The sequence below is a fragment of the Phyllobates terribilis genome, unplaced genomic scaffold, assembly GCF_046119375.1.
Source record: "Phyllobates terribilis strain yellow unplaced genomic scaffold, ASM4611937v1 Scaffold_1__5_contigs__length_1240528914, whole genome shotgun sequence".
NCBI lineage: Eukaryota > Metazoa > Chordata > Amphibia > Anura > Dendrobatidae > Phyllobates > Phyllobates terribilis.
In genome coordinates, this window is record NW_027362761.1 from 493,658,609 (window position 1) to 493,802,787 (window position 144,179).

The window sequence follows — 144,179 nt, forward strand, 5'->3', positions numbered from 1 at the left end:
GCACCCCAGCAGTGGAGTCAATCATTCTTATACTGCCCACTGCCCGGTACCTCCGGGTCACCTGACCCCCTGCGTGGCTTCCGGATAGGTTCCCAAGAGGGGGGAGACCTCCCCAAGAGCGAGCACGCCCCCTCTGGGCGCATCATCAGCTGAAAACGCCGGTACTTCCGGATGATCTTGCGGGCCGCAATCTTGGCCGCGTCACCTGGCTGCGCCCGCCGCATCACCTGGCCGCGTCACTTGGCCGTGTCATCCGGCTGCGCCTGCCACGTCACCCACCTGCGCAGCCCGCAGTTCCTGTTTGAGCTGCCGGTGAGAACTGCGGACCTGCAGGCTTCATCCAACTGCCGTCCGAGCCACGCGTGAGTGGTCCATCCCAAGACAGGGGAGGCCAGCTCATACCACCACCGCTCATGGAGCAGGCCCCCTTGAGCCCACCGTTGCACTTCCAGGGACCCTGCGCTGGCCGAGGCAGAGAATGCATCCGTGGCTGAACCGGCCGGCCAGGCCTGGGACAGGACGGTCTTCTATCTTCAAGTAAGTAGCCTGAACAGGTTCCCCATCAAGGACAGGAAACCAAACTGAGGCGGGAGAGAGGCGCCACCCTTTTAAGTCTGTAGGTTTCCTGTCTTGGTGGGTGGATCCCCTCTCTCGTGGTGCTATCATGGGTGAATGAATAAAAAAGTATTTAGACGAAGCAGCCTATATCTCTAAGGCCAGGCCATAACTCACTAAACCTAACTTGGCTCAATAGCCAACCCAGTGACTTTGACCTCATGTGAGAGTCTTGGAGGTTTTACCTGGCATGGAACTGACTGAGAGGAGTGGCATCCAGATGATGGAAAAGTATCAGGGCTCTTACTTTCTGCTGTGATCTGCCAGGTTTTTATTTTATTTTTATTTTTTTAAGAACCATACTGACAACCTGTAGAAAATACTGTAGTAGGGCTCTATTCTGGATGTAGAAGCAGTGGTATCTGTTCTTTTACCCAAACAGCATGGATCGTGAATACACTCCTTGTGTATACTACCATTGGTGGCAAAATGTGAATTGCTGGTTGCATTAGGATTTTTGACAATGCTTCCTAGTGACTGCATGCAAACAGGTGGGAAAGTCCCTACAGCCAGGTAATAAATCAGCCTAGAAATTTGTTGCTGGAGTTCCTGCTGCATATTTCTTGCAAACATACTGTGTAATGCAAAGACATCATCATCTTTTATATTACTCCCACTAGAGCTGTAAGGAGGTGTCAGGTAAAGTTGTTGACAGTGTGCATGTGTCACTGAGGTGGCTAGCCTTGATGATGTAAATCCCGGGAAGTCTGTAGCAGTAACACTAGGTAACTGAGTAGCTTGTTTGAGAAAATTCCAGGTCCGGAATTTAGGAGTGACCAGAGAGCCTGGGTGGGAAAGGTTGCTCTCATACTCTAGCCTGGCCTTACAGAACTAATAAAAGGCAGCTGAGATGACTCAGAGTGTATTCTGTGCTGGAGGTGAACAGTTGTGTTTGTTAGTGAAAGTGTTTAAAGCTGCTTGAGCCGTACTGCATGCAACACCGAGATTGGTGAGACCGTTACACTTACTTTGTTTTGCCTTGCCCAAAGAAAAGACTTTATGTTCTATCCCATTATGCTGAGGAAAGCAGTTTTAGTTTAGGTGCGGAAAAATGCAATAAACGTTACTTTGTTTTGCACCGCGACCTGTGCTAAAATTAGTGCCTACTTCTGAGCTGAAACGCCACAGGTCTCACACTATGTGAGTATGATAGGAATATCAAATGTGTCCATGCCTATTAAGCCACCTTAAACGGCTGTCCAGCATTAGAAAATCATGGATGATTTCTATCAGAATAGCCTTCCCTCCAGGCTTTGGGTTGTGTCTAGTATTGCAGCTCAACACCATTGAAGTGATTTGGACAGAGCTGAACTACCACAGGCAACCCATAGTCAGGGTTGTTGCTGTTTCTGAAAGAAAGAAGCCATCTTTTTGTAAACCTGACACAATCCCTTTAAAGTGGACTCTGTCAGCACAGAATGCCTATTCCAACAGATCCAGCCATCGCCGACACCGGGAACAGCTGATCGGCTGGGTGGCCGGATGTCGCACCCCCACCGATCAGACATTGATGACCTATCATAAGAATAGCCCAGCAATGTAAAAGTAGTAGACAACGTCTTTAATAAAGTCGCCCAACATAAGATTGGACATTATTTTGGCGAAAAAATGTACAACTAAGAGGAAAATATAGTCATAAACGAAGACCAATATATCTATATAATCACAGTGCCCAGTGCTTGTAAAAGTATACTATGGAATAAAAATAGGAGTGTTCAGCTCACAACTGTTAAGTTATGTAGAGCTCTAACCCAAAACTACTAATTTACTACTAGAGAATAATTGAGTATTTTCTGAATTATTATCATAAAGAACACTTATACAAACAGTTAATAACTTGTTCCATTATTTGTGAATTTCTGTGAAAACTCTAAGAAGCAGAAGGGATTGCTACAGTTAGATAACATGTTTAGTTTTCTCAGCTTTCTAGTTCATTGTAAAATTGCAGCGTTTTTATTTCTTATCTATTTGAGCAGTGACATCACAGGGTTATCGCTCTTCCTGCCCTCTGAAAACTCTAATTAAATTAAACCCTGATGCCTTGATAATGTACAATATGGAATAGTCTCTAGAGAAAATACAGCACTTGTCATTCTGGAACCGCACCGAAGAAATGGAAAAACACAGAGAAAGCACTAGTTTCCCAAACGAGGAGAATTGTGGGCAGAGATATGATCGGGAGCTGCTTGTTTATGGTCGATGTTTGGAAATATACAGCAGATCCTGCCCCAAGCGAGTATTATTAGAAGCAGATAACGTATAATCTCGTGACGCTTCATTTCTCTGGTCCCACGAAAGGAACAGTAAGCAATCATGACCATATCTCAGGATGGCAGTTTAATTATTTACTTTTTTTATCTGGAGACATAACTCAAAGTTTATGGGGTCCTATATAAATGTGCCTGAGCCCACCACCTTCTTACTCATCATTGGTTTCCATAAGTGATGATGTCATGCTGATGTAGGGCATAGATTTCCAATATTTGATTGTATGTCCATGCACAATCTATGCACTTACAAAGTAGTCACATTCTCACAATTTCTTCCATACTATGGTACTGGGAGTGGAAAGGGGGCAGAAATATTGCAGATTGCGGTTTTTTTGAGAGATGGACAGGAATGTTGGTGTATGGTGGTTGTGACGCTGAGTCACTACTCACGGTCAAGCTGTGAGACAGGGTAGTCAAGAGGTCCGGGGTCAGATACCAAGAGAGCTCGTCATAAACAGAGGGGTAAGACAAAGGCGTTGTCAGCTCACAGTCCAAGATCAGAATTTCAGGAAGGTAGCGGATCAAAACAAAGGGGCTAGGAAAAACGATGGTCAAAGGCAAGGTCCGAGGTCAGCAAAACATCAGAAACAGAGCACTGGAAAACAAGGCACACACACACCACCAAGCTAAAGCTGTGACCGGCAATAATGAGACACTGACAGTCAAGTAAATGGCCAGTTAATCACCAAGAGCGGGAGACACCTGGAAGAAACCTAGCATGGCTAGGTTTCCAAATTGTAACAAAAGGTAATATCATTAGGGAGTCATGATTATTAAGCCATACAGTGATGGAATGCAGAGAACTGCATAGGTAAGTGGGAGCACTAATAGGAGAATCTCTAAAATGAGGTTATCATATATTTGGTAAACTGCAGGAGTAACGTGCAGTATGTAGACGACTGTTGCCATATCTAGATATAAAGTCCGCACTTACAAGATAATGTGCTGAAACCGAAGATTCCCAATGCTGAGTGGCGTCCACCCTGATGTGCTTTTTGGCTATTGCCTTCATCTTACCTATGCAGTTCTCTGCATTCCATCACTGTATAAACTGTATAATCATGACTCCCTAGTAACACTTTTATATTTTGGATGTGCGCCATTTCTTTTGTGTATCTACTTATTACCTTCTTGACCCTTAATAAAGCATTTAATTTTATTTACTTTGTGGTTTATGGACTTCTTTCAGTTGGGTTTCTCCCCTTTAGGCTTTCTTCTCCTATTTTGCCATTTGTTCGGTTTCCGTTACTATTGTCCATACATTAGTATGTCCTAGTAACCTACTGTATATCCATATGTATGTACGCAAATCTTCATTACATACACCATTTTACATCTACCGATATTCCATTACCTTTTCGTCTGCTTTTTTGTTTCCACATAGAGAATGCAGAGATGCTTTATTGAGGCTCCTGATACATGGCAAAATATTGTTAGACCTATCAAACTTTTCCAAGTCTAGTGCTCCCCTAATATGATTGCGATAACTTTAAAAACATGGCATAAACAAATGACGTGAAGCTCAATAAGACAGATCCTTTCAACATATCAAGTGTTAGTTCATTCACAATCTTAAGCCGTAGTGTCAGTCAGAAGCAGGCAGAGACACCTTCCCTTCTCTGCCTTCCTGATTGCAGTATACAGAGTGCTGAACAAGCGCTGTATTATTATTATTATTTATTATTATAGCGCCATTTATTCCAGGGCGCTTTACATGTGAAAAAGGGGTATACATAGCAAATATACAGTACAGACCAAAAGTTTGGACACATCTCATTTAAAGATTTTTCTGTATTTTCATGACTATGAAAATTGTACATTCACACTGAAGGCATCAAAACTATGAATTAACACATGTGGAATTATATACTTAACAAAAAAGTGTGAAACAACTGAAAATATGTCTTATATTCTAGGTTCTTCAAAGTAGCCACCTTTTGCTTTGATGACTGCTTTGCACACTCTTGGCATTCTCTTGATGAGCTTCAAGAGGTAGTCACCGGAAATGGTCTTCCAACAATCTTGAAGGAGTTCCCAGAGATGCTTAGCACTTGTTGGCCATTTTGTCTTCACTCTGTGGTCCAGCTCACCCCAAACCATCTCGATTGGGTTCAGGTCTGGTGACTGTGGAGGCCAGGTCATCTGGCGTAGCACCCCATCACTCTCCCTCTTAGTCAAATAGCCCTTACACAGCCTGGAGGTGTGTTTGGGGTCAATGTCCTGTTGAAAAATAAATGATGGTCCAACTAAACGCAAACCGGATGGAATAGCATGCCGCTGCAAGATGCTGTGGTAGCCATGCTGGTTCAGTATGCCTTTAATTTTGAATAAATCCCCATCAGTGTCACCAGCAAAGCACCCCCACACCATCACACCTCCTCCTCCATGCTTCACGGTGGCAACCAGGCATGTAGAGTCCATCCGTTCACCTTTTCTGCGTTGCACAAAGACACGGTGGTTGGAACCAAAGATCTCAAATTTGGACTCATCAGACTAAAGCACAGATTTCCACTGGTCTAATGTCCATTCCTTGTGTTCTTTAGCCCAAACAAGTCTCTTCTGCTTGTTGCCTGTCCTTAGCAGTGGTTTCCTAGCAGCTATTTTACCATGAAGGCCTGCTGCACAAAGTATCCTCTTAACAGTTGTTGTAGAGATGTGTCTGCTGCTAGAACTCTGTGTGGCATTGACCTGGTCTCTAATCTGAGCTGCTGTTAACCTGCGATTTCTGAGGCTGGTGACTCGGATAAACTTATCCTCAGAAGCAGAGGTGACTCTTGGTCTTCTTTTCCTCATGTGAGCCAGTTTCGTTGTAGCACTTGATGGTTTTTGCAACTGCACTTGGGGACACTTTCAAAGTTTTCCCAATTTTTGCCACTGACTGACCTTCATTTCTTAAAGTAATGATGGCCACTTCTTTTCCTTTAGTTAGCTGCTTTTTTCTTACCATAATAAAAATTCTAACAGTCTATTCAGTAGGTCTATCAGCTGTGTATCCACCAGACTTCTGCACAACACAACTGATGCTCCCAACCTCATTTATAAGGCAAGAAATCCCACTTATTAAACCTGACAGGGCACACCTGTGAAGTGAAAACCATTTCCGGTGACTACCTCTTGAAGCTCATCAAGAGAATGCCAAGAGTGTGCAAAGCAGTCATCAAAGCAAAAGGTGGCTACTTTGAAGAACCTAGAATATAAGACATATTTTCAGTTGTTTCACACTTTTTTGTTAAGTATATAATTCCACATGTGTTAATTCATAGTTTTGATGCCTTCAGTGTGAATGTACAATTTTCATAGTCATGAAAATACAGAAAAATCTTTAACCACTTCGCACCAGAGCCTGTTTTTGCCTTCGTGACCGGGCCAATTTTTTCAATTCTGACCACTGTCACTTTATGAAGTAATTACTCTGGAACCCTTCAACGGATCCCACTGATTCTGAGACTGTTTTTGTGACATATTGTACTTCATGATAGTGGTAAAATTTCTTCGATATCACTTGCGTTTATTTGTGAAAAAATCGGAAATTTGGCAAAAATTTTGAAAATTTTGCAATTTTCAAACTTTGAGTTTTCATGCCCTTAAATCAGAGAGATATGTCACACAAAATAGTTAATAAATAACATTTCCCACATGTCTACTTTACATCAGCATAATTTTGGAACCAAAATTTTTTTTTGTTAGGGAGCTATAAGGGTTAAAAGTTGACCAACAATTTCTAATTTTTCCAACAAAATTTACAAAAACATTTTTTTAGGGACCCCATCATATTTGAAGTCACTTTGAGGGGTCTTTATGACAGAAAATACCAAAAAGTGACACCATTCTAAAAACTGCACCCCTCAAGGTGCTCAAAACCACATTCAAGAACTTTATTAACCCTTCAGGTGCTTCACAGGAATTTTTGAAATGTGGAAGAAAAAAATGAACATTTAACTTTTTTCACAAAAATGTTAATTTAGACCCAATTTTTTTTTATTTTCACAGGGGTAACAGGAAAAAATGGACCCCAAATTTTTTTGTGCAATTTCTCTTGAGGGTGCTGATACCCCATATGTGAGGGAAAACCACTGTTTGGGCGCACTGCAGGGTTCAGAAGGGAAGGAGCGCCATTAGACTTTTTGAATGTAAAATTTGTCTGAATAATTAGCAGACGCCATGTTGCGTTTGGAGAGCCCCTGATGTTCCTAAACAGTGGAAACCCCCCACAAGTGACACCATTTTGGAAACTAGACCCCTTAGGGAACTTATCTAGATGTGTGGTGAGCACCTTGAACCCCAAGGTGCTTCACAGAAGTTTATAATATTGAGCTGTAAAAATAAAATTTTCACATTTTTCCCACAAAAACGTTTTTCATCCCTTAATTTTGCATTATCATAAGGGTAATAGGATAAATTGCACCATGAAATTTGATGTGCAATTTCTCCTGAACACGCTGATACCCCATATGTGGAGGCAAACCACTGTTTGGGCGCACGGCAGGGTTTGAAAGGGAAGGAGCGCCATTTGACTTTTTGAATGTAAAATTTGTTTGAATAATTAGCGGACGCCATGTTGCATTTGGGGAGCCCCTGATGTGCCTAAACAGTGAAAAACCCCCACAAGTGACACCATTTTGGAAACTAGACCCCTTAGGGGACTTATCTAGATGTGTGGTGAGCACCTTGAACCCCAAGGTGCTTCACAGAAGTTTATAATAATGAGCTGTAAAAATAAAATTTTCACATTTTTCCCACAAAAAATGTTTTTCATTCCCTAATTTTGCATTATCATAAGGGTAACAGGATAAATTGCACCATGAAATTTGTTGTGCAATTTCTCCTGAGTACGCCGATACCCCATATGTGGGGGAAAACCTCTGCTTTGGTGTACGGCAGGGTTCGGAAGAGAAAGGAGCGCTATGTTGGCTGGGATAGGTTGCAGACACCATGTCACATTTGAAGAGTCGCTGACATGCCGAAACAGCAGAAACCCCCACAAGTGACCCCATTTTGTAAACTACACCTCTCAAGGAATTCATCTAGGGAAGTAGTGAGTATTTTTTAATTTTTAAATTTATACCATTGGGCAGTGAAAAAAGCATAATTATATTTTTACCACAAAAAAATGTTTTACCCTCAGATTTTACATTTTCACACAGGGCAATGGGTAAAAATGGTGCCGAAATGTGTCACACAATTTCTTCTAAAAGTGGCAATACCCCATATGTGGCTGTATCGTACCGCTTAGCCATATGGCGAGATCTGGGAGGGACGGAGCACTATTTGACAATTGAAGAAGAAATTATTGTAGATTAGGCATTTGGATTTGGGAGCACAAAATTTTCTGAATTTCTTTTGGGGGGCAAGGGCCATTTTGCTTTTCCAGAGCCTTTCTACTACCAGTAACTTGGAAGTCCCTTATATTTTTAACAGATGACGGACCTGAGTGGGGACTAGCTTTTTTTGAGGACTCAGTTGAAGCTTTTATTGGGAACATTTTACATAACATTTATCCGGCGCTCTAGGCTGAGCACTTACATCGGGGTTTCCATCTAAATTTCCAAGTGATGTAATTCAGATGAAACCCCTGCGGGATCCATTCACTGTAATGAGGAAGCAGAGTTACTCTGGACTCCGTCTGGCCTCTGTTTAGCGGTGTCCTTTTTTTCAGAAGTGCACAAAACTGTGGCCAACCGCACTTTTATGCACGCCTAAAACAAATGACACCGTGGGATCACAGGCCAGACGGCATCCACAGTGGCCTATATCTGCCTCATTACAGGGAATCTTCCGTCATGGGTTCCGGCTGAATCACGTATTTCAGAGATTTACACGGAAACTCTGGTGTAAGCGCTCAGCGCAGAGCGCAGGATAAATGTGAGCAGAGACTTACTGAGATCTTTGGGAGACATAATAAACAAATCAGTAGCAGGTGAAGAATTGGTTTTATTTATTTTTTACTCCGTTCCTCGTGCGGTATAAGTGATGAGATTACTTTATTCTTCGGGTCGGTGCGATTACAGAGATACCAGATTTATATCGGGTTTTTATGATTGACAGCTGTCACACACTAAGAGACGCTTTTTTTTGCAAAATCTAGTTTTTGCATCGCCATATTTTGAGAGCTATAATTTTTCCATATTTTGGCCGACAGTCATGTGATGGCTTGTTTTTTGCGGGACGAGTTGACATTTTTATTGTTACCATTTTTGGGTATGTGACATTTTTTGATCGCTTTCTATTCCGTTTTTTGGGAGGTAAAATTAACAAAAACCAACAATTCAGGAATTGTTTTTTGAGGTTTTTTTTTATGCCGTTCTGCGTGTGGTAAAAGTGATCAGGCAGCGTTATTCTTCGGGTCAGTACGTTTACAGCGATACTACACTTACTGTATATTTTTTTTATGTTTTGGCGCTTTTACACAATAAAACAATTTTATAGAAAAAATATTTTTTTTGCATTGCTTTATTCTGTGCGCTATAACTTTTTTATTTTTCGGCTGATGGAGCTGTGTGGCGGCTTTTTTTTTGCGGAACAAGATGACGTTTTCAGCGTTACCATTTTTATTTCCATTTTGCTTTTTGATCGCATTTTTTTCCACTTTTTGTTTGGCGATATGATGAAAAAGCATATTTTTTTGCTCCGTTTTTTATTTATTTTTATTACAGTGTGCACAAAAGGAGTTAATTAGTGTGACAGTTTTATAGATCGGGTTGTTTCGGACGTGGCGATACCAAATATGTGTACTTTTTTTGGTTTTGCATAAATATACGGATTTATTGGTTTAATATTTTATTTCTTTATTTTTATTTATTTTGTGATTTTTTTTAACAGTTTAAAAACATTTTTTTTTACTTTTTTTTACATTTTTACTTAGTCCCTGTATGGGACATTAATTTTTATTTTTCTGATCACTGATCTCATGTAATGTAATAGACATGTATTACATTACATGAGATCTTCGCTGACTGTTTCACAGTCAGAGTCTCCTGCCAGGCTTCAGCTGCAGGCTGACCCTGGCAGGACACCATATATGGCAGATCTGGAGGCGGTAATGTGACCTCCAGCTGCCATAGCAACGTCAGGTCCTGGAAGGTATAAGGGGGCCATCAGAGAGGTAAGTGGACGACCCCCTCTCCTCCTGCTGTCTTCTATATGCCGCGATCACTATAGATCGCGGCATATAGAAGACAGCAAAGGGTTAACATCACTGGGACCTGATCCAATCAGGTCCCGATGATGTCCCCTGTCAGAGCTAACGCTCTGCACCGGAATCGCAGCGCTTGCAGGACCCTGGGGGTCCTGAGCGCTGCGAGACCACCCACCGTTTTTAAACATCGGCGCTGCACAGAGCCCAGCAAGCGCCGACGTTTATCTACAGTGGGCGGTCGGGAACCGGTTAAATGAGAAGGTGTGTCCAAACTTTTGGTTTGTACTGTATATAGCATATACAAAGTTCAGGAGGCAGAAACATCTCTTCATCCTCCTGTTCTAGTGATCGCCTGGTGCTGGGACGGAGCAGAAGATGCTGGGTCTTAGCAGAGCCAAATCAGCTCTGCAGTGCAATCAGGGAAATTAATTTTCCTTGTAACTGTAAAACTTGTAACCGTATGCCTACCGCAATTACAGAGAAAATCACCAATGAAAAAAATGTATTTAAAAAGCTAGAAAAACAAATTTGAAAAAAACAGAACTACTGCCAGTTTTAAATTAGAATCTGAAGCACTGCCCCATCAAAATAGAGAATGTATATATAAATTGATATATTAAAATAATACTTTTGGAAACCGGAACACACTTTAAAACATTATTTTTTTTTACTAACAGACATATTTCCTTTTTTTATGTTTTCACCCAATATTGTAAAAAAATACATTAATTCTATTTTTGTTATCATTATTTTCTCCTTTTTTTCATCATAGTCTTATTGTCATGCTACTGTCTCATCTTCTGGGCCCAGCTCTGCTTCCTTCTCCTATGGCTACCGTCCATGTTAGATCTTACAAGTGGCTTGGCGTTCCTTTGACATCATCCCCCCAAGGTCTTTTAAGGGCCACTTGGATATACCTCTGTGTCTGAGAATTGAGACAGTATTTTGTTAATTTGCTGTTTGGAGTTTGCCCCCATCCAGCGTCTTCTGCTGCTGTCATCCCCTTTGACTTCTATGATTTCTAGAATTTGCACCTTCTGCCTCTCAAGACTTGTTTGTTAACCCATTGTTTGCTGTAAGCACTATGAACTGATATTTAGAGACTTCATTCATCTTTGAAAACTCTTGTGAGTTCTACAAACCCTCGTACCTGCTGGTTAACCCATCATTTTCTGTGAGCATCACAAACTGTTATAAGAGACTGTTCACATTAGACTATTATCTGTTTTTGACCCTGCTACCTACAGGAGCATTTATACTTGCCATTTTCCTCGCCATCTGCCCTCCTGGTTCTGTGGTTTCTGGTGTGTACTGCCTTGCTTGTTTGTCTACCGTCAACGTCCATCATCTCCTGTTATCCGGGTCCTTACAGTTCCACATGGCTTCCAGTCTGCTGTGCTAACGCTTTATGTCCGTGTGTACACCTAGACCTGAAGCTTCGCTAATCCACCTCACCAGGTAGACTCTTTTTAATTTGAATTTAGCTCTCCTGTTTTGTAAATTATTGTACTTTTCCAGGATTTAGCAGATCACAGATTGGAACAAGTTGGATTAAAGGTTCAGTTTTGGCAATGTTTTTATCTACCTGTAATGTTGAGTTTACATCACAGCTGCATAAATTCTCATTGTAATTTTTCTTATACTATATGAAATCAGTATATGCTTGCACATATCAGAGCACTTCAGCACTTAATTATTGTTATCCCTGTGTATTGTAGAGAAGACATGAAGATACTGCAGCAGTATATATAATTAAAACTTGGATCAAAAGATTGTCTCTGTGCAGAATGCTAAGGAACCATGTTTTTCTGTAGATACATCCTTCAAATCCATCTCTTGCTATCCGACTCTGCCTAAAGTAGCAAATAGGAAGACACTGTACAAAGTACATTTCAAGCTATATACAATATACTCACTTGAAAACTGAACAGTTATCTCCAGCAGCTTTCTATGCTATCACCCCTGACAAAGTGGGGACAGCATAGTATGGTTAAGCTCTTGAACTGCATTAGTATCATACCAATAAAAACTCTTCTTCATTCTTTTGATCTTTGCTCTGCACAAAATACGTACAGTACAAATATTATAATAATTTGAAAGTGACTTGTGATGAGCGAGCACTAAAATGCTCGAGTGCTCGAAGCTCGGGTCGAGCACATTGGAATACTCGGGTGCTCGACCCGAGCAACGAGCCCAATGTAAGTCTATGGGAAACTCGAGCATTTTTCTGGCGGTCCCCCCCCCCCAGCGGTCTGCAGAAGGTCAAAAATTGCCCAAATCGATGGGAACAGTGCTCAATTAAACGTCAGGCAGGCAGAATATATAGGCAGACAGGCAGGCAGGGTATATAGGAGGGTGCATGAAAAACATAGCAAGGCACTTGGAACACACTAGTGCTCTCCGATTTTCATGCACCAGTCTCTTTAAAAAAGCCGGCCGGCAATTCATCAGCGGCATGCACCGGTACCCAACAATTTAGAACAGAAAGAATAGAGCATCACACATAGATTAGATAGACAGAAACATGTCAGTCACATATATAATAAGTATAGTAACCGTGTTGGTTACTGTACTTGTCATTTAGTGTTAAAATAAAGGATTTATTTAAAAAAAAATTGGCGTGGGGTTCCCCGTAATTTTAGTCTCTAGCGGAGGTTAAGCAGACGGCTGGGGCAGATATTTGAAGCCTGGGAAGGGGGTAATACCCACGGAGCTTCCCAGGCTACTAATATCAGCCCCCAGCTGAATACCTAGCCTTTACTAGCTATTAAAATGGGGGACCCCAAAAAAATGACGTGGGGTCCCCCCTATTTTAATAGCTAGCAAAGGCTAGGCAGACAGCTGGGGGCTGATATTAATAGCCCAGGAAGGGTGCCATGAATATTGGCCCCCTCCCAGACTAGAAACACGAGCCGTCAGCAGCCCCAGAAATGGCGCATCCAGAGGATGCGCCAATTCTGGCACTTAGCCTCGCTCTTCCCACTGCCCTGTAGTGGTGGCAGTAGGGTAATAGGGCAGGGGTTGATGTCAGCTTATAATGCCAGCTGACATCAAGCCTAGGTTAGTAATGACAGCATGGGAGAATTCTCCTGCGCTCACCGCTTGAGCAGGAGAATTCTCCCACGCTGGGATGCCATTGAGATGACAGGCTGGATCGCAGCAGAGCGCTGCCATCCAGCTTGTCATCCTTCAGAGACACTGCAGAGCACAGGCTTGCTTGTGCTCTGCAGTGTCTCTGAAGGATGACAAGCTGGATGGCAGCGTTCTGCTGCGATCCAGCCTGTCATCTCAATGCCATCCCAGCGTGGGCGAATTCTCCTGCTCAAGCGGTGACGTTATTTGCCGACACCATTTGCGGTGATTACCTCTTGAAGCTCATCAAGAGAATGCCAAGAGTGTGCAAAGCAGTCATCAAAGCAAAAGGTGGCTACTTTGAAGAACCTAGAATATAAGATATATTTTCCGTTGTTTCACACTTTTTTGTTAAGTATATAATTCCACATGTGTTAATTCATAGTTTTGATGCCTTCAGTGTGAATGTACAATTTTCATAGTCATGAAAATACAGAAAAATCTTTAAATGAGAAGGTGTGTCCAAACTTTTGGTCTGTACTGTATGTGACTGACATGTTTCTATCTATCTAATCTATGTGTGATGCTCTATTTTTTCTGTTCTAAATTGTCAGGTACCAATGATGAATTGCCGGCCGGCTTTTTTAAAGAGACAGGTGCATGAAAACACTATTATTTTTTTTTAATAAATCCTTTATTTTAATACTAAATGGCAAGTACATTAACCAACACTGTCACTGTACTTATTATATATGTGACTGACATGTTTCTATCTATCTAATCTATGTGTGATGCTCTATTCTTTCTGTTCTAAATTGTCGGGTACCGGTGTATGCCGCTGCTGAATTGCCGGCTTTTCATGTTTCACTGTGAGCCCTGTTCCCATCGATTTGGGCAATCACTGTAGCCACAACCACCATGGCTGTGGCATTACAGTGAGTGGCAGACAATCCCTGCATGATTGGTGCTCTAAATAGCGCCAGACATGCAGGACGGGGACACGAGCTCCCACCCGAGCATCTCGAAAGTACTCGGCGAGCTCCGAGCATCTCGAGTACTGAGATGCTCGGGCGAGTACCGAGCAGTGGCGAGCATGCTTGCTCATCACTAAAAGCGACCTAAATTCCCAGGCAATTAGAAGAAAATGACAACAAACGAACCAACCATTAAAGCCCAGTGTACTCAAAATGTATAAAAATGTAAATAGACTTTATTAAGAATCAGGAAGGCAACAACTGAAAATACAAAAAATACAAGGGCGCACAATCAGAATTTATAAAAGCAGAATATCACAAAGGGGAGTCAATTTTACATGATATGATACAATTCCAATAAGTGTATAGATCCATACATAATGTAAAAGTATATAACTCTCAAAGTGCCAGAGCAAAAATCAATTAGAAAATAGTAGGGGCTGTACTTACTGCAATGTAAGCGGTAGCTGGGGACTCCCTGCTGAGTTCCCTGCTGAGTACCCTGAGAAAGCCCATTTGCAAAACTCGCGTCTGGGTGGACCCACTCAGCATGAAGATGGCAGCTGATGAGTAGACAAGAGGAGAACCAAGAAGGAGGTCTATTGAAAGACAGAGGTTACATGTGGAGAAGGTGTCAGGAGATTAGGTCAGGTTAATTTCTGGGCAAAAGGTGGCCAATGAAGGGATTGGCAGAGTAGGCTATAATGATTGACTATAATGGTATCTTCACACTAGGCGTTTTTTCATGTGTTTTTTATGCAAATTTTCATCTGCATTTTACAGTACCAGCAAATTGTATGAGATTTCAGAAATCTCATACACATACATTGGTTTTTGTGTCATCAGTATTTTGTGCTTTGCATGTTTTTTTGCTCAATAGCGCATGCCACTTCTTTCAGCCTTTCTTCAGCGTTTTTCACCCATTGAAAGTAATGGGTGGTGATAAAACGCTGAAAAAACAGTACAGCAGTTTGTGAAACTCATTTATTTCTGTGATTCTTCCCAAGTTTACCATCTTGTCTTGGTCACCTGAGATGGCAGTTTGGATTATGATAGTTTAATTAAATTAGTGATGCGTGCACACTAAACATTGGCCAACCTAAGTGTAAGATTGAACAATACCTATAGCCCAAGAAGGTGTGGCCCAGTGAGGTGTGAAATTGAACAATCCCTGAGCAACTCAATGGCAGACCATAGTGTGAAAATAAATAGGTTACTACAAACTCAATGCACTGCCAGTGTCTTAGGTAAACTATTCCTAAACAAGTCACCTCCCCCACTGTTACATTTGTAATTCTGGTTAATATGGTTTCACATATGTCTTGCATTGGTAACCTGTGTTCATGATTCTGTGGTGGAAGCAAAGCTGAACTTTTGGATCCTGAAAAATGCACCAAAAACGCACCAAAACCTACGTTGTTGCCACAGCTTCTTTCCTGCCAAGAGATCAGGTTTTGCTGCTGAAAAAACGCCTAGTGTGAACATAGCCTAATGGTGTTTGCCTAATTTTGATCATGGTTTCCGGCATGTTGCTAGACATGCTAGGCATGTTACTAGACAACCTGCAATGCAGTTGTGAACAGAGCCTTGAAAGGGATGTCAAGCTCGAAAAAAGTACCTTTTACCCCTTTTAGCTGTATGACGTCCTGTCACGCAAGATGTAGGAAAGTGCAACACGAAGGGAAGAGGGGAAGGGAGCCCAGACACTAGGGTAAGGGGGAGTGGTTCCTCCTATATTGGTTCCTCACCAATCGCCGCACAGGAACCTAAGCCCTGTATATCCCTAGTGCTTGGACCTGGAAAGGGAGGAGGGGGGTGAGCACTTGTCAGTCCCCACTAGCAACTAAAGACAACAAGGGAGACACATGGGGAAAAGTAACTTAACTTGAGCCAACTTCAGAGAGACACACCAAACTTCCTCCTAGCACCTGAGAGGAAGTAAGCAGACTCAAACAGCTCCAAGCCAAACACAAGGGAATATGTGAATATCACCGGCACCACCCTGCTGCAAACAGAAAGTATTTGAACAATCAGGCCTGGGTGTCAATTAGCAGGAGGGAGGTAGCCACTGGGTCCTAGAGTAACACAGATTCAAGAAGGCATCTGTAATGCTAAACGAAGATATCTTCTGGAACCAACTGCAGGGCGACTGTCTGTCACATCTGACACACCCATGACACGTAGATATTGGGATAAGTGAAGAGTCTCCGCGAGCGGTGAACCGCGCCTCTAACGGCGCTCGAATTTTGGAGCGTTTTTCACTGTTTTCATAACATATCAACAATAAGAACATGGAAGAGTCCATGAGCCATTTGGTGAGCTGCATAACCTGCTACATGTTCACAGACTTGCCAGTGGAAAAGCCAAACTTCACATGGCAGAAATGCAAGCTTGTGTCCCTGTTGGAGGAAAAGTTGCAAAATTTAGAAGAGAGGTTAACTACCTTGAAAATCATTAAAGAAGGTGAAGAGTTCTTAGACAGAGCAGAATTATCTCTTCATGATACAGAAAGAGAAGAAATTCGAACTGCACCTGACGAAACAGAGGAATGGAAGCATGTGACCCAGAGAAGCAGGAGGATCGTGAGGCAGTCAGCACCTATACTGTTCAGGAACCAGTACCAGGCTCTCATGCAGGAGAACCACGAAGAAATACAACAAGATAAGACTTTGCCCACAATGAAGAACCTTGTAAGCCCTCAAAATCCTCCTGGATGGAGAAAGAAAAATGTTGTGAAGAAAAAACAGAGAGTGGTGGTCATGGGGGATTCCCTGTTGAAAGGAACAGAGGCCGCTATCTGCAGACCAGACATAACCTCAAGAGAAATGTGCTGACTTCCAAGAGCAAAAATTAAAGATGTGTCTGACAGGATATCAAGACTCTTCAGACCTACAGATCACTACCCATTCCTGCTAATACATGTGGGGACAAATGACACCGCAAGAAAGGACCTGGAAACCATCTGCAGTGACTTTGAAGACTTAGGCAGGAAAGTGAAAGAATTGGGAGTGCAGGTGGTCTTCTCATCCATCCTCCCAGTGGATGGCCATGGAACAATGAGGTGGAATAAGATTCTACAGGTGAACAACTGGCTACGTCGATGGTGCCATCAACAAGGATTTGGATTTCTGGATCACGGAATGAATTACCTATATGATGGACTACTTGCTAGAGATGGGGTGCACCTTACGAAGACTGGAAAACATGTATTTGGAAGTCGCCTTGCTACACTCATCAGGAGAGCTTTAAACTAGAACAATGTGGGAAGGGAAGCAAAAGGCCAGAAAAAGCTATACAGCTGACAAATACTATTGAGATCTCTGCTACTGGAAGTGGAAAGGAAGAACAAAGGCAAAAAAATGTAAATAATAAAAATATGGGAGGAAGAGAAACCAATCACAAACTAAAATGTTTTTATACAAATGCACAAAGCATGGGCAACAAACAAGGAGAATTGGAACTACTAACGCAGAAAAAGAAATATGATGTCATTGGAATCACTGAAACTTGGAGGGACGATACACATGATTGGAATACAAGGCTAAAAGGATACAACTTATTTGCAAGAAACAGACTTGATAAACGAGGAGGAGGTGTCGCATTGTATGTTAGAAAAGAGTATATCTGCACAGAGATTGAAGCAGAGACTGGGAGTTCTGTGGAAACTGTTTGGGTAAGAATACAAGGAGAGAACAACGGAAAGGACACCATTGTAGGCATTTACTACAGGCCACCTTGGCAAGCTGAAGATATGGATGAACTCTATATGTATCAAATGACCAAGTTCTCCACAAAATATGACGTAGTGGTCATGGGAGATTTCAACTATCCAGACATTTGTTGGCAATCTCTCTCAAGTAAAACTAACAGGTCAAGCAAATTCTTATTCTCTCTTGCTGACAACTTTATCTTCCAAAAAGTAGGGGAGAAAACAAGGGGATCTGCTACTTTGGATCTAATCCTTATAAACAGGGATGAAATGGTTGAGGAGGTAAAAGTGGCTGGAACCCTAGGAGGCATTTAAAGAAACCAGGATGGGTAAACACATGCTAAAAAGAAAGAAAGAAATGTTTATCTAATGGAAAGAGGGAGGCATATCTAAAGAAGATTATAATGCAGTCTGCAGATCCTGTAGGGCACGTATCAGGTTAGCTAAAGCTGACAATGAATTAAGACTTGCAAGAGATGTCAAAAGCAATAAAAAAGGATTTGGGGGGTATGTCAAAAGTAAAAGAAAAGTCAAAGATGCTATAGGATTTTTACAGGATGAAAAAGGTGAAATGGTAAGAAAGGATGTTGAGAAGGCCGAACTTTTTAATTCCTATTTTGCATCTGTTTTCTCTCAGAAAGAAAATGTAACATCAACTGATCTTCACTGTCCTATTAAAGGAATAGAAGAATCCAAGTTATCTGTAAACAGAGAGATTGTGAGGGAATATTTAGCTAACATAAATGAGTTCAAGTCTCCAGGTCCAGATGAATTACACCCCAGAGTACTGAAGGAGATTGTAGAAGAAATTTTAGAACCACTCTCCATAATCTTTGAAAATTCTTGGAGAACAGGAGAAGTCCCAGAAGACTGGAAAAGAGCAAATGTTGTTCCTATCTTCAAAAAGGGGAAGAAGGTGGACCCAAGGAACTATAGGCCGGTGAGTCTGACTTCAATACCAGGAAAGATCTTTGAACCAATTATTAAACAACATGTATTTGTGGTGCCCCTGAGGGTTCGACCGCCACAGGGATGCTGCACTTCTCCAACGGAGTGTAGGGTTCCTCCTCTGAGGTAAGAACAGTATAATGGTCAGGACCCTACCTCCACATCCAACACCACACTTCTCCCACCAGAGGGGGCTAATAGGCACCAGGTGCTGCCCCTACTGGTAGTTGGGAGACTGGGAACCAAAAGAGATAGGAACCAGTTAGTGGGTGAGGGTGGAGGAATCTCTTCCCGGGTGACGTAGTGACTTACACCCGTCATCAGGAGGTGCGGGGGTGGTACGCCCTGGATGTCCACAAGGTGTCTGAGAGCGATGCCCCCTCGCGCTCAGCCTCAGAGGACCGGTCAGCCTCCGTCGGGAGGAATGAGCCTTTTCCCAGGAGGGAACCCGAGATTTAAGCAGCCCCGGCGGTTGTAACTTGTTTAAAGTTCTACTGTTTGTGTTTATGTTTTGATTTATACCCCCGGTTTCTAGAGACATTGGTCGCTGCGGACTTGCAGCAGACAGACTTCTTACTTATAAATAGTTTGCATCTCTTTAGGTGCTCCTTATTGGTTTTATGTGAAACCGTGGACATTTCTACCTCAGACCTCAGAAGAAAAACCTGTTTGGAGTGGCTCTCCTGGAGGTCCAACTCGGGATCTTCATGCCCTGCAGCCATCCCAGGGCCCACGTTGGGGGTTTGGGACAGGTCCCTCGTGCTTCTGAACTGACTCTTCTTTCTTGCACTTTAACCCGTCTGTCTGTGCATAAATGTCTCTGAAAAAATGCTAGCACTTTTATAATTTTATACTTTTATACTTTTGTACTTTTATATTGTAATGTTTGAAACGTTTAAGAAGATGTGCCTCCCATAAAGGGAAGATGGTTATTGTTATATAAAACGAAAATTTTCCTAGGTGTTACTCTTTTGCAGCCCACGGACGTGCTGTGTTTCACCAGGGGGGAATGTGGCGCCCTGAGGGTTCGACCGCCACAGGGATGCTGCACTTCTCCAATGGAGTGTAGTGTTCCTCCTCTGAGGTAAGAACAGTGTGATGGTCAGGACCCTACCTCCACATCCAACACCACACTTCTCCCACCAGAGGGGGCTAATAGGCACTAGGTGCTGCCCCTACTGGTAGTTGGGAGACTGGGAACCAAAAGAGATAGGAACCAGTTAGTGGGTGAGGGTGGAGGACTCACATTATAGTGACACCTTAAATTTGATATTTAATACACTGCCATCTTGGATCTTGGTTCTTTGACTGTTATCAGATCGCGATCTCCCTCTTTGAGCGTGGATCCTGTGTGGACCTGCAGAGGATGGAGACACGGCCCTCGTACCCTGGCCTTGGGACGAGAGGCAGGCGGGAGATGAGGAATGTCTCAGCCCGGTCAAGGACCATGACCAAGAAGGCCAGGAGCTTTAGAGTGTAGTTCCACCGCAAATGGGTCCCGGGGAGGATGCAGACGGAGCGGTGTACGCCACCTGTCCTTGCCTACCTGATCTATTCAGAGGGATTCCGGCTGCAAGAGGGGACCGGCCCCCGACACCTGACCTTGCAACTCTACGTCTTGGTCAGGGAAGCCCGGTAGGCCCTGAGGATCCCACCGGGAACGGGAAGAATGGCGCTGCCACCCGTACCCTTGTTCTGAGAGAAGTTCAGAGGGAGACCCGGCCTATTCACTCACACACGGACAGGAAAGGACTAGGTCTAATGTCTAGGAACACTCTGGTGCGGGGTCCTGATTTAACGCTGGACTTACTCGGAGGTTGTCGGACCCCCTCGTCTCTGGTGACCGCAGAACTCCGTGAGGAGCAGGGAGTCGCCTTCCTACTGCCATCTCTATCGTGAGTAAAGCCTTGTAAGTTCACCCCTATGGCCTCCGGACTCTTTATTCTGCACTACACCGCACTACGCAGTACCAGACCTCCTGGACTACTACTCCCTCCTTCCCGTCCCTCTGCCCTGAGGCCCTGCTCCGCCTGTGGGGAGTAGTAACAACGACGGCTGCCATAACACCATGCCTCGGCGGACTGCAGCAGCGCTGGTGGCCTTCACCAGGTGCCACAGGTGGCGTAGTCGTAATCAGCCACTCAACCCGGATAAGCCCGTACCATCCTTTTTAATGTGACGGCCCTGGGCACCGAGCGGGTTCGGGCCATGGCTGCACCCCATCTCTCCATCTTAGGACCAGACTCCGAGTCCCCATCTCCCAGGGTAAAGGGCTTACAGAAGGCTTTGAGGCGTCACATATGTAAGTACCTGGATAAGAATGCAGTGATTAACCAGAGTCAGCATGGGTTTGTAACTAACAAGTCATGTCAGACTAACTTAATTTCCTTCTATGACAGAATCACTGACAGGGTGGATCAGGGAAATTCTGTAGATATAGTATATCTTGACTTTAGCAAAGCATTTGACAAAGTATCTCACACCATCCTTATTGAAAAAATGACCAAGTATGGAATGGACAAGGCAACTGTTAGGTGGATTCATAACTGGCTTAGTGATCGGACTCAAAGAGTGGTCGTAAATGGCTTCACATCCAGTTGGATGAATGTCTCAAGTGTGGTACCACAGGGCTCTGTCCTGGGACCTGTATTGTTCAACATCTTTATCAATGATTTAGATGAAGGAATTGAGGGTAAACTGATTAAATTTGCTGATGACACAAAGCTAGGAGGGATAGCTAACACTAGAGAAGAGAGAGAAAGGATTCAAAAAGACCTAAATAAACTGGAGCAGTGGGCAGTAACTAACAGAATGTTTTTTAACAGGAAAAAATGCAAAGTACTACATCTGGGCAATAAAAATGAAAAAAGCATTTACAAAATGGTAGGAGTAGAGCTAAGCAACAGTACATGTGAAAAAGACTTAGGTATACTAATAGATCATAGACTGAACATGAGTCAACAGTGTGATGCAGCAGCAGAAAAGGCAAATACAATTCTTGGACGTATTAACAGAAGCATACAGTCTAGATCACGTGAAGTCATTATCGGACTCTACTCCTCTTTGGTCAGACCTCATCTGGAATACTGCGTCCAGGTTTGGGCACCACATTTTAAAAAAGACATCGACAAACTGGAGCAAGTTCAGAGAAGAGCGACCAGAATGGTGACCAGTCTGCAAACCATGTCCTATGAGGAACGGTTACAGGATTTGGGAATGTTTAGCTTGCAAAAAGAAGACTGAGAGGAGACTTAATAGCTGTCTATAAATATCTCAAGGGCTGTCACATTGAAGAAGGATCATCTTTATTCTGATTTGCACAAGGAAAGACTAGAAGCAATGGGATGAAACTGAATGGGAGGAGACACAGATTAGATATTAGAAAAAACTTTTTGACAGTTAGGGTGATCAATGAGTGGAACATGCTGCCATGAGAGGTGGTGAGTTCCCCTTCAATGGACTTCTTCAAACAGAGGCTGGACAGACATCTGTCTGAGATGATTTAGTGAATCCAGCTTTGAGCAGGGGGTTGGACCAGATGACCCAGGAGGTCCCCTCCAACTCTACCATTCTATGATTCTATGAATGGTGACAGCGGCAAATGAGAAATTTGACAGAAGGAGAGCGTTTCTTCGGTCATGCCATCAACACCCCCGCTGCAAGATCGCGTGACAATGGCCTAAAGGTCTGACATACACTTCAGGCTATGAGATCCTGGAGGAGGTGGGATGTGATAGGCTAGATGTCAGGCTATAAAAGAAGTGCAGTGTATTTCCAATGTGACCATAAGACTGCATGTTCAAAACCCCTTGGGAAACTAATAAGCATAGTAAAAAAAAAAAAAAATGTTGCCAAAATTATAGTTTTCCCAATAAAAAATTGTTTAATAAAAAAAAAGTGTCCTTTAAAAAGGATATGTGGCGCCCCTGAGGGTCCGGTCGCCACAGAGGTACTGCACCTCACCCAGAGGTGTGGTGTCTCCCTTCTCTCAGGTAAGGAGGGAGTGCTGCACGGGACCCCAACACTTACATCCAACACTACACTACCCAGGCCAGCGGGAGGGGCAAGACGCAATGTAGTTTTCTGCTGAGCCCTGTCCCCTGCTGGGGGTGGGGGGAACCCAAAGGTAGGGGTAACCAGTAGTGGGTGTGGGTGGAGGAAGTAGTTTAGGGGAGCACTCATACAGTAGATATATAAAAGGTAAACATCTTAAAACGGAGTTGGTGGTTGGAGTAGGGACAGTTCAGAGGAACAGTCTGGGAGCAGAGTCTCTCTAGGAGCTCTGCTCTACTACAAGGGCCTAGGACAGAGGCCCAGGAGGGGAGCAGGGAGAAAGCTCCGATCTGCAGAAGGGATCCTAGGGGGGTACGGTGAGTGCAGGCGCACACGTACACCCCGAACCTGCCAAGTGTCAGGAGGATCTAGGCCGCAAGAAGGGGACCGGCCCCTGGCCCAGTCGTGCAGCTTTAGGCCTCGGCTGGAAAAACCGGAGGCTTCTGACTTCTATAGCCAGAAGCCAAACCCCCACTTCAATCCAAGTAAGGTCAAGCAGGTTTGTGCAACTCCGACGGACAGGGGGGACCTCGCAGCACCCGAACAGGATTCACAGTGGGAAGCGCAGGGCAGGAGGGAGTAAGAACCAGCGTGAAGTCGGTTTAGAGAGGCACATAAGAAAGTGGGGTTCTGCCAGGTACACCTGAGCTGCCTGAGGAAGGACTGGACCCCTGCCCGGTGAACGCAGTACGACGCGGGAGGCTTGCACCAGTACAGTGCACCTCTGGAATGTCTAAGGACTGTGAGTAAATCTTGGATGACTGCACTGAACTGCCTCCGTCCCTATCTTTCGCAGGCGCCATTTCCCTCCCTGCACAACAATGCCCAGCGCACCTCCATTTATTTACACTGCCCTGAGGCCTGCTCCACCAGTGGGGAGCTGTCCCATCTCAAGCTGCCCTAACACCTGCCTTAGAGGACTGTCGCAGCGCTCGTGATCCTCACCAGACACCACAGGTAGCGTCACGACAAATCCCCTATAAATATCCCCTTTTTGCACTGACCGCCCTGGGTCACGGACCGGGCCAGCCACCGTGATATTCCCCTATACCGGCAACCAGAGGCCCGGCTGCCGAGTACCCCACGGCCCTGGGGGCGAGTCAGATACATATTTGGTTTTGCCACATTCATAACGATGCGTTCTAACACAGTATATTACTGTTTATCGTGTAATGTGAATGCTGCAAAAAAATATTGGAAAAAATAATGCCAGAAAAGCTTATGAAACCCAAACTTCAAATGCTGATTAAACAACAACCAAGACACGGATTTCCTCACTAAAGGTATATATTTAATCTGTATAACAGCACCATTATGTCAATTCCTTTAATTTTAGTAATATATTTAAATTAACATTTAAACGACAATCTGACACTGTCAGTGCTGGTCCTGATGTCTAGCAACTCCACTTCTGGCATGGGTTGAACAAGGAGAGGGTTTTTTTTTTTTTTTTAAAGCTGGACAACTTTTTTAAGTTTGTAGCAACAGAGTGAGGGACATAGTCAGCGGCATATCTTGAATCTTCTGGGCCATGATGCAAAGTTTGCAACAGGACTTTATACCTACCAGGGGTGAACACACCATTGGTGCTTGTCCAGCTGCACAGGAGCCCCAAGAGGTAAGGGGGCCACTTCTACCCCCAATGCAGGAGGAATTGTGCTTTATTATGAGCTATTGGACAGCATAGGGCCCATGTATTGTTCTTGCACAGGGGGCTCTTCTGTCTCTGTCCTCTCCTGCTACCTCCCACGTCCCTCTGCTGTCTCTGCACTCTATGTTGATGCACCGCTGGACATAGTACATCGTTGCAGCTTTTTTACAGACATTGCCTTCTATTTTATGCATTATGTATTCATTTTGTAATGAATTTGCACCAAGTAACAGGATATGCATATAAAATTGTATGCGCACCACACAATTATGTTATTCATGGAGATAATTTGTCATATAATGAATAATCAATTTAAATTATAATCCCGTTATGCAAAATTTGCTCTGAGTAATGAGAATGTATTTACCAAACTCAAGTGTATCGACTGTAAAGGTTACCGTTTTGTTTCCTAAACAATTTGAGGCGTCACTGCCTAGTAAGGCTACATTTTCCTAATTGGAAAGATAATAATTTATAACCCATCTTAAAAATTGTCACTTCTCTTCGTATCCATTTCTATACTGACTTGAGGCCATGACGTGAAAGGTAACCTTTTGCCCAATGTGGAGGACAATGAATGATATTATGTCAGAAACCTCAAATCTTGATATAATGGCATGTAACTATAGTGCATGACTCAGGATCATGACGGCAAACACCATTTCTGTGAGCAGAAATTGGCACTCAGACCTGCATTATTGGACATGTTTATGCCCTGCCAATATCTACATTTACTGGAATGGTCAGCAAAGTGAATATAAAGAATCCAAACTATTTATATGCATATGTAGTTCTTTCAAGTCCAGCAATATCTTTACACAGACAGTCCGTTCTTCTGTTACTGAGAAATCAATGTTTGAATTGATAAGCAAACAAGGCTGAAGAGCTATTTATTCATCTGAAGCATCTGTCACTCCAGCTCTATTCTCCGCCCAGCACTGAAGCATCTATGCTGTGTGACTTCAGGCAAAGGAGTCATTAGTCAATCAGGAGGAGTAGTCCCGGTGCGGGAAATAGAGCTGGAGTGACAGAGGCTTCAGGTCTACAAATAGCTCCTCGGCCTCATTGGCATATCAATTCATATACTGATTTCTCAGTGATAGAGGAATTGACTGGCTATATAAAGATATTGCTGGACTTGTGATTGAAAGAGCTACATGTGCATAAAACTATTTTGGAGGGTGAAATCCTGCTGACAGCTTCCCTTTAAGAACCTGATGTTAATTTTCTCCTCCTAACTCTTTCTGTGACTATCAAAGAGTCAACACTGTTCTAAATATGGAGTATGGGAAGATCAGCAGATTTCTCCATGCCCCACTTCTAGCACTCCTTGCAAATAGCAAATTTTGCTGCAGTGAGTCAGGCATTTACATGATAGCCAGCTATTTATGGTGGTATGAATACAAGGAGGGCTCTAGTCCTCTAGAATGGGAGCCACACATACAAAGCAGCTCTCCAGGCTGGCTTAAAGCCCAAGTGGGGTCTCCTCACTATGAGGTCCATCTGTCTTATATATTCTGACAAAAGAATACAGCGGCATCCTGTAAGCACTAAGATGTATGCAAACATTGAATACACTGAAGAGCAAACTGGTAACAATGTTTTGAACTTTTGACTTTCAGACTCCATATATCACAATCAGCATCATGTGAGCACCATGACAGTTGGAAGAATATGAAATGAAGTCCATCCAATCATTCAAAAGCCAAGAGGTGGACGTCCAAGCAAAATATCGGAGTCAACAAGTCGGCTCATTGCAAGATCTATCAGTTCTGGCGCCACAAACACGGCAGTGGAGGTGGCTCGTATGCTTCGTAATAAGGAGATCACAGACGTCCATGCAAGGACCGTGCAACGCACCTTACACTATTATGAAATGGTGGCCTGAAAAAAGGCGGAGAACCCTCGACTTCAATGTCGTCATGAAAAGCGTGGAGGAAACCTGATGTTATGGGGCTGTTTAACAGCCAAAGACGTTGGATACTTAATCAGGATCAATGGTGGTCTCAATGCTGAGCTATATGTGAGTATCTTATAAGACAAGTTATTTTGTACACTTGAGTACGAATGGATATGATAAGGACGACATAGTGTTCCAGAAGGACAAGCATATATGGAGATTAGCGAATAAATGGTTCAGTACCAATGAAGCAGAGGTGCTGGATTGGTCCCCACAGTCCCCAGACTTCAACCCAATTGAACACTTGTGGGTAAAGTTGAAGAAAAAGCTGTATAAATACCTGAGTGAGTCGACCAGTATGCACCAATAAGAGTATACCAAGAAAGATTCAGGCGGTGTGGAAAGCCAAAGATGGATTTCCGAAATACTAAAAAAATAATAAAAATGTAAATTTTGACTTTTAGGAGCAAAACAGTAACAATGCAGTGAAGTGACAAGAATCTACATAACTAATCATATGCAAAATAGTTGCAAGTCAAATTTATGTATGAGAGCCAAGATGATTGTCTATGAAATGATGGTAGTCTCACGTTCGAAGCTGTAGTGGATGTTGAGATATGGACCCTGAAAGTAGAAAATTCAAAACATTGTTACCCTTTTGCTCATCAGTGTATATGAAATTTGGACTGCATTACTGCTATACAGGATGTACTTATAAAAATGAATGCCTAATTAACCAATTTTTGATAGTTCAGCAACCACCACAAGGATTACTTTTCTTTGTTTTCATACATCCTAGCACTGACAGTGTGCTGCTGTATTCTTTTGTTTGTATATTATGTGATCATAGACCTTGCTCCTGTTCACTTTTGCTTTATTCTGTTCGCTGGTGCTGGTCAGTTTTTTGCGTTTTTTGCATTATACTGTTGGAGGTTTTGACTCCCCCCTTTTCTGTCTGAGCCCTCTTCTCATCAGCCTAAGGTTGTCTTTAATTATTGTTGGATCCTACATGCCCTTTAAATTTGTAAGCTTTTAGCCCGGGAAAGGTATGTTTAAAAGGGTTGTCCAGTTTAAAAGGGTTGTCCATTTAAAAGGTATGTTTAAAAGGGTTTAAAAATATGCCAATGTGTTTTAATGATAAATAGAAGCTTCTTTCTAATTACCTCCTGGTGCTGTTTGTGCCTGTGAGCGGCGCTATCGGTATCCGCTCACAGGCAGCACGTGACCCCCTGCTGACGTCACGTCAAGTGAGGCATGACTCAGCAGTGGGGTCCCCACGGTGGCTGTTGGGTTGTGGGCGGGGTTACCCCCCGCGTCACACCCAAACTCCACGGAGCTTTCCCAATGAATGGGGAGAGGGAGAGAGCGTGGTGGATGCTGGGTGTGACGCGTGGGGGGTAACCCCGCCCACAGCCCAGCAGCCACCGGTGGAACGCGGAAGAGGGACCCTCGGCTGCAGCCTGGATTTGTCGTAATGTCAGCGGATGTCAGAGCCGGCTGTCACGTGCTGCCCGTGAGCGGCCAGTGATAGCACCACTCACAGGCAGGCCAGTGATAGCACCACTCACAGGCAGAAACAGCACCAGGAGGTAATTAGAAAGACGCTTCTATTTATCATTAAAACACATTGGCATATTTTTAAAAGTACTGGATAACCCCTTTAATAAATATTAGGTATGAATCTCATCGAAGAAAGGCATGCCTTTGTCATGGCTAGTGGGTTCTCATGAATTACGCAATTTATATACTAAGTACCTTCATTTTCTAAGTATATTTTATATAGCAGTAATTCAGTCCAAATTTCATATAGTCAATGTCTGCGTACATCTTAGCGCTTACAGAGAGCTGCTGTATTCTTTTGTTTGTATATTATGCAGCCATAACAGCTTGCACCTGTGCACAATGGCTTTATTCTGTTTGTTTTTTAATTTTTTGTCTTATATATCCAGTCCATATGGACAAGGCTTGCCTTTATTAGATTACCCATTTAAGATATTTCCCCTCCACCTTACTTGCTACCAATATATTTTGTCTAGATGTCAACATCCTAGACCAATTTTCATCATATAGTATCAATCATGCAGCCACAGTTCTTCTTCTATGTCTGTAGCATCATCCATGTTATAGCAATTCCTGTTGACTACCTGCCAAACATTACGGAGGACCTGTCACCAGATCAAAAGTGGTAAATTTGCCCCTCTTCCTGGCTTCTATCCTACAATACCTCTTCTCCTCACCTCATCCTGTAATAATGTCCCCCATCCTGGGCCCCATCCTGTAATAATGTGCCCTGTCCTGGCCTCTTTCCTGTAATAGTGTCCCTCACCCTGGTCCCTTCCTATAATAAAGTCCCATATCCTGGCCCCCATTCTGTAATAATGTTGATAGTTCTGTATCCCTTTCTGTAATAATGTTCTTTGAACTGGGCCCCTTCCCATAATAGTGTCCCCTGTCCTGTGCCCCTTCTTGTAATAATGTTCCCTATTCTGGGCCCTTTCCTTTAATAATGTTCCCTATCCTGGACCCCTTCTTGTAATAATGTCCTCTGTCTTAGTTCTCTTCTCCAACACTTTAAAAAAACAAACTATTCTTCTTACTCATCCCATGGCGAGCAGCATCATCTTCTAGCTCCATAGCCGCCGCAGGAAGGCGAGCAGCACATGACAGTGATGTCATGCTCCACCTGCGATGGGCACACCAACGTCAGGCCCTCATTGGCTACCAGAGTGCATAGCTATTGCAGGGCAGAGTGCCGGCGGCTATCTGCGCCACAATACATTTCAGCTGAATATACAGTATGTCCGAAGACACACATTCAGCTGAAAACAGCACTGGTGTCGGTAGGCCACCTGAATCCACAAGCCCGGTAGCATTTGCTCCTTCTGCGACTTTGATTATTATGCCCCTGCTTTGTCTATCATATATTTGGTAGGATAGTGGGAAGTATGAGATGGTTATGACTGCTTGTTCAGACTACAAGATTTGTAGTCTGTTACAATGGAGACCTATAGGACTGCTGTAAAAGTTGTTTGTAAACTTTCTTCATTTTTTTTCAGATACATTAAAATGGCTGTAATGGTGGGCATTCCATGAATAGATTTCTGTTTCTTCAGACTTTGCTATGTGTAGTAACCAAAGTTATTACATAGAAATCAAAAATCCCAATGAGATTAGAAAATTGTGTGTCTCAGTTATAGGGGTCAGGCTGTTTGAATGGAAGTTTAGTCTCCGTTGACAGCTTTAATTGTCAGGAAGGTTCAGCTATGGTTTATACATTATTATTATCAATTATGCATGTTACATCATATGGTTCTGTTATTGTCTTCAGGCTGCCATATAAGCTTTATACATAGTTTACCCTCTCTCACTCAAATATGATCATGAATATAGTTATATAAGACAATATTATTTAAATGAGAAATAGAGATTTAAGGAGTGAAATCAGGAATATACAGTCAAGCTGTAAAATGGCTAATAGGAAAGGTCTCCCCCCCCCACCAAGATCACTAGAATCAGCTGGAGCCCTTTGCTCTCAGTATATGGCTTCTCAAGTTTTGACAGCTAGAAATACTATTGTTCACCAATGGCATGCCTGACTCACGCTGGTATAAAATGTTGAAAAAGGCCAAAATATATTACCAGGTTGTGATACCAGGTTTCACATGGCAACCATGGGAACTTTCAGCAGGCTATCTGCTTCATGATGCAGGGAGCCTATTAATGGCCGAAATGGGCTACCATTTGCAAATGGTGCCAGGCCCTTGGCTTTTAGCAGGGGTGGGGTTGGGATATGTAGCAAAGCCAGTTAGGACTGTGTTCACTAGTTGTGTCAGTCTGTTGAATGAAGCAGGGTTAAGTGTGCTGCTCATGAGTGACCAGCCAAGATGTCTAAGGGGTAACGTTTCTCCTTATGGAGAGTGAAATACCGGCTCTGGCATGCCAAGGTAAGGAGGATTATTCGCCAAGCAATGCTCTTCTGAAAAATTTAATATAGTATGGGAACTGATCTGGCTAGGTGAGAGGCTCTGGACTGACATCTAAGGGTAACAAGATTAGTTCTCATACTTTGCCCTGACGAGGGCCAATAGCCCAAAACACCGTGTCTGCAAATTGAGATTTTGATTTGACTATTATCCTAAGTCATATTGCAAGACTTGTTAAAGGGTCAATTGTGACTCGTAGGATTGTTGCTTCCAATAGGTGGCGTTATAGAGTTCAAGTCCTCTTTCTCTCTGAAGAGGCAATTTGCACAGCCAAGATGTGAGCTGTATGTGGCAGACAGACAACTGAGAGTCTCTTTCTGAATGGAGTGACTGGGGAGTCAGCTGAAGAGCTGAGCAGTCATTGGTCCTAGACAAAAAAGGACAATTTAACCCCTTTACCCCCGAAGATGGTTTGCATATTAATGACCAGGCCAATTTTTACAATTCTGACCACTGTCACTTCATGAGGTAATAACGCTGGAACACTTCAACGGATCCCACTGATTATGAGACTGTTTTTTCGTGACATATCGTACTTCATGATAGTGGTAAAATTTCTTCGATATGACTTGCGTTTATTTGTGAAAAAAATCGGAAATGTGGCGAAAATTCTGAAAATTTTGCAATTTCATGCCCTTAAACCAGAGAGATACGTCACACAAAATAGTTAATAAACAACATTTCCCACATGTCTACTTTACATCAGCACAATTTTTGAACCAAATTTTTTTTTGCTTAGGGAGTTATAAGGGTTAAAAGTTGACCAACAATTTCTAATTTTTCCAACAAAATTTACAAAACCATTTTTTTAGGGACCACATCACATTTGAAGTGACTTTTGAGGGGCCTTTATGACAGGAAATACCCAAAAGGGACACCATTCTAAAAACTGCACCCCTCAAGGTGCTCAAAACCACATTCAAGAAGTTTATTAACACTTCACGTGCTTCAGAAGAATTTTTGGAATGTGGAAAAAAAAAATTAACATTTACCTTTTTTCACAAAAATGTTACTTTAGACCCAATTTTTTTTATTTTCACAATAGTAGCAGGAAAAAATGGACCCCCAAGTTTGTTGTGCAATTTCTCCTGAGCATGCCAATATCCCATATGTGGGAGAAAACCACTGTTTGGGCTCACGGCAGGGTTCGGAAGGGAAGGAGTGCCATTTGACTTTTCGAATGTAAAATTTGCTTCAATAATTAGCGGACGCCATGTTGTGTTTGGGGAGCCCCTGATGTGCCTAAACAGTGGTAACCCCCCACAAGTGACACCATTTTGGAAACTGGACCCCTCAGTGAACTTATCTAGATGTGTAGTGAACACCTTGAACCCCTAGGTGCTTCACAGATGTTTATAACATTCAGCCGTAAAAATAAAAATTCTCATTTTTCCCACAAAAATATTTTTCAGCCCCAAATTTTACATTTTCATAAGGGTAACAGGAGAAATTGCACCATGCAATTTGTTGTGCAATTTCACCTGAGTAAGCCGATACCCCATTTGTGGGACAAAACCACTGTTTGGGTGCATGGCAGGGTTCGGAAGGGAAGGAGCGCCATTTGACTTTTTGAAAGTAAAATTTGCTTGAATAGTTAGCGGACGCCATGTTGCGTTTGAGGAACCCCTGATTTGCCTAAACAGTGTAAACTCCCCATACCTGACACCATTTTGGAAACTAGACCCCTCAAGGGAACTTATCTAGATGTCTAGTGAACACTAGGTGCTTCACAGAAGTTTATAACATTCAGCTGTAAAAATACAATTTTCACATGTTTCCCACAAAAATGTTTTTCAGTCCCCCATTTAGCATTTTCATAGAGGTAACAGGAGAAATTGCACCATTCAATTTGTTGTGCAATTTCTCCTGAGTACGTCGATACCCCATATGTGGGGAAAATCCACTGTTTGGGCACATGGCAGGGTTCAGAACGGAAGGAGCACTGTTGACTTTTTGAACGCAAAATTGGCTGGAATCGAGAGCCGATGCTGTGTCGCATTGGAGAGCCCCTGATGTGCCTAAACAATGTAAACCCCCACAAGTGACCCCATTTTGGAAACTAGACCCCTCAAGGATTTTATCAAGGGGTATAGTGAACATTTTGAACCCAGAGTTATAACACAGAATTTGATAACATTAGGTCATCATATTGAATAAGTTGTCATTAGTCTTGAGCTCAAGTGCTCGCTACTTGAGTTTGCATCGGGTATGCACCAAGTATCACGGGTGCTCGAGTGACATGCTTGAGTCCCCGCCCCGCATGTTTCACAGTTGTTAGACACCCAAAAATAAAACATGCGGGGATTGCTCGTGCATGGCAGGCAATCCCCGTGTGTTTTTTTGGCTGTATAACAGCCACAAAACATATGAGGCGGAGACTCGAGCATATCACTCTAGCACCCGCGATACTCAGTGCATACCCGAGCACACGATGCAAACTCAAGTAGCGAGCTCTTGTGCTCAACACTAGTCGCCATATTGTCATTATTTTATTTTTCTTTACTTTTTAAAAAAGCCCAACCCCAGCACAACCCTAACACAAACCTAATATAACCGTAGCACAACCCTAACCCTTGCACAACCCTAACCCTAGCTCACCCCTAACCGTAGCACATCACTAACCCTAGCACAACCTTAATCCTAACCCTAGCATTTCTTTTTTACGCCATTCCTCGTCCGGTATACGTGATTAGACGACTTTATTCTTCGGGTCGGTGCGATTACAGGGATACTAGATTTATATAGAGTTTTTAAGATTGACAGCTGTCAAACACTAAAAAAACCTTTTTTTTTTTGCAAAGACTAGTATTTGCATCGCCACAGCAGACTGGACAGAATTCCACCATTGCTTAGTGTCAGACAAAACAGCATCCTGTGTTGGCTGGCAACTGGGGAAGACAGCTTCCCATCTTCCCCAGGCTGAGAAATCAGTGGGAAACACAGTGTCCCACATCCTCACACATCCCATAACACCAGAACGCGAGGCTCCAAAAGATTGGGACAGTTTCCCTGCACGCGTAGTAACTTCGCCTCCAGGATCAGGACAATGGCAGCGCTTGCGACCAGGGTAGAGTAGCACCAGACCTGCTCCATTCACAGGTAGGAGCACAGAACCACGATTCGTAACAGTACCCTAGGAGAGACCCCCGGGCTCTCACCATCCATCTTGTCCAGAAACCTCTTATGGAACTCAGCGATGAGACGATTGGCATGTATATTACCTCTCAAGAGATAGGACCTCTCCTCAGGACCGTACCCCTTCCAATGAATCAAATACTGAATGGACTTCCAAACTCCACGAGAGTCCACAATACTTTCTATCTCAAATTCTTCAATATTATCAACCAGAATAGGAGGAGGAGGATCATGGGTCACAAGCGGAGTAACCACCTTCTTTAATAATGTCTTGTGAAAAACATTGGGAACCCACATAGAGGAAGGCAGACCTACCCGAAAAGCCACTTTATTGACAACCTCGGTAATGGGAAAATCATCCTATAAACTTGGGTGCGAGCTTAGGAGAAGGTACCTTAATCTTGAGATTCTTAGTAGACACCCAAACTCTGTCTCATACTCTGAATTTGCAACCTTGCTTACAACGCTTATCAGCCTGCCTCTTCATGCTCTCCCCTGACTCTTCATGCTCTCCCCTGCTTTCTTGAGACAGATACAGGCTTCCCCCCAAACCTTCTGGAGGCGGTGGATAGTAGCAGAGACCGTCAGAAGGACATCGTCCCCTCCCTCAAAACAAAAGGGATCTAGGATGGAATCCTAGATTACAGAAGAAGGGAGACATCCCCAAATCCTCATGGCGTCTATTGTTTAGGGCGAACTCTGCCAAGGCTAAGTATGATCCCCAATCATGCTGAGTATGGGAGCAAAAACATCTTAGATAGAACTCAAGACACTGGTTGGTTTGCTCTGTTTTCCTATTAGTTTGAGGATGGTATGCAGATGATAATGAGAGTTCAGATTCTTATTGTTTAGAAAATCTGTCCACAATAACCCACACCATAGTCACACCCTTAGAGTCAGGGAGATCCATAATGAAGTCTATGGATATGCGGGACGAAGGACGTACAGGAATGGGCAAAGGAGAAATTTCCCTGCAGTTAGCCAATGGATATATTTTTTTTTTACATTAAAGGGGTTGTTTAGGTTTGTGATGAAAGTCTGCATTCATGTCACTTCATGACTTTATGTGCTTCGCAGAGGGACCCAGCAAGACTGACACCAAACCAGCAAAGGCGCAGCCACAGACGCACTTGGCACAAGCTGCCCAGCTAGGCGAGGCCTTGAGGGCCAAGAAAACTCTTCACCCAGCTCCCAGAAAATGGAAGGGGGACTTTGGCAGAGCCCTTCCCAGGCCCACTGTCGTCGGACAGCTGGCATCTGGTGACGCGGCTGGTGCCTAGTCAAGAACCAGGTGAGTACTACTGCAAGAACCCCAGGAAGTGAAACCAGCAGAGCAAATGAGAAAACCTCTGAAAAGGTAGCAAGACTAATGCCAGCACCACTCACCATCAAGCATATAGGGAACTACAGTAAACAGCAAAGGAATGAGTAGGGAGCAGGATTATATAGCCTGCCTAATGATCAGTTGTTGATTACCTCCCAGTCATCCCCAGACAGACACTCACTGCTAGCTTCAACAGCAGACTGGACAAAATCCCACCACTGCTTAGTGCCAGACAAAACAGCATCCTGTGTTTCCTGGCAACCGGGGAAAACAGCGTCCCATCTTCCCCGGGAAAAGAAATCAGTGAGAGACACAGCATCTCGCATCCTCACACATCCCATAACACCAGAACACAACGCTCCAAAAGTTTGGGACAGTTTCCCTGTACGCGTAGTAACTCTGCCTCCAGGGTCAGGACAATGGCAGCACTTGCGACTGTAGTAGCGTAGCACCAGACCTACTCCATTCCCAGGTGGAAGCACAGAACCACGATTCATAACAATGCCAGGATTTTCTGGTGTGCGACGAGAGTGGACAGTCCCATAGTGATTGCTTACTTTCATCACAAACAACCCATATAATGCCTATGGAAAATGGTTAAATTGGCATCTGTTTTTCTTCTGTTTGAAACAGATCCATGGATAATTAAAGCACCACTCCAGCGTTTTTTTTTATTGCACCGCTGGAGTGGTGCTTTAAATGTAAGTCCCCTGTCTGATACTCCCCTTCCGGCGTTTTCTCTTTCGCCGCCGCTCCTGTCGGTGAGTGTGAGTGTATGACCGGGGGCAGGGGGCTTAGATTTAAAGCGCCACTCCAGCGCTGAAAAAAAAAACACTGGAGTGGCACTTCAATGAACATGTGAACTCAGTCTAACTTCCTACTGAGTGCAGTGATAAATCAAGGAAAGATGGATTAATGTTCTTTATGAAGCCACAGGGAGAGGAGGAGGCCAGAAGAAAGAGTTCCAATGGTAAAACATGTTACATCTCCTCAGTGTGTGTCCTGTGAGCTCTGTGTAGTGAAAAACATAAACCCTTTAGAAGCAGATGGTAGATTAACCCTTTATAAGCAGCTATTTGCTCTTCTGGTAGATAAACCCTTTATAAGCAGCTATTTGCTCTTCTGGTAGATAAACCCTTTATAAGCAGCTATTTGCTCTTCTGGTAGATAAACCCTTTATAAGCAGCTATTTGCTCTTCTGGTAGATGAACCCTTTAAAAGCAGCTATTTCCTCTTCTAGAAGATTAACCCTTTAAGGGCAAACGTCCTCATTTTGCAGATTAGCAAAATGTAAGTAAAACCTAATACTGAGGGAAATCATCTGATTAGTATTTGACAAAAGACTTATAATGTCTTCTGTTACTGCTTGTGCTTTTTAAATAAGTGATAAGATACTCTTTAAAGGGAACCTGTCACCTCCAAAATGCAAAAAATCTATCTGCAGGTAATTAGCAGGTAAATGGCATTAAAATCATATCTGGCTGGATTTATGCAACAGTGGCTACAGCGAGAAAATTAAGTTTTATTCTCTTTGCAGCCGCTTGTGTTCAGTCATTGGGGCGATGATAGGGCCTATCACAATCACTGTTCACTACAAACTGAGTGTGTTGTAATCACTCCCCTGCACATAGATTGACAGCCTGCTCTTCAATATGTGTGCAGTGTGTGTGGGTGCAGAACAGACTATCGATAAAGTTGTTACACACCTGTCCTGGGTATCTCGGTCCATGCTTCCTTCCCCTTGGTTCGATGCCCTCTGTTATTGTCCACGCAATGTTTTACAAGTTGCCTGACATGGATCAATGACATCATCTCCCTAGACCTATTTAAAGCCCATTGACACCTACACCTGTGCTTTGGGATTGAGTTTCTAGACCTCTGTGTTTGGTGGGTTCCACCTTCTGTCCATACTGTGTTAACTTGCCTCCATCGATGCCCGGAGTCCATTTTCCCACCTGGACGTGGGGCTTACAGGAGCCACCTCACCTAGTGAGCCTTAATACGAGTCGCCAGAGTAGTGATTGCAGCATGCTCACTGTGTAGTGAGCCGTGCACTCTTCATTAATTTATTAATAAAAGCTGTGTCCATTTAAGAGAAGGAGAATAAAGTTGGGCCATCCACTGTTTCATTGTCTTAACAGCTTTGTGAGACTTCCTTTTTGTTAGCTGGGAGATACCATTGTGTGGGTGAGGGCTCGCTCACATGAGTGTATAGCTCAGGAGAGTGCTATGCAATGTTTTATCAGATAGCACTTGGCCCAATGTTATACTATGGGCAGTGCAGATCTGCGACTTTTTTTTTCATGCCGATGCGGCAAATCGGATCACACGCACCCAGTCAAGTCTATGGGTGGGTGTAAAACATCGGACTGCACAAGGATTTGTCATGTAAGTGCAGTCTGATTTACGCAAACACAGACACTAGAGAAGATGGAGAAATTAAGTTCTCCGTCTTCTCCGCACCTGTGATGCGATTCTCTCATCCAAGAGAATCGGATCAAAGTAAACTGACAAACTCGGATCCAAGTTGTTACCATAATTGAACCTATTCTCTCGGAAGACTAAAACTGTCTGTAAACATAGGGGAGATCTGTGCTGCTGTCTTACTTCCTACTGGATGCAACGATAACTGAAGTTAAGTCAAATGGATTGATTTGTATTATGATACAGTAGATAGAGGGGGAGGCATATCGCCCAGACGAATGGAAGCGAATGGCTGCAGGGAGAATATACCTTCATTTTCTCCCTGTAGCTGCTCTTCCAGTAAACCAGCCTAACATGATTTAAACAATATTTATGGTACTTGCAGAATACCACTTTTTCTGCAGGTATATAACATTTTTGGAGGTGACAGGTTTCCTTTAAATGTAGTTACAATTTGTCTTTGTGCTTTAGCAAGGAAATGATTCTATTTCTAATAGTCAAACATTATCTTTGGTTATCATTCTCATTAATAGACTTCTTTATCCTTTGTCATGTTTTCTAAAACCTTCCTCGGTAATCCACTACTTAATAGCCTCAAGGTCTCAAAAGCCATTTAACCACCGGATAAAAGTAAAATATGTCTTGTAGAAAAAAAAAAAGAATAGAAAGCAATTTTTGACATCAATCCAACAAGCAGTTTTGCCACGGCCTGATATAGAGCAGCTCACAAAACCCAGGTCTTTATCTGATCAGATATAATACCAGCCTCTGTGCAATTACATCTTTGAGACTTCATTGTTCCGACTCTCACATAGTGCATTGTAACGTGAGATAAATATAATGAAGGCTGCTGGGAATAACGTGGATGATGGTAAACCAATTGTCTGCACTGATCAGAGGAGCATCTGTATAAAAGACTAAAAATAATCGCCCCTATCAATGGAGGCTTAATTTAAGTTTATGGTTCTTTGGGAAAAAGAATGAAAGAAGAACTGTACAAAGGTCCAGACCAAGGTAAAATTGGTGTAATACAGGTTATTAATAGCCAAAATACCGTATTTATAGTGTATACAATATATTTGTAAAATGTTTGTTTTTAATTTGCCAAATATGCCATTTTTTGCATCGATGTGTATGGTCTGGAGTGCACATTGCATGCTGCTATACCTATACCATATTGGGGTACAGTGGGTACAGAAAGTATTCGGACCCCTTTAAATTTTTCACTCTTTGTTTCATTGCCGCCATTTGGTAAATTCTGAAAAGTTCATTTTTGTTCTCATTAAAGTACACTCTGCACCCCATCTTGACTGAAAAAAACAGAAATGTAGAAATTTTTGCAAATTTATTTAAAATGAAAAACTGAAATATCACATGGTCATAAGTATTCAGACCCTTTGCTCAGTATTGAGTAGAAGCACCCTTTTGAGCTAGTACAGCCATGAGTCTTCTTGGGAATGATGCAACAAGTTTTTCACACCTGGATTTGGGGATCCTCAGCCATTCTTCCTTGCGGATCCTCTCCAGTTCCATCAGGTTGGATGGTGAACGTTGGTGGACAGCCATTTTCAGGTCTCTCCAGAGATGCTCAATTGGGTTTAGGTCAGGGCTCTGGCTGGGCCAGTCAAGAATGGTCACATAGTTGTTCTGAAGCCACTCCTTTGTTATTTTAGCTGTGTGCTTAGGATCATTGTCTTGTTGGAAGGTGAACCTTCGGCCAAGTCTGAGGTCCAGAGCATTCTGGAAGAGGTTTTCATCCAGGATATCTCTGTACTTGGCCGCATTCATGTTTCCTTCAATTGCAACCAGTCGTCCTGTCCCTGCAGCTGAAAAACACCCCCATAGCATGATGCTGCAACCACCATGTTTCACTGTTGGGATTGTATTGGGCAAGTGATGAGCAGTGCCTGGTTTTCTCCACACATACCGCTTAGAATTATCACCAAAAAGTTCTATCTTCGTCTCATCAGACCAGAGAAACTTATTTCTCATAGTCTGGGAGTCCTTCATGTGTTTTTGAGCAAACTCTATGCCGGCTTTCATATGTCTTGCACTGAGGAGAGGCTTCCGTCGGGCCACTCTGCCATAAAGGCTCGACTGCTGGAGGGCTGCAGTGATAGTTGACTTTGTGGAACTTTCTCCCATCTCCCTACTGCATCTCTGGAGCTCAGCCACAGTGATCTTGGGGTTCTTCTTTGCCTCTCTCACCAAGGCTCTTCTTCCATGATTGCTCAGTTTGGCTGGACGACCATGTCTAGGAAGACTTCTGGTGGTCCCAAACTTCTTCCATTTAAGGATTATGGAGGCCACTGTGCTCTTAGGAACCTTGAGTACTGCAGAAATTCTTTTGTAACTTTGGCCAGATCTGTGCCTTGCCATAATTCTGTCTCTGAGCTCCTTGGGCAGTTTCTTTGAGCTCATGATTCTCATTTGGTCTGACATGCACTGTGAGCTGTGAGGTCTTATATAGACAGGTGTGTGCCTTTCCAAATCAAGTCCTATCAGTTTAATTAAACACAACTGGATTCCAATGAAGGAGTAGAACCATCTCAAGGAGGATCACAAGGAAATGGACAGCATGTGACTTAAATATGAGTGTCTGAGCAAAGGGTCTGAATACTTATGACCATGTAATATTTCAGTTTTTCATTTTAAATAAATTTGCAAAAATTTCTACATTTCTGTTTTTTTCAGTCAAGATGGGGTGCAGAGTGTACTTTAATGAGAACAAAAATGAACTTTTCAGAATTTACCAAATGGCGGCAATGAAACAAAGAGTGAAAAATTTAAAGGGGTCTGAATACTTTCCGTACCCACTGTATGATCACACACTGCAAATTTATTGCAGAAATTTCTACAACTATTCTGTACATGTGATTTGTGTATTTGGGGGATATTTGGGTTTTGTATAAATCGGTGTCCTTGCTGTGGTAACAACTTTATCCAGATTTTCAAACACAGAAATTTCTGCAGCAAAACTACCACGCAGAAATATAGACAAAACCCAAGACAGAAACAAAATAAATAAGATAAATAAATACCCTGCTGTAAGTAAATAAGTAAAAGCAATAGTGTATATAAATAACATTGGGTACTTAGTAAACACCGTTTTTGAACATAAAAAGCATAGAACCCATCCCACCAACGTCAAGGTGTACCCAAATCAGGATGGTCCTAAGTTAGTATAGTAAATAGTATAGAGTCAGAATGGATATGTGATATTTATTAGAAAGATGCACTAGATGTATTTTGTATATTTACTGTAGCTGGTGACCTCCCTTTATGACTGGAGAGCTGATGTAAACTTCCCTCCTGCTCTGGAATACTTAAAGGGAACCTGCATCCTGCTTCATGCTCCCCAAACCACAGGCAGCATGAATCAGATCAATTGTGGAGCCAGGTATAAGTTTCTGTGAAACGTTCTGGCGTTCCAGAGGAGTTAGACTTTAAAGATCCAGCTGGGGACCATAGCTGGAGACGGGACTATCCCAGTGCCCCCTCAGCTGGAGTCTCCCAGCACTGTTAGAGGTGATTGACAGGTGTCTTGCTATGCAAAAAATCTGTCAATTACCTGAAGTGGCGCTGGAAATAGCCAGCCGGGGGAAATACCCATCTAGTCTTGTCTCCCACGATGATCCCACAGTATATTTCCTCTGAAATGCCAGGCTGATATAAATGAAATGAAATGCCCGCAGTTTTAATGTTTGAAAGGATTTTAATTTGATAATTTATTGCTCTCTGTCTAGGTTATCGCCTACCACTGCAGTGCAAATGCCCAATCTCATAGACAAGGAGCGCAGTGCTTACAAGCTCTTTTCTATAGAGCTTGTAATCACTGCGCTGAAGCTGGCTGGATCAATGGAGCACACTAATGGCTCTTAATGCGGCCAGCTTTAATGATATTGCACTACTCCAATTCTGCAAAGAGAAAGCAGCCTGTGCTTACAGTATCAGAGAGCGTACAGTTTGCATTAGCGGCACAGTGGTGCTGCTGGTCTGAACTGTCGATCAATCAGTATGCTCACTGCCTTTGGCAAGATAACCATGCCCATTTAATTGCTCAAAGCTGATATCATCAGGGTTGGCCTGAGGGGTGTGCAATGCGCACAACTTTTCAGAGAATAAAGCCCCCCCCCCCTTGCAATATGAAGGAGGCATTGCTTGCAATCCCCAACTCACTATACCCCACAGTTAAACAGTTGGATAATTTTGACCCTTGCACCAGCATATAAAGAGGTATTCCAATAGTAAAACATGATGGCAAATCACATATATACATATATCAGTAGATCATAACATTTTGATCAGTAATTATAATATCTAGAACCACCACTGATCAGGAGAGCAGAGGCGTAAAGGTCTTCTGCACATTAACTCAAATAAATGGGGCAATGACTGGTGGCCATAGGCGTTGGTGTGCTGAGAAATCACAGCTTGTACTTGCGATTGGTGAGGGTCCAGGCAGATGGACCCCTATAGATTTCTAAGTGATGATGACATATTCTCTAATTATATGCCATCACTTACTGTAGTGGAGAAATCCAGTATCTTAAGGCTGTGTGCCCACTATGCGTTTTTCAAGTGTTTTTGAAGCGGAATTTCCGCAGCGAAAATGCTTAAAAAACGGTTGGTAATACGTGCCCCATGGTCCCCAATGATAATCCACATGTGCTGTGCACATGCTGCGGAAATTTCCACTGCGGATCATCATTGTCCATTAATTTTGTGGACATGCAGCGTAATTGCCGCCATTGACTTGCATTGAAATGCATATTACCCGGCTTTGGAGAAGAGGAAACTCTCCTCCAGACCCGGGTACCATAGAACCTGTTAAAAAAATAATTTAAAATAAAAAATAAAGATTATACTTACCTTCCGATGGCCCCCGGTATTTTCTCTGCTCTGTCTGGTCTGTTGTATGGTTAACAAACAAAGTAGCACACTGTAACGCTAAGTATGCGAACATGAAATATATGAAATTTGAATAGCATTACTGCTGTAGAAAATGGAAATAAATGAGAAATCTAAGCGCATAAATTGGCCAATTCATGTGTACCTGGTAGCCGCAATAAGGCATTTCTCAAAAATACCAGGACCCTACCAATCTGAACTCCTCTCTAAGTGACTATGTCTGCTTGTGTGTGGGATAATAGGATTCTGCTGTAATTAAAATCGCCTGTGGCATAGAGGCGGAGTGCTCAGTCAAAGCTTATACATAGAAACAAAAAAAACTGTCCGGCACTTCTAAAACAAGAAATAGGTGTGAACAGGTGCTTACTTAATTACAGCAGAATCCTATTATCCCACACACAAGCAGACATAGTCACTTAGAGAGGAGATCACATTGATAGGGTCCTGGTATTTTTGAGAAACGCCTTACCATGTCTACCAGGTACACATGAATTGGCCAATTTATGCGCTAAGATTTCTCATTTATTTCTATTTTCTACAGCAGTAATGCTGTTCAAATTTCATATATTTCATGTTCGCATACTTAGCGTTACAGTGTGGTGCTTTGTTTGTTAATTGTATATGGAGGTAGCAGCTCCTAGTAAGCACCTGTTCACATCTATTTCTTGTTTTGGAAGTGCCGGCCATTTTTTTCTGTTTCGTGGTCTGTTGTATGGGTCGCGGTGGTGTGAAGGACCTGCCATGACGTCATTGAGTCATGTGACAGGTCACGCGACCGCTGACGTCGGCGGTCGCGTGACCTGTCACATGACTCAATGACGTCACCGCAGGTCCTTTCACACCACCGCGACTGATACAACAGACCAGACGGAGCGGAGAAAATACCGGGGGCCATCGGAAGGTAAGTATAATCTTTATTTTTTATTTTTTACCATTCTTATTCCTTTTTTTTAACTATTACTTGGTCACACTATATAAATCCATGCCGGTTGTCAAGCACTTTCCAAGTGATGCTAAAATCGCTTGGAAAAGCGTGTGATAACCCGCATGCGGAAATGCATGTGAAGAACGCTTGACAAACGCTTCTACCTGGCAGGAAAACGCATTTAAAATCCGCATGCGTTTTTCCTGCCAGGGAGAAGCGGAAGCACTTAGCCTAAACATGCTATTAAACTTCAGGCGCAAGATGCCATCAGAGAGCCTCTTTCCTAAAAAATTATAAAAATAAGACTAATGGTGGGGGTACAAAACAGGGGAAGAATGGTGGCTCGGCATTGCAGCTTTTCTGTGGGAATGGGATTAGAGGTCTCAGCACGTGCATTTAATATACGGTTTGCCTATTGATTTTGGAGGTGGACTAGGGAATTTGAACACTTGCTGCAATGTTCCCCTACATTTTACAACTGATCACTGAGGGTACAAGCAGAAGAACATTTCTTTTGGATAGAACGGATTTTTTCAAAGTAGAGAATCCCTTTAGCAATTGTATTTTTATTTTTGTGCAGCTTTGTTTCAGAAAATGTGCAAGTCGGCAGAAATCAGAGAAATGAACCCACTTAGATGCGACATTTCTGTGTATATTTATTAATGTTTGAATTATTTTTATTACAAACATAATTGCAAATAAATAACTTTTATTATCTATACTATTATACATTAACGTAACATATTTTACACTGATAAACGATTTTATCAGCAGAATACATAGAACGTCCATCGTTCTTTTCTGTTGGACAGTTGAATTTTTTATAGACATCAAGATTAGGTACAGTGAGAACAATCAGAGCAGTTTTACCATTAACGATTCATGATCTTGCTGGAGGTTTTTAGAAATATATTTCAACTGAAAAAATAGAATAGTTTTAAGTCATTTTTGATTACAGATGATGAGTAATTTTTTTTCCACCAGTTCAAGTTTTGCCAATTTAGCGACTATTAGGATGCTTTGAAGAAAATCTGTCAGCAGGTTTTTGTTATGTAATACGAGAGTAGGAGGATGTAGGGGCTGAGACACTGATTTTAGAGATGTGTCACTTACTATGATATGTGCTGTTGTTTCAATAAAATCAGTGCTTTATCAGCAGGAAATTATCACTACAGGACTAGAAATGTCGTGCCTCCTAGTTAATTGCTTTGTGGAACCCTGCCCCCATCACTGATTAGCAGATTTCAGTGTACACAGAAAGCTGCCAACAGCTAGTGTGGGTGGGTTTATACAGAGCTCAGCATTTAGAGAACTGCAGCAGAGAAAACTGTGATTGTATCAAAATGACAGCATGCATACCAGCAAGTGACACATCACTGGAATCAAGGTCTCAGCCCCTACACTATGCTGCTCTCAGAGCAGGTAGGAAAAACTTGGTGACAGATTCCCTTTAAAGCGAACCTGTCAGCACTACAGACAATGTCATGTTGAGGCTGCTGCACTGATTAATATGATACCTGAGGTGAAAAATCTATATTGTGGTTCTTTTGTAATCAGTGCTTGCAGTTCTCAGTTAATGATATGCCCATGCTCTGGGGCGGGACTGTAGGAATTGTCTTTCCTTGGTGCTCTAGGCCAGATCAGCAAGATAAGACCTGACCACATGTCGCTCCAAAGCACAAGTATGTTCCTCATCATAAAGACAGCCATAGAGAGAGACAAGTAGGGGTGGCCTGTGGGTAGGTCTTATCTTGCTGATCTGGCCTAGAGCACACGGATAAGACCCTGCCTACAGTCCCTCCCTGGGGCATGGGCATATCATTAACTCAAAACTGCAAACACTGATTACACAAGAACCACAAGATGGATTTCTTCACCTCAGGTATCATATTAATCAGTGCAGCAGCCCCAACATGACACTGCCTGTAGTTTACTTAGAAAACTCCTGCTGCCAGGTTCACTTTAAGGAAGGGATTTGCCAGATTTGAAATTAACATATTTTGAAAAGAAGTGTTGACAGGCAAATCAATTTTCTCCTGGCTTGGTAATTGTGGCCATAGACATGTAGACGTGAATACACACCCCGTTGCTACAGTATATTTTTTACACTGCCTACTACTTTCAACAATCTTACTTATTTGACTATACCTTTGAGAGTGGCAAAAAACAAACTTGTAGTCCTCCCAGTATACTTGACCTCATGAAGTTCTTTTGTGACAGTCCCTTCACTTAGAATTCAGCATCATCATGTACATAAAACAATAATAACCTAATGAGATTCTTCCTGGAAAGGGAACCTGTCAGGTCCCCTGGCTGCCCCCAAATGCTACTATAGTGGTATGAGTGCAGATTTCTTTGATCTGATCATATCTTTTATGTATCTGACTAGCATTGCAATGTTTGGCAAATCAAGTTTTAATCTACAGCGTCACTTACGTTAGAGAAGCCGCACTAGTCCAGCATGTCCTGCCCATGTGTGTGATTGACAGCCTGCATACAATACTGGTTTTGGCAGCAGCATTGTGCAAGCAGAAATTCTGAGACAATCCTGGGAAAGTGACGCCCACTGGACTAGTCTTGCTTCATTAGCATTTGCGAGGCTGCAGGATAGAAGTTGATTCTTCAAACATTGCAGCTTAAGTCAGTTATATAAAAGAAATGATCAAATTAAAGAAATCTGCACCCATACTTGTACCAGTAACAGTTAAGGACAATCTGGGAGCATAACAGGGTCCCTTTAAAATACAGAAGTGGGTATAATTTTATAAAAATAACCTACACAAATATATGCATTATATATTTACCCTTGTTTGGAAACGCAGAAAGTGAAACAATATATTATAAATGAACCGTTGATTAATGCCTTTATTGGAAAATAATTCTCTCACTTAAAAAAGCCACTGGATCAATCAAGTGGTGAGCAGACATCTTCCACACTATTGCCTTGCTGTCTTTCCAGTTGCCTGTCAAGTTGACTATACTCGAATGTTACCCTGTTAATAAATTTACCGCTTGACACCATCCGTAAAACGCTGTTGTCACAGCCAATCTTCATTTGTGCTGCAAAGATAATAAATAGAAGTTAGCAATGCAACTATATTGATTTTTGATGGGTTGTCACATTCTCTAAAATGGGTCAGATTGTGAAGTCATTACAAAAGCAAGAACTTTGTGTCATGGCTTGGTTTGGGGAGTCGATCCGGTGATCTGCTGCATTGTGTTCAGCTCTTCTGTCTGTTGAGCTAATGCACTTTTACTTCCCTGTCCAAATGCTGATTGTTCCTATTGTCTTTATTCTCCCTTCTTGGTTTGCTACTTTCCAGGTGTTTTCCATTTTCCCATTTTGGTTTGCCCTATCATGTTCTGGATGGGGCTTTATATATTATCCCTTCACTGCACTTCCTTGCTGGCTATTCTTCAAGGTAGATTTGTGCTAAGGAGTTCCAGCCCTTTAGTCCAGGAATTTACCCTGCTAGACTTACACCTCTTATATTCCTGCTGTGTGTCTGTTTGTCTTCCTTCCCAACATACTTTTCCTTTTTTCACTTTTAGGTTTCTGGGAGGTTATTCTAGCTTAATTTATTTTTTGGTCCTCCTTACTATTCTAATTCCTCTTTTATGAACGTGCTTTAACCCTTGGTCTTCGTGTCCACCTGAAACCTTCTTCTCCCCTTGTTGACAGTGTGTTGTGGCCTCCCGTCTGGTTCCTCAGGAGGTACGAGAAACCTCTCAACAGCCATTTAAGGAGTCATGTCAGATGTAGTGTTTTTAGTTGTGCTGCTAAGTATTGACTGGTCTGTACAGGGACCAGTTGGGTGTAGGCGTGGCTTCTCTCTATAGTAAGACTTGCTCACTCCCTTTACCCGTGTGCATAACACTTCGTAATTTACGTTTTATTAAAAATCCTCTTCGTTCTCAGGAATGGAAGGATTTCTAATTTTATAGCTTACACCTATGGTATAGTTTACATGTTATAATTTACAGCTCTTTGCAGTGGTGGACACAAATGCAAGAGGGTTTCTATGCAAGAGGTCCCTCTTTGTGTCTGTACTAGGACATGCTTGCAGATCTGAAGGTGAATGTGGACCTCCTTACCCCTTGGACCCCCTGGGCACATTTTACACCAATGATATGTCCGCCCCTGGCACTTTACTATGCAGCTTGCAGGTACTGCTCTGAAGCTGGTCTGGATTACTAGATTTTGTCAGATTCTGTGATCATTCATTCCTCCAACACTGCAGAGGCAAAGCTGCTTCAGCTTGCAGAATCAGAGCGTGTAAAGTTTGGACCAGCGGTTCAAACTGTCAATCATCAGGCGCATGCCACCCTCTTCTAAGCAAATGGGAAGCTGGGAGGCTCAGGAACACATATAATAAGACAACCACATTATTTCTTACTCATTGATTTGGATTTGATGATCCGTCGCTATAACAGAGACTAATGAACTATTATGGCGCACTTGCACCTTTGCTTTTTAAGCTCCAATTCATATGTTGTGCAATTCAGGTGAGTAATAGTGTGATACATTAAAAATTTAAAGGGAAAGAAGCCCTAATATTTTAGGGCTAGAAGTAAGGGTCCCAGTAGTATGTTAGAAAAGTGATCAGTAAATGAGAAAGTCCTAGTTATGTGGTGGGAAGCCCTTTAATGACATATGTAAAATGTAGGATGAATGTATTTATACAAATGAGAGAGCATCCTTATCTGCTATTGGGTCCTATAAGGTATGATTCAGGGTGCCCCAGTGCTAAATACAATGGGGTGTGCCATTACACCACTCTTCTTTTTGCCCTGATATTGGGTTACATGGCTAAGACTACATGGAGGATTCAACTAGGGCATCACTATAGTTTTACTAAGTAATGCCATAAGGTATTTACAGTCTCTCCTTTCCTATTAGGAGAGTTGCCCTTCATTAGTGCATACTTTAAAATAGATGTAATGGATATCTCTGTTCAGCAACAGACTTCTACAGGTTATCAAATTTACCACCTAAAATATTTCGGAAAAGCACCTTGAACATTTCTAACAAATATAGCATTTAAAAAAGGTCCTAAAACATAAAGTACTATTATAAAGCATTTCTAAAATATTGTGCAAACTATCTCTTACCTGAGCCATGAAATGAGTGACAGAGGTCAGCCAAGGGAAACATATTGGATGGATCTAATCCAGTGCCTCCTAACAGCTCCACAAAATCTCCAGCTCCTCCACATCCTTTTGGTGGTGGTTTCTGTAGACAAGATAGGAAACAGCCGAGCGCAACATGGTAAATCTCTTAGAACCTATATGTATGACACATAAACTAAATGCAGTATAAAATATAACATTTATTAATGATAATTTAAAAGTACATAATAAAAATAAAAGATGGGGAAAGGAGTCACAAAAAAGAAAGGCCACAGAGGTAAGTATCAGCAATACTAGGATAAACATGCACGAAATGAATATATCAACCAATTCTCCACATGAAGTGTTAAAATGTTATATATGCAGATAATAAAGTGAAACAGTGGTAAAGTGCAATGTGCTAGTATACTTCCCACAATATTGGATGTATATAAAAGTAACAGAACAAGGTGAGAATGGTGTGCAAGGATCTGGCATGTGTTACATATTTAGGCTGGTACTGACCCGTGAGACCTGGATCCAGGTCCACCTTGTTCTGTTACTTTTATATACATCCAATATTGTGGGAAGTATACTAGCACATTGCACTTTACCACTGTTTCACTTTATTATCTGCATATATAACATTTTAACACTTCATGTGGAGAATTGGTTGATATATTCATTTCGTGCATGTTTATCCTAGTATTGCTGATACTTACCTCTGTGGCCTTTCTTTTTTGTGACTCCTTTCCCCATCTTTTATTTTTATTATGTACTTTTAAATTATCATTAATAAATGTTATATTTTATACTGCATTTAGTTTATGTGTCATACATATAGGTTCTATGGCTAAATAGACACATCTTCATATATAATTTTTCTTACACTCCTTTCTAATTATGGTAAATCTCTTGCTCCCATACATCTCTCACCAGTAGGGTTGTCATCACGTGGATCTTAGTCAAAAAAGGGGCCTGTCCTAAACTGTTAACACTTATAGGACCCAAATAAACCTTTTCAATAATGGGAAAAATGGGACTAATTTACTTCATGCACCTGATTCTACACAATCTCGATTAATCTTACGTTATACTCTTCCCCAGTGACCCACCCATTATGAGGCTTGGGTCTCACAGATCCATACAAGGTATCTGTATTGTTTATTACTTGCATGTGTAGGGAAATCATCAGGACTATGTTACCACCCAAGATGTCCACTAAATGATCATAAAATAATTACTCAATGGAGTTCAAAATGAGGAAATGAAAGGGGACACATTGAAACTGAACATTTGAATAGCGCCCAGACACACTTGATGGCAGCGTTTCCTCTCAATGAGCAGTACAGAAAGGGTTTATTCACAGAACAAAGGCTTAAAAACTCAAGACTGCAGTATTTTTCATTATTTCATTATTTTTCGGCATCTACAATGCCACTCTCGCATCAGCTATTGACTCGGTCGCCCCTCTTGTGTATGGCAGAGCACGACAAATCAATAGCCAACCCTGGCACAATAACCTCACTAAAAAGCTTCGGCAAACGTCCAGGGTTGCAGAGCGGCGTTGGAAGAAAACACATTCACAAGATGACTTCACTGCATTCAAGCAAGCAACACTCGCATTCAAATCAGCCTTCACCTCCGTCAAACAGGCCTACTTCCCAACCCTGATATCTTCCTTATCCCTCAACCCCAAACAGTTATTCAACACTTTCCCTTCTCCGACCTCCACTGACCCCTCCGACCTCCCTCATTACTGCTGAGGACTTTGCCACACACTTCAAAAACAAGATTGACCAAACAAGGCAAGCCTTCATTGTCCGACCACCACAACCCGTTTGCAGACCACTGCCCTTCCCCAAAAACCTCCCTCTCCAACATCACTGAAGGAGAGCTTACCCACCTACTCTCCAAATCACACCTCACCACTTGTGCACTTGACCCCATCCCACCTCCTCCCCAACCTCACCCCCACACTCGTCCCATCCCTAACCCATCTCTTCAACCTATCACTAACTTCTGGTACCTTCCCCTCTGCTTTCAAACATGCCACAATCATGCCTATCCTTAAAAAGCCATCCCTCGACCCAACCGCTTTGTCCAGCTATCGCCCCATATCGCTGCTCCCATTCGCCTCCAAACTCCTTGAGCAACATGTTCACGCTGAACTTTCCTCCCATTTCTCATCTAACTCTTTCTTCGACAACCAACAATCTGGCTTCCGTCCCTACCATTCCACCGAAACTGCTCTTACCAAAATTATTAATCATTTACTTACAGCCAAAGCTAATAGACAATTCTCCATACTCCTCCTTCTAGATCTGTCCTCTGACTTCGACATAGTTGATCACTGCCTCCTTCTACAGATTCTCTCTTCCTTTGGTGTCAAAGATCTTGCCCTATCCTGGATCTCCTCATACCTTTCCAACCGCACTTTTAGTGTCTCCCACTCCCACACTACTTCCTCAACCCGCCCTCTCTCTGTTGGAGTCCCTCAAGGATCTGTCCTAGGACCCCTACTCTTCTCCATCTATACCCTTGGCCTGGGACAGCTCATAAAGTCCTACGGTTTCCAGTACCACCTGTACACTGATGACACCCAATCCTACCTCTCTGGCCCAGACGTCACCTCTCTGCTGTCCAGAATCCCAGCGTGTCTATCAGCCATATCCTCCTTCTTCTCATCTCACTTCCTCAAATTCAATGTGGACAAATCTGAACTCATCATCTTTCCTCCATCTCACATATCTTCCCCATCTGATCTATCACAATAAATGACATCACTCTTTCCTCTGTACCAGAAATCCGCTGCCTCTGTGTAACCCTCGACTCTGCTCTGTCCTTCATACCACACATCCAAGCCCTCGCCACCTCCTGTCGCCTCCAGCTCAAAAACATTTCTAGAATCCATCCTTTCCTCAACCCTCAATCTACTAAACTGCTTGTGCATGCCCTCATTATCTCCCGCCTCGACTACTGCAACATCCTCCTCTGTGGCCTACCTGCTAACACTCTCGTGCCTCTCCAGTCTGTCCTTAACTCTGCTGCCCGACTAGTTCATCTCTCTCCTTGCTGCTCCTCTGCTACATCCCTTTGCAAATCTATTCACTGGCTCTCAATTGCCCAGCGTATACAGTTCAAACGACTAACACTGACCTACAAAGCCATCCATAACCTTTCTCCTCCATACATCTCTGAACTAATCTCCCGATATATTCCCTCATGTAATCTCCGGTCCTCCCAAGACCTCCTTCTCTCCTCCACACTTATTCGTTCCTCACCCTACCGCCTCCAAGACTTCTCCCGAATATCCCCATCCTCTGGAATTCTGTGCCTCAACACGTCCGTCTATCTGCCACATTCAGATCCTTCAGACGGAACCTGAAAACCCACCTCTTCAAGAAAGCCTACAGCCTGTAATGACCATGCTGCCACATCACCACCACCAAAGCTGCTGCAACCCCCCACCTACTGTCTCCTTCCCCATCCTGTAGCATGTAAGCCCATAAGGGCAGGGTCCTCATTCCCCTGTACCAGTCTATTATTGTTAGTTCATTTACTGGAAGTGATATCTGTATTTTGTATGTAACCCCTTCCTATATACAGCTCCATGGAATCAATGGTGCTATATAAAAAAATAATAATAATAATTTTTGGTATTTTGGGGCTTGTTAGTGTTGGGGGCAACTGAAGGATATACATACACAGATATGTGGGTGGAATTTACATGTTCACGCTATCATGAGAGACATAACAATACCCAGCATACCTTTAGCTGTAGTTCATTGAAGTGGCCCAGTGTTAGGTCGGATATTTTGATCACAACTGGGTATATTATAGAAAAACTGCAGTTTCTATGTTGATGGGGAATGATCATAGTAAATTTTCCACTGGGTGACTGTGAAATCACGTTGCAGGCTGTAGGTAAAGGCAATAAAATAAAAAAATTGTTACTTTGAATATTTCATGGATTACTACATAAACATTTGGAATGATAAAAAGCTCAATTTGAGCCCCTTCAGGAAAGTCTACATATCTTAAGAGTCCAAATGAAGAGAGAGGTATCCAGTAAGATATGAGGAGAAGCAAACATCCCACAAGTGGTTCCTTAAAAACTCACTTTTATGAGAACATGTTAAAATTCATGTAGAAAATATCCATCCAACATAATAGGAAAAGCAGACGCGTTTCAGACACAATCTTTAGTCATTGCCTTTACTAATGACAAAAACAACAGACTGTTTGAAACGCATCTGCTTTTCGAATGATGTTGGATGGATTTTTTTACACGAATTTTAACGTAGTAATGCACTATGTCATGACTGTGTCCAAAGACACCTCCAAAATATAAATGAAATACCACTTCCAGAGGACAATAGGCCTGTACATGAAGGAACAAAAACTAGAATTATTAAAATCGTTCAGACTTTATTAGTATATCAAATACATAAAAAACATTAATAAACAAGCATAAAGGTATCACAGTTTGTAGCAAACAGGCATGTCGGGCCCAAAATATTATATGTATATCCACCTATAGTTACTGAAAGTTCAGTGTTACGAGAACACATAAATGAACGTTCCATAGATCCATAAAGTGCATTGTGCTAAAGTTAATTTTCACAGTTTATATCTACAGAGTTGCAATGTTGTGCCAGTGATAATAGAGCATAGTGAATAAGGGTACTACATCAAAGTATAAAGTGCAAGTGCTGTTGTAGTTATCAGATTTCACAGTGAGAATCATATGCTCTATATATCAACTGTATAATTGCCTACAGGTCATAAATAGGGAGCATAGAGAAAATCAAAGTATTTCATCATATAACTTACTTTTGTATTTGTATGGACCCATGTGAGCCTGTGCTACCACCCCCATTCCTGTATTGCTACAAACTGTGATACCTTTATGCTTGTTTTTTAATGTTTTTTTATGCATTTGATATACAATAAAGTCTAAATGATTTTAATAATTCTAGTTTTTATGCCTTCATGAATTTTAACGTGTTTTAGGCTGTGTGGCCACTATGCGTTTTTCAAGCGTTTTTGCCGCTTGCAAAATGCTTGGTAATCCATGTCCCATGATCCCCAATAAAAATCTGCATGTTCTGTGCCCATGTTGTGGAATTTTCCGCAGCGGATTTTCCTTGTGGAAAAACCCGCAGCATGTCCATTATTTGTGCCTTTCTGCATGCGGATTTGAGGTCCCAATGCATTTGAAAAACGCAAGTCAAATCCGCATGTAAAAACGCTGCAAAAACGCGTGTAAAATCCGGAAGCATTTTTACTGCCAAGAACATGCAGAAACACTGCAGAAATGTTCTACTTCATTTCTGCATCGTGGGCACATACCCTTAATAAAAGTGAGTTTTTAAGGATTGTCTTGCTGGATTTTTGATTCTTCTTGGATCTTGCAGTACTACATGTCTCTGTGCAATTGGATTCCTTTATTCTTCAGGAGAGCTGACCTTCCCTTTTGCTCCTGGCTGGAGGTATCCAGTACCTGGAGGTATCCATATTAAAAACTTCTTTATTCAATCATCAGATTAAAGTTCATCAAAACAGTGTAGATACACCACCAACACGTTTCCAAGCATATTGCACCTGTAATCGTGGCCATGATTTAGACAAATGGGCCATTGTTTGACAATAGGTAGCCAGTGGAACAATTGGCAGCGTATGAGCAACGGGTTAGGTGGATTGACCGGTCAGCAGGGTTCAGTACAAAAATACATCCTATTAGTTAGCTATAAGTAATATCAATGTCTGGAGAGGCCAACACATCCATGAGTGCCATTCAACTCCTGATCTGTTTATCAAGGATGACCCTCCTAAAAAGAAGATATTGTCCCAGATGGTGATACCTCTTTTTTACCTGCCAGCTTTGTTTAGCCAAGAAAGGCAAAGACAGAGTGCCAAATGAAATTTCATTAAATTTGATTGCAGTTTGCAAGTTGATTTAGGTGTAATTGTAAAGCTGCACCAATACGCCTGGACCAGTTTTACCCCTCTTATTAAATCCTTTGGAGAATGAAAACACTTCTATGATCACCTCTTGTTTTTTTACAATTCGCTGCCCAATTATTGACCTCAAGTCAAACCCAATGTTTGGCTTACTGGCAAACCAGTCACTAACAAATCTAACCTAAGGAACATATGTAATGCAATGATTTAATATGCTTGTATCCAGTCTATGCAATGCACCAAACTTTCTTCTGTCCTGGTCATTCTTGACAATGTAGAAGGTTAAATTTGTCAGTGAACTATTTGCTTAAATATTCGCTAAAAGTAAACAGATCTTTGCGATGATGAATAATTATTTTTAACATATTAAAAAATTTCTGAACTTACAATGATTAGACCCTATTTAACAGTCATGAAACAACCAATACAGATGCAGTAGAATTGTTCACTATTATTCCTGAAAGTCTATGTACACCTGTACACGGAATTTTAAATAGATTTTGATAAAGTTGAATCAGTTTCTAAACAGTTTTCATTAAAACAAATGCACCTTTGGCCTTAGTGCACGTTGAAACGCGTTGGACAAGCAAGAACTCTTTTCCTAAAGAGAGTCACACATCTGCAAGGCGGCAACTTTTTTTTTTTGAACAGGTGTTGGAATAGACATGACCGGCTGGCGCCATACTAATACTTTTCACTTGCAAGTATAGCATGGATCCAGAACTCAGGATTCCTCGCATCCTCAGCTAATTATTATCCAGAGTGGATCGTCACTATTATACAACATAGACAGGAGGGTTGTTACACACAGCTATCCTCTTTTACACAATTATTAAGATACCTTTTCAGCGCATTTCAAGTTTGTTTTTATTATTAATTTACGATTTTGCTACTGCAGGGTGTCAGCAATGTCAAAAATGGTAGAAGTCCATCAGAGCTCCTGTTCTCCGTGTCAGAGAAATCAAGAGGAAGGAGTTTGTATACAGATCTCCACAGTATGGAGAGAGAAGAAAGTATCTCTTGGAGGGCAGAGAAAATAATCTAAGGAAAAACAAATGCAGAGGAAACTTCAACACCCCTAATATACCCTCATCTCGCATCCAGCCAATATTGGGAGAGAGATTCCAACAAGACAAGAGGAAACTCTTGCACTTGAATCAGGCTGCAAACTGCATATTAGGGTGTCTGAAATCTAAAATTATAAAGACTGCAGACGGAAACTTACTGCTATTTTATAAACGAAAAGTAACCACTAACATACATTAAAATCCAAAGCCTTAAAACCGAATATGTCATCAGAAAATGGCCTATTCCTTACCTATTTATTGGTAGTATTTTTTTTATTTTTGCAATTAAAAAAGTCCTAAAATCCTGCAATATTCACTCAGGCCACAGGACCTGATATTAGTCTGATACTTCCTCTTTGGCACAGTTGAAATGTCAGTACATCTCATTACCATCACAGACAGGATTTTTATAGATAACACATAATTTACCATTCATAGTAAGGGAATGCACAGCACACTTCCTTCCCCTTCCTGCACAATGACTTCTATGGAGATAACAGAGCAGAAAACTCTTATGTAGCAGTAAAGTAACATCTCCAGTTTATTGCTTTTAAGGTCCATGTGGCTTCTATAAAGCGTACTGTATGTGTAAATGGTCATAACAGCAGGGTAGGCAAAATGGCGTCCCCCATAATCATGTACAAAACACAGAATAAAAAAAATTATACAATCAGAAAACAAAAACTGATTAGGAAAAAATACATATCAATCAGGTTTTAGCCATTACAAAAATACCATAAATATTATAGGTGATACAGTACTTCCACATTGCGGATCACTGAGTCAAAGGGATTGTCCAGAAAGATATCCTCTTCTGGTACATCTGTTGTATAGCAATATATACACTGCTCAAAAAAATAAAGGGAACACTTAAACAACAGAATATAACTCCAAGTAAATCAAACTTCTGTGAAATCAAGCTGTCCACTTAGGAAGCAACACTGATTGACAATCAATTTCACATGCTGCTGTGCAAATGGAATAGACAATAAATGGAATTTATTGGCAATTATCAAGACACCCTCAATAAAGGAGTGGTTCTGCAGGTGGGGACCACAGACCACATCTCAGTACCAATGCTTTCTGGCTCATGTTTTGGTCACTTTTGAATGTCGGTTGTGCTTTCACACTCGTGGTAGCATGAGACGGACTCTACAACCCACAGAAGTTGCTCAGGTAATGCAGCTCATCCAGGAGGTCACATCAATGCGAGCTGTGGCAAGAAGGTTTGCTGTGTCTGTCGGCGTAGTGTCCAGAGGTTGGAGGCGCTACCAGGAGACAGGCCAGTACACCAGGAGACGTGGAGGGCGCCGTAGAAGGGCAACAACCCAGCAGTAGGACCGCTATCTCCGCCTTTGTGCAAGGAGGAACAGGAGGAGCACTGCCAGAGCCCTGCAAAATGACTTCCAGCAGGCCACAAATGTACATGTGCCTGCACAAACGGTTAGAAACCAACTCCATGAGGGTGGTATGAGGGCCTGACGTCCACAGATGAGGGTTGTGCTCACAGCCCAACACCGTGCAGGACGTTTGGCATTTGCCACAGAACACCAGGATTGGCAAAGTCGCCACTGGCGCCGTGTGCTCTTCACAGATGAAAGCAGGTTCACACTGAGCACATGTGACAGACGTGACAGAGTCTGGAGATACCATGGAGAGCCTGCAACATCCTTCAGCATGACCGGTTTGGCAGTGGGTCAGTAATGGTGTGGGGTGGCATTTCTTTGGAGGGCCGCACAGCCCTCCATGTGCTCGCCAGAGGTAACCTGACTGCCATTAGGTACCGAGATGAGATCCTCAGACCCCTTGTGAGACCATATGCTGGTGTGGTTGGCCCTGGGTTCCTCCTAATGCAGGATAATGCCAGACCTCATGTGGCTGGAGCGTGTCAGCAGTTCCTGCAAGATGAAGGCATTGAAGCTATGGACTGGCCTGCCCGTCCCCCAGACCTGAATCCGATTGAGCACATCTGGGACATCATGTCTCGCTCCATCCACCAACGTCACGTTGCACCACAGACTGTCCAGGAGTTGGCGGATGCTTTAGTCCAGGTCTGGGTGGAGATCCCACAGGAGACCATCCGCAACCTCATCAGGAGCATGCCCAGGTGTTGTAGGGAGGTCATACCAGCATCTGGAGGCCACACACAATACTGAGCCTCATTTTGACTTGTTTTAAGGACATTACATCAAAGTTGGATCAGCCTGTACTGTGTTTTTCCACTTTAATTTTGGGGGTGACTCCAAATCCAGGACTCCATTGGTTAATAAATGTGATTTCCATTGATGACTTTTGTGTGATTTTGTTGTCAGCACATTCAGCTTTGTACAGAACAAAGTATTCAATGAGAATATTTCATTCATTCAGATCTAGGATGTGTTATTTGAGTGTTCCCTTTATTCTTTTGAGCAGTGTATATATATATATACCCCTTTAAATTTTTCACTCTTTGTTTCATTGCAGCCATTGGGTAAATTCTAAAAAGTTCATTTTTTTTTCTCATTGAAGTACACTCTGCACCCCATCTTGACTGAAAAAACAGAAATGTAGACATTTTTGCAAATTTATTAAAAAAGAAAAACTGAAATATCACATGGTCATAAGTATTCAGACCCTTTTCTCGGACACTCATATTTAAGTCACATGCTGTCCATTTCCTTGTCATCCTCCTTGAGATGGTTCTACTCAAACCAGGGGAGGAGTCCTGAGGAGATAATTTGCATATTCCCACTGCATTTTGGGGTAAGTGAAGAGTCTCCGCGAGCTCAAAGAACACTGGATTTTGGCTGTTGGAGCTGAAAAGAGGACATCGGTAAACCAGGGGAGGAGTCCTGAGGAGATAATTTGCATATTCCCACTGCATTTTGGGGTAAGTGAAGAGTCTCCGCGAGCTCAAAGAACACTGGATTTTGGCTGTTGGAGCTGAAAAGAGGACATCGGTAAACCAGGGGAGGAGTCCTGAGGAGATAATTTGCATATTCCCACTGCATTTTGGGGTAAGTGAAGAGTCTCCGCGAGCTCAAAGAACACTGGATTTTGGCTGTTGGAGCTGAAAAGAGGACATCGGTAAACCAGGGGAGGAGTCCTGAGGAGATAATTTGCATATTCCCACTGCATTTTGGGGTAAGTGAAGAGTCTCCGCGAGCTCAAAGAACACTGGATTTTGGCTGTTGGAGCTGAAAAGAGGACATCGGTAAACCAGGGGAGGAGTCCTGAGGAGATAATTTGCATATTCCCACTGCATTTTGGGGTAAGTGAAGAGTCTCCGCGAGCTCAAAGAACACTGGATTTTGGCTGTTGGAGCTGAAAAGAGGACATCGGTAAACCAGGGGAGGAGTCCTGAGGAGATAATTTGCATATTCCCACTGCATTTTGGGGTAAGTGAAGAGTCTCCGCGAGCTCAAAGAACACTGGATTTTGGCTGTTGGAGCTGAAAAGAGGACATCGGTAAACCAGGGGAGGAGTCCTGAGGAGATAATTTGCATATTCCCACTGCATTTTGGGGTAAGTGAAGAGTCTCCGCGAGCTCAAAGAACACTGGATTTTGGCTGTTGGAGCTGAAAAGAGGACATCGGTAAACCAGGGGAGGAGTCCTGAGGAGATAATTTGCATATTCCCACTGCATTTTGGGGTAAGTGAAGAGTCTCCGCGAGCTCAAAGAACACTGGATTTTGGCTGTTGGAGCTGAAAAGAGGACATCGGTAAACCAGGGGAGGAGTCCTGAGGAGATAATTTGCATATTCCCACTGCATTTTGGGGTAAGTGAAGAGTCTCCGCGAGCTCAAAGAACACTGGATTTTGGCTGTTGGAGCTGAAAAGAGGACATCGGTAAACCAGGGGAGGAGTCCTGAGGAGATAATTTGCATATTCCCACTGCATTTTGGGGTAAGTGAAGAGTCTCCGCGAGCTCAAAGAACACTGGATTTTGGCTGTTGGAGCTGAAAAGAGGACATCGGTAAACCAGGGGAGGAGTCCTGAGGAGATAATTTGCATATTCCCACTGCATTTTGGGGTAAGTGAAGAGTCTCCGCGAGCTCAAAGAACACTGGATTTTGGCTGTTGGAGCTGAAAAGAGGACATCGGTAAACCGCGCGCCTACCGGCGCGCGCATTTTGCAGCTTTTTTTTTAAGCTTTTTTCACTGTTTTCAGAACATTAACAATAAGAACATGGAAGAGTCCAGGAGCCATTTGGTGAGCTGCATATCCTGCTACATGTTCACAGACTTGCCAGTGGAAAAGCCAAACTTCACATGCCAGAAATGCAAGCTTGTGTCCCTGTTGGAGGAAAAGTTGCGAAATCTAGAAGAGAGGTTAACTACCTTGAAAATCATTAAGGAAGGTGAAGAGTTCTTAGACAGAGCAGAATTATCTCTTCATGATTCAGAAAGAGAAGAAATTCGAACTGCACCTGACGAAACAGAGGAATGGAAGCATGTGACCCACAGAAGCAGGAGGATCGAGAGGCAGTCAGCACCCATACTGCTCAGGAACCAGTACCAGGCTCTCACGCAGGAGAACCATGAAGAAATACAGCAAAATAAGACTTTGCCAGCAATGAATAACCTTGTAAGCCCTCAGAATCCTCCTGGATGGAGAAAGAAGAATGTTGTGAAGAAAAAACGGAGAGTGGTGGTTATGGGGGATTCCCTGTTAAGAGGAACAGAGGCCACTATCTGCAGACCAGACATAACCTCAAGAGAAATGTGCTGTCTTCCAGGAGCAAAAATTAAAGATGTGTCTGACAGGATATCAAGACTCTTCAGACCTACAGATCACTACCCATTCCTGCTAATACATGTGGGGACAAATGACACCGCAAGAAAGGACCTGGAAACCATCTGCAGTGACTTTGAAGACTTAGGCAAGAAAGTGAAAGAATTGGGAGCGCAGGTGGTCTTCTCATCCATCCTCCCAGTGGATGGCCATGGAACAATGAGGTGGAATAAGATTCTACAGGTGAACAACTGGCTACGTCGATGGTGCCGTCAACAAGGATTTGGATTTCTGGATCACGGAATGAATTACCTATACGATGGACTACTTGCTAGAGATGGGGTGCACCTTACGAAGACTGGAAAACATGTATTTGGAAGTCGCCTTGCTACACTCATCAGAAGAGCTTTAAACTAGAACAATGTGGGAAGGGAAGCAAAAGGCCAGAAAAAGCCATACAGCTGACAAATACTATTGAGATCTCTGCTACTGGAAGTGGAAAAGAAGAACAAAGACAAAACAATTTAAATAATAAAAATATGGGAGGAAGAGAAACCAATCACAAACTAAAATGTTTTTATACAAATGCACAAAGCATGGGCAACAAACAAGGAGAATTGGAACTACTAATGCAGGAAAAGGAATATGATGTCATTGGAATCACTGAAACTTGGTGGGACGATACACATGATTGGAATAAAAGGCTAAAAGGATACAACTTATTTGCAAGAAACAGACTTGATAAACGAGGAGGAGGTGTTGCATTGTATGTTAGAAAAGCGTATATCTGCACAGAGATTGAAGCTTCAGAGACTGGGAGTTCTGTGGAAACTGTTTGGGTAAGAATACAAGGAGAGAACAACGGAAAGGACACCATTGTAGGCATTTACTACAGGCCACCTGGGCAAGCTGAAGATATGGATGAACTCTTTATGTATCAAATGACCAAGTTCTCCAAAAAATATGACGTAGTGGTCATGGGAGATTTCAACTATCCAGACATTTGTTGGGAATCTCTCTCAAGTAAAACTAACAGGTCAAGCAAATTCTTATCCTCTCTTGCTGACAACTTTATCTTCCAAAAGGTAGGGGAGAAAACAAGGGGATCTGCTACTTTGGATCTAATCCTTATAAACAGGGAGGAAATGGTTGAGGAGGTAAAGGTGGCTGGGACCCTAGGAGGCAGCGATCATGCTATTATAGAATTTTGGATAACTAGAGGAGGAAGACATGTGAAGACTCAAACTTCAAGGTTAGATTTTAGAAAGGCAGATTTTAAGAGACTCAGAAAGAGAATAGGAGGGATTCAATGGCTGGATGTCCTTAAGGACAAAAATGTCCAGGAAGGATGGGAAATTTTTAAAAATGAGATTCTCAAAGCACAATCGTTAACAATCCCGAAAAGTAGGAAGAATGGGAAGCATTTAAGGAAACCAGGATGGATGAACACAGAACTTAAACACATGCTAAAAAGAAAGAAAGAAATGTTTATTAAATGGAAAGAGGGAGGCATATCTAAAGAAGATTATAATGCAGTCTGCAGATCCTGTAGGGCACGTATCAGGTTAGCTAAAGCTGACAATGAATTAAGGCTTGCAAGAGATGTCAAAAGCAATAAAAAAGGATTTTGGGGGTATGTCAAAAGTAAAAGAAAAGTCAAAGATGCTATAGGATTTTTACAGGATGAAAATGGAGAAATGGTAAGAGAGGATGTTGAGAAGGCCGAACTTTTTAATTCCTATTTTGCATCTGTTTTCTCTCAGAAAGAAAATGTAACATCAACTGATCTTCACTGTCCTTTTAAAGGAATAGAGGAATCCAAGTTATCTGTAAACCGAAAGATTGTGAGGGAATATTTAGCTAACATAAATGAGTTCAAGTCTCCAGGTCCAGATGAATTACACCCCAGAGTACTGAAGGAGATCGTAGAAGAAATTTTAGAACCACTCTCCATAATCTTTGAAAATTCTTGGAGAACAGGAGAAGTCCCAGAAGACTGGAGAAGAGCAAATGTTGTTCCTATCTTCAAAAAGGGGAAGAAGGTGGACCCAGGGAACTATAGGCCGGTGAGTCTGACTTCTATACCAGGAAAGATCTTTGAACAAATTATTAAACAACATGTATGTAAGTACATGGATAAGAATGAAGTGATTAACCAGAGTCAGCATGGGTTTGTAACTAACAAGTCATGTCAGACTAACTTAATTTCCTTCTATGACAGAATCACTGACTGGGTGGATCAGGGAAATGCTGTAGATATAGTATATCTTGACTTCAGCAAAGCATTTGACAAAGTATCTCACACCATCCTTATTGAAAAAATGACCAAGTATGCAATGGACCAGGCAACTGTTAGGTGGATTCATAACTGGCTTAGTGATCGGACTCAAAGGGTGGTTGTAAATGGCTTCACATCCAGCTGGATGAATGTCTCAAGTGGGGTACCACAGGGCTCCGTCCTGGGACCTGTATTGTTCAACATCTTTATCAATGATTTAGATGAAGGAATTGAGGGTAAGCTGATTAAATTTGCTGATGACACAAAGCTAGGAGGGATAGCTAATACTAGAGAAGAGAGAGAGAGGATTCAAAAAGACCTAAATAAACTGGAGCAGTGGGCAGCAACCAACAGAATGGTTTTTAACAGGGAAAAATGCAAAGTACTACATCTGGGCAATAAAAATGAAAAAAGCATATACAGAATGGGAGGAATAGAGCTAAGCAACAGTACATGTGAAAAAGACTTAGGTATACTAATAGATCATAGACTGAACATGAGTCAACAGTGTGATGCAGCAGCAAAAAAGGCAAATACAATTCTGGGATGTATTAACAGAAGCATACAGTCTAGATCACGTGAAGTCATTATCGGTCTTTACTCCTCTTTGGTCAGACCTCATCTGGAATACTGTGTACAGTTTTGGGCACCACATTTTAAAAAAGACATAGACAAACTGGAGCAAGTTCAGAGAAGAGCGACCAGAATGGTGACTGGTCTGCAAACCATGTCCTATGAGGAACGGTTGCAGGATTTGGGAATGTTTAGCTTGCAAAAAAGAAGACTGAGAGGAGACTTAATAGCTGTCTACAAATATGTCAAGGGCTGTCACATTGTAGAAGGATCATCTTTATTCTCATTTGCACAAGGAAAGACTAGAAGCAATGGGATGAAACTAAATGGGAGGAGACACAGATTAGATATTAGAAAAAACTTTTTGACAGTTAGGGTGATTAATGAGTGGAACAGGCTGCCACGAGAGGTGGTGAGTTCCCCTTCAATGGACGTCTTCAAACAGAGGCTGGACAGACATCTGTCTGAGATGATCTAGTGAATCCTGCTTTGAGCAGGGGGTTGGACCAGATGACCCAGGAGGTCCCTTCCAACTCTACCATTCTATGATTCTATGATTCTATGATTCCTTCATTGGAGTCCAGCTGTGTTTAAATAAACTGATAGGATTTGATTTGGAAAGGCACACACCTGTCTATATAAGACCCCACAGCTCACAGTGCAAAAAGTGGTATCTTCGTGTCATCAGACCAAAGAATCTTATTTCTCATAGTCTGGGAGTCCTTCATGTGTTTATGAGCAAACTCTATGCCGGCTTTCGTATGTCTTGCACTGAGGAGAGGCTTCCGTCGAGCCACTTTGCCATAAAAGCCCGACTGGTGGAGGGCTGCAGTGATATTTGACTTTGTGGAATTTTCTCCCATCTCCATACTGCACATCTGGAGCTCAGCCACAGTGATCTTGGGGTTCTTCTTTACCTCTCTCACCAAGGCTCTTCTCCCATGATTGCTCAGTTTGGCTGGACGGCCAGGTCTAGGAAGACTTCTGGTGGTCCCAAACTTCTTCCATTTAAGGATTATGGAGGCCACTGTGCTCTTAGGAACCTTGAGTAATGCAGAAATTCTTTTGTAACCTTGGCCAGATATGTGCCTTGCCACAATTCTGTCTCTGAGCTCCTTGGGCAGTTCCTTTGAGCTCATGATTCTCATTTGGTCTGACATGCACTATGAGCTGTGAGGTCTTATATAGACAGGTGTGCGCCTTTCCAAATCAAGTCCTATCAGTTTAATTAAACACAGCTGGACTCCAATGAAGGAGTAGAGTCATCTCAAGGAGGATCACAAGGAAATGGACAGCATGTGACTTTAATATGAGTGTACGAGCAAAGGGTCTGAATACTTATGACCATGTGATATTTCAGTTTTTCTTTTTTAATAAATTTGCAAAAATTTCTACATTTCATTTTTTTCAGTCAAGATGGGGTGCAGAGTGTACTTTAATGAGAAAAAAAATGAACTTTTTAGAATTTACCAAATGGCTGCAATGAAACGAAGAGTGAAAAATTTATAGGGGTCTTTATACTTTCCGTGCCCACTGTATGTATATATATATATATATATATATATATATATATATATATATATATATATACAGTACAGACCAAAAGTTTGGACACACCTTCTCATTTAAAGATTTTTCTGTATTTTCATGACTTTGAAAATTGTACATTCACATTGAAGGCATCAAAACTATGAAATAACCCATGTGGAATTATATACTTAACAAAAAAGTGTGAAACAACTGAAAATATGTCTTATATTCTAGGTTCTTCAAAGTAGCCACCTTTTGCGTTGATGACTGCTTTGCACACTCTTGGCATTCTCTTGATGAGCTTCAAGAGGTAGTCACCGGAAATGGTCTTCCAACAATCTTGAAGGAGTTCCCAGAGATGCTTAGCACTTGTTGGCCCTTTTGCCTTCACTCTGCGGTCCAGCTCACCCCAAACCATCTCGATTGGGTTCAGGTCTGGTGACTGTGGAGGCTAGGTCATCTGGCGTAGCACCCCATCACTCTCCTTCTTGGTCAAATAGCCCTTACACAGCCTGGAGGTGTGTTTGGGGTCATTGTCCTGTTGAAAAATAAATGATGGTCCAACTAAACGCAAACTGGATGGAGTAGCATGCCGCTGCAAGATGCTGTGGTAGCCATGCTGGTTCAGTATGCCTTCAATTTTGAATAAATCCCCAACAGTGTCACCAGCAAAGCACCCCCACACCATCACACCTCCTCCTCCATGCTTCACGGTGGTAACCAGGCATGTAGAGTCCATCCGTTCATCTTTTCTGCGTCGCATAAAGACACGGTGGCTGGAACCAAAGATCTCAAATTTGGACTCATCAGACCAACGCACAGATTTCCACTGGTCTAATGTCCATTCCTTGTGTTCTTTAGCCCAAACAAGTCTCTTCTGCTTGTTGCCTGTCCTTAGAAGTGGTTTCCTAGCAGCTATTTTACCATGAAGGCCTGCTGCACAAAGTCTCCTCTTAATAGTTGTTGAAGAGCTGTGTCTGCTGCTAGAACTCTGTGTGGCATTGACCCGGTCTCTACTCTGAACTGCTGTTAACCTGCGATTTCTGATGCTGGTGACTCGGATAAACTTATCCTCAGAAGCAGAGGTGACTCTTGGTCTTCCTTTCCTGGGGCGGTCCTCATGTGAGCCAGTTTCTTTGTAGCGATTGATGGTTTTTGCAACTGCACTTGGGGACACTTTAAAAGTTTTCCCAATTTCTTGCACTGACTGACCTTCATTTCTTGAAGTAATGATAGCCACTCGTTTTTCTTTCTTTAGCTGCTTTTTTCTTGCCATAATACAAATTCTAACAGTCTATTCAGTAGGACTATCAGCTGTGTATCCACCAGACTTCTGCACAACACAACTGATGGTCCCAACCCCATTTATAAGGCAAGAAATCCCACTTATTAAACCTGACAGGGCACACCTGTGAAGTGAAAACCTTTTCCGGTGACTACCTCTTGAAGCTCATCAAGAGAATGCCAAGAGTGTGCAAAACAGTCATCAAAGCAAAAGGTGGCTACTTTGAAGAACCTAGAATATAAGACATATTTTCAGTTGTTTCATACTTTTTTGTTAAGTATATTATTCCACATGTGTTAATTCATAGTTTTGATGCCTTAAGTGTGAATGTACAATTTTCATAGTTATGAAAATACAGAAAAATCTTTAAATGAGAAGGTGTGTCCAAACTTTTGGTCTGTACTGTATGTATATACACACACATGTATATATAAATATATCATATATCATTTAGCTAATGGATGAAAATGTATGTAAGACATTATTGCAGTAGTTCTTCATGTCTATCTCTCTTTATTCACATCACTATTAGTTTGTCAAAAAGTAAATAATGACAACCAATAATGATTGTTTATCCTTCATTATAAAATCCATTAAGTCGTCCAACAGTGCACCGTATATTTTACAATATATTTTATTTGAGGCTATGTATTGACCACTGTATGAAAAATCAATAGCAATTTCTGTCTGGAAATTTATCCAATTGCCCTAGGATTCATTTCATTATTTCATTCCCTTGGAGAGATGTATGATTTCCATGGCTCCAATAAATTATTGCTGTTAGAAAAAGATCCAACTTACGGAAGAGATTAGGAGTCTTGCGGACTGTCAGTGTGAAGCCATGGCCCGGTTTGTGAACTCTGAAGAATATCATTGCTACGTTTTGAGACGACCGTGTAATACTTTGCATATTAACATCTTCACAAATGTCAATGTACCGTTCACTAGTGGTGAGGGGATGATCGAAAGAACTTGGAAACTTCTCTCCTTTAATTATCCAGCCATCAAAAACCTAAGATTTCAAATCAGAAAAAAATGTCACAGTCACAAGAGAAAACTTCAGGATAAGTTTTGATTTAATCAAAAGGATCAGCTATTTATTTTATGTCCTTACAGTATGGGGTTAAACCAGGAGTGTAGCTAAGGGTGAAGGTAAGGCACGTAATCCAGATGCCAGGTGCTAAGGATCCAACAAAACCACCCTGTCTTGGCCGGTGTATATTTGTACAGGACTAGGGCAGCAAAATGAATTTTTGACCAAATTGAAAGAAAACCTAGCACAAGTCTGACTTAAACCACACATAGCTGTAATATAAGGGAACCCGTCAGCGGCCTTAGCCCCTATATTTCATTGGTGGTATTTGGGGGCTGTAAAACCTCAGTGGCTAACTGAATCAGATGTCATTGCTACCTATCAGGGCATGAACAGTGTACCAATGAAACTGGGGAGTGTCGGCAGTGACATCGCTCTTTCAAATCAAGTCACATATTCCTACAGAAGTGTAATAACATGATTAGTGGGGGGCTTTGTCTTTGGAAATCAATGCTCCCATGACTATTCACCCATTAGCATATCGCGAGCACAGTTTTAAAATCAACAATCAGTAATTTGCAAAAAGGGGCTAGTAAAGTAGACATAGAGTTAAAAAAGACACTGTGACAATTTTGGGGAGTTAGGACAGCTGACAGGTTCCCTCTAAATAGAATCTGTAAATAAGATCAACTTTCCTCCTCCAAACCACATATATGGACATGCAGGACTTTGAAATGTAAATCCACTGACACCTTTATATTTTCTATCTGTTGATGCATTCCAGAGAAAGTAACATTTTAATTCACATGCAAATGACACTTTAAGTGCTCTGGGCGCAGCAGAGCACCTATTTAGCCTCTTCCACCCAAGTTGTTTCCTCGCCCAGCACCAGCCTCTTTAGCTTAATTGATAGATCACTGTCTGATTTCCTTGCCTGACACCAGGCTTTAAGCAGACAGTGAGCAAACAATCACTCTAAAGTGGCTGGTGCTAGGCAGGAAAAAAAGCTTGGGAGACAGAAGCTGGCGAAGTGCTCTGTCACGCCCATAGCACTTAATGCAGAATTTGCATACATATTAAAACGCTGATTTCTAAGGAAAGTGGTAACATAGTGAAGGTACAGTCATGGCTGAAATTGTTGGCACCCTTGAAATTGTTCCAGAAAAAAAATTCTCCCAGTAAATTATTGCAATTACACGTTTTGTTTTACACATGTTTATTACCTTTGTGTGTATTGGAACAACACAAAAAAACAGAGAAATAATAGGAAATTGGACATAATTTCACACAAAACCCCCAAAATGGGCTGGACAAAATTGTTGGCACCCTCAACTTAATATTTGGTTGCGAACCCTTTAGAATAAACTGCAATCAATCGCTTCCTATAACTATCAACAAGTTTCTTACAACTCTCTACTGGAATTTTGGACCACTCTTCTGTAACAAACTGCACCAAGTCTCTCATATTTGAAGGGTGCCTTCTTCGAACAGCAATTTTAAGATCTCTCCACAGGTGTTCAATGGGATTTAGATCCGGACTCATTCATGGCCATTTCAGAACTCTCCAGCACTTTGTTTCCATCCATTTCTGGGTGCTTCTTGAAGTATGTTTGGAGTCATTGTCCTGCTCGAAGACTCATGACATAAGACGCAAACCCAGCTTTCTGACACTGGTCACTACATTGTGACCCCAAATCATTTAGCAATCTTCAGATTTCACTATGCCTTGCAAACAGTGAAGGCATCCAGTGCCAGAGGCAGTAAATCAACTTCAAAACATCTTTGAACCTCCACCATATTTGACTGCATGTACTGTGTTCTTTTTTTTTCGTTGGCCTCATTCTGTTTTCGGTAAACAGAATAATGTGCTTTACCAAAAAGCTTTATCTTGGTCTCATCTGTCCATAAGACACTTTCTTTTCTTTTTTTGGCAGACTGCAGTCTAACTTTTTTATGTCTCTGCATTAGCAGGGAGGTCCTCCTGGGTCTCCTGCGATAGCATTTCATTACATTCAAGTGTTGACGAATAGTTCACGCTGACACTGATGTACCCTGAGCCTGCAGGACAGCTTTCTTAGAAACTTGATTGGGGCTGCTTATCCACCACACAACTATCCTGCGTTGCAACCTTTCATCAATTTTTCTCTGATGTCCGCGTCCAGGGAGATTAGCTACAGTGCCATAGGTTGTAAACTTCTTGATTATGTTGTGCACCGTGGAGAAATGAACATCAAGATCTCTGGAGATGGACTTGTGACCTTGAGATTGTTGATATTGTTCAAAAATTTTGATTCTCAAGTACTCAGACAGTTCTCTTTTCCTCGTTATGTTCTTCATGCTTAGTGTGGCACACACAGACACACAATGTAAATACTGAGTCAACTTCTCCCCTTTTTATTGGGTTTCAGGTGTGATTTTCAAATTGCCCACACCTGTCACTTGCCACAGGTGAGTTTAAATGATCATCACATGTTTGAAACAAAGTTGTTTACCCACATTTTTGGAAAGGTGCCAACAATTATGTCGGCCCATTTTTGGGGTTTTGTGTGAAATTCTGTCCAATTTGCCTTTTTTTCTCTGTTTTTTGTGTTGTTTGAATACACACAAAGGAAATAAACATGTATATAACAAAACATGAATAAGTGCAATAATTTTCTGGGAAAAATACTTTTTTTCTGGAACAATTTCAAGGATGACAACTCTCTTGGCCATGACTGTATACATGGAAGGCTGTCAATCACTGATCAAGGACCACCTCCTTGACTGCTAAACCCTGAATAAGCAGGGATTATAATTAGTGATGAGCGAATATGTTCTGCTAACCCTTTCAACGAGCATGCTCGGGCGAACACCTAGTATCTTCAGCGTGCCCAGTGTTATGTTTGAATCACTCCTGTGTGCATGATTTGCGACTGTTTGACAGCTTTAATAGATGTGAGGAATGCCTGTTTCTTTGACATTCCTCACATGTATTAAAGCTGTTAAACAGTCGCAAATCATGCACACAGGAGTGATTCAAACATAACACCTAGCACGCTGAAGATACTCGGTGTTTGCACTAGCATGCTCGTAAATCTCGAGTAACGAGCATGCTCGCTCATCACTAATTGCAATGTATAAGCAGACCGTCTTCTCAGTACAAGGCCTGACTTCGGGTCTGCTGAGCTGACCTGAAGTAACATTCTCAAATGCAAATTAAGCCTAAGCTTTATCCAACTTCTTCATCAGGATAGGATAAGACAAAAAAAAAAGAGATTTGTCTTATCTTATCCTGATGAAGAAGTTGGATAAAACTTCAAAACGCGTTGATTTCAATCTTTAACGAACAAGAAATAAAAAGTAAAAAATCCTTTATTGGAATTCCTTTCGATTTGATGTGTCTTTTCCACATGGTCAGCCAGAAGCGCAGTAAAAAACGTTTTTACTCCATATTGTGTGAATTTGTCATATATGTCTGTGAAGAAATGGCAGCAGAGAGACCCTGCAGAATCCCACAGCAGTCACCACTTGTGATGGATTCACACCCCGCCTGACGTCACTATTACTTTAGATGGATCACATGATACGGATCTGCCCTTTGCACCAACATGACGTTCTGCACCCCCTCGAGGACGCGTAAGGTCAAATTGGTACAGTTCTACACAGACACTCCCTGTCCACACTGGTACAGGAAGGCACCAGGGAATGAGAAGAGGTGGCCCACTCAGTCACTGACGTGGCACCACACTCGCTCACACCCCTGACAGGTTGAGAGGCCCCTTCACTAGCTCCAGTGAAGAAGAACCTTGTCGGCCTGGTAGAGCTGCCACCAGTTTCTATTCGATATAAGACCCCGGTCCATTAACGGGAGTTATATCGGGCTAGAATTCAGCCCCAGTAGCATGAGGATTAAGCCGAACAACGGACAAGTGGGTTTATAGATCGAGATAAAAGAGCAGCCCAAAGTTAAATTATATATTTAATCGCCGTAAGAGCACACTAGACATTACACTATATACATAAGGGTTATACATATTTATTGGTCAGAGATGCAAACAAAATAGTAGTGGTACAAAACATATAAAGCAGTTATTAAGAGTCATTTACCAGTCAGATGAAATGCCTGGCTTGTGGGGGGCCTCATGGGAGGCTTGTGGGGCCCTTTCTCTTTGTTTCAGGACTTCATGCATGCAATGTATCCTCGCGACCTCTCAGGGACAAAGATACTGGGCTCTAGCTGCAGGGGCTCTTAACCTCCCTGTGTCACTCCCACTCCTGTCTCCTGGCTGAGCCTAAATCTCCACCCCTGGTCTCTCTCAGCTAAAAACTCCCAAAATCTAAAATGGGCTATGCCTCCTTAATGGATGGTCCTAGGAAGCCAGTTCTGGTGTCATCAGATCCAGCCGGGTCCCTGCTACGTGTAGATACTAAGCACCAGGGGCCTAGGGGCTCCCTTTCCCTCCGTGCTGGACTGTTCTGAAAGTCAGGGTGACATTCCTCATTCTCTTGGGTTTCCAAAAATCTATTTGGTGTATCACTGGGATGTATCATATTCCCATAACTCAGTGTTGAATTAGAATATCTGACACAAAGGACCGCATGGCTTGGGGTCCACAGGAGGTCATCCTGTGCAGCTCACAGCTGCTGTGAGGTATGTCACTCCCTGCCTCTCGGCCCCCTCCCTTGCAGGAGTGTCGAATTACACTGTACATTGAAAATCTCTATAATCCCCTGCCAAACAGGGCACAATGATTGACATGAGATTATCTTGAATATTCGTCACACCAACCCCATTTGGATGGTACTAGTGGGCAGCACCACCCGGTGAATCCCAGCGAGCCCGTCCGCAACTTCCCCTTGTCGGGATAAGCCAAAGGCTTTGCCATGGTCGCTGCCATTTTTGTGGCGAATGGCAAAGTGATACTGCTGGAGCCTGAGGCTCCAGCGTAGCAATCTCCCATTTGTTCCAGATACATTGTGTAACCTTCTGAGGGGATTGTGTTCTGTTTCCACAGGGAATTGGCATCTGTACATGTATGGCTGCAGACGTTGCAGGGCTCACACAATTGCCAGACATTCCTTCTCCATTGTGGAGTAGGCCACCTCCCTCGGCAGGAGTTTCCAGCTCAAGTACAAAACGGGGTGTTCATGGCCTGTAGTGTCGACCTGAGCATAGCACTGAGGCCAATGTCACTGGCATCGGTTTGCACTACAAACGGCCACTTAAAGTCGGCTGCCTGTAGTACTGGGAAGCTAGAAAGGGCGGTCTTCAGCGCCTAGAAGGCCGTCTCACAGTCGTTTGTCCAATCGACTGCGGAGGGCAGCTTTTTCTTGGTGAGGCTCATCAGGGACTTCGACAGGCTACTATAGTGAGGTACGAACCTTCTATAGTACCCGGCGGTGCCCAGGAAGAACATTACCTATTTCTTGGTCCTGGGGGTGGGCCAGGATGTGATGACATCCACCTTCCCGGGCTCTGGCTTTAGAGCTCCCCCACCTACCCGGTGTCCCAGGTAGTGGACCTCACTTATACCCAGCTGGCACTTTTCCGACTTAATGGTCAAGCCTTCCCGTTGGATTCGCCCAAGCACCTGTGCCAGATGCTCCAGGTGATCCTCCCAGGTGGTACTGAAGATGGCAATGTCATCCAGGTACGAGGCCGCGTACCCTTCGAGTCCCTTGAGCAGTGTGTTGACCATCTGCTGAAAAGTGGCAGGGGCATTCTTCATACTGAATGGCATCACCGTGGACTCGTACAGTCCAAATGGGGTGATAAAGGCAGGGCATTCCCGTGGCTCGGGAGTCAGGGGAATCTGCCAATATCCCCGGCTCAGGTCCATGATGATCAGGTACTTGGCCCCGGTCACCGATGCATACCCAATGCCACGCATCGATGACCGTGACAACATTGAGCCCCCTGTAGTCCATGCAGAACCGGGTTGTCTGGTCCTTCTTTGGGACGAGGACCACAGGCAAGGCCCAAGCGCTGCTGGATGGTTGGATGGCCCCCAGCTTCAGCATCTCATCAATCTCCTGGCGTATGTGCTTCTGTACTCCCAGGGAGACCCAATATGCCGAATGCCAGATTGAGGGGTGATCCCCTGTGTCCATGTGATGGACGGTCGACTCTGTCCTTCCGGGCTTGTTGCTGAACAAATCCCAGAAGGGGTGTAGGGTTGCCGACAGCTGGGACCATTGGTCCGACAACCGCTGGTGGCAAACCTCCACGTCATCGATGGTCCCACCCGCCATAGCCTGGGTGAGCATGTCCAAAATGGTCTCCGCCTCTCCCTGCTCTGGCAGGTTGCACACAGGGAGGCACAGGCCTCCCTCTCATGATGGGCCTTTATCATGTTTACGTGGAAGGCCTTCCGCCTGCCTGAAGCTTGTCCTGGGATACAGGGACCAGTACTCACACCTTTTGACCCACCTGGTAGGTCCTTTTACAAGCATTCTGGATGTACCATCGCTTCTGGTCGACCTGAGCTCGCGTCATATTGTCGTGCACCAGCTGTGCCAAGGCCTGCATTTTGTCATGGAAGCGCATGACATATTAAATGACCAACACTCCAGCGGTGGCTAAGTCCCCTTCCCAGACCTCCTTCACCAGATTTAGGGGGCCCCGCGCACGCCGGCTGTACAGGAGCTCAAAGGGGGAGAACCCCGTTGAGGCCTGTAGAACCTCCCTGTAGGCAAATAGCAGGTGTGGGAGGTACCACTCCCAGTCACGCCCATGGGAGTCGACCAACATCTTAAGCATCTGCTTCAGGGTGCCATTGAACTGTTCACACAGGCCGTTGGTCTGTGAGTGGTACGGGCTGGTCACTAGGTGTTGCATCTGTATTTGATTACAGAGGGACTCCATCAGCTGCGACATGAACTGGGTCCTCCAGTCGGTGACCATTTCCTAGGGAAAACCCATTCGGGAGAAAATCTCCAGTAAGGCGGTGACCCGAATGGACTACAAGGCTACCGCTTCCAGGTACCGGGTGGCATAGTCTACTACCGTCAGTATGAAGCGTTTCCCGGAGCATCTGGGAGTGGCCATCGGGCCAACCAAGTCCACAGCCTCCCTACTGAAAGGCTCTTCAATGATGGGCAGAGTTACCAGTGGGGTTTTGGGGCGCTGCCCCGCCTTCCCCACCCTCTGACAGGTGTCACACGACCGGCAGTAGGCAGTCACCTCATCCCCCATCCTAGGCGAGTAGAAATGCTGGGCTAGCCTGGCCTTGGTCTTAGTGATCCCTAGATGTCTGGCCATCGGAATCTCGTGCGCCATCTGCAACAACTCCGCCCTGAACGGATAGGGTACCACTAACTGTCAGTACGTGGACCACACCTCCGGTGAACCTCGCTGGTCCGTTACCTGGTACAGCCGTCCTTGGTCCCAGACCACCCGCTCGAGGTCTGAGTACAAGGGAGGCTGTGCCGCCTGATCCTTAAGAGCTTTCAGGCTGTCGTCAGTCTCTAATGCCGCCTGAATCCCCTGACTGGACGTGGCCAGAATTGATGAAACTACCACGTCTTCTGTCAGTTCCATGGGACCTGTCTCTTGGCCTCCGTCTGACCCGGCAGCCACTTGATCGGAAGGGTAGAAGGTGTCAGACTCCCAAAGGGCCCCTGGGGCCTGAGTGCCACCATTGCGCGTGACAGTGGCCATCGCCGCTGTGACCACGGATAGCGCCCTCTTCTCCTCTGCTTCTGACCAAGTCGCCGGTCTAAACGGACTACCCTGGCCGCTGACATCCCGGGTGTGGAGGAACCCTGCCATGCGGCCTTACCTGGGAGCCCTTCCTCTCCTGGGACTGCCCCGCCCTCCATGGTATGCTCCCCCTCCTCAGCTGTTTGCCCCCTGTCTGTACCCTCTGTGACAACCTCACAGGACAAACTGTTCCAGCATGCCGGCTGGCCACACTCTAAGGCCTAATCACAGCTGACTTGATTGATCTCCTCCCTCCTGAAGGGAGAGGGACACACTACATCACCCACCCCCACATCCCCATCAGTAGGCATGTTAAAAACATTGGCATCAATAGGGGTGGACATGACGTTGTCTGGAGAGTCAGGCCTTGGAGGTTCAGTGGCCACACAGTGGGACACTAAACACCCCAAGTCTTTCCCAAGCAAAACACTGGCGGGAATATTCGCAGTTATCCCCACCTCCTGCACTCCAATCCTGGAGATGGCAAGAGTTTTCCCAGGTATCAAATCCTGGGGTGACACCAGTTGAGGCCGCACAAGAGTCATCTCATCGCCGGTGTCTCGCAGTCCCATGGCCCTGGCGTGGCCTATGGTGATGGTCTGAAGGTTGTCAAGGGACCTCCCACCACCCCCACTCACACACAAAAGAGTGGACGGTTTCTGGGAAGGGGCCGGGCCCTTCTGGCACTGGGGACACATGGCTTGGACAGGAAAGCATGGGTAGGTGCCCCCTTGGGCCTGGGGGCAGGGACAGCAGGCACCGCGTTCGTCTTACTCCCTTTCCAGCCGGCAAGTTTCTTGGCCTCTGGAGTCCTGCTGTTGGAGTACTCGTAGGCAAGTGTCGCGGTTGCAGAGGCCCCCTTTGGCTTCCGGTCACGGAGGTACTGTTGGAGGTCCTCCGGGCAGTTCCACATCTCCTTGGTTCTGCCCCTGGTGCCACTGGCCATCCTTGCACTCTATGGTCACCGATACCGAACTGCAACCTGATGCACCCACACACCTTACAGTATTTGCACTCAGACTGTCTAGTGCTGAGCTGATCTTAAGACCCCAGCAGCAAAAGCTACTACTGGCAGTCCTTAGTGTCTGTGAGTATGCTTTCCACACTGACACACACTATTATCTCGATCCCACACCGCTTGCCACCAATGTGAAGAAATGGCAGCAGAGAGACCCCGCAGAATCCTAACTCTGCCACCACTTGTGATGGATCCACACCCCGCCACGCGCCTGACGTCACTATTACGTCAGACAGATCACATGATATGGATCTGCCCTTTGCACCAACGTGACGTTCCGCACCTCCTCGAGGACGCGTAAGGTCAGATTGTTACAGTTCTACACAGACACCCCCCGCCCACACAGGTACAGGAAGGCACCAGGGAGTGAGAAGAGTAGTTGGCCAACTCAGTCACTGATGTGTCGCCACACTCGCTCACACCCCTGACAGGCTGAGAGGCCCCTTCACTAGCTTCAGTGAAGCAGAACCTTGTCGGCCTGGTAGAGCTGCCTCAAGTTTCTATTAGATATAAGCCCCTCGGTCCTTTAACTGGAGTTATATTGGGCCAGAAACCAGCCCAATTAGCATGAGGATAAAGTCGAACAATGGACGTGTGGGTTCGTGGATCGAGATAAAAGAGCAGCCCAAGGTTAAATTATATATTTAATAGCCGTAAGGGCACACTAGACATTACACGATATACATAAAGGTTATACATACATAATGGTCAGAGATGCAAACACAGTAGTAGTGGTACAAAACATATAAAGCAGTTATTAAGAGTCATTTAGCAGTCAGATGAAAGGCCTGGCTTATGGGGGAGGGTCTGCCACATGGGAGGCTTGTGGGGCCCTTTCTCTTTGTTGCAGGACTTCGCCCACACGCCAAGGACAAAGACACTGGGCTCTAGCTGCAGGGGCTCTTAACCTCTCCGGGTCATTCCCACTCCTACCTTCTAGTCTCTCTTAGCTAAAAACTCCCAAAAACTAAAATGGGCTATACCTCCTTAATGGACTGTACTAGGGAGCCGGTTCTGGTGTCATCGGATCCAGCGGGGCCACTGCTATGTGTGGATACCAAGCACCGGGGCCTTAGGGGCTCCTGCAAGGCTGTGCCGTGTATCTCCCTTTCCCTACGCGCTGGACTGTGCTGAAAGCGAGGGTGACATTCCCCATTCTCTTGGGTTTCCAGAAATCTATTTGGTGTGTGACTGGGATGTATCGTATTCCCATAACTCGGTGACATAAAGGACCGCATGGCTTGGGGTCCTCAGGGGGTCGTCCTGTGCAGCTCACAGCTGCTGTGAGGTATGTCACTCCCTGCCTCTTGGCCCCCTCCCTTGAAGGAGTGTCGAATTACACTGTACATTGAAGATCTCTATAATCCCCCGCCAAAGAGGGCACAATGATTGACATGGCATTATCTTGAATATTCTTCACAATGTCCATCATGAAGTATTACTTTCCTGTTTCATATACAGACGGGCAAAAATATCTTCAGCTTACTGCAGTGTGTGCCCACCCAGCTTCTGAGGAACTACAGTTGGTATGGAAAGTATTCAGACCCCTTTAAATATTTCACTCTTTGTTTCATTGCAGCCATTTGGTAAATTCTAAAAAGTTCATTTTTTTTCTCATTAATATACACTCTGCATCCCATCTTGATTGAAAAAAAACAGAAATGTAGAAATTTTTGCAAATTTATTAAAAAAGAAAAACTGAAATATCACATGGTCATAAGTATTAAGACCCTTTGCTCTTTGCTATTGAGTAGAAGCACCCTTTTGAGCTAGTACAGCCATGAGTCTTCTTGGGAATGATGCAACAAGTTTTTCACACCTGGATTTGGGGATCCTCTGCCATTCTTCCTTGCAGATCCTCTCCAGTTCCGTCAGGTTGGATGGTGAACGTTGGTGGACAGCCATTTTCAGGTCTCTCCAGAGATGCTCAATTGAGTTTAGGTCAGGACTCTGGCTGGGCTAGTCAAGAATGGTCACAGAATTGTTCTGAAGCCACTCCTTTGTGATTTTAGCTGTGTGCTTAGGGTCATTGTCTTGTTGGAAGGTAAGCCTTTGGCCAAGTCTGAGGTCCAGAGCACTCTGGAAGAGGTTTTCATCCAGGATATCTCTGTACTTGGCCGCATTCATGTTTCCTTCAATTGCAACCAGTCGTCCTGTCCCTGCAGTTGAAAAACACCCCCATAGCATGATGCTGCCACCACCATGTTTCATTGTTGGGATTGTATTGGGCAGGTGATGAGCAGTTCCTGGTTTTCTCCCCACATACTGCTTAGAATTATCACCCAAAATTTCTATCTTCTTCTCATCAGACAAGAGAATCTTATTTCTCATAGTCTGGGAGTCCTTCATGTGTTTGTTCAAAAACTCTATGTGGGCTTTCATATGTCTTGCACTGAGGAGAGGCTTCCGTCGGGCCACTCTGCCATAAAGGCCCGACTGGTGGAGGGCTGCAGTGAAAGTTGACTTTGTGGAACTTTCTCCCATCTCCCTACTGCATCTCTGGAGCTCAGACACAGTGATCTTGGGGTTCTTCTTTACCTCTCTCACCAAGGCTCTTCTCCCACGATTGCTCAGTTTGGCTGGACGGCCAGGTCTAGGAAGACTTCTGGTGGTCCCAAACTTCTTACATTTAAGGATTATGGAGGCCACTGAGCTCTTAGGAACCTTGAGTAATGCAGAAATTGTTTTGTAACCTTGGCCAGATCCGTGCCTTGCCACAATTCTGTCTCTGAGCACTTTGAGCAGTTCCTTTTAGCTCATGATTCTCATTTGGTCTGACATGCACTGTGAGCTGTGAGGTCTTATAAAGACAGGTGTGTGCCTTTCCAAATCAAGTCCTATCAGTTTAATTAAACACAGCTGTATTCCAATGAAGGAGTAGAACCATCTCAAGGAGGATCACAAGGAAATGGAGAGCATGTGACTTAAATATGAGTGTCTGAGCAAAGGGTCTGAATACTTATGACCATGTGATATTTCAGTTTTTCTTTTTTAATAAATTTGCAAACATTTGTTTTTTTTCAGTCAAGATGGGGTGCAGAGTGTACTTTTAATGAGAAAAAAAATGAACTTTTTAGAATTTACCAAATGGCTGCAATGAAACAAAGAGTGAAAAATTTAAAGGGGTCTGAATACTTTCCGTACCCACTGTACATATTCCAGTAAGTCAATATGTGGCACCTCAGGGGTCTGGTTCCCACAGTGATAGCAATATTACGTCTGTGAGCAGGTGGGAGGTTTCCTGGTCAGACATCCTATGCATGCCACACCTCCTGCCCAGTCCTGGGAGGGGAAGAACTTCCCCTATATAAAGCTGGGGCTGAGGCAGGGTTAGTGAGTAGAGTGAGAGAACACAGACAGAGACACAGTCTGGTCTGTAGTGGAGCAGCTATAGGGAAAGAAAGATCAGGAGCTCTGTGGGAGCTGTACTAAAAGAGGTCAGGGGCTGGAAGCTGTAGAGCTCGCCCTGATTGAAGAGTTCTTACCAGACCCGGAGTCCGAGGCTGTGGGGACTAATCCTTACCCAGCAGCAGAAACCGCCCGGCAGGGGATTTCAGGTCCTCTGGCCAAGAAACCCGAAGGCACGGTCACACGCAAGGGACCAGCACCGCGACGTGGAGCGGAAGCTACCAAAAGGCCCCGAGTCACCGGCCATACGAGTGAGCACCACACGGTACACTCAGGGACGTGGGCTACTTTTATCAGCCTCTAGCAAGGTAGCCAGAAGAGTACGATTAGTTGGGGAGGCCTACAACTCCGCCTGGCCAGGGGAGATCCCATCAGCTCACGGACTGACCAGGCCCCGATCGCTAGCCAGTACTCCGGGAGGGTCTACTTTGTCACCAGTAAAGACCCAGAACTACACCGCACCGTCTCTGAGTGGTTCCTGCTACCCCCTTCAAACACGTCGGTTGCCCTGAGGCCATACCCCTCCCGTTGAGGGTTCTACCAGCTACGCTGCACGACCTTACCACCGGCCTCAGCGGTCTGCCCGGCAGCGGCGGCTTCATAGCCGCATTCAACGGGTGGCGTAGTCGAACACCGTACCATCTTCTGCTAAAAACTGCCACTCAGCTTGACTCCCTGGGCACGGACCGGGTCACCGCCACGAGACTACTACCCCTATCAGATCCGGCTCCGGGTAGGCTCCCGCGTGCGCAACGCTGCGCGACTCAGGCCCAGGGGCGCGTCAACTTTGTTCCCCCCTAGTGAAATTTAGTACTCCGGGACTAAACATATTTTTGTAAAACATAACAAGTAAAAACAGAAACAGTACAATAAAGAAAAACACATTAGGATGGTCACGGCATGTCCGCAACCGGGTGCAGTCTTTGAAGAAAATAAAGGTGTCCATTTCACCAAGAGACAGGGAGCCGTAACCAGGTAGGGGTCTGTCCTACCCCGAGTCCTTAACAGTCTTTAGTCCATTCCTGGTTACGCTCCAACATATGTACAAAGGATTCCGGATAATCCCTAAACGACACCTATAGCATAACTAAAAATACACAATTATTTACAGGTAACAGAAAACAGGTAAATACAAATAAACAGTCTAAACACTTAGATCCTCCAACGTACGGGTAACTGGCCTCTAGTGGCTCTAGTGGACCTACGGAGCTGACTGACGGGTCCTGAGCTACCAGGTGTAGGAGCTGTCAAAGGTAAACTGGGCAGCTGTCTACGGGCTCTTTGGCTCACTAGGGGTACGGCAGGCTCACTATAAGCAGAGGGTTGATCCTCCTGGTCTGCTTGTGTGGGGTCTTCTGCCTCCTGGACCGGCTGCTCTTCCAGCTCTACCTGTTTCTCCGTAGGTACTTGAGATGCTGGTTGGAGGAAGGTGAGGACGGGTACCACAACTGCGCCATTGACTTGAGTCCAAGACCGAGGGAAGTCTCCGAGCACAGTACTAACCATATCTTCCCTTTCCTCTGCGGGTCGAGGGTCTTCTTGTTCTTCTTCAGGGCTTCGTAGCTGTTCGGGACACTTCTTCAGGTGATCTCGGGATACAATGGCTGTGGTTTCTCCTCCATCCTTACTGATTATGCAGACTTTCGGGTTCTCATGGCTTGAGGGCAGTACGGTGTACGGGTCCTTCTCCCACTGGTCGTCCAACTTGTGGAGGCGTCTCTTCCTCTTCAAGACCTGCTCTCCAGGTACCAGGGGAACAGCGGGAGCATACTGGTTGTAAGTCTTCTCCTGTCTTTCTCTAGCTTGACAGAGACTTCGCTCCACGCTCTCCTGTACTTTCCGGTACTGCTGCTGCCTTTCTGTGTCCCAGTCTGCTTCTGGTGAAGTGTCCTCGGGTGTCAGGACTCCCATCTCCAGATCAACAGGAAGCTTACCAGGTCTTGCTCTCATTAGGTAAGCCGGGGTACAGTTGGTAGAACCTACCGGGATGTGGTTGTATAGGTCCACCAGATCAGGCAGTTTCTCAGGCCACAGACTGCGTTCCTCCAGGGGCAATGTTTTCAGAAGATCTATCACCACCTGGTTCATTTTCTCGCAGAGCCCATTGGTTTGCGGATGATAGGGTGTTGTTCTTATCTTCCGGCAGCCATACAGAGTACAGAACTCCTGGAAGACTTCCGCTTCAAAGGCAGGTCCCTGGTCCGTCAGCACCTGCTCCGGGTATCCGTGTGGACGGCAGAAGTGCTGCTGGAAGGCTCTAGCTGCTGTTTGAGCCGTTAAGTCCTTGACCGGGACCACCACCAGGAACCGGGAGTAATGATCTACGATTGTGAGGGCGTAGACATACCCAGATCTGCTTGGAGCCAGTTTCACATGGTCCAGGGCTACCAGTTCCAGTGGCTGTCTGGTGATGATGGGCTGCAAGGGAGTCTTCTGGCTGGCACGGTCCTTCCTTCTTAGGTGGCACGGTCCACAGTCTCTGCACCACCTCTCGATGGTTCCCCTCATGCCTACCCAGTGGAACCGCCCGCGCAGCAGGAACTCCAGCTTCTTCCATCCGAAGTGCCCAGCTCCGTCGTGGTATGCCTCCAGCACCATAGCCGCGTCTCTTCTTGGCACCACTACTTGCCAGATCAGTTCATGCGTCCGGGAGTTAACCATTCTGCAGCACAACTTCCCCTTGTAAAGGAACAGTCGACTCTTCTCAATCCACAGTTGCTTGGCCTCCTCCGGAGCGTCTGGGTCAAGGCGGGCATCTGGCTGAGTCAGCATCTCCTTCACCAGTCGGACGGCGGGGTCACTGTCTTGCGTTTCCGCCCAGTTGTAATGAGGTAAGGGGTTGAACGTAGCGGATTGCTTACTCCTTACCCGGTGGGAATACTGGATAGTCCCATGCCGGTGGAACGCGGGAAGTTCAACCTCTTCCAGTTCCTCTGGATCTTCCCCCATGTCCGGTAGGTTTGGCATTCTGGACAAGGCATCCGCGTTGGTATTGGAGCGTCCTGCCCGGTATTTGATTGTGAACTCAAAGTTGGACAGGCGGGCCATCCATCTCTGCTCCAGGGCACCGAGTCTTGCCGTATCCAGGTGTGTCAACGGGTTGTTATCCGTGTACACGGTGAACCGGGAAGAGGCGAGGTAGTGCTTAAAGCGTTCGGTGACTGCCCACACCACTGCCAGGAACTCTAGCTTGAATGAGCTGTAATTCACAGGGTTTCTTTCGGTGGGTCGCAGTTTTCGGCTGGCGTAAGCAATTACCCGTTCCTTCCCCTGCTGGATCTGGGACAGTACGGCTCCTAGCCCGATGTTACTTGCGTCGGTGTAGAGGATAAAGGGCTGGCTGTAATCAGGGTACGCTAGGATTTCATCCCCCGTGAGGGCCATCTTCAGCTGGCGGAAGGACTCTTCTTCCAGCTTCTCCCATCTGAAGGGTGGCTTCTGGTTCTTGGCCTTCCTGGACTGGCCTATCAGGAGGTCCTGCATAGGAGCTGCCTTTTTGGTGAAACCGGGAATGAATCTTCGGTAGTAGCCTACCAACCCGAGGAACTGCCGCACTTCCTTTACGCTGGAGGGGCTTGGCCATTCCTTAATTGCGGTGATCTTATCAGGGTCGGGAGCCACTCCGTCAGCACTCACCACGTGTCCTTTGGTTTCAGGAGGTGACACTTGGAGGGTTTCACCTTTAGGCCGTAGTTTGCCAGGGCTTCGAACACTTCTGCCAGGTGTTTCAGATGGTCCTCGTAGGTCTTGGAGTAGACGATGACATCGTCCAGGTATAACAGGACCGTCTCGAAGTTTCGGTGTCCCAGACAGCATTCCATCAACCGTTGGAAGGTTCCTGGTGCGTTGCAGAGTCCGAACGGCATGCAGGTAAACTCGCTAAGTCCCATCGGGGTGGTGAATGCGGCCTTCTCCCGGTCCGCCTCTGCTACAGGAACCTGCCAGTACCCGCTAGTGAGATCCAAAGTAGAGAAGAAGTTAGCAGATTTTAAAGCAGCCAAAGACTCCTCTATCCTTGGTAAGGGGTACGCATCTTTGTGTGTGATACGGTTGATTTTCCGGTAATCTACACACATTCTCATGGTGTTGTCTTTCTTTTTAACCAAGACTAGTGGAGCTGCCCAGGGGCTACAGCTATCCCTGATTACCCCAGCCTCCTTCATGTCTCTAAGCATCCCCTTGGCGTGTTGGTAGTGTGCAGGGGGTACGGGTCGGTATCTCTCCTTTATGGGAGGATGGTCTCCCGTGGGGATGTGGTGTTCTACCCCCTTTACTCGCCCGAAGTCTAACGGGTGTTTACTAAACACTCTCTCGTACTCTTGAACCACCCGATAGACTCCCTGTTTCTGGTGTGAGGGAGTGGAGTCAGTACCCAAATGTAGTTGCTGACACCAGTCCTCTATTGTTTTCTTAGAGCCGTTACCTTCCTCTGGTTGAGATGGAGGCAAAGGTTCCACGGCCTGTACAGAATTCTGGTTTATGGTGAACAATTTAGCTAGCGTGGCATACCGGGGCAGATGTACTTCTCTCTTCCCGATGTTTATTATGCGAACGGGCACCCTCCCATGGCGTACATCAACCACCCCCCGTGCTGTCAAAATGGTGGGCCTACTGTCTGAGTAGACGGGTTCTACCATTGCTTGGTAGTCTCTACCTCTTAGACCAATAGCTGCCCGGCACCAAATCATCATTTCACTTTTTGGGGGCATGGCAATAGGGAAAGGGTCACACATTCTCACGCTTCCAATCTCACCACCGGAGAGTTCCACCTGTTGCCGTCGCATCAGTGCCCGGATCTCTTTCTGGAGCACTCGCTGCTGGCCGGAGCTGGCGTTCTTGGCAACCTGCTGTAAAATGAAAATCACCTCTGCAAGACAATTTTCAATCACATTAGTTCCTAGCGTTATCTTTGGGTGACTCTCGCGCTTGTCAATGTCTACAATGATCAGTCCCTGTGCTGCCAGTTCGACTCTACCGATTTTAATGGTCATCTCTTTGAATCCGATCTGTGGCACGGGTTGACCATTGCTGGCGATGATACTCAAGTCGTCGTCAGGGTAGCGGGTTATATCCGAGTCATTCCAGTACTGCTTGAAGAGCACGTACGGGATGGTGGTGACCTGTGACCCGGTGTCAAGTAGGGCACTCATAGGAATGCCATCCAGTACCACAGGCAAGACTGGACGTCCTCCCACATATTTGTCACGCCAGTTCGATGGGCCTGGTGATCTTATTCCTAGGGGTCGGCCTTCTACCCCAGGTTGTGCCAGTTTAAAGGACAGTACCTTGCCATATGTCCGGGTTGATTGCAGCGGCGGCAGATGGGTTGTCCGTCCTCGTTGTATCGGTCGCTGGGTCTTCCTCTGGCCGGTGGGGTCCTCCTTGGTCGACGCCACGGGATGTCCTCCGGTCCGGATGCCAGCTGGATCTTCCCTGGAGCAGAAACCTGTAACGACTGCACAGTTCGGGTTAGCGCGGCAACGCTTTTAGCTAGCTCCTGGACCTGATGGTGCAGGTCTGGAGCCGGGTCATTGTTCAAAGCCTGCGCATCAGCCCCCACAGGCCCTGCCGACAAGGGCGCCGCCTCCTGGTGGTAAGCGGTAGTAGGGCGCCTGTGGGTCACAACGCCACCCGGTGCCGGTTCTCGGAGCACCCGGATGGCTCTGTCCTTGAACTGTGTAAAGTCCAGATGAGGATCCTGTAAGGCCATTGCCCGCAACTGGGTTCGGTGGGCATTGCAATATAGTCCCTCTATAAATTGTTCGGTCAACAGCCTGTCCTCGTTTCCCACGCCGTCAGGGTCGGTCTGCTTAATGGCTCTCAGGGCCTCTTGTAGGTTTAAAGCATAGTCTCTTATACTCTCATGTGCTCGCTGTTTGCACCCGTAGAATCTAAGCTTAATCTCGGCTGAGGTGCGGGTATCAAAGGTGTCCTTCAGCCGGGTTAATATCCCTGCGACAGTCCTCCTCCCAGGTGGCCAGGACTTTACCTCCCTTTGGGCTGCCCCGGTTAGTTGGGCCACCAGGATGCTCACTTTTTGCTCTTCTGTGAGGGGGTACACCTGGAAGAGGCTATCCAGCTTTTCTCTAAAGTCATTCAGGGTATGTGACTCCCCTGAGTACTGGGGTAGCCAGGCTGCCCCCGGGATATAGGGCATAGTGAAAGGCATGACCGCAGCAGTGGTGGCGCTGGCGGTGGCTGCGGCAGTGAAGCTCTCCTCCGTATCCGACATCTTCCTCCCCCCTAGTGGACCGTGGCCTACCTTGCGATGATCCTCTTCCATAGGCCGCGGCTCCGCAGTGGATCGTCAGGGTCGAGGACCTTCCGTCGCGCTCCTATGACGTCGGCGTCTGCTGGGCTCCTTCCAGGACCTTACGCAACGTCCGGACGTGAGGCGGGGCTTCAGTTCTCGCGGGCTTTTCGGAGTCCACGCCCCTCTTCTTCCCGCGCGGCGTCTTCAAGATGGCGCCCAACGGCGGGAAAACTCCACGGATGGCGGGAAGAAGGCAGAAGATGGCGTCCAACGGCGGGAAAACTCCACGGATGGCGGGAAGAAGGTAGAAGATGGCGTCGGATGGCGGGAATCTTCACCACAGGTAAGTTGAAAAGTCTCTTTTTCAGGCACGCAGTACCCGGTGGTTGCGGGCACGAAATCCTGCCGACTACGCCAAAGTTGACGCGCCCCTGGGCCTAAGTCGCGCAGCGTTGCGCACGCGGGAGCCTACCCGGAGCCGGATCTGATAGGGGTAGTAGTCTCGTGGCGGTGACCCGGTCCGTGCACAGGGAGTCAAGCTGAGTGGCAGTTTTTAGCAGAAGATGGTACGGTGTTCGACTACGCCACCCGTTGAATGCGGCCATGAAGCCGCCGCTGCCGGGCAGACCGCTGAGGCCGGTGGTAAGGTCGTGCAGCGTAGCTGGTAGAACCCCCAACGGGAGGGGTATGGCCTCAGGGCAACCGACGTGTTTGAAGGGGGTAGCAGGAACCACTCAGAGACGGTGCGGTGTAGTTCTGGGTCTTTACTGGTGACAAAGTAGACCCTCCCGGAGTACTGGCTAGCGATCGGGGCCTGGTCAGTCCGTGAGCTGATGGGATCTCCCCTGGCCAGGCGGAGTTGTAGGCCTCCCCAACTAATCGTACTCTTCTGGCTACCTTGCTAGAGGCTGATAAAAGTAGCCCACGTCCCTGAGTGTACCGTGTGGTGCTCACCCGTATGGCCGGTGACTCGGGGCCTTTTGGTAGCTTCCGCTCCACGTCGCGGTGCTGGTCCCTTGCGTGTGACCGTGCCTTCGGGTTTCTTGGCCAGAGGACCTGAAATCCCCTGCCGGGCGGGTTTCTGCTGCTGGGTAAGGATTAGTCCCCACAGCCTCGGACTCCGGGTCCGGTAAGAACTCTTCAATCAGGGCGAGCTCTACAGCTTCCAGCCCCTGACCTCTTTTAGTACAGCTCCCACAGAGCTCCTGATCTTTCTTTCCCTATAGCTGCTCCACTACAGACCAGACTGTGTCTCTGTCTGTGTTCTCTCACTCTACTCACTAACCCTGCCTCAGCCCCAGCTTTATATAGGGGAAGTTCTTCCCCTCCCAGGACTGGGCAGGAGGTGTGGCATGCATAGGATGTCTGACCAGGAAACCTCCCACCTGCTCACAGACGTAATATTGCTATCACTGTGGGAACCAGACCCCTGGGGTGCCACAAATACACCTGCTCCTCTGCTATCCAACCACTTTATTATGCTCCAGGCTGATTGTTTAAGTAACGAACGCCTAGAAAGGATGCTCCAGTCAGTAAAAGAACTGATCATGTTGGCCCAGCAGGTAGCATTTCTGCCTTACAGTAATATGCTTGCAGTTTATTTCCTGATTGGGCACCATTTGCATAGACTGTAATCACTCTCAAAACCTAAGTTCATAGATGTAATATAACTGCAAAGTTGTTCCCCAGATCCCAGCAATGATCCACCAGTAACCACTGAACTTTATAATTTCCAGCCATCCCATCATTGTATCACCTGAAGAACATTTTCACCTTGTACATTAATGGAAGGTATTATGGTTCAGAGAGGTGGCAATTGTTTATGACAGAAGCCCTCAACCTTTTGAAGGTCACCCAAAAAAATAAGAACTGGCATGTTAAAGATATGGCCTAGCAGTATGTTTTTTTCCTGGTGTTAACTGCCATGGATATGGCTTTGACCATAGCATCAAGATCTGATAATGCAGTGACAACCCTGTGTGCAGCTACTGGGGAGCCACATTCCCAGTGCCCTAGAGCCAATGGTTGGGAAACACTGCATTAGGGTGGGTTAAAGGAAATATGTGTTTTAGATTAGGTGAAAAATAGGAATCATTAAGTTCAGAAATAAGACATTGTCTTCTAAAATCAATAGAATAAATAGAAATAAGGGCAGCACAGTGGCTCAGTGGTTAGCACTGCAGCACTAGGGTCCTGGGTTGAAATCCCACCAAGGAAAACATCTGCAAGGAGTTTGTATGTTCTTCCTGTGTTTGTGTGGGTTTCCTCCGGGTTCTCCAGTTTCCTCCCACACTCCACAGATGTACTGATAGGGAATATTGATTGTGAGCCCGAAGAGAGACAGCAATGACGATGTATGTAAAACACTGCGGAATATGATGGCGCTATATAAGAAATGCATAATAAATGAATAATAATAGAAATAGTAAGTTGGATGCTATGTGCAAAGCTTTGTGCATGGATGTGAAGCCCCTATGACCTTATACCACATCATACATAGTTGTTTCATGTACTACTGCGTGGTGCTCTGTGCATTTCCACATTAGATGGTTATATCTTTTCTAAAAGAGGGTCCAATTCTGCATGCTACAATTTTTTGTAGGCTTCATATCGAATCAGAAAAAGACCTCAGTATGTATCTGTATAAAGTATGCGGAGGTAGAGTGAGCCTATATTAGTCTGTGGATACCATAACTCTGGTTAATGGCCCCGATAACTCTGAAAACGCCAAAGTATTTGCAAAGCATGTTGGGGCAGATTTACAATATCTTCAATAGCAGATCCACTGACTATGGCAGGGGTCTCAAACTCGGCTGGGTATATGGGCCGCACATGGAAAAAATTTGAATTTGGGGGGCCGCATTCTTTGTTCAATGTGACATTTTTAGTGATACCATTTTTTTTTGTATACACCTTTTGAACATTTTTTCCGTGTTTATTTTTTTATAGCTTGGGTCGTTATGGATGTGGCGATAATAAACGTGCACTTTTTTGTGTTTACTTTAGTTTACATATAAAACAGCATTTTTAGTGCCCAATATTTTTTCATGCTTTATTTTTATTTTTTTGATTTTTACAATTTTGTTTCCCCCAATTGGCCACATTCAGTAATATTGTCTTACAATTAGCATCATATAGTAATAATGGCAAACATCTTGTAGTAATGTTCCCCATCCAAGTCCCCATCTTGTACTAATGTGCCCCATCCAGGTCCCCATCCTGTGGCTATGTGCCCCATCCAGGTCTCCATCTTGTGGCTATGTGCCCCATCCAGGTCTCCATCTTGTGGCTATGTACCCCATCCAGGTCCCCATCCTGTGGCTATTTGCCCCATCCAGATCCCCATCTTGTGGCTATGTGCCCCACCCAGGTCCCCATCTTGTGGCTATGTACCCCATCCAGGTCCCCATCCTGTGGCTATTTGCCCCATCCAGATCCCCATCTTGTGGCTATGTGCCCCATCCAGGTCCCCATCCTGTGGCAATGTTCCCGATCCAGGTCCCCATCTTGTGGCTATGTGCCCCATCCCGGTCCCCATCTTGTGGCTATGTGCCCCATGCAGGTCCCCATCTTGTGGCTATGTGCCCCATCCCGGTCCCCATCTTGTGGCTATGTGCCCCATCCCGGTCCCCATCTTGTGGCTATGTGCCCCATCCCAGTCCCCCTCTTGTGGCTATGTGCCCCATCCCGGTCCCCATCTTGTGGCTATGTGCCCCCTGTTCTTCACACACATAAAATAGAAAAAAAAAGATGATTCTCACCTGTCCTCCGTTCCCTCGGCGGCCTTCCTGCAGATGTGGCCCGCAGGCACCACAGAGTCAGACCCCTTGACGATCCCGACCTGGTCCAGGAGGAGCCGCCGACAGCAGCGCTGCATTGCCGCACAGAGACTGTCTCCCAGCACTGCATTTCCAATGCCAGCCGCTGGCCAATCAGAGGCCAGCAGCTGATATCTGCGTATGGCAATGACGTCATACTCGCTGCGCCGACACGCAGATATCAGCTGCTGGCCTCTGATTGGCCAGCGGCTGGCATTGGAAATGCAGTGCTGGGAAACAGTCTCTGTGCGGCAATGCAGCGCTGCTGTCGGCGGCTCCTCCTGGACCTGGTCGGGATCATCAAGGGGTCTGTGCCTGCGGGTCGCATAAAGCAACCTCAGGGGCCGCATGCGGCCCGCGGGCCGCGTGTTTGAGACCCCTGGACTATGGTATGCACATCCAATATACTGAGTGACTGCAGTGGGTCAGCATATATCAGGAACAGTGCAACCATACAGATAGCTGCACAGTGCTCTCTATCCTCTCCCTGCACTTATCTCTGTGATCAGTGCAGGGAGATAACAGTGCAAATTGCTTCTTTACAAAGAAAGAGGACTAGAACTCTAGTGCCACCTATTGGAAGTAGCAATCCTAAATGTCAATGTAGGATAAAAGCCAAAACAAGCCACACTTTTATCCTATGTCATATGTCAAAGCTCGGTAAAGGATCGATAATGACTTTTATGATTTCTACTTCCAATAGGTGGCTCTAGGAAGTCCTCTTCCTCTCTATTTATTTTCCCAGAGGAGCATTGCATCTTCTATAAGTCTCATAACTCTGTCATATCAGGCACAGGGCCGTAACTACAACCAGGGCAGCCGGGGCACAACCACGGGGCCCCAACCACCCAAGGGGCCCCAAACTGATGGTAAAAAATTGTATTTTAATACTTTAATTTCTCATAAAATACCCAGCTCCTATATTCCTGTCAGACAATGTCACCCGGAGGACAGGAGAGACTATCATTTCAATAATTTCCAGGAGCTCTGCCAGCTGTCAATTAATGGAAACCTGCACTGGCCTGGAGAGTCTCATAGCACAAGATCTGTAACAATATGTTAGTCTGGAGATCACAGTGCACACTGACTGTAACAAACTCTCAGCATCATTGAGAGGAGACAGTCTCAGCAGACACAAATATCTCTGTGACAAACTGTGAGAAGCCCTGCTATTTAATAAACATATACAGTTATTTGAAAATTGTGCAATATTTGGAATTATTCACCTTATTAATTTTCCAAACATATTCACTGAATATTTAACTTCTAAAACTTGCATCATAAACAACAAAATCTATTAGAGGTCTTGCGGAACGTGGTGAAGCCTGTGTGTTGTATACAACCATGCGTAACAGGCTTCACCACGTTCCGCACAACCTCTAGTGATTGAAATGTTGAGGGGCCCCAGTATGAAGTTTTGCCCCGGGGCCCCGAAGTTTATAGTTACGGCACTGATCAGGCACGTCACTGTCCACAAGGAGACACATTATACCTTAGATCGCAGAGAGATAACAGAAAGCTGCACTCTGAGGTCAGCAATAAGTTACAAGTAGGAGCCTGCAGGGGTGTATAACCCACTGGTGCCCTGTAACAACCATTAAAGGAAACCTGTCTGCAGGAATTTCCATGTTAAACTAAATGTATGGGCAGAATGGCGCTGTTATACTGATTTAATACATACCTTTAGTGTAAAAATCTGCAGCCTGGTTTTCATTAACTCATCATGATAAATTTTGGTTTCCTTGATGCTTCGTGGCTAGACTTGTGTGTGGGACTGTAGGGTTGGTCTTCAGCTCAGATGGCTCAGCCACGGCCCTTCCGCTGCCTCTGTTGTATTCATTATCACTGTAATTAAAATTTTGGGTTGGCGCCGTCCTAGCTATGGGTGGCGCTCTCGTAGATTCAGCTGGTGGTGGTCTTCATTAAAATGGCGCCGGCTCATGCTCAGATCGACTACAGGCGGTGTTCAGGAAAATGGCGCCGGGAGGTGGCGCAAGCGCAGAATGAGATCTTGGCTCGTAATGTTCCTGAAGACTGCTGAAGGTCGATCTGCGTATACGCCGGCGCCATTTTCATGAAGACCGCCACCAGCTGAATCTAGGAGAGTGACGGCAACAGCTAGGACAGCGCCAACCCAAAATTTATATTACAACTATAATGAATACAACAGAGGCAGCGAAAGGGCTGTGGCTGTGCCCTCTAAGCCGAAGATCCGACCCACAGTCCCACCCCGAAGCACGAAGCACTGAAGAAATAGAAATTTATCATGATGAGTTAATGTGGTTTTCATTAACCAGGCTGCTGATTTTTGCACTAAAGATATGTATTAAATCAGTATAACAGCGCCATACTGCCCATACCTTTAGTTTAACATGAACATTCCTGCTGACAGGTTTCCTTTAACCCTTTCACTGCCCTGCACTAGGTATCCTAAAATAATCATTTGAGTACTCTAGACCATCAGGATTCTTAAATTGATCTCTTCACTGGCATAGACCAACAGTGAATCTTACAATAATCCCTTCACTATTCTATAACAATAGGAACAAGGGAATTACCCTGACGATGCACGGTCCTGTATACCTGGCTGCTTTATAGCTATATATTAGGGTGTTGTATGATAATATTTCTTTAATACAGTTCTGCATTATCCAACTTAAAGGAAACTAACTACAAAGGCTTAGAGGAGACATTACTCCTGCTCCTAGAATCACTAGGGGACATCAATTTTTTTGTCCCCTAGTTATGTTGTTGTTTTTTTTGTTTTTTTTTTACTTTTTAGAGATCAAACGTTTAGTCATCTTCAGCCTAAAGCCACTTCCCAATCCTTTATTAGCCATGAACCCAAGAATCACTTCTGAAAACTTCAGAATGTGTCCGCTAACATAGAAAAAACTATTACATAACATAAAAATAACCATCACATCTATTATATCTATCTATTTAGAGGAACAATTTTCAGGAAATTAAAGAGCTATTCCAGAAGATTGCAGTTCAAGAGGCACCAGCTATACTTTTTGTGTTGTATAGGCTGAATATTCATTTTATTTTGTAATTATATGTTATAAATTCACACTTTTCTTTCCCTCCTATAATTTCCTGTACTGGATAGCTCATCCAAAGCTCATTTATTCATGAATATAATACTAGAATTGCAGTGGATTGTGCCACATGTGTTTACAATGTGAGCATTGTAGATGTAGTATATTTGCCATTCTGGGTCTGTTAAAGCCCAACTGTAAAAATGCCGCACGAAACAGTAAATGGCTTCACACTAGATCGTTTGTCAGAAAAAAATCTATTAATTCCACATAACTAACATGTTGACTTATCATTAGCAATGTAATGTGAAAAATAGCTAAAAATTTTATTCTGTTATACTGCAGTTTAAATGAATATAAATTCTGTGAGTAAATCAAAAAAGTAATTTTATATAATACAATTTTACAAAAATTTGCTACAACTTTATTCTGTTTATTACAATTTTAGAGCAGCGTCTCTTCCACAGTAAGGGCTCGCTCACACGTGAAAAATCGAATAGCACTCGGACTAATGTTATTCAATGAGGCAGTGCGAAGCTGAGTATTTTTTTAGCAGCTGTATTCGCCATAAGAAAAAGAAATTGCTGCATGCTGCTATTTCACTGTGTAAGAAAAAAATCTAATCCACACGGACCATCAGTATAACATCTGATTTTTATGGATACCTTACAATTCCGTAACATAGGAAAGTGTAAATGATTAATAGCTGCTGAGTTAAAAAACGGATTGTATACGGATGACAAGTGAGAAAAAATCGTCCAACTCTCCTGGATGAGAATGGGACCGATCATTATTCATACGCAAGTGTGAGTGAACCCTAATACAAACTCTGCACACTCTGCTAACCAGTCCTTAAGAGACAAAGAAGTTCTGCAGCAGCTTTAGAGTAAACAGACAATCTAGACCAGTAATTTTTCAGTTCCACTTTACAAAATGGGAAACATATAAGGCATGGTGAAATGTAACCCTACCTTCAGGATGTCGCCTCCCAGGCAGTCTATATTCACAAAGTTATATTCAATGGTAATTAACTCCTCCGGGTCTCCAATGAGGAACAGAGCGCAGTGTAGCTGAGGTTGTTCTGCTTTGAAGGTGAATTGTCCATCTATACTGAGCATATCAATGCATCCTGATGAAAGATGAGAAACTGAATACATTTTTTGTTGATCACATAGCACCAACATACCCTGTAGCGCAGTACAGAGATTGCCAGCTCTTTAAAGTTATTAATTACTGAATGACATGCGTAATTAGAGACTTAATGGAAATGTCTAATACAATGCATGTTTTAATTTCTAACCTTATATTGATTATAATAATTGCGATATATCCCCAAAAAATATTTCAGTACGTTAATAAAGAAATATACCAAATTAATACATTTAAATCTGCATAATATATTTATTTGCTTGTTGTCGAGCTGCAAAGTTATATATGAAATGTAAAAATATAATAAATATAATGAAATATATGTATTATGCCTTCAAAATTATATTCTACTGAAAATGCAATAATCTACAGATACAATGTGTGTGTGTGTGTATATATATAAATATATATACATACAGTGCAATAATACTATATTCAAACTATTATAATAAGCTAAATTATATTACAGGAATATATTCTATCGATGTGACATGTACTTACTGAGAGACCTCCGATACATCTGATCTTGAGATAACTCCCTCTTAATGTCCGTGTTCAGTAGCACCAGGGCATCTTCTTCTCCGTCTCTCACCTGCAAAAATAAAAAATTACATGATTATTAAGTTTTTCACTCACTTTGGGCACTTTAACGTCCTTAGTAGTATTCTAGTTGTCATGAATGAAACACCTGAAGTTCTCCTTTGTCTTGAGGGCTGGAGTCGCCTCACCTGTATGTACCTGCAGTGTCCCCTAAGAGCTGCCAGAGAGATGAGCAGGACATGCCAATGAAGCCTGGACAGTGGAGCCATTCTGTAGACACACGCTTGCTATTTGGCTGTGTGTGTATTTGCTTCAATCCTTTCCTATCTGTGTTGATTCTAGGAGGAGCTTGAGGGGTTTCTTTGACAGACCCCTTTATATAGAAAATTGAAGGGGAAGGAACATTAGTCCTCTGACTGATTGAAACTCAGTAACCATGGGTTACTCTGCCGTACAAAAAAAATGTCTCTGACAAGATGCAAAAACACCAAATCCATAAAAAATCTGAGATTTTATATGGTCTGATCTGGTGGAAAAGTCATGTTAGAAAAGGAAAGAAACTGCCCTTCATTCACTTGGCTGGATCATTCTATTACTGACAGCATGAGAAAAGTACAATCTGTATAGTACAATGTGTAAAATAATCAGCTGGAAAATATCAGGAAAGCAGAGGACACTATCCTGATAAGAAGGAACAGCAACCAGGAAAGAGAAATCAAAGGACTGGCCTCTAATAGCAAGTTATTATGTTTATCAATAGTGATGAGCGAGCACTAAATTGCTCGGGTGCTCGTTGCTTGAGTCGAGCAAATTGGAATACTCGAGTGCTCGACCCGAGCAACGAGCCCAATGTAAGTCTATGGGAAACGCGAGCATTTTTCCGGTCCTCCATTCCCCGGAGGTCTTCAGGGGGCTTAAAAATTGCCCTAATCGGTGGGAATAATGCTTAAATGACATGGGGACGACCCCTGGAAGCATCTCTGACTCCCAGCTCACTGCTGTGAACAATGTTGCCAGAGTATTACTCCACTTTTACGGACTCACAATAAAACATACAAAAACGAAACCAATATGGATTTTCCTGGGAAAAATGTTAAGGAACATCCTTTCCAGGGTAATGACTTGTATATAAGGCAAAATAAACCACTAAAAACAAAAATGATCCTCCACACCTTGGGCTATATTCACATGTAGTGTTTTTGATGCGTTTTTGCACTTTTGCATTGCTTTTAACTGTGAAAAATACATTCACCGGTAAATGTCATTTTAACATTTTACTACCTTATTTGGCCATGTGGTGCGTGAGACATGATCAGACACATCCTGTTTCATTTATGAAGGAGGGACTCTAAAAGTCACAAAGCCTTTTTTTATAGGGCCATCAGGCGGCCCTTACTATTCTTAAAGGGCCAGCAGTTGGCCCTCTCTATTGTTAGAGGGTCATCAACTGGCTATGCTTTGTTGTTCCCATTATTAAGGAGCCGGTCTCCTATACTGTTTTAGCATATGCAGTGAGTGGCCAGGCTTCCAAAAATTTGGACGCACTCCAATACCCCTTTGAAGAGACAAATAGGGCCTGATTCAAAAAAATAATTTCCCATTATTAAGGCGAGGGTCTCCTATACAGTTATTGCATATGCAGTGACTGAAAGGCCGCCCAAATTTTGGAAAAACCCCAATACCAATTTGAAGACACATAGAGGTGGGCCTCAGTAACAAAATGTTCCCATTATTAAGGAGCGGTTCTGCTATACAGTTATTGCGTATGCAGTTACTGCATCGGCTGCCTAAATTTTGGACGCATCCCAATACCCCTTTGAAGACACATAGAGGGGGGCCTCAGTTAACAAAATGTTCCCATTATAAAGGAGTGGTTCTGCTATACAGTTATTGCGTATGCAGTGACTACAACGGCTGCCTAAATTTTGATAATACCCCAATATCAATTTAAAGACACATAGAGGAGGGCCTCAGTTAAAGAAATTTTTCCCATTATAAAGGAGCGGGTCTCCTATACTGGTATTGCGCATGCAATGACTGCAAGGGCTGCCAAAAATTTGAACGAATCCCAATACCCCTTTGAAGAGAAATAGATGAGGGCCTCAGTAAAAAAAAATGTTCCCATTATTAGGAAGTGGATCTTCTATACTGTTATTGCCTATGCACTGAATGCAAGGGCTGCCAAAAATTGGACGCATCCCAATACCCCTTTGAAGAGTCATAGAGGAGGGTCTCAGTAAAAAAAAGTTCCCATTATTAGGAAATGGGGTTCCTATTCTGGTATTGCCTAAGCAGTGAATGCAAGGGTTGCCAAAATTTTGGATGCATCACAATACCCCTTTGAAGGGTCATAGAGGAGGGTCTCAGTAAAAAAAATGTTCCCATTATAAAGGAGTGGGTCTCCTATAGTGGTAATGCCCATGCAGTGAATGCAAAGGATGCCAAAAAATTGGACACACTCCAATACCCATTTGAAGAGTTGTAGAGGAGGTCCTCATTCAAACAATTGTTACCATTGTTAAGGAGTGGCTCTCCTATAGTGCATGGGCTGAAAAAACATTTACCCCTGGTGGGTATACCTGAACATACTGTATAACATACACAATGTTAGAGGTAGGCCTCTAAAAAATTCCCTATGGGCAACATAAATACACCCTTAAAAAATTATGTGGCCCCTGAAGGGACACCGCCAGGCGATCGGGTACCCCATACGCTTGGTTCTACTTAAAATGGTTACTTATACCCCGAACAGTAGTTCTTTACTTACTGTTTCTTTTGTTATGTTTGCTTCACCCTATTGTCTTTTTCCCACAGTTGCTTCAAATGTCCATCGATGCTTGCAATCATTTCACTCTGAGGGGAGCGGACCGCCGAGAGATTCAACCCAATGGTGACACTTAAGTATGCCTCCTTCAATGTGAAGGGGTTTAACATCCCTTAAAAAAGGGCCCAAATTCTTAGATTACTTCACAAAAAAAAGGTACAGATCGCGTGCTTACAGGAAACACACTTTAAAGAACATCATACCCCTACCCCTAAAAACAAATATTATACCCACTGGCACCTGTGTAATAACACCCAATCTAAGAGTAAGGGAATTGCTATCCTCATTCACAAAAGCCTGACACACGAGTTTGTCGAATGCATTAAAGATCCAAATGCAAGGTATAAGCTCCTAATTTTAAAAATTAAAGGCAGACTTTTCACAATCATCAATGCCTATACCCCTAACCAGGGTCAAACTCAGTTCATTCTCGACCTAATAGACAAAGCCATTCCCATTGTCCAGGGTACAGTCATTCTGAGTGGAGGCCTCAATTTAACACTAGATCCTACATTAGATAATTCAACAGGAAAAGCATCTCTATCTTATTCAGCTGTCAAAAAAGTAAAGAGGGCATTTCTCCAACTACAGCTCTGTGACGTTTGGCGCCTCACACACCCGACTGTCAAAGATTATACCTTTTATTCCTCCCCCCATGATTCTTACAGCAGAATTGACTATATCCTGGTGCAACACCGAACCCTATCTTGGCTGCCGGAGACGGAGATAGGGACTATGCTTTGGTCTGACCATGCTCCCATATTCTGTTCTCTCGTTATTCCCAATCTACCCAAGCTTTTAACGTCATGGAAACTAAACGAATCCTTGTTACTGGACCCGGTGTGCACCCAGAATGTAACCAACACAATATCAAACTTTGAGGAAGTCCACAAATTTGACGTATCTTCCCCCACAATCAAATTGGAGGCACTCAAATGCGTTCTTAGTCGGTCTATTTATTAAACATGGCTCTCGATTGAAGCGAGAGAGGGCACATAACCTCAATCTTGCTCTGCGTAAAGTAGAAACCCTTGAAGTAGCCCACAAACATACCCTCTCCACAGCAACACTCCGAGACCTATTAGCAGCCAGACAGGAAGCCAAAAAACTATTAGACTTGGGATATAGACGCTATCTCCAGGTCTGTAGCAGTAAGTTCTATGAACATAGCAATAAATGTGGACGCATGCTAGCGAGAGCTCAAAAATCCCAACAAGCCCAAAATCACATCCCAAAAATAAAAGACAACTCGGGTCAAATGCTAAACAAAACGGAAGATATTACAACTGAATTCCATAAATATTATACTCAACTATACCATCTCGATGGTATACCAAACAACACATCCCTTGATTGGGACAGACACGCCTGAGACACAAGCACAGAACCCTTTAAAAATGTCTCCCGCCACATCTCTAGATGAACCCTTAACAGAGTCCGAATTGCAGTTAGCTACCCAGTCGTTAGCGCATGGAGAAAGTCAAGGCCCAGATGGATATACAGTCAAATTCTATAAAACATTCCTTCCCCTTCATTTCACCTCTCCTGCTGGGATGATTTAATCACGCATCCTGCACAAACCCCTTCCCTCCCCAAACTACAGAGGCACATATCACTGTTCTCCCAAAAAAAGGGTGGGGACCCACACTTATGTTCTAGCTATAGACCAATCTCTCTGCTGAATGTGGATCTGAAGATCTACGTGAAAATATTGGCGAACAGGCTGCAACCTTTCTTAACCGCACACATACAATTGGATCAGGTGGGATTCCTCCCTGGGCGGGAAGCTCGGGACAACACCTTAAAGACAACTGACATTATTCATCATGCCCAATCAAGAGGTATCCCTCTACTGATACTCTCGTTGGATGCTGAGAAAGCATTTGATAGAGTCTCCTGGCACGCCATATATTACTCTCTTAAAAAGCTTGGGGTAGGGGACCCTTTTATAGCCAAAATCATGGCCCTGTATCAAATCCGTCAGCTAGGGTGAAGATAAATGGAACATTATCATCACCTTTCATAATAACCAATAGGACAAGACAGGGATGTCCTCTGTCCCCTCTATTATACATCCTAATGATGGAGCACCTGCTCTCATCAATCCGCGATAACCCCAATATTAGGAAGATTGAGGTGGGAGGCACTGAGTACAAGTGCTCTGCATTTGCTGATGATATCCTGCTATATATCACTCAACCACATATATCCATCCCTGCTGTTATGGATGAAATAGATCACTTTGGTACATGGTCAAATTTTAAAATCAGTGCAGCGAAGTCTGAGGCCCTCGGTGTTACCTCCCCAAATCCATACAGGATTCCATCCAGTCCAACTTTCCCTTTGCCTGGCCCTCACAGGGTATCAAATACTTAGGAATTTGTATTCATAGAGACCTCTCCCGTCTATTTTATCTTAATTTTGAGCCCTTTATTGAACAACTCCATAGAGATCTTACTTCTTGGACGGTGAAGGATTTTTCCTGGTTCGGCAGAATAAATATACTAAAAATGAACGTCCTACCTAAACTCTTATACCTCTTCCAAACCATTCCCGTGGTAATTCCCTCAAATTTTTGGAAAAGACTGCGCAGTAGCTTTTTCAGCGTTATCTGGGCAAGTGGGCGTCCACGCATTCGGGGAGACGTTCTGATCAGACACAAACAAAAGGGGGGCCTTAGCCTTCCAGATTGTAGAAGGTATTACATGGCAGCAGTACACGCTAGAATCCTGGACTTCTTCCATCATTCGGAGGGGAAATTATGGGTCAAAATAGCTCAATCCATTTGTCCTAAAGCTCTTACCACTCTCCCATGGTGCGCCCATTTAACTGTCCCCTCTCTTGGCCTCATGTCATATAGTACTTATGCCACTGCTTTGGCTTTGAGATCCCATGAAAAAAAGCTTATCCTTAATCAACCCCCAGGGCCCCTTGCTCCCGATTTCAGATAATCCGGATTTCCCACCAGGACTATCTGCAAATAGATTTCTCGGTTCAAACAAATCCCATCCAATATTCTTTTCTCATGTCATCTCCAATACTTCGCTGCTCCCCCTCAATGACTTATTACAGGGAAGAACCACTTCCCCGAAGGCTAATTTTGAATATAGCCAGTTACAACACTTCTATTCAACTGTGAAGAAGCGCACACATCTTCATAGAGATCTCACAAACTTGGAAAAATTGTGCCTATCATTGTCACCTCCTACACACTCCATCTCCCTACTGTATAATCTCCTCATTGCCCAGGTAACTGACAATAGGCCAGGATTCTGCGGTGCATGGGAAAGGGAACTGGTTAAGTCCTTCTCTGATTCACAATGGGATAAATGTTTCTTCCTAACACATAAAACCTCAATAGGGTCCAAAGCTAAGGAAACCTCCTTCAAAATTATCTCTAGATGGTACTGGGTACCAGCAGTCCTTCATAGATGGTACCCAGTGGTCTCAGACAGATGTTGGAGATGTGGGGAGGGGGAAGGGACAATGTTACACATATAGTGGGGGTGCCCTATAATAAATGCATTTTGGGCAAAGGTGGTTCCCATGATTGAGAAAATAACTGGTTTGACTATCCCTAATACACCAGAAGCCCTCCTTTTATCAATGTTACCAATAAGTAAACGTAGTTATTAAAGGTCATCAATAGGCTACCTAATACAGGCGGCTAAGAATGTTATTCCACGACACTGGAAAAGCAGAGACCCACCCACTGTGGAGGAATGGTTTGCGGAGATTTCCCTCCTTAATAGGATGGAGCATCTGATTGCCATCTCACCGGCTGATGTTGATAGATACTGTGTGATTTGGAGGGATTGGATGGATTTCCAAAACTCTGACGCCTACCATCTAGCCCCCAACTAAAGTTATCCGAGATGTCGTCTCAACAATGATCATAATCACACTCTATTGATTGGTGGTCTGCCGTGGTCCGCTCCCTCTCTCTCTATCTTTCATATGGAAAAATACATGCTTGATCGGGATATAGATGGAAAACCCTCCCTGTACCCCCCAATGTACTGTAGTTATGCATAGATTTATAGTTACGCTACCCCTTTTACTATGTATATTGTATTTTCTTGTACTTTTTCAACACAAAAATAAAAAACTTGAATTTGAAAAAAAATAAAATAAAATATGTGGGTGTTGCATCATGGTCACCCTGGTGATATGGTGATGGAGGATGAGGAGAAGGAGGAGGACAGAACAGAAAATAGCCAAAATCAGGAAGTGTATACTCTTGTCTGGTGTGAAGAGGTGCATGGGAATAAACCCCCCCCAAAAAAACACTGGATTTGGCTTTATGTTCCTCTGCTATCATCCGGTGGTGTTGAGAAGTTTGGCCCAATCCAGCCCTTGTTTATTTTTATAAGAGTCAGCCTGTCAGCATTTTCAGTTGACAGGCGGGTGCGCCTATCGGTTATAATTCCACCGGCGGTACTAAAAACCCACTCTGACAAAATGCTAGCAGCAGGGCAGGCCAGGACCTCCAAGGCGTAGAGAGCCAGTTCTTGGCACGTGTCCAGCTTGGATACCCAATAATTATAAGGCACAGAGGAATCACAGAAGACGTTGCTACGGTTGGCGAGGTACTCCTTCAGCATCTTCCCAAACTTTTCCCTCCTTGTCAGAATACCCCGCTAATCAGGGCCTTGGCGTTGAGAAGGTCTGAGAAAACTGTCCCACACCTTTGACAATGTTCTCCTGCCTCCTCTGCGTCATATTTGTGTCTCCCTCGCCTGTACTCCTTGGTTGTCCAAGGAACTGTGACCTCTGCCGCCAGCGTTTCAGATGGGAATTTTTTTAATAATTCCGCAACAAGGGCCTTCTAATATTTCATCATTTTACTAGACCTCTCCGCCACTGGAAGGAGATAAAAAAGTTCTCCTTGTAGCGTGGGTCTAGAAGTGTGACCAACCAGTAATTAGTGTCGACCAAAATGCATACAATGCGAGGGTCACGGGAAAGGCAGCGGAACATAAAGTCACCCATGTGTGCCAGACAGCTAACAGCCAAGACTTTGCTGTCCTGAACAAGAGGACAACTGTCCATGCTCTCCTCCTCATCCTCCTCATTCTCCCTTTCCTCAGGCCATTCATGCTGATCAAATGGTATGAATGTGGTGTGGGAAGTACCGTCTGTAGCGCAGGAAACCAACTCCTGTTCCTCCTCATCCTCTTCCTCCTCCTCCCCATTAGTACCCAATCCGCATTGGGATGAAATGAGGCTGGGCTGAGTGGCATCACCCTGTATACTTCCTTGCTCCATCACATCATGCTGCTCCTGCAATGTCTCCTTTTTAATTTTGAGCAACGAGTGCTTCAGAAGACAGAGAAGTGGGATGGTGAATTATGGCATCATCGCCGCTCACCATCTTGGTGGAGTCCTCAAAGTTTTGGAGGCTGACACAGATGTCTGACATCCATGCCCACTCCTCAGTTCTTATGTGTGGAGGCTGACCTAAATGCTGACGGGCGTGTCGAAGTTGATACTCAACAACTGCTCTCTGCTGCTCACAAATCCTTCCCAAGGTTGAGTTCCAACGTGTAGTGAGATCGCACACCAGTCGGTGAGGTGGAAGCTGCAAATGCTGACTTTCTGAAATTGGCACACATGCGGCGTACTTTGACAAGCAAATCAGGCAGATCCGAGTAGGTTTTGAGAAACCACTGAACCACTAGGTTGAGCACATGGGCCTACGTGTGTAAGGTTGCCTAGCTTCAGAGCCGCTACCAGGTTCAGGCCATTGTCACACATGACCATGCCTAGCTGTAGGTTCAGCGGTGAGAGCCACAGATTTGCCTGCTCTGGTACAGCTGTCAACAACTCTTCAGAGGTGTGTGGTTTGTCCCCTAAGCATATTAGCTTCAGCAGCGCCTGTTGCCGCTTGGCCGAGGCAGTGCTTCCAGCTTCCAACTGATGTGGTCATTTCAGAGATGGAGGCTGAGGAGGCTGAGGAGGAGGAGGTGCATGAGCTGTAGAATGTGGGAGCTACCCTGATTGACCCAGGGCCCGCAATCCTCAGCGTCGGGAGGACGAGTTCTGTTCCAAGGTCCGGCTGAGTCCCGGCTTCCTCTATATTTACCCAGTGTGCCGTCAGCGAGATGTACCGTCCCTGTCCACAAGCACTTGTACACGTGTCCGTGGTTAGGTGGACCTTCCCAGTAACTGCATTGTTGAGGGCACGGCTAATGTTCTGGGACACGTGCTTGTGTAATGCGGGGATGGCACACTAGGATAAATAGTGGCCGCTGGGTACTTAGTACCGAGGGACGGCCGCCGCCATCAGGTTGCGGAAAGCTTCAGTCTCCACGAGCCTAAAAGGCAACATTTTGAGCGCAAGCATTCTCGAAATGTGGGAGTTTAGTAGTGTGGCCTGTGGGTGGGTGGCTGTGTATTTGCGCTTGCGTTACAAGGACTGGTGTAGGGACAACTGAACGCTGCACTGGGGCAAGTATGTGGACGTGGTTGCTGATGGTGGTAATTGCGAGTGTGCAACAACAGGTGCAGGACTGGAGGCATCTTCGCATGTGCCATGGATAGGAGATTGGCGTGCATGCACAACAGAAGAACAAGCAGTGTCACCCACAGACACTGTTTCTGGACCCTGGCGGTCGGCCCACCTAGTCGAGTACTTTGCTGTCATGTGCCTGAGCATACTGGTGGTGGTCAGACTGCTAGTTTTGCTACCCCTGCTGATGCTGGCCTGGTAAATGTTGCAAATGGCCTTTTTGAGGTTATCTGCAGAGTCTTTAAAAAACAACCAGGCTCGGAAGACCTAACAGTTGTACCGGCAACTTACATTGTGTCGGTGTTCCGGGGAACAGTTGCCCACCTTGTGTCTGTGGACACCACACTGTTTATTCCTGCCTGTTGTGGTGCTACGCCTCCCTCCCCCTGTGTGCTACTGTCCTCGCTCTGCATGTCACCTTGCCAGGTTGGGTCAGTGACTTCATCGTCCATCACCTCGTCTTCCACTTCCTCACCATGGTCCTCCTCCTGACTTTCTGGCAATTGTGTCTCATCATCATCCACCTATGGAGACACTAATTGCACTTGCCCACCATCGCCTTCATGTGACTGTGCCTGCTCAGATATTTGCCAATAAAACTCCTGTGGTTTGTGGTAGCATGCATATTTATCTTATGGAGTGGCATAAACTTCCACTTTTTCAATTTTTGGGACCCCATTTTGGGTAGAGTGGTTTGTTACAATGTACCTGATGAATATATGGTTAATAGTGTTGAGCGAGCACTAAAATGCTAGGGTGCTCGAAGCTCGGGCCGAGCTCACCGTGATACTCGGGTGCTCGACCCGAGCAACGAGCCCAATGTTAGTATATGGGAGACTCGAGCATTTTTGCGGTGGCACCCCCGGCAGTCTTTTAAAAGCCTAACAAGTGCCCAAAACGATAGTGACAGTGCTCAAATTACATGGGGACAGCATGGGGATCGCCCCAGGAAGCATTTCTGACCCCCAGGTCACTGCTGTCAACAACGTGGTCAGAGGTATTAAGCCACTTTTACAGGCTCACAATAAAACGTTCAAAAACGAAAGTGAAACTTTTTTCCTGTGAAATATGTTAAGGAACATCCTTTCCAGGGTAAAGACTTGTGTATAAGTTAAAATAAATGACCAAAAACAAAAATACTCCTCCACACCTTCGGCTATGTTCACAAGTATCATTTTTTATGCGTTTTTGCACTTTTGTATTGCTTTCAACTATGACAAATGCATTCACCGTGAAATGTCATTTTAACATTTTACAACCTTATCTGGCCATGTGCTGTGTGACACATGCATAAAGTGCTGAAAAGACAAGGGAACAGCATGGGGAAGACCCCTGGAAGCATCTCTGACTCCCAGGTCACTGTCTAAAAGTGAGCCCATCATAAGTGATCCTTACCGCATCAGAAGATGCAGACTTGCAACTATCCCCATGCAAGTTCTAGTCCCAGGGCAGTGTTCAATTGTACCTCCCCCATTCCTTGCAATACAAGCTCAAGCATGCAGCCTGCCACCCACCCACCCCCAGGCTGCAATACCATACTGCTTGCTTGTTTGAACTTGAAATTGGGCCTTTTAGGCATGTGGAGGTGGAATCTGGCCACCACGTCATGGCTGTGTTGGCGGCCTTGAATCCATACTCAGTCCCCAGCTGCCCGGCGGCCGGGTGTCCATACTCGGTCCCCAGCCGCCCCACAGCCGGGTGTCCACACATGGTCCCCAGCCGCCTGGGGGCAGCCGGGTGTCCATAAACGGTCCCCAGCCGCCCCTATTTCTCCTTGGAACATCCCCCCACACACTTTTCTTAGCCCGTCGTGCTTTAGGCAGCATTGGATGAGCCCACCAGAGAACCAGACTCCTCCGGTGGGCCCTGACTTCTCCATCGGTGGAGTTGAGAGTGCCAAGGTGAGGAGCATGATGATGATGACAGAAGTTAGCATCTGCTATGTTTTCTTTTAATGCAAGTGTAAGTGTGCAGCCTGCCACCCACCCACCCCCAGACTGCAATTCCATACTGCTAGCTTGCACTTGAAATGGGGCCTTTTAGTTTGGAGGAGGCCGAAGCTGGCCACTACCTCATGGCTGCTTCGGCAGCGAGGTATCCATACTCAGTCCCCAGCCGCCCATATTTGTCCTTGTGTGCCTTATACATAAGATTAAGCGCGTATACCAAAACATTACTTGTGCCCTCCCCAGTGCATTTAGTGGGAAGGAGAGCCTATTCCGCTGTAGTGTGTGCATGCCAAACTCCTGTTCATGGTACATGCGAAGATGCCTCCCACCTTGCACCTGTCGTTGCAGACTTGCTACTATCCCCATTCAAGTCCTTGTCCCAGGGCAGTGTTCAATTGTACCTCTCCCATTCCTTGCAATGCAAGCGCAAGTATGCAGCCTGCCACCCACCCACCCCCAGGCTGCAATACCATACTGCTTGCTTGCTTGCACTTTAAATTGGGCCTTTTAGGCATGTGGAGGCGGAATCTGGCCACCACGCCATGGCTGTGTCGGCGGCCTGGTATCCATACTCAGTCCCCAGCCGCCTGGTGGCCGGGTGTCCCCGCTTGCTCCCCAGCCTCCAGGGGGTGGCCAGGTGTCCATACTCGGTCCCCAGCCACCCCTATTTGTCCCGGTAACCTTTCCCACACTTTTCTTAGCCTGGCCTGCTTTAGGGCAGCATTGGCCGAGCCCACTGGACTATCAGACTCCTCCGGTGGGCCCTGGCTTCTCCATCAGGGGAGTTGAGAGTGCCAAGGTGAGGAGCATGATGAGGATGATAGAAGTTAGCATCTGCTTTGTTTTGTTGTAATGCAAGCGCATGTATGTAGTAGCGGCTAGGCCTGAGGTGGTCAGCGTTTTGGCGCATATCCTACCTCCTCCGAGGATTGCTGGATGTTTTCCTGCTACTATCCAAGTTCTATGACTCCCGTTAAAACAAAGCTTCAGGTGATAAATGATGGATGAGGTAGTGGCAAAGGAGAAAGAGTAGGAGGAACAGGGACCATTCACATCAATATCAGGCCAGTCAACCAGATATGTCTTGTAGGATATGTTTCTGTAACAAAAGGAGCAGTTCGGCTACACAGTTATAGGGCATACAGTGAGTGCAATGCCTACCAAAAATTTCGAGCCACTCCAATGCCCCTTGGAAATGACATGGAGGTCAGAGGGCGTTAACTAAACCTTTTTTTTCCATTTATAGCAACTGGGTCTCCCGTGCACTGTTGGACTAAGCAGTGAATGGAAGGCTTTCCAAAAATTATGAGGAACTGCAATGCCCCTTACAAGAGCCATGTGTGGCACCCCAGGGGTCTGGTCACCACAGTAATAGAGATATTACGTCGGAGAGCAAGTGGGAGGTTTCCTGGTCAGGATCCCTTAAACATGCAACATCCTCCTGCCCCAATCCTGGGAGGGGAGAATTCTGCCCTTATAAACTGGATCTGGGGCGGGGTTGAGTGAGTCAGAGAACAGTCAGAGTCAGAGTGAGAGCAAGGGAAAGTAACAGCAAGGAGCTCTGTAGGAGCTAGGAGCTAAAGACCAAGGGCTGGAAGCTGAGCAGAGCTCGCCCTGGCAGAAGACAATAGGAACCGGACACAGGAGTCCGAAGCTGTGAGGACTTATATATCCAGCAGCAGAAACCAGCCGGCAGGGGATTTCAGGCCCTCTGGCCATAGAAGCCCGGAGGCTCAGTCACAAGCAAGGGACCAGCACCGCCGTCGTGGAGCGGAGGCTAACAGAAGGCCCCAAGTCACCAGCCATACGGGTGAGCACTACACGGTACACTCAGGGATGTGGGCTACTTCTACCCGCTTACAGCAAGGTAGCCAGAAAGAGTGCAGACAGACGGGGAGGCCTACAACTCCACCTGGCCAGGGGATCTCCTGCTTGCTCACAGACTGACCAGGCCTCTTATGCTAGCCAGTACTCCCGGGAGGGTCTACCTTATAATCATCAGTAAAGACCCTGAACTGCACTGCAAAGACTCTGAGTCATTCCTGCTGCGCTCGTGCACCATCACCCCCATCATCAACACTCACTGCCCTGAGGCTATACTCCTCCCGAGGGGAGTTATCCCATTCTATGCTGCGCACACAACACCAGCCTCAGCGGTCTGCCTCGCAGCGGTGGTACTCCCTGACCGCAATCCACGGGTGGTGCAGTCGGACAATTAAACTCAAAACCTAAGAAAGACTGCCACTGGTTTGACCAGCCTGAGCCACGGGACTGGGTCACCGCCACGGAGACTACAGACCCCAGAGACCCGGCACCGGGTATCCCACACACGTGTACACACGGCCCAGGGGGCGCGTCACATGCAGTACAGCATATTACAAACATAAGTCCCATTATTGGGGAGTGGGTGTCCCATAGTATTTGCTTATGCTTTCCCAGCAAAAGCTGCCAAAAATTAGGACGGAGCAACTTGCAATGCCCCTTACAAGAGTCATGCAGTACAGCATATTACAAACATAAGTCCCATTATTGGGGAGTGGGTGTCCCATAGTATTTGCTTATGCTTTCCCAGCAAAAGCTGCCAAAAATTAGGACGGAGCAAATTGCAATGCCCCTTACAAGAGCCATGCAGTACAGCATATTACAAACATAAGTCCCATTATTGGGGAGTGGGTGTCCCATAGTATTTGCTTATGCCTTGCAAGCAAAAGCTGCCAAAAATAAGGACGGAGGAACTAGCAATGCTGGCACCCTGGTGGTATAGTGGTGGTGGAGGCTGAGGATAAGGAGAAGAAGATTAAACAGCCGAAACGAGGAAGCGTATACCCATGTGTGGGTGTGAAGCGGTGAATGTGAATACACCTCCCGAAATAACACAGTGGATTTGAATTTATGTTACTCTGCTGTCATTTGGTGGTGATGAGAAGTCTGGCCCAATCCAGCCCTTGTTCATTTTGATAAGGGTCAGCTTGTCAGCATTGTCAGTTGACAGGCGAGTGCGCTTATCAGTTATAATTCCCCCAGCGGCACTAAAAACATGCTCCGAAAACACGCTAGCGGCAGGGCAGGCCAGGATCTTCAAGGCGTACAGAGCGAGTTCATTCCAAGTGTCCAGCTTGGATACCCAATAATTAAAAGGCACAGAGGAATCACGGAGGACGCTGGTACGATCGGCAAGGTACTCCCTCACCATCTTTTGAAACTTTCCACTCCTTGTGAGAGTACCCCGCGCCTCAGGGCCTGTAAGCTGGGCGGGTGTCAGAAAACTGTCCCAGAACGTTGACAGTGTTCCCCTGCCTCTGCTGGATTGGAGTTGCATCTCTCTCGCCTGTACGCCTTGGTTGGGCAACGAACTGTGACCTCTGCCGCTAGCGTGTTCAGATGGGAATTTTTTTAAGAGTTCTGCAGCAAGGGCCTTCTGGTATTGCCCCATTTTTGTAGACCTCTCCACCTCAGGAATAAAAGAGTGAAAATTCTCCTTGTAGCGGGGGTCTACAAGTGTCACCAACCAGTAATGACTGTCACCCAACATTTTGACAACGCGAGGGTCACGGTTAAGGCAGCGTAACATAAAGTCAGCCATGCGTGCCAGACTGGTAACGGGCAAGATTTCCGTGTCCTCACCAAGATGACGACTGACCATGCTCTCCTCCTCCTCCTCCTCTTCTTCCTCCCCCCTGTCCTCAGGCCACCCACGCTGAACCGACGGTATGACACTTGTACAGGTACTACCGTCTACAACGCATGATAGCAGCTCCTGTTCTTCCTCCTCCTCCTCCTCCTCCTCTCCCTCATTGTCCCCCAATGCACGTTGGGATGAGATGAGGCTGGGCTGTGTGTAATCGCCCGCTACGGCTTCTTGATCCATCTCATCATACTCTGGCTGCAATGCCTCCTCTTTAATTCTCTGCAGAGAGCGTTGCAAAAGACAGACAAGTGGGATGCTGACACTAATGATGGCGTCATCGCCACTCACCATCTTGGTGGCCTCCTCAAAGTTTGTCAGGATGGTACATATGTCAGACATCAAGGTCCACTCCTGAGGTCTTATGTGTGGAGTCTGACCTGAATATCGACGGCCTTGTTGCAGCTGGTACTCCACAACTGCTCTCTTCTGCTCACAAATCCTTTGCAACATGTGGAGGGTAGAGTTCCAGCGTGTGGGGACATCACACACCAGTCGGTGTGCCGGAAGCTGCAAACGCTGCTGCAACACAGCAAGGGCGGCGGAAGCTGTAGCCGACTTGCGAAAATGAGCTGACAGGCGGCGTACTTTCACGAGCAGATCTGGCAACTCGGGGTACGATTTAAGAAACCGCTGAACCACGAGGTTAAGCACATGAGCCAGGCATGGTACGTGTGTGATCTCACCTCGCCTCAGAGCCGCCACCACGTTACGGCCATTGTCACACACAACCATGCCGGGATGTAGGTTCAGCGGTCTCAGCCACAGATCTGCCTGCTCTTTCACAGCTGTCCACAACTCACAAGCAGTGTGAGGTTTATCACCTAAGCTTATGAGCTTCAGCACAGCCTGTTGCCGCTTGGCGGAGGCAGTACTGCAATGCTTCCAGCTTGTAACTGATGTGGTGATATCTGAGATGGAGGCTGAACATGAGGAGGAGGAGGAGGAGGAGGATGCGCAGGAGCTGTACACTGTGGGGGCAACTCTGACTGACATAGGGCCCGCAATCCTCGGTGTGGGGAGGATGTGTTCCGTCCCAAAGTCCGACTGGGTCCCGGCTTCCACTATGTTTACCCAGTGTGCCGTCAGAGAGATGTACCGTCCCTGGCCACAAGCACTTGTCCACGTGTCCGTTGTCAGGTGGACTCTCCCAGTAACTGCGTTGTTGAGGGCACGGCAGATGCTTTGGGACACGTGCTTGTGTAGTGCGGGGATGGCACACCGGGCAAAATAGTGTCGGCTGGGGACCGAGTACCGAGGGACGGCCACCACCATAAGATTGCAGAAAGTTTCCGTCTCCACCAGCCTAAAAGGCAGCATTTCCAATGCAAGCAGTCGTGAAATGTGCGAATTTAGGACTGTGGCCTGTGGGGCGTTAGCTGCGAATTTCCGCTTTCGTTCAAAGGTCTGGGATATGGACAATTGAACGCTGCGGTGGGACGTGGACGTGGACGTTGATGCTGTTTCTTGAGAAACTGCCATAACAAGTGAAGACTGAGAGGAGGGGGCATCTTTACATGCAGTATGGACAGGGGATTGCCTTGCACACACAACAGGGGGTTCTCTTGCACGCACAACAGTGGAAGAAGCAGTGGTGACACCCGCTGACACTGGTCGTGGACCCTGGGTTTCGCCCCACAAAGTCGGGTGCTTTGCTGCCATGTGCCTGATCTTGCTGGTGGTGGTCAGGCTGGTAGTTTTGTCACCCCTGCTGATGCTGGCATGGCAGGTGGAACATATGGCCTTTTTGGGGTTATCAGCAGAGTCTTTAAAAAAATTCCAGACTCTGGAAGACCTACCGCTTGTACTGGCAACGTCCCTTGTGTTGGTGTTACGGGGAACGGTTGCCTGCCTTCTGTCTGCGGCCACCACACTGCTTCTTCCTGCCTGTTGGGGTACTCTGCCTCCCTCCCCCTGTGTGCTGCTGGCCTCACTCTGCATGTCCTCCTTCCACGTTGGGTCAGTTACTAGATCATCCACCACCTCCTCCTCTTCCACTTGCGCACCACGATCCTCCTCCTCACTTCCTGGCAATTGTGTCTCGTCATCGTCCACCTCTTGTGACAGATTGCCAATGTCGACTTCCTGTGGCCGTGGCTGTTCAAATATTTGGGCATCGCAAGATGGGATCTCCTCTTCCACCACTTCAAGCGTATCAGGCGAGGGGCCCATATATGGAAATGGACCAGTGAACAGCTCTTCATAGTGTCCAAGTGTGGGATCACTTGCTGTCTGACGACACTCGGCATGGTGGGAGGAAGGAGCATCAGGGTGAGGAGGAGTATGCGGTCGAGACTCACGACTACTAAGAGTTGACCATGTGGAAGACAGACCGGAGGTAGTGGTGCCCAGGTAACTGGAAGTATTATCTGCTATCCAATTAATAACCTGTTCACACTGATCAGTTCTCAATACTGGTGTTGCTCTGTGCTTCCCTAGTAATTCGGTCAAGAAGTGGGAGCGAGAAGATGTGGCTGTTGGTTGTGGCACATTTTCACCTTGGCCACGGCCCCGTCCTCTGCACGAACCATCACCAGAACGTCCACTTCCACGTCCCTTGCCACGCGCCTTGCCCATTGTAAATGAAGTAAAATAGCTTACACTTGCACTATCAATGGAAAAAGGGTAATAAAGAGTAGATTAGAACCGTGGAAGAGGAAAACCACAGTTATTGTTTACTGGGGTATACCACACTTTTTTAAATAGAGATATTTGCGGCTGAACAGTGAGCGACACACTCAAACTACTTTTTTTTTAGATACCAAAGGCCCAAAACTGGATAGTACAGCGATTTGACCCGTGGAACTGCGAAACCACACTGGGATGTCGGGCCTACACAAGACTATTTTTAACAGATATATTTTTGTGTCACAACAGTCAGGAGACACTACTGTTTTTCTTTACGGAAAAAACTACCAAAAGCTGAATAATAGAGATTTTTTACCGTGGGATGGCAAAACCACAGTTATTGTTTACTGGGGTATACCACACCTTTTTAAATAGAGATATTTGCGGCTGAACAGTGAGCGACAAACTCAAACTGCTTTTTTTTTAGATACCAAAGGCCCAAAACTGGATAGTACAGCGATTTGACCCGTGGAACTGCGAAACCACACTGGGATGTCGGGCCTACACAAGACTATTTTTAACAGATATATTTTTGTGTCACAACAGTCAGGAGACACTACTGTTTTTCTTTACGGAAAAAACTACCAAAAGCTGAATAATAGAGATTTTTTACCGTGGGATGGCAAAACCACAGTTATTGTTTACTGGGGTATACCACACTTTTTTAAATAGAGATATTTGCGGCTGAACAGTGAGCGACACACTCAAACTGCTTTTTTTTTAGATACCAAAGGCCCAAAACTGGATAGCACAGCGATTTGACCCGTGGAACTGTGAAACCACACTGGGATGTCGGGCCTACACAAGACTATTTTCAACAGATATATTTTTGTGTCACAACAGTCAGGAGACACTACTGTTTTTCTTTACGGAAAAAACTACCAAAAGCTGAATAATAGAGATTTTTTACCGTGGGATGGCAAAACCACAGTTATTGTTTACTGGGGTATACCACACTTTTTTAAATAGAGATATTTGCGGCTGAACAGTGAGCGACACACTCAAACTGCTTTTTTTTTAGATACCAAAGGCCCAAAACTGGATAGTACAGCGATTTGACCCGTGGAACTGCGAAACCACACTGGGATGTCGGGCCTACACAAGACTATTTTTAACAGATATATTTTTGTGTCACAACAGTCAGGAGACACTACTGTTTTTCTTTACGGAAAAAACTACCAAAACCTGAATAATATAGATTTTTTACCGTGGGATGGCAAAACCACAGTTATTGTTTACTGGGGTATACCACACTTTATAAATAGAGATATTTGCTGCTGAACAGTGAGCGACACACTCAAACTGCTTTTTTTTTAGATACCAAAGGCCCAAAACTGGATAGTACAGCGATCTGACCCGTGGAACTGCGAAACCACACTGGGATGTCGGGCCTACACAAGACTATTTTCAACAGATATATTTTTGTGTCACAACAGTCAGGAGACACTACTGTTTTTCTTTACGGAAAAAACTACCAAAAGCTGAATAATAGAGATTTTTTACCGTGGGATGGCAAAACCACAGTTATTGTTTACTGGGGTATACCACACTTTTTTAAATAGAGATATTTGCGGCTGAACAGTGAGCGACACACTCAAACTGCTTTTTTTTTAGATACCAAAGGCCCAAAACTGGATAGTACAGCGATTTGACCCGTGGAACTGCGAAACCACACTGGCATGTCGGGCCTACACAAGACTATTTTCAACAGATATATTTTTGTGTCACAACAGTCAGGAGACACTACTGTTTTTCTTTACGGAAAAAACTACCAAAAGCTGAATAATAGAGATTTTTTACCGTGGGATGGCAAAACCACAGTTATTGTTTGCTGGGGTATACCACACTTTTTTAAATAGAGATATTTGCGGCTGAACAGTGAGCGACACACTCAAACTGCTTTTTTTTTAGATACCAAAGGCCCAAAACTGGATAGTACAGCGATTTGACCCGTGGAACTGCGAAACCACACTGGGATGTCGGGCCTACACAAGACTATTTTTAACAGATATATTTTTGTGTCACAACAGTCAGGAGGCACTACTGTTTTTCTTTACGGAAAAAACTACCAAAACCTGAATAATAGAGATTTTTTACCGTGGGATGGCAAAACCACAGTTATTGTTTACTGGGCTATACCACACCTTTTTAAATAGAGATATTTGCGGCTGAACAGTGAGCGACACACTGAAACTGCTTTTTTTTTAGATACCAAAGGCCCAAAACTGGATAGTACAGCGATTTGACCCGTGGAACTGCGAAACCACACTGGGATGTCGGGCCTACACAAGACTATTTTTAACAGATATATTTTTGTGTCACAACAGTCAGGAGACACTACTGTTTTTCTTTACGGAAAAAACTACCAAAACCTGAATAATATAGATTTTTTACCGTGGGATGGCAAAACCACAGTTATTGTTTACTGGGGTATACCACACTTTATAAATAGAGATATTTGCTGCTGAACAGTGAGCGACACACTCAAACTGCTTTTTTTTTAGATACCAAAGGCCCAAAACTGGATAGTACAGCGATCTGACCCGTGGAACTGCGAAACCACACTGGGATGTCGGGCCTACACAAGACTATTTTCAACAGATATATTTTTGTGTCACAACAGTCAGGAGACACTACTGTTTTTCTTTACGGAAAAAACTACCAAAAGCTGAATAATAGAGATTTTTTACCGTGGGATGGCAAAACCACAGTTATTGTTTACTGGGGTATACCACACTTTTTTAAATAGAGATATTTGCGGCTGAACAGTGAGCGACACACTCAAACTGCTTTTTTTTTAGATACCAAAGGCCCAAAACTGGATAGTACAGCGATTTGACCCGTGGAACTGCGAAACCACACTGGCATGTCGGGCCTACACAAGACTATTTTCAACAGATATATTTTTGTGTCACAACAGTCAGGAGACACTACTGTTTTTCTTTACGGAAAAAACTACCAAAAGCTGAATAATAGAGATTTTTTACCGTGGGATGGCAAAACCACAGTTATTGTTTGCTGGGGTATACCACACTTTTTTAAATAGAGATATTTGCGGCTGAACAGTGAGCGACACACTCAAACTGCTTTTTTTTTAGATACCAAAGGCCCAAAACTGGATAGTACAGCGATTTGACCCGTGGAACTGCGAAACCACACTGGGATGTCGGGCCTACACAAGACTATTTTTAACAGATATATTTTTGTGTCACAACAGTCAGGAGGCACTACTGTTTTTCTTTACGGAAAAAACTACCAAAACCTGAATAATAGAGATTTTTTACCGTGGGATGGCAAAACCACAGTTATTGTTTACTGGGCTATACCACACCTTTTTAAATAGAGATATTTGCGGCTGAACAGTGAGCGACACACTGAAACTGCTTTTTTTTTAGATACCAAAGGCCCAAAACTGGATAGTACAGCGATTTGACCCGTGGAACTGCGAAACCACACTGGGATGTCGGGCCTACACAAGACTATTTTTAACAGATATATTTTTGTGTCACAACAGTCAGGAGACACTACTGTTTTTCTTTACGGAAAAAACTACCAAAACCTGAATAATATAGATTTTTTACCGTGGGATGGCAAAACCACAGTTATTGTTTACTGGGGTATACCACACTTTATAAATAGAGATATTTGCTGCTGAACAGTGAGCGACACACTCAAACTGCTTTTTTTTTAGATACCAAAGGCCCAAAACTGGATAGTACAGCGATCTGACCCGTGGAACTGCGAAACCACACTGGGATGTCGGGCCTACACAAGACTATTTTCAACAGATATATTTTTGTGTCACAACAGTCAGGAGACACTACTGTTTTTCTTTACGGAAAAAACTACCAAAAGCTGAATAATAGAGATTTTTTACCGTGGGATGGCAAAACCACAGTTATTGTTTACTGGGGTATACCACACTTTTTTAAATAGAGATATTTGCGGCTGAACAGTGAGCGACACACTCAAACTGCTTTTTTTTTAGATACCAAAGGCCCAAAACTGGATAGTACAGCGATTTGACCCGTGGAACTGCGAAACCACACTGGGATGTCGGGCCTATACAAGACTATTTTCAACAGATATATTTTTGTGTCACAACAGTCAGGAGACACTACTGTTTTTCTTTACGGAAAAAAATACCAAAACCTGAATAATAGAGATTTTTTACCGTGGGATGGCAAAACCACAGTTATTGTTTGCTGGGGTATACCACACTTTTTTAAATAGAGATATTTGCGGCTGAACAGTGAGCGACACACTCAAACTGCTTTTTTTTTAGATACCAAAGGCCCAAAACTGGATAGTACAGCGATTTGACCCGTGGAACTGCGAAACCACACTGGGATGTCGGGCCTACACAAGACTATTTTTAACAGATATATTTTTGTGTCACAACAGTCAGAAGACACTACTGTTTTTCTTTACGGAAAAAACTACCAAAACCTGAATAATAGAGATTTTTTACCGTGGGATGGCAAAACCACAGTTATTGTTTACTGGGGTATACCACACTTTTTTAAATAGAGATATTTGCGGCTGAACAGTGAGCGACACACTCAAACTGCTTTTTTTTTAGATACCAAAGGCCCAAAACTGGATAGTACAGCGATTTGACCCGTGGAACTGCGAAACCACACTGGGATGTCGGGCCTACACAAGACTATTTTTAACAGATATATTTTTGTGTCACAACAGTCAGGAGACACTACTGTTTTTCTTTACGGAAAAAACTACCAAAACCTGAATAATATAGATTTTTTACCGTGGGATGGCAAAACCACAGTTATTGTTTACTGGGGTATACCACACTTTATAAATAGAGATATTTGCTGCTGAACAGTGAGCGACACACTCAAACTGCTTTTTTTTTAGATACCAAAGGCCCAAAACTGGATAGTACAGCGATCTGACCCGTGGAACTGCAAAACCACACTGGGATGTCGGGCCTACACAAGACTATTTTCAACAGATATATTTTTGTGTCACAACAGTCAGGAGACACTACTGTTTTTCTTTACGGAAAAAACTACCAAAAGCTGAATAATAGAGATTTTTTACCGTGGGATGGCAAAACCACAGTTATTGTTTACTGGGGTATACCACACTTTTTTAAATAGAGATATTTGCGGCTGAACAGTGAGCGACACACTCAAACTGCTTTTTTTTTAGATACCAAAGGCCCAAAACTGGATAGTACAGCGATTTGACCCGTGGAACTGCGAAACCACACTGGGATGTCGGGCCTACACAAGACTATTTTCAACAGATATATTTTTGTGTCACAACAGTCAGGAGACACTACTGTTTTTCTTTACGGAAAAAACTACCAAAACCTGAATAATAGAGATTTTTTACCGTGGGATGGCAAAACCACATTTATTGTTTACTGGGGTATGCCAAGATTTTTTAAATAGAGATATTTGCAGCTGAACAGTGAGCGACACACTCAAACTGCTTTTTTTTTAGTTACCAAAGGCCCAAAACTGGATAGTACAGCAATTTGACCCGTGGAACTGCGAAACCACACTGGGATGTCGGGCCAACACAAGACTATTTTCAACAGATATATTTTTGTGTCACAACAGTCAGGAGACACTACTGTTTTTCTTTACGGAAAAAACTACCAAAAGCTGAATAATAGAGATTTTTTACCGTGGGATGGCAAAACCACAGTTATTGTTTACTGGGGTATACCACACTTTTTTAAATAGAGATATTTGCGGCTGAACAGTGAGCGACGCACTCAAACTGCTTTTTTTTTAGATACCAAAGGCCCAAAACTGGATAGTACAGCGATTTGACCCGTGGAACTGCGAAACCACACTGGGATGTCGGGCCTACACCAGACTTTTTTCAACAGATATATTTTTGTGTCACAACAGTCAGGAGACACTACTGTTTTTCTTTACGGAAAAAAACTACCAAAACCTGAATAATAGAGATTTTTTTACCGTGGGATGGCAAAACCACAGTTATTGTTTACTGGGGTATACCACACTTTTTTAAATAGAGATATTTGCGGCTGAACAGTGAGCGACACACTCAAACTGTTTTTTTTTTTAGATACAAATGGCCCAAAATGGATAATACAGAGGTTTGAACCGTGGAAGTACAAAACAACACTTCTGTTTCTCTAGCCCACACCAGACTATTTTCAACGCTTTTTTTTGGGGGGGGGGGGGGACACCAAAAGGTTAATAAGACGGCTATTTGTACAGTGTGAAGGAGGAAAAAAAAAGGAGGATTTAGATGAAAAAAAAAGGATTTTTCCTGGCCCCCGACACCTGGTGCTAAGTCCAGCAATTTCAGCAACAGGAGCACACAGGACTGTAATGCAGCATTTGCTGGTATAACCACTGTGTCTCCTATACAGCCTGCCTGCCTGGTATCTGTGATGGATATTAGTCCTGAAAAGGACTGTTTGTTTGTTCTGGCAGCCTTTACAGACCCTACACTAACTATTTCGCAGTTTATATCTCTCCATAAATCAGCAGCGCTGTCCCTACACTGTCTAATCCGGAGCGACTGTGTCCAAGATGGCGGCGCCCCGTTTTAAATACTCGAGGTGACGCTGTGCGGCCAGCCAAACACTGTAATGCCCACAACCAACATGGCTGCAGCATTACAGTGACTGGCTGGCAATCCCTGCATGTTCATTGGCTCTGTAAAGAGCGCCAAACATGCAGGGCGGAGACCCGAGCTCCCGCCCGAGTAACCCGGAAATGCTCGGTGCTCGCCGAATATCCCGAGTAGCGTGATGCTCGGGCGAGTACCGAGCAGTGTCGAGCATGTTCGCTCAACACTAATGGTTAATTGTCAATAGTGGTGTGCTGCGGTCCCCTAGTAATTGGGACAGGAAGGTCGGGCTACAAAATGTGGGTACTTGTTGTGGCACAATTTCAGCTTGCCCACGGCCTTGGCCTCTGCATGCACCATCACCATCACGTCCACTTGCCTGTCCCTTGCCACGCGCCTTGCCCATTTTAAATGGATGATAATATTTTGCACAGTCCCAACAAATGGCTGGATTTGTACCGCAGTAATATGGGGTACGTATGATGGACGCCCACGGTTTTAAATACTGGCTTTGTAGTTTCCTATTATTGGCAGCGATCACGTGTGAATAGCGTCACCGACACACTCTAACTGTAAAAGGGGGATACTTTGCACGGTCCCTACAAATGGCTGGATTTGTATCTGTCACGGATGTGTCAGATGTGACAGACAGTCGCCCTGCAGTTGGTTGCAGGAGATCCCTTTGTTTGGCATTACAGACACCTTCTTAGTTGTCTCACTCTAGGACCCAGCAGCTACCTCCCTCCTACTCTATTGGACAATCAGGCTTGGGTGTTTAAATACTTCCTGGTTGCTACACAGAGGTGCCGGTGATACACACATGATCCCTTGTGAAGGCTTGGAGCAAGTGCAGTTCTTACTTCCTCTCTGGTGCTATGAGGACGTGTGTGCCATCTCTCTGAAGTCTACTCAAGCTAAGCTACTTCCCCCCGTGTCTGTCTCCCCTTGCTGTCTTCAGTTGTCATTGGGGATTGACTAGCGCTCACCCCTTCCCTATCCAGGGCCAAGTGCTAGGGAAATGCAGGGATCGGTTCCTGTGTGGTGATTGGTGAGGAACCAATATAGGGACGGTAGGGGGAGACAGGGTGATTGCAAGTCAGCCTTGGAGGTCTCCATTTCTCCCTTTCCCTAGTGTCTGGCCTCCCTTTCCCTCATCTGTTCGTGTCGCACTTTGTCTTTCCTACACTGTTCATGACAGTACCGCAGCTATATGGGATACGTTTGACAGACGCTCACGGTTTTAAATAACATCCTTTAAATTTACAATTATTGGCAGTGACCATGTGGGAATAGCTTCACCGACCCACTGCTGCCTAACTGTAAAAGGATATTTTGCACGGTCCCTACAAATGGCTGGATTTGTACCGCAGTTATATGGGATTCATCTCACGGATGCCCACGGTTTTAAATACCAGCCTTGTAGTTTACAATTATTGGCAGCGACCATGTGTGAATAGCTTCACCGACACACTTCTGCCTAACTATAAAAGGAGGATATTTTGCACGGTCCCTACAAATGGCTGGATCTGTACCACAGTTATATGGGATACGTCTGACGGACGCCCACGGTTTTAAATATCAGCCTTGTAGTTTACAATTATAGACAACGACCACGTGTGAATACCTTCACTGACACACTGCTGCCAAACGGTAAAAGGAGGATATTTTGCACGGTTCATACAAATGGCTGGATTTGTACTGCAGTTGTATGGGATACGTCTGACGGATGTCCACGGTTTTAAATACTGGCCTTGTAGTTTACAATTATTGTCAGCGACCAAATGTGAATAGCTTCACCGACACACTGCTGTCTAACTGTAAAAGGAGGATATTTTGCACGGTCACTACAAATGGCTGGATTTGTACCTCAGTTATATGAGATACGTCTGACGGACGCCCACGGTTTTAAATACCGGCCTTGTAGTTTACAATTATTGTCAGCGACCATGTGTGAATATCTTCACTGACACACGGCTGCCGAACTGTAAAAGGAGGATATTTTGCATGGTCCATACAAATGGCTGGATTTGTAGCGCAGTTATATGGGATACGTCTGATGGATGCCCACGGTTTTAAATACCGGCCTTGTAGTTTACAATTATTGGCAGTGACCACGTGTGAATAGCTTCACCGGCATACTGCTGCCTAACTGTAAAAGGAGAATATTTTGTATGGTCCCTACAAAAGGCTGGATTTGTACCGCAGTAATAAATATGGGATCACGTTTGTTGATGGAAAAGATCTGGCTGTAATCTGCAGTGCTAACAAGGAAATGGATTGGACACTATTACTTTTTTAGAAAATAATCAGGATTAAGAGCAAAAAAGAAAAACGCCCTAATATCTAGTCCAATGGCTATCTGTAACAGGCAGCAGCAGTAGCAGACAGAACGTGCAATGGACACTATAGTGCTGTATAGTGTTCCCAAATTTTTCTGCCTGTCTAACTCCTGCTATCACCACTGAATATATGCAGCTGGATTAGTCCTCAGAAGGACTGTTAGTTCAGATGAATATGTATCCTGGAGTGGAATACCTATATCTAACTATTACACCGCCAATTCTGTCCCTCACACAGCAGCACCTCTCCCTACTCTTCCTGCCTGAAGGATACAGTGTGATGAGCATAGCGTCACCAGGTCTTATATAGTCCCGAAGACGCTATACGGTCAGCCAATCACTGTAATGCCACAACCAACATGGCTATGGCATTACAGTGAGTGGCAGGCAATCCCTGCATGTTCATTGTTCATTCTCTAAAGAGCGCCAAACATGCAGGGCGGGGACCCGAGTACCCGCCCGAGCATCCCGGAAATACTCGCCTTGCATCTCGAGCAGTGAAATGCTTGGGCGAGTACTGAGTAGTGAAGGGCACTCTCACTCATCCCTATTTATTAATGTTACTTATTATTAATTATTATTATAATGTTTGAGCAGAAATAGAACAAAACTAAATCTAAAATGTAAATCTTCAAAAAATCCACAAGCCTAAGATCTGAAAAGTCAAAGGACAAGGTAGCAAAACGATATAAAACAATAAAAATATATTTCCTACATATTAAGTAACTCTCCTGTTGAGTTGGATTCTGGAATATATATAGCTACTGTAAATTTAGTAGTATCGATTAAATAATGGGGCTGCGCCTATTCACTGAATCATGTCCTATAAAGATCTCTGACCTTGCATCTCTAACTTCTAAAAATTAAAGAATTGTTCACACCATGGTATTTCATTATAGCACATTATAGTATAATTATATTGGATAGACTATAGTGAAATATATATTACATATACTGTACAGTCATGGCCGAAAGTGTTGGGGCTCTTGAAATTGTTCCAGAAAATGAAGTATTTCTCCCAGTAAATTATTGCAATTACACATGTTTTGTTATAGACATGTTTGTTTCCTTTGTGTGTATTGGAACAACACAAAAAAAGAAGGAAAAAAAAGGCAAATTGGACATCATCAGTGATGAGTGATCGTGTTCGTTTAACCCTTTAAACGAGCACGCTCGGGTACTTGCCGAGTAGTTTTGGCATGCTCTGCATTTCAGTTTCACCTGCCACAGCTACATGTGTCGCGGCTGTTACACATCTGAGACACATGTATGGATTGCCTGATATATGCTATGCATTTATTCTGAATGTTCAATACTGTAGGATATGTACCAGTTATGTCCTTATTGCAGTTTTTATTAGTTGTTTTTTTTAAAGGGGTTTTCTCAAAATCATGAGTTATACCCTATTTTTAAGAGATCCCAGCAGTCAGACCCCCAGCAATCAGCGAGTTATTCCCACCCAATAGTTAGGAAATAACTTGATTGCTGTGAGTACAATAGGGGATAACTCATTGATCACTGGGGGTCTGACCACTGGGATCACACCACATACTGGGATACTGGGGGTTTGGGGATACTGGGAGTTCGATAACAGTGATACTGGGAACAGGGTTCCAAATCTCCGAGAATGCAAAGCCCCGTTTTAAATGTAGAGAAGTGTGCATGCTCAGCCTCCACTCCATTCATTGCCAATGAGACTGCTGGAAATACCCAAGAGCTGTACTTGGCTTTCTGTGGCAGTCCCATAGCGAATGAATAGAGTGATGACTATGCATGCGCACCTCCACTTCATTCAAGATGGGGCTCTGTAGAACCCCATTCTCGAGCTCCAGGAGCCCTGTTCTTAGGATTACTGTGCATACCTGTGGTTGGATCCTTTGGAGCGGGGATATCTTGTAATTTTGAGAAAACAAATTTAAATGTGATTTTAGCATAATAACCTAATATTACCTAGGGGACTAGTATAGGTTTTCTATATTGTAATACATTTATGTTATTAGCAGTCATATACACTACCATTGAAATTGTAACTTCAAGAATAAAAAATCGTGGAATTACTGAAATCACAGGACTGATAGACATGTTACTGATCTGCAGATGATGAAAAATTGAAACAAAGTTTTCAAAAAATCTCAATTTATTCAGTATCAAGTATGACAGTCACGTGCAGAAATCCCTTCACTTACACACCTTGGCGTGATATGAATAAAGTTAATAATTGTTGTCTGAGCCAATGTTCTGCCATGCTGAATGCACTTTGGCAAATTATCAAGATACGCTGCTAGCAACTCCCTTTGCAATTGCCGAGCAATGATGTCCCAAATGTGCTCGATGGGAGACAAGTCTGGCGACGCTGCAGGCCATGGAAGCACGGGTAACGCATGCAAGCTGCTAACATTAGCACAAGAAACATTCATCCTGGCATCAGCGTGTTGTAGAATAGCTCCTGGAACACTTTGGAGAAATGGCTGTACGACTAGTTCCACCACCAAATCAATGTAACGTCGAGTTGTTAGTTTAGCTGGAATGAAGAGGTCTGGCTACAGAACATAATGAGTCTCCACACCATAATCCTGGAAGTTGGACTGGTGTGACATTTTTCCTTGTGAAGGCATTTTAATAGCGTTACCCATGATCCAAATGTAGACTGGAATGGCGCAATGGAGGCTGGAATGGAGGTCTATACACTTCAATGATGTGTCAATCCTGCCTTTTTCTTGAAGGCAATGATAACTAGAGATTCTTCTGTCAACCATATTTGCAACACCATGCAGATGTCACACCTTTCCCACTCCCTACATTAGAGCATGGGTTGGCATAATGTACAGTAGGCAGACCCCTCTAGTCTTCATTCCAGGTACACTAACAGTTCAGCGTTACAGTAATTTGGTCATGGAACCAGTGGTGCGACATTTCTCCTAAGTGTCCCAAGAGCTGATTTTCAACATGACAATGTCATGCCTCATGTTGCTTGTGCTACTATGAGCAGCCTGTGTAGCTTAAACGTGCTACCATGGCCTGCAGCGTCTCCAGACTTGTCTTCAATCGAACACATCTGGAATGTCAGCAGCGGATCTTGATGATTTGCCCAAGTGCATTCAGTGCGGTAGAACATTCCTCAGACAACCATTAATAACCTCACTGATAGCAGCGAAGGCTGTAAGTGCGGAGATTTCTGTGTGTGGCGCTCATACGCAATACTAAGTAAATTATGACATTGTGAGATAATCCCTTGCTATGTCCTGGACAGTCTTCCCACTCCAATTGTACTGGGTCTACCCTAGTTGGTGAAACATAATCCGTTGGTGGATTGGCAATCCAGAGAGATCATTGAGTGGGGAGATTACTGCCGTGAGAACTGTTTAAACATTTCCCTTTCTACAGTCTCTACAGAGACCTTACCTGCGTTTTTGTCTGGTTTTGAGGACGTTTTTTCTGAGAGGGGGTGAAGGATTTCTGGAGAAATATCAGACCCTCATCTTTGCCCGTGGCGGCAGGGTTCTTTTCATTAAGAAAAAAGATGACGGTCTACATCCCTGTTTGGATTTCCAGGAATTAAATCAATTTACCACCCGAGATCCATACCCTCTTCCTCTGATTCCAGATTTGTTCAGCCAGGTTGTGGGAGCTAAGGTGTTCTCCAAGTTGGATTTAAGGGGAACCTACAATCTGGTTAGAATAAGAGAGGGGAATGAATGGAAAACAGCGTTCAATACCCCTGAAGGGCATTTCGAGAGTCTGGTTATGCCTTTCGGTTTGACCAATGCACCTGTGGTGTTCCAACATTTCATTAATGATATTTTCCATCATTTGTTGGGCAGGTTTGTGGTGGTCTATTTGGATGATATTTTGGTTTACTCACCTGATTTTGAGACACATCGGGGGCATGTTAAACAGGTGCTTCAGATATTAAGGGATAACAAACTATATGCCAAACTAGAAAAGTGTGTTTTCGCCGACCAGGAGGTGCAATGTTTGGGGTACCTGTTGTCATCTTTGGGTTTTTGGATCGATCCGGAGAAGATCCGTGCTGTCTTTGATTGGGACTGTCCTGAGAACCTGAAGGGTCTGCAACGTTTTCTGGGCTTTACTAATTTTTACCGGAAATTTATCCAAAATTATTCGGTAATTGTGAAACCCCTCACTGACATGACAAGGAAGGGGTCTGATCTTTCTAAATGGTCAGATGCCGCCATGCAGGCTTTTTCCTCCCTTAAAAGCTGTTTTGCCACTGCACCTATACTCAGTCAACCCAATGTTTCCCAATCCTTTATTATGGAAGTTGATACGTTGGAGGTGGGGGTTGGGGCTGTGTTGTCTCAGGGTCAGTCCCCTGGTAAATGGCGTCCATGCGCTTTCTTTTCTAAGAAATTATCTTTGGCTGAGAGAAATTATGACTCGGGTAATAGGGAACTTTTGACGATTAAATTGGCGCTCGAAGAATGGCGACATTGGTTGGAGGGGGCTGTCCATCCTATTACTGTTATCACAGACCATAAGAACCTGTCATATCTTCAATCAGGTAAAAGTCTCAACCCTAGGCAAGCTAGATGGTCCCTGTTTTTACTAGGTTCAATTTTGTTGTCACTTTCCGTCCAGGGGTCAAAAACGTCAAGGCTGATGCTTTGTCCCGGAGCTTCCCTGGTGGTGGTGACCATGAGAACCCTGCCCCGATTTTGCAGAGGGTTGTGGGCTGGTGGTGATGTGAGTCACAGCTTCTGCGGTAATGGCTGCAATGGTGGCCCTGTAGGTCACCGTGTTAGTCTTGCTAGCAGCCCCAGATGGTGAGCCCACTGCGCTGGCCCGCGGTAGCACCCTTGGGCGGTGATGGGGGCGCTGATTCAGCCATTCTCCCACTGTCCAGCATAGCACTCCAACACCACACCCGCAGCTCTCTCAGCACCATGCCCACCTTCAGCTTTGTAACTTTGGTCCACTGGACAAGTATCTGGTCCTTTGGGCCCGTTTTTCTTCCGTCTTGCTTGCGGCCTTCACTTTCTATGGCCCTCACTGTGATGATGTGTGGGAGGCAGTCAACTCCGACCTCAACCACCACCCCCTGTAATGGCCCCTATCACTACTTGGAATATTGAGCTTTGCGACTCCATTTCCTCGCCCCTAGCATGAAAACACACCACCCACTCCTCACTCCTCAAGCTCCTGTGGTAAAATGGTGCCAGTCTCTGACTCATTGCACGTTTTCTGTTTGTTTGTCACCACCTCTTCAAGGGCAAGTCTTCTGATGCTCTCCCCGTGTCACGAGTCACTCTCGGCGACTCCGCCTTTGGCCATGTCTCCTGCACTCGCCTTTCTCCATACGGTGGGCTGCATGTCATTTTGCACCGTGCCCTCCTCCGAAGCGCACCTCCCATCTTGAGGCAGTCTTCCTTCTTCTTCTCTTCACAACAGTTGTCGCCATCTTGGAGTCCATGCTTATGGCCACCATCTGGGGCTATATATCTTCAGGCGCCCTCACATTTGCAGCACGGGTCTTCTCCCCCGAAAGGCATTCCTCCAGGGAAACCACAACCTAAATGTAACGTGGAATGGGGCGGTAGCCATGGTGAGTTACTCATCTTCCACGCCCCGGTATGCTACATAAAAACGGCGGTCCTGACTGGGTTGCCTGATATATGCTAATATAATATAATATAATATAATGAAATAAACATGCCTGAGGAAACTTTGGGACTTTAATTTTCCATACATTGTCTAAATAGAGAAGGGCCATGAAACAAATTGGCTTTAGGTAAGTTACATTTTGGGCATTTCCTTAAATAATGTGATGGAGCATCTTTGTAGGAAAAATTTAGGGCATAAATGGCATTATGAATCAGTTTGTACTGCATTTATCTCCATTGTTCATTGATTATTGCTTTCTTGACTTTATCCCAGCCCAACCCAACAAAATTTTACCATCTATCTCAGTGTCATTTCGTACTATATTCCAATGGATAAATAAATCAGGTACCCCACTGTACAGAATTTGTCTCCGAATTTTTTGGTATATTCTGGATAGGGAATCTACAAATGAACTAGACCCCATAAATATGTCAAAATCACACCTCTTTTCCACTTTCTAAAAATTTCTCACTTTAGAGCTATAGTAACTAACCGTTTGGTGATACTGTAGACATTGATGATCTCCCATATCATACATCCCTGAGAGTTCCTGCCAGGTGAGAAGCCTTCCTTCATTAACGTTTAATTAATACCCACCTTTGAAATCCTTTTCTGTTTTCATTGTTTGAAAAGTCTGCTTTGTTCACTCTGCGCAAAACTAGGATCTTCCCATAGGGATACTAATTGAGATAGGTGAAAAGATAGTTTGTATAATTCTCTTAAAGCTAACCTGTCATCATGATTTAGCCCTATAAACTAAAGGCATGGCCATAATGGCGCTGTAATGCTGAATAATATGATACCTGATGTGAAGGGATCCGCTCAGTGGCTGCTGAATACTTACCTTATGAAGTTTTCAGAAAATTACATCTTGTGTGCTTCGGGGAGGGAAGTGAGGGCAGGGTCTTCTTCTTGCTCTCCTCCCCCCCACCAGCCTCCTGTTTCTTGTGCAGGTCACTGATTATTCAGTGACCTGCCTCCTTTTTAAAATTCCACACCACCACCATCATTGTGTGGGCTGCAAGTGCGCAGTGGGAGCCGATGTCCTGTGTACAGGACTTCAATAAAATGGTGCCAAAGGTGGCGCATGCGCAGGTCGAGACCTCGGTTCAGTTCAGAGCTGAAATCTCTATCTGAGCATGCTCCGCCTCCAGCGCCGTTGTATTGAAGTCCTGCACACAGGACACTGGCACCCACTGTGCACGTGCAGCCTACACAATGATGGCGGCGGTGCGGAATTTTCAAAAAGGAGGCAGGTCACTGAATCAGTGACCTGCGCAGGAAACAGGAGGTTGGTGGAGGGGGCAGAGAAGGAGAAGAAGACCTTGCCCACGTCCCACCCTGAAGCACACTGAAGCACAGACAATGTAATTTTCTGAAAATTTCATAAGGTGAGTATTAAACAACTACTGAGTGGATCCCTTCAAATTAGGTATCAGATTAATCAGCATCACAGCGCCATTATAGCCATGCCTTCAGTTTATAGGGCTAAATCCTGCTGACAGGTTTGCTTTAAAGCTCTCTATAGTGTCTTTCAAAAGGATGCTGTGTTGACATGAGAGGATAGTTCTTCAAACTTTAGATGTAAAAGCATCCGGAGATCGCTGGGTGTGGCCAATTCCTTCTCCAACATGGTATTTGAAAAACTACTAGTTCCATGGATACAGTCTCTAATGTGTTAAAGAAGCTAAATTATAGGCTCTTAAAAGAGGTAGTTGAATTCCCAACTCCATTTTAGATGAGACTATTTTCTTGTATGAAATTCTCGATCTTTTCCCTTGCCATAGAAAGTGTGTGAATGTCACAGTACAGGGGTAGTATACCCAGTGATGTCACAGTGCAGGGGTAGTATACACAGTGATGTCACAGTACAGGGGTAGTATACCCAGTGATGTCACAGTACAGGGGTGGTATACATAGTGATGTCACAGTAAAGCGGTAGTATGCACAGTGATGTCACAGTACAGGGGTAGTATACCCAGTGATGTCACAGTACAGGGGTAGTATACACAGTGATGTCACAGTACAGGGATAGTATACACAGTGATGTCACAGTACAGGGGTAGTATACATAGTCATGTCAGCATACAGGGGTAATATACACAGTGATGTCACAATACAGGGTCAATATACACAGTAACGTCACAATACAGGGGTAGTATACACAATGATGTCACAGTATAGTGGTAATATACACAGTGATATTACAGTACAGGGGTAGTATCCATAGTGATGTCACAGTATAGGAGCAATATACATAGTGATGTCACAGTACAGGGGTAGTATACATAGTGATGTCACAGTACAGGGGTAGTATCCATAGTGATGTCACAGTATAGGAGTAATATACATAGTGATGTCGCAGTACAGGGGTAGTATACATAGTGATGTCACAATACCGGGGTAGTATACATAGTGATGTCAGCGTACAGGGGTAATATACCCAGTGATGTCACAGTACAGGGATAGTATACATAGTGATGTCACAGTACATAGTGATATCAGCATACAGGGGTAATATACATAGTGATGTCACAGTACAGGGGTAGTATACATAGTGATGTCACAGTACAGGGGTAGTATCCATAGTGATGTCACAGTATAGGAATAATATACACAGTGATGTCGTAGTACAGGGGTAGTATACATAGTGATGTCACAATGCCGGGGTAGTATACATAATGATGTCACAGTACAGGTGTAATATACACAGTGATGTCACAGTACAGGGGTAGTATATATAGTGATGTCACAGTACAGGGGTAGTATACATAGTGATGTCATAATACAGGGATAATATACGTAGTGATGTCACAGTACAGGGGTAGTATACACAGTGATGTCACAATACAGAAGTAGTATACACAGTGATATCACAGTACAGGGGTACTATCCATAGTGATGTCACAGTACAGGAATAGTATACACAGTGATGTCACAGTACAGGGGTAGTATACATAGTGGTGTCACAGTACAGGGGTAGTATACATAGTGATGTCACAATACCGAGGTAGTATACATAGTGATGTCACAGTACAGGGGTAGTATACACAATGATGTCACCATACAGGGGTAATATACACAGTGATGTCACAATACAGGAGTAGTATACACGGTGATGTCACAGTATAGTGGTAATATACACAGTGATATCACAGTGCAGGGGTAGTATACACAGTGATTTCACAGTACCGGGGTAGTATATATATTGATGTCAAAAGCCTACATGTATTTCCCTATCCAGGGCCAAGCTCTAGAGAAATACAGGGTTTAGGTTCCTGTGTGGTGATTGGTGAGGAACCAATATATGGACGTTAGGGGAGACAGGGTGATATCAGATCAGCCTAGGAGGGCTCCACTCTCCCTTTCCCTAGTGTCTGGGCTCCCTTCCCCTCTTCCCTTCGTGTTGCACTTAGTCGTTCCTACACCTTGCGTGACATATACATAGTGATGTCACAGTACAAGGGTAATATACACAGTGATGTATGTCACAGTACAGGAATAGTATACACAGTGATGTCACAGTACAGGGGTAGTATACATAGTGATGTCAAGGTACGGCCTAGTATATATAGTGATGTCATAGTACAGGGGTAATATACATAGTGATGTCACAGTACAGGGGTAGTATATATGAGGAGCTGCCCACTTACTAAAGACTATGATACTTTGTCAGCAACGGACCACCTTTTTTGTCAATATTATTATTGTGTTTTATTAGTGATTTACTTGTTATGTTTTATATAGTTCTGCTAACTTGTCAGCAAGTGCACTAGATTCACTTGTAAAATGTCCAGCATTCCACTAATCTGTATCTCAGGATATCTGTATCTCAGGAGTATCTAACCATTGTTCCAACAGCCAATAATCTCATTATGTGTGTGTAGATTGTAGACACAGTGGAGCCATCACCACAGGGGGTCTTACATGTAGTCTCAGATGAAGGCTTCTAGAATATTCTTCATTGTTTTTAGCTAACAGTAAATGCTTAAAGGGCAGGGTGATCACTTCTGAACTGGGAGGGGACTGATCCCAACGAAAGAAAGGACAGACATGTTTTAGCCAGAGTTGTGTGGAAGGATTGAAGGAAGAGGATGGAGACTGTGGACTTGGAAGGATGGATGGATGGATAAACATGTTACCATTGTGGATTATGTTGTTTGGATTTAAACTTTCTTAAAAGGACTGCTGCTACTGGATACCTGTGCTTTCATTGTTTTATCTGCCATCTAGAGGATCATGGACTGTGGCTACAGACTATACTGGCTGGAGATACGAAATCTGTGGGCCAACCAAAAGTTGGGAGACAGTGAGTATGGCCTGATACAAAGCCAGTGGAACTACTGAACCCAGATTGGGAACTTGAGGACTGAGAGAACTGTATTTTGGCCATTTACCTGGAATTGCTTTATTACAATGGCTGTGATCACTAAAATATTGTTGCATCGTTAACCTGCCTAGGTGATTACTTACAACCCACAACCTCAGATCTTTACAGTATATATAGTGATGTCACAGTACAGGGGTAATATACAAAGTGATGTCACAGTACAGGCAGGAGTAGTATACATACAGTAGTACCTCAAAACTACAGGAACAACATGTCCATTCTGAACTGTCCTCCCACCTCTCCTCCTGCTCACTCTTTGACTGCCTCCAATCTGGTTTCTGACCGCACCACTCCACTGAAACCGCCCTGACTAAAGTCACCAATGACCTACTTACTGCCAAATCCAAGCAACATTACTCTGTCCTGCTCCTTCTGGACCTGTCATCTGCCTTTGACACAGTCGACCATTCCCTCTTACTACAGACTTTCTCATCTCTTGACATCACGGACTAGGCCCTATCTTGGATCTCTTCATACAACTGACAGGACATTCAGTGTATCCCACTCACACACCACCTCCTCATCTCGCCCCCTATCTGTCAGTGTCCCCCAGGGTTCAATCCTAGGACCCCTGTTCTTCTCCATCTACACCTTCGGCCTGGGACGGCTTTCAGTATCACCTCTATGTTGATGACACACAGATCTACCTCTCTGGACCCAATATCTCCTTCCTACTAACCAAAATCCCACGATGTCTGTCCGCTATTTCATCCTTCTTCTCTGACAGATTTCTAAAACTTAACATGGACAAAATTGAATTCATCATCTTTCCACCGTCTCACTCAACCCCCCCAACAGACCTATCCATCAAAGTCAATGGCTGCCCACTCTCCCCAGTCCCACAAACCCGCTGCCTCGGGGTAACCCTGGACTCTAACCTCTCCTTTAAACCACATATCCAAGCCCTTTCCACTTCCTGCCGACTCCAGCTCAAAAATATCTCCCGAATCCGCACATTCCTCAACCACGAATCTGCAAAAACACTAGAGCACGCCCTCATCATTTCCCGCCTCGAATACTGCAACCTCTTGCTCTGTGGCCTTCGAGAGTGGTAGAAGGGAGACCACAGAGCAAGAGATTGCAGTAGTCGAGGCGGGAGATGATGAGGGCGTGCACTAGTGTTTTTGCAGAGTCGTGGTTGAGGAATGTGCGGATCCTGGAGATATTTTTGATTTGGAGTCGGCAAATTTGAGTTGGACTCTATCCTAAACTCTGCTGCCCGACTAATCCACCTGTCTCCCCGATATTCCATGGCCTTTCCTCTCAGTCAATCACTTCACTGGCTCCCCATTGCTCAGAGACTCCAGTTCAAAACCCTAACCACGGCATACAAAGCCATCCACAACCTGTCTCCCCCATATATCTGTGACCTAGTCTCCCGGTACTTACCTGCACGCAACCTCCGATCCTCACAAGATCTCCTTCTCTACTCCCCTCTTATCTCATCTTCCCACAATCGTATACAAGATTTCTCCCATGCATCCCCCCATCTCTGGAATTCTGTACCCCAATACATCAGACTCACGCCTACCATGGAAAACCTTCAAAAGGAACCTGAAGACCCACCTCTTCCGACAAGCCTACAACCTGCAGTAACCACCGCTCCATCATATCGCTGCATGACCAGTTCTGCCCTCACTTACTGTATCCCCCCCATCCCCTGTAGATTGTGGGCCCTCGGGGGCAGGGTCCTCGCTCCTCCTGTACCAGTCGCCGACTTGTATTGTTCAAATTTATTGTAATTGTTTGTGCTATGTATATCCCTTTCACATGTAAAGCGCCATGGAATGAATGGCGCTATAATAATAAATAATAATAATAATAATACAGTGATGTCACAGTACAGGGGTAGTATACATAGTGATGTCACAGTACAGGGGTAGTATATATAGTGATGTCACAGTACAGGGGTAGTATACATAGTGATTTCACAATACAGGGGTAGTATATATAGTGATGTCACAGTACAGGGGTAGTATACATAGTGATGTCACAGTACAGGGGTAGCAGACAGTGATATCACAGTACAGGGGGTAATATACACAGTGATGTCACAGTGCAGGGGTAGTATACATAGTGATGTCACAGTACAGGGGTAGTATATATAGTGATGTTACAGTACAGGGGTAGTATACATAGTGATGTCACAGTACAAGGGTAGTATATATAGTGATGTCACAGTACAGGGGTAGTATACACAGTGATGTCACAGTACAGGGGTAGTATACATAGTGATGTCACAGTGCAGGGGAAGTATACATAGTGATGTCACAGTACAGAGTAGCATACACAGTGATGTTACAGTACAGGGGTAATATACACAGTGATGTCACAGTACAGGGGTAGTATACATAGTGATGTCATAGTACAGGTGTAGTATACACAGTGATGTCACAGTACAGGGGTAGTATACATAGTGATGTCATAGTACAGGGGTAATATACACAGTGATGTCACAATACTGGAATAGTATACATAGTGATGTCACAGTACAGGGGTAGCATACACAGTGATGTCACAGTACAGAGGTGGTATACATAGTGATGTCATAGTACAGGGGTAGTATATATAGTGATGTCACAGTACAGGGGTAGCATACATAGTGATTTCACAATACAGGGGTAGTATACACAGTGATGTCACAGTACAGGGGTAGTATACACAGTGATGTCATAGTACACGGGTAATATACAGTGATGTCACATGGAGAGGGGGTTCTATATTGTTACAGGCAGAGATTTGTACATTTTTACTCTCCTACTCCTGTGCTACTGGGAAAGACGACAGCATATGCTTCCTGGCTCCTGCCTCCATGCTGTACCTCCTGTGGCACCTCCTGGCTGTTATTCAGTTACCGTTCTCTCTGCTTTTTAAAGAAGTTGTCCGCTACTATATAAAATGTCCCAATGTATATAAATGGTGGAGATAAGTGTTTTTGTAAATACCTTGTGGGGTCTTTATTGCCTGTGAGCGGCGCTATCACTGGCCGCTCATAGGCATCACATGACCCCCGGCTGCAGCCGGCTCTGGCATCCGCTGATGTTACGTCAAGTTCCGGCTGCAGCCGGACATGACCCAGTGACGCGCTCCCCACTGAGTGATGGGCTGTGGGGGGGTTTCCCCGCCTGTCACAGCCCAGTATCCACTGTGTGCTTTCCCAATGAATGCAGGAGAGGGAAAGCGCGCTGTGGGTGCTGGGCTGTGAAGTGCGGGGAAACCCGCATTTAGATTAGTTATGCATAGCTCTCCCTCACCTTCACCACCTGTGAGGCCAGGATAGATTGAGAAGATTTAGCGTTCTTCCTGCTCTTAGGTATGTCCGGAGCCATCTTGCCTCACGGAGAGCTGGTCTCTTTCTGAGATAATGGAGATCGTCATGCAGGGGTCCCGCTTCTGGTGAAGAACCTCTCCATACAATCGAGGAAAACTTCTGGTAAGCCTTGGTCGGGTTTTCACCCTGTTCTGTTTGGTATGGATGCAGATAACTCAGAGATAAAGTGGCATAGCAATGGGTCTGCTCATATGAGCTGGACTGGACTGGAAGTCTGGTGCAATCATATCAAGGTCTATACACAATATATTGAGTTCTGCTAAATGTGCCTCCCATGAAATCATCTGCCTCGCCAACAATTGGGTGTGCAATAGTACCAATGAGGCACACTTTATAGTTTGAGAATCCATGACTTAGAAGATGTAACTGAATTACTAAGAGCAGCAAGTTGGCAAGTGCTCTAAAATGCACATCTCCATATTATGTGCTACAATTGGTTGATTGGCCAAGCAGAACCATGTGGTCACATCCATATCACCTTAAAAAACCTGACTATGGTGATTTGAAGCTGTTTTAGAGACCCAGTTTCCCTTTATCCTATCAAAGAGATAAATATTATACCTAGTTAATGAGCTTTAGTAACCTAAATAAATATCATAAAGGTGCCCATAATTAGAATTTTTGATGGACAGATTGTCCCAGTGTGTGAGAGGGAGATGTGTGGACATTGCTGTGGTATCAGCCTCCAGCCAGAAGAGGTCTCTGTTGCCTCTGAAAAGGACTCTATGGTGAACTTGATGGTGTTTAAGTCAGTGAAAGCAGGACGTGAGGAGAGGAGGCAGTTGGTGCTGCTGCATCCTAAATGCTCTGTGTGTGCAGCGTGCTGGGAGCATAACAGAACTTTAAGTGAAGGTAAAGCCTTGCCTGTGACTCTGTCCAAAGAGAAATAATCACTTTGGAGGGACAACTATGGTTGGATGCAGAGTTGGATTCCCCCCAATGCATCTGAGTGACGTGAAGGGCCTTCTGCTAGTCTGGCATACTGAAAACTGCTCTCCTGTGACAAAGTCAGGACCTTCTCCTCAGTCTCCCAGCTAAGTGCCTGATCAGACGATCAGACAGCTTCTTCAGAGAACAGTTAACAGCCGGTAAGTTCTGAGCTCAGGCCCCACCACAGGGACCCCGGTGGATGCCTGCATGCAAATAGCAGGAATAGTTTGGTGCCAAACACAGGTTCTCAATTAAAGACAATAGTTGTAGGCAGCTTTGGGTGAACCTTAGTAGTGTTGAGCCACCCCCGTAGTGTTCGAGTTCGGTTCGGTTCGTCGAACACCCGTGTGTTCGCCGAACTGTTCGTCGAACTGTTCGTCGAACACCTTCGAACACCGTTAAAACCAATGGCAGGCAAACAAAAACACATAGAAACACATAGAAAACACCTTCAAAGGTGTCCAAAAGCTGACAAACTGCTCAGAAGACATAACTAACACATGGAAAAGTGACAAGTACATATAGTCATGCGAAAATAAAAGAGGTGGAGGAGTAAAAGGAGGGGGAGACACAGATATAGGCATGTCATGCCCTTCTAAAATCCAAAAAGTGAGAAGTCGACACGGCCAGTCCGCTCCTGCCCGTGCCACCTCCGTGTCGCCGGGTTTGTGCCAGAGCCGCGGTGAACCCTGACGGCCAGCCCCCCTCTCCCAATACTGGTGCCTGTCCGAGGGTGGGTCGAGCGAGCCCCCCTGTGGTGGAGGCAGCTCTAAGCTTTTTAATTTAAATTGTCTCTCTAATTTGAATGAATACACTTTAAATCCATTTACAAGGATCTATTGGAGGGCAAGTCTCATGCCAGCAGCCGCGGTAATTCCAGCTCCAGTAGCGTCCACTAAAGCTGCTGCAGTTAAAAAGCTTTTATAAGGATCGAGCTCGGCTGTCCACCGCAAGGCATCCTACTGCCAGTCCCAGCCCCTATGCCTTGGGGTGCCTCCTGATGCTCTTCACTAAGTATCCCATGGTCCCGAAGCATTTCCTTTGAAAAAATTAAGTGTCTAAACTACAGGTGGTGCAGCTTGCTTAACAGCCGGGATAATCCGCTGACTAGCAGACACTGCTACTAGGCACAAAGTATTTCCTGGGCTAGATGCAGTTAAAAATTTGTAATTAGATACTCTCGTTGGATGCTGAGAAAGCATTCCATAGAGTCTCCTGGCACGCCATATATGATTCTCTTAAAAAGCTTGGGGTAGGGGTCTAGGGGACCCTTTTATAGCCAAAATCACGGCCCTGTATCGCAATACGTCACCTAGGCTGAAGATAAATGGAACTGTAGCACCCTGAGGGCTCGGTTGCTACAGACGTATTGCACCTCACCCAGAGGTGTGATATCTCACTCTCAGGTAAGGATGGAGTGTGGATCAGGACCCGACACCTGCATGCATTACACCACATTGCCGTGGGGCAGGGCGACCAATATGCCCCTGAGATGGGCACGACAGTCCCTGTCCCTGGCTGGAGTGGGGGGAGGGAACACTGAGGAAGGGGAACCCTGTAGTGCAGGAGCAGGGAGGAAGCAGTTCCTGGGTGCATTGAGAAGGGAGTATAAAAGGTGGGCACCATCTTAGTTCAGTGCAGAGAAGTCTGAGCAGAAGTGGCAGGGAGCAGGGGCTCTGCATGAGCTCTGCTCCGGAGGCGGGCCTAGTAACAGAGGCCCAGGCCTGGAAGAGGGAGAAGGAAGGAAGAGGAGCGGAGAAGGCTCCAGGAACGAGGAATGAAGGGATCCCAGGGGTGCGGACGGGCGAGTCGCCACCGCATGCCCGAATCCACCTGCGTGGAGGGGTCAGGCCAAAGGGGGAGACCGGTCCCGAACTAGTGGAGGCAGGAAACGACCCTCAGCTAGAAACCGGAGGCTCTGACATTTTATGTGGCGCAGCCCCTCGCTACACCCGCTAGGAAGGCACCACATAGGGTCAGGGAAACTGGCGCCAAGTTTACCAAGAGGAGGCCCGAGGCAGCCGGACAGAAGTGTTGGTAAGAAAGGCCAGACAAAGGACACACAAAGGGGGTCCTGTGAAGTGCTCCAAAGTTATCTGGGAGTTGTCTGAGCCCCTCACCTGGTGAGCACAGTACGACGTGGGCAGCCGTTACCTGCAGACGTGGTCTGGATAATAAGAACTGTGAGTAAAGGCCCTGAACTGCATCACTGACTCCGTGTCGTTACTGCTGCTGCCCTGCACCATCACTCCCATCCTCCGCATACACTGCCCTGAGGCTATACTCCTCCCGTGGGGAGTTATGCTACGCTCTGCTGCACCCACAACACCAGCCTCAGCGGTCTGCCCTGTAGCGGCGGTTCACTCTGACCGCAATCTACGGGTGGCGTAGTCGGACATTTAAACATCAAAACCACATAAATAGTTCCGCCACTGGTTTGACCGCCCTGAGCCACGGAACCGGGTCGCCGCCACGAAGACTACAACCACCAGCATCCACCAAAAAGGGTCCGGCTCCGGGTGTCCCAAGGCCCAGGGGGTGCGTCAGAACATTTTCATCACCTTTCACAATCACCAATGGGACAAGGCAGTGATGTCCTTTGTCCCCTCTCTTATACATCCTAGTGACGGAGCACCTGCTCTCATCAATTCGCCATAACCCCAATATTAGGTGGATTGAGGTGGGAGGCACCGAGTACAAGTGCTCTCTATTTGCTGATGATGTCCTAGTATATATCACTCAATCACATATATCCATCCATGCTGTTATGGCTGAAATAGATCACTTTGTTACATGGTAAAATTTTAAAATCAATGCAGCGAAGTCTGAGGCCCTCGATGTCTCCCTCCCCAAATCCATATAGGATTCCATCCAGTCCAACTTTCCCTTTGCCTGGCCCTCACAGGGTATCAAATACTTAGGAATTCCTATTCATAGAGACCTCTCCCATCTATGTTATCTTAATTTTGGGCCCTTTATTGAACAACTCCATACAGACCACGGTTGGCAAGTTAGAACTGTAAGATTCACTACGTGAACCACTGGTGTTTTGTGGAAAAGCACATGTACACTGCGTTCCAAATTATTATGCAAAAAGTGTTTAGGAGTGATAAGGGAAGAATTTGTTTGTTTGTCAGTTAAACTCATTGATGGTGATGTGTGTCAGGGCTCTTTATATCACTGTAAGCAATTGCAGACACCTGTGCTAATTAGTTTGGCAGGTGTGTCCAATGAAAGGCAAGACTACTTAAGAAGGCTCTCTCACATTATTAAGCAGCCTACATTTTCTGCCAAAATGGGAAAGAAAAAGGATGTGTCGGCTGCTGAGAAGCAACAAATTGTGGAGTGTTTAGGTCAAGGCATGACTACAATCAACATTGTGCGATGATCAGGATGAAGTGTCTTGGCAATCAAGAAGTATGTAGCTGATTCACAGTACACACGTGTGCGTGCTGATAAGGGCAAATTGAGGACTCTTTCCTACAGGCAATTACGTCAGGTTGAAAGAGCAGCGGCAAAAAAGCCTTGTCATAGCAGCAGACAAGTTTTTGAAGCTGCTTGTGCCTCCAACGTCCCCCGAACAACAAGATGCAGGGTCCTTCAGAGGTTTGCAGCTGTGCATGCGCCATCCTGTCGACCTCCTCTATCCACTTCACACAAGCAGAAACGGCTCCAGTGGGCCAAACATTACATGAAGACTGATTTCAAAACTGTTTTGTTCACGGATGAGTGCCGTGCAGCGCTCGATGGTCCAGATGGATGGAGTGGAGGATGGCTGGTTGATGGACACCCCACGCAAACACGGCTACAGCGCCAACAAGGAGGAGGTGGAGTAATGTTTTGGGCTGGAATCATGGGGAGAGAGATTGTCGGCCCCTTTAGGATCCCTGAAGGCGCTAAAGATGAACTCCATAATGTATGTGGATTTTCTCAAACAGCACTTCCTGCCATGGTTCAAGAAGAAGAACTGTGTATTTCACAGCAAGATCATTTTTCTGCATGATAATGCACCATCTCATGCTGCACATAAAACATCTGCATCTCTGGCTGATATGGGCATAAAAGGGGACAAACTTATGGTGTGACCCCCATCCTCCCCTGACCTCTACCCCATTCAGAACCTTTGGAGCATCATTAAAAGGAGTGTCTATGATGGCGGGAGGCAGTTCACATCTAAGCAACAGCTCTGGGAGGGTATTCTGTCCTCATGCAAAACAATTGAAGCAGAAACCATCCAAAACCTGACAAATTCAATGGACGAGAGAGTTCAGAAGCTCCTTTCGAACAAGGGGTCCTATGTGAAAATGTAACATCACCTAGAATAAAGTTTTGAGTTGAAAACTGTTTGATTTCAGTTTCTAACAACCTGCTAATGCTTATAATTTCAAAAATGACCATTTTTTTGGTCTTTATTAAAATGAAAAGGTTGATCGAAAAGTTTGGGGGATCTAAGAGTGTGGCAACCCAGTAGTCATGATTACTTCGAATTCTGACAATATGAGGGTCATGCTGCAGGTAGTGCAGCAAGAAGGCACTTATGTGCCTTGCGCATCTCGGAGCCCCAAAATTATTTTCCGGGCTAGATGCAGCTAAAAATTATTTTTAATTTTAAATCTGGTGAAGCTTTAGTATAGATGGCCTAATAGGATCAGTGCTGCACACTGCTACAAAGCCCAAATTATTTTCCAGTCAAGATACAGATAAACATGATTAGTAATTTGAAAGCTTAAAACGGTTGGTAGGGTGATTTTAACCAATCATCAAGCTTTTACTCTCCCCAGGATGACACAGGGGTAGAAAAGTCGTTTCGGATCCATGATTTGTTCATCTTTATGAACGTGAGTCTGTCTACATTATCAGTGGAGAGCCGCGTGCGCTTATCTGTCAGCACACCACCAGCAGCGCTGAACACACGTTCAGACAGAACGCTGGCTGCGGGGCATGACAAGATCTCCAAGGCGTAAGTGGCTAGCTCCGGCCATTTATCCAGATTGGAAGCCCAAAAAGAGCAAGGGTCCAGTGACACAGTCGTGGCTTCAATGTTTACTTGGAGATACTCCTGTACCATCGTCTCTAGGCGTTGACTATGTGTCAGACTTCTTGTCTCCTGTGGCCTTGCAAAGGATGGGCTAAAAAAGTGGTGAAATGATTCCGCAAAATTGATGTTACCAGCAGATACTGTGGTTCTGTTACGGTTTGAGTGCTGAACACTTGACGGTCCCACGGTTGGCAAGTTGGAACTGTGAGATTCACTACGTGCACCACTGGTATTTTGTGGAAAAGCACATGTAAGATTCTGCAACAGTCTCTGCTGATACTCCTGCATGCGTGCATCCCTTTCTATGGCAGGAATAATTTCTGCAAATTTACTTTTGTACCGGGGATCTAACAGTGTGGCAACCCAGTAGTCAGGATTATTTCTAATTCTCACAATTCGAGGGTCATGTTGCAGGTAGTGCAGCAAGAAGGCACTCATGTGTGTTGCGCATCCAGGAGCACCAAGTCCCTGTTGTGTTGGTGGCGAGGTAACAATCATGCTTCCTTCCTCTGTCCTCTCCCCCCAACCTCGCACAACAGAAATGTGATCAAGGTCTCCCTCATCTGATGAGTCTTCCATCAGTTCGTCCTCCACTTCTTCCTGGGCTCCTGCACCTTCCTCACTAGTTTGGCTGCTACCATGCGCCCTGGTAAAACCATCTCCCCCACCCTCACATGCCTGCCGCCTTGGTGCTGCCGACCGTCTGGACCTTGCAGATGTTAGCCCTTCCGCATACAACTCCTCCTCCTCTACTTCCTCCACCTCCTCTTGTGCCACCACCTGACTCCGAATTCTGTTTAACATGTGCTCCAGCATGTAAATCACCGGAATAGTCATGCTGATAATGGCATCGTCAGCACTAAACATCTTCGTCGCCATTTCAAAACTGTGCAGAAGGGTGCATAGGTCCCTGATCTGAGACCACTCCTCCAGCGTGATTTGCCCCACCTCTGAATCTCGTTGGCCCAGGCTATACGTCAGAACGTATTGCACCAGGGCTTGTCGGTGCTGCCACAGTCGCTGCAACATGTGCAGAGTTGAATTCCACCGGGTAGGCACATCGCATTTTAGCCGGTGAAGTGGCAGGCCCAACGACTTCTGTAAAGATGTAGGTCGCTGAGCTGCGGGATGCGAACGGCGGAAGTGAGCACACAGCGACCGTGCCCTCTGCAGAAGGCCATCTAGTCTGGGATAGTGGGCTAAAAATTGCTGGACAACCAGGTTCAACACGTGAGCCATACAAGGCACGTGTGTGACATTGCCCCGGCGAAGGGCCGCACCCAGGTTTGCAGCATTGTCGCACATGGCCTTCCCTGGTTTCAGGTCCAGTGGAGACAACCATTCATGAAATTGGTTCTCCAGAGCTGACCACAACTCCTCAGCTGTGTGACTCACATTTCCCAGACATTTCAATGTAAAAACCGCCTGATGACGTTGAGCCCTACTGCCAGCATAGTAAGGAGGTGTGCAGGATCCCTTCTGCGCAGTTAGAAAGCTTGTGGCATGACCAGACAGGCTTTGGGTGCAGGTGGAAGACCGAGAGGAGGTTGAGGAGGCAGAAGCAGTGGAGGAACTTTGACATAAAGAGGATTGACGCACAACTCGTGGGGACGGCAAGACTTGGACAGCAGCCCCTTGTCCTGCTGTCACCATAGTTACCCAGTGCCCAGTCAGCGACATGTAACGCCCCTGTCCATGCCTACTCGTCCAAGTGTCTGTGGTGAAATGCACCCTGTCACACACAGAGTTTCTCAAAGAAGCGGTGATGTTATGTGCGACATGCTGGTGGAGCGCAGGCACACCTTTCTTTGAGAAGTAGTGCCGACTGGGCATCTGGTACTGGGGCACTGCGACGGACATAAGGTCTCGAAAATCCTCTGTGTCCACCAGGCGGAAAGGCAGCATTTCTGTAGCCAAGAGCTTGCAGATGGTGAAATTCAACCTCTTAGCTTTCTCATGGCTAGGAGGAAATGGTCTTTTACTTGTCCACATCTGAGGGACCGAGGGCTGGCTATTGTGCTTAGACGGGGTTGATAAGGGTGTCCCCGGCAAACTGCCGGTCTGTGAGGAAGATGCAGGCGGACTTGTTAGGTTGCCTTGATCCAAAGGTGGTGCTATCGATGTCGGACAGCGCTCAACACCAGCTGGTGTTACCACCTCCAAAGAAAATGATGACCTGCCAATCACGCTGGCTGTTGCGGGTAAAGAGGTGGCAGGTCTGCGCCCCAAAACAGGTGTGACTGCTGTCCCCCCAGTCACAGAGGATGAAGAGGCCGCGGATGCACAAGATATGGCAGACGGTGGTTGGCCCGGCCGGCTAGGCCGCATTGTAGCACACTGAGCTTCCCACTGCAACTTATGCTTCATGTCCATGTGCCGGTTCATGCATGAAGTACTCAAACTATGTATTTTTTGGCCTCTACTTAGCTTTTGCTGACAAATGTTACAGATAACACGAGTTGGGTCATCTTTATCGATCTGAAAAAATGCCCAGGCTATGCAAGGCTTAGCACCCATGCGACCTGAAGAGCCACCACGACTTGTGGTGAGAGGCAGAGTTGTGTTTGAGGATGCAGTTGTTGACGTGCTTCCAGTACTACGTCTCTGTCCAGGAAGGCGCAACCTGACCTCGTCGTCACTAGCATCTTCCTCCACCTCCTCTGCTGACCTCATCTCTTGGCTGACTGTGGGTTGACAGTAAGTGGGATCTCCGACCTCATCATCATCACCCTGTGCGTTATCACACCCGTCGTCCTCAGAGCCAACCTGTTCCTGCCCTGACAAAAAACTAAAGTTGTCGCTCCAATCAGGTATTTGAGTCTTATCATCGTCTTCCTCATTGTCTCCACCAACAGGAGTTACAGTTTGGGAATGAGGGTCTACATTATGGTCAGAACCTTCTGCGTCTGGTCCTGGATCCGACTCATAAAGATTCTGGGCATCAGTGCAGATCATTTCCTCGTCTGGATTCACAGAAGCGCTGGAGTCGACCTCTGATTCCCAGGCTATAGTATGAGTAAACAGCTCTGCAGACTCAACCATCTGTTCTACCTCATACTCAGACGGGCAGCTGGAGATTTGGGAGCTGTGAGGAAGCAAGTGCGATTTGGGTGACACCTTTGAGGACTGGAGTATTTGTGATGTTGAAGTTGATGTGGAGGAGAGCCCACTTAAAGGAGCACTTGATATCCGTTGAAGCACCTGCTGTTTTTGTGCCTCATCTGGAATTTGTAGCGATTGGCGTGGCCGCTAAAAGAAGTAGACATTTTAGTTTGGCTGGAAGATGGTCTTTCTTCTGCAGATGTTACTGTTGCTTTAACACCTACCCCACGGACACAACCTTTTTTCCCCTTCCCAACACGCCTATTCCCCTTTCCACCAGCAGCAGGCCTTTTTCCACTCATTTTGGTGGTTAACTAATTCACAACTCTGGAGTTGTTTGCACAAAAAAACAATGGATGGTAACCGAGCAGAGCTGAGTGGCCAAACTGTGGTATTAGGCCAAAACTATTGGCTGGGTTAGATGCAGAAAAAAATTATTTTGAATTTGCAACCTGATGGAGGTCAGTATAGATGGATTAATAGAACAAGACCCACACACAGCTAGAAGCCCAATATTTTTTCAGAGGTAGATGCAGGAAAAAAATATATTCAGTTTGCAACCTGATGGAGGTCAGTATAGATGGACTAATACAACAAGTCCCACACACAGCTAGAAGCCCAAATATTTTTTCAGAGGTAGATGCAGAAAAAAATATATTCAGTTTGCAACCTGATGGAGGTCAGTATAGATGGACTAATACAACAAGTCCCACACACAGCTAGAAGCCCAAATATTTTTTCAGAGGTACTGTGGATGCAGATAAAAATTAGTTTTAATTTGCAACCTGATGGAGGTCAGTATAGATGGACTAATAGAGAAAGTCCGACACACTACTAGAAGGCCAAATATTTTTTCAGAGCTAGATGCAGAAAAAAATTATATTCAGTTTGCAACCTGATGGAGGTCAGTATAGATGGACTATAGAGAAAGTCCGACACACTACTAGAAGGCCAAATATTTTTTCAGAGCTAGATGCAGAAAAAAATTATATTCAGTTTGCAACCTGATGGAGGTCAGTATAGATGGATTAATAGAACAAGACCCACACACAGCTAGAAGCCCAATATTTTTTCAGAGGTAGATGCAGGAAAAAAATATATTCAGTTTGCAACCTGATGGAGGTCAGTATAGATGGACTAATACAACAAGTCCCACACACAGGTAGAAGCCCAAATATTTTTTCAGAGGTACTGTAGATGCAGATAAAAATTAGTTTTAATTTGCAACCTGATGGAGGTCAGTATAGATGGACTAATAGAATGATGCTATGCCCAAAAGATTTTACTTCACTAGGTGCAGTAAAAAAATTGGTATTCTATACACAGGTGGTATATCTTGCAACACAGATAGGCTACTCCACTGACTAACACACTCTGCAATAGGCCAAAAAGGATTAGCTTTGCTAGATTCAGCCAAATGCTGTGAAAAAAACTTGCACAGCACTGGCACAGACCTGCCTGGCAAAAACTGATAGGAACTGATGTAACCTAGTCCTGAAAAGGACTCCAATTACAATTAGTCTTTACTCCCACAACCTATCTATTTAAGAGCACAGACCTCCCTGATAAAAGTCGTAGGAAATGCTGTAACCTAGTCCTTAAAAGGACTGCAATCACAACTATTCCCTACTCCCAAGCTATCTGTAGATTTGTGCGAAAATTGGCTTGAAATTAACAAGGTATAGCGCACACAGCAACAGCGGTGCCGTCTAACACGCAGCTGCAGCAGTGAGAAAATGGTGGCGACGGGGAAAA

The 144,179-nt window shown here is 44.7% G+C and overlaps 1 protein-coding gene across 1 annotated transcript; it reads right to left on the minus strand.

The window, feature by feature from the left end:
- Nucleotides 1–43,692: 43,692 nt before the first annotated feature.
- CRHBP (corticotropin releasing hormone binding protein) lies at nucleotides 43,693–93,839 on the minus strand. Its single transcript, XM_073655042.1, has 7 exons — nucleotides 93,682–93,839; nucleotides 93,455–93,545; nucleotides 92,776–92,933; nucleotides 66,354–66,564; nucleotides 51,911–52,059; nucleotides 48,142–48,262; nucleotides 43,693–46,089 (listed from the first exon to the last, which is right to left on the minus strand). Exons 1-7 carry the CDS (start codon nucleotides 93,760–93,762, stop codon nucleotides 45,935–45,937), a joined length of 966 nt encoding a protein of 321 aa, XP_073511143.1. The 5' UTR covers nucleotides 93,763–93,839; the 3' UTR covers nucleotides 43,693–45,934.
- Nucleotides 93,840–144,179: the final 50,340 nt, after the last annotated feature.

Bases quoted from the DNA above. Each gene is read 5' to 3' on its own strand.
- CRHBP (XM_073655042.1), bottom strand. From the start codon at position 93,762: ATGGCTCCACTGTCCAGGCTTCATTGGCATGTCCTGCTCATCTCTCTG. The intron at 66,565-92,775 runs GTAGGGTTACAT...TTGAAATCTTAG, and splicing joins TGGGAGGCGACATCCTGAAG to GTTTTTGATGGCTGGATAAT. The intron at 52,060-66,353 runs GTAAGTTGGATC...CTTTACCTACAG, and splicing joins CAAGACTCCTAATCTCTTCC to CCTGCAACGTGATTTCACAG.